At 48.2% G+C, this 128,867-nt stretch overlaps 9 protein-coding genes across 15 annotated transcripts; 5 read left to right on the forward strand and 4 right to left on the reverse strand.

Annotated features, from left to right (window-relative positions):
- Positions 1-4,829: 4,829 nt before the first annotated feature.
- On the forward strand, positions 4,830-9,919 carry LOC137663992 (extracellular serine/threonine protein kinase FAM20C-like). The gene is made up of 10 exons (XM_068401710.1): positions 4,830-5,308; positions 6,805-6,980; positions 7,068-7,146; positions 7,652-7,744; positions 7,928-8,043; positions 8,334-8,514; positions 8,631-8,740; positions 9,325-9,406; positions 9,540-9,599; positions 9,685-9,919. The coding sequence occupies exons 1-10, from the start codon at positions 4,830-4,832 to the stop codon at positions 9,917-9,919; spliced, it is 1,611 nt and encodes a 536-aa protein (XP_068257811.1).
- Positions 9,920-12,682: 2,763 nt separating this feature from the next.
- Positions 12,683-22,642, forward strand: SUN2 (Sad1 and UNC84 domain containing 2). Of its 2 annotated transcripts, none has more exons than XM_068401271.1 (17): positions 12,683-12,848; positions 13,402-13,577; positions 13,723-13,857; positions 14,055-14,150; positions 14,342-14,435; positions 14,652-14,716; positions 14,981-15,105; positions 15,480-15,710; positions 15,796-15,873; positions 15,961-16,004; positions 16,450-16,615; positions 16,702-16,929; positions 17,913-17,997; positions 18,082-18,197; positions 18,381-18,548; positions 18,996-19,088; positions 19,204-22,642. In XM_068401271.1, exons 1-17 carry the CDS (start codon positions 12,724-12,726, stop codon positions 19,315-19,317), a joined length of 2,139 nt encoding a protein of 712 aa, XP_068257372.1. In that variant the 5' UTR covers positions 12,683-12,723; the 3' UTR covers positions 19,318-22,642. The 2 variants fall into 2 exon arrangements, with proteins under 2 accessions (XP_068257372.1, XP_068257373.1); XM_068401272.1 differs by having other exon boundaries at positions 13,405-13,577.
- A 1,620-nt stretch (positions 22,643-24,262) lies between these two features.
- Positions 24,263-43,694, reverse strand: GTPBP1 (GTP binding protein 1). Of its 2 annotated transcripts, none has more exons than XM_068400642.1 (12): positions 43,493-43,694; positions 37,747-37,858; positions 35,068-35,248; positions 33,683-34,031; positions 33,132-33,255; positions 31,320-31,434; positions 30,720-30,864; positions 30,398-30,580; positions 29,445-29,580; positions 28,679-28,857; positions 27,964-28,161; positions 24,263-26,533 (listed from the first exon to the last, which is right to left on the reverse strand). In XM_068400642.1, exons 1-12 carry the CDS (start codon positions 43,682-43,684, stop codon positions 26,441-26,443), a joined length of 2,007 nt encoding a protein of 668 aa, XP_068256743.1. In that variant the 5' UTR covers positions 43,685-43,694; the 3' UTR covers positions 24,263-26,440. The 2 variants fall into 2 exon arrangements, with proteins under 2 accessions (XP_068256743.1, XP_068256744.1); XM_068400643.1 differs by lacking the exon at positions 43,493-43,694 and adding an exon at positions 40,197-40,260.
- Positions 43,695-45,195: 1,501 nt separating this feature from the next.
- On the forward strand, positions 45,196-55,268 carry JOSD1 (Josephin domain containing 1). Of its 2 annotated transcripts, XR_011048245.1 has the most exons (6): positions 45,196-45,230; positions 45,651-46,466; positions 51,009-51,137; positions 51,250-51,444; positions 52,857-53,600; positions 54,156-55,268. XR_011048245.1 is itself a non-coding variant. In XM_068401701.1 (5 exons), the coding sequence occupies exons 2-5, from the start codon at positions 46,282-46,284 to the stop codon at positions 52,954-52,956; spliced, it is 609 nt and encodes a 202-aa protein (XP_068257802.1). In that variant the 5' UTR covers positions 45,196-45,230; positions 45,651-46,281; the 3' UTR covers positions 52,957-55,268. The 2 variants fall into 2 exon arrangements, 1 of the variants encoding a protein (XP_068257802.1); XM_068401701.1 differs by having other exon boundaries at positions 52,857-55,268.
- A 292-nt stretch (positions 55,269-55,560) lies between these two features.
- TOMM22 (translocase of outer mitochondrial membrane 22) lies at positions 55,561-57,589 on the reverse strand. The gene is made up of 4 exons (XM_068401714.1): positions 57,455-57,589; positions 57,222-57,340; positions 56,808-56,925; positions 55,561-56,320 (listed from the first exon to the last, which is right to left on the reverse strand). The coding sequence occupies exons 1-4, from the start codon at positions 57,560-57,562 to the stop codon at positions 56,246-56,248; spliced, it is 420 nt and encodes a 139-aa protein (XP_068257815.1). The 5' UTR covers positions 57,563-57,589; the 3' UTR covers positions 55,561-56,245.
- A 257-nt stretch (positions 57,590-57,846) lies between these two features.
- On the reverse strand, positions 57,847-61,754 carry CBY1 (chibby 1, beta catenin antagonist). Of its 3 annotated transcripts, none has more exons than XM_068402077.1 (5): positions 61,677-61,754; positions 60,739-61,006; positions 59,663-59,768; positions 59,463-59,578; positions 57,847-58,399 (listed from the first exon to the last, which is right to left on the reverse strand). In XM_068402077.1, the coding sequence occupies exons 2-5, from the start codon at positions 60,814-60,816 to the stop codon at positions 58,319-58,321; spliced, it is 381 nt and encodes a 126-aa protein (XP_068258178.1). In that variant the 5' UTR covers positions 60,817-61,006; positions 61,677-61,754; the 3' UTR covers positions 57,847-58,318. The 3 variants fall into 3 exon arrangements, with proteins under 3 accessions (XP_068258178.1, XP_068258179.1, XP_068258177.1); XM_068402078.1 differs by lacking the exon at positions 61,677-61,754 and adding an exon at positions 61,301-61,318; XM_068402076.1 differs by lacking the exon at positions 61,677-61,754 and having other exon boundaries at positions 60,739-61,061.
- Positions 61,755-83,380: 21,626 nt separating this feature from the next.
- On the forward strand, positions 83,381-95,415 carry DMC1 (DNA meiotic recombinase 1). Its single transcript, XM_068401959.1, has 13 exons — positions 83,381-83,437; positions 84,677-84,721; positions 87,612-87,758; positions 88,063-88,145; positions 88,728-88,780; positions 89,889-89,930; positions 91,143-91,215; positions 91,848-91,939; positions 92,769-92,842; positions 92,940-93,054; positions 93,916-93,976; positions 94,524-94,640; positions 95,346-95,415. Exons 1-13 carry the CDS (start codon positions 83,381-83,383, stop codon positions 95,413-95,415), a joined length of 1,029 nt encoding a protein of 342 aa, XP_068258060.1.
- A 3,036-nt stretch (positions 95,416-98,451) lies between these two features.
- Positions 98,452-117,659, forward strand: DDX17 (DEAD-box helicase 17). The gene is made up of 13 exons (XM_068400474.1): positions 98,452-98,794; positions 102,429-102,579; positions 103,732-103,831; positions 103,968-104,101; positions 104,863-104,928; positions 105,222-105,363; positions 107,438-107,598; positions 107,687-107,859; positions 108,177-108,287; positions 108,768-108,829; positions 109,231-109,290; positions 113,526-113,765; positions 114,447-117,659. Exons 1-13 carry the CDS (start codon positions 98,751-98,753, stop codon positions 114,968-114,970), a joined length of 1,968 nt encoding a protein of 655 aa, XP_068256575.1. The 5' UTR covers positions 98,452-98,750; the 3' UTR covers positions 114,971-117,659.
- A 565-nt stretch (positions 117,660-118,224) lies between these two features.
- On the reverse strand, positions 118,225-124,593 carry KDELR3 (KDEL endoplasmic reticulum protein retention receptor 3). 2 transcript variants are annotated; one of them, XM_068401881.1, is made up of 6 exons: positions 124,459-124,593; positions 124,127-124,261; positions 123,060-123,160; positions 122,333-122,491; positions 121,753-122,005; positions 118,225-118,491 (listed from the first exon to the last, which is right to left on the reverse strand). In XM_068401881.1, exons 2-6 carry the CDS (start codon positions 124,215-124,217, stop codon positions 118,451-118,453), a joined length of 645 nt encoding a protein of 214 aa, XP_068257982.1. In that variant the 5' UTR covers positions 124,218-124,261; positions 124,459-124,593; the 3' UTR covers positions 118,225-118,450. The 2 variants fall into 2 exon arrangements, with proteins under 2 accessions (XP_068257982.1, XP_068257981.1); XM_068401880.1 differs by having other exon boundaries at positions 124,127-124,593.
- Positions 124,594-128,867: the final 4,274 nt, after the last annotated feature.

Genomic DNA, 128,867 nt, shown 5'->3' on the forward strand with positions numbered 1-128,867 from the left:
TGCCAGCGAAAGTCCTCAGTCCACACAGCCATCTAAGTAGCAGCAAGGGAGTGTACCCGTGTCCTCTGCCCAGCCAGTGTGCCTCTGCTCTGACCTTCGGGGTCACCTTTGTGCTTCCTTGATTTTCAGACCTTCTTCTCAGAACATCACCAGCAGTACCGCTGGCACCTCGTGTTTTATGAGAGGCCACAGTCTAGTCCATAGTTCAGTTCTGAAGGACCTTTCTGCATTAATGCCTGCAGTGGATCAAACTGGTGGAGGGTCTTAGAATTCCTTTTGTTCATTCTCTGAACCTCAATGTGATGCTAGAGATGTCCTTCCTCCATTTCATCATATCAGGAGCTCTTCTATAGGCCAGGAATTAGAGTAATATGAAGACAACTAGAAATTATTTCAAATTTGGACTGTCTGTGCTGGCTGGGCCCTATGTCCTCTCACATAATTCCTTATTGATCAGGTCGAAGAGAATTGCCAGGTAGGGGGGACACATAACTGGTACCATAAGGTAGTTGGGACCATGATACCTGCCCTGCATGGTGGACCACAGCACCAGGAGCTTTGTGCAGTGCAGAAGAGTCCAAATCCTTTGAGCTGTCTCTTGGTGTGGTTGCTCTGTCTCACTCCAGCTGGCTGCCTTTCCGTGAAGATAGCACTGTTGTCTGGCACCTTCAGCAGCTGGCAGGTGGGAAAGATGATTTTCTTTTCCACAACTTTCTGTCTCCTCTATGTTTTATCCCTGTAGGTCCAGAGGGAAAGGTAAAGCACTGGTAAAGCCTTTGGAATGCCCCATGCTGGAGCGTGATGATACCTTCAGCCATACCATACTGCCTTTAATCGTGCTTCTTTCACGCTAATGAATAATTAACTGCTGTGTGCATATGCACAGACACGCTGGTCATAGGCATCTCTGCAGGGTCGTGCTGACCTGCAGATGGTCATAGGGAGCTGCTTACCTCAGCACACAATCTTTTGACCTCGCTGCTGGTCTGTTATCTCTTTGGCCACCAGCTGACCAAAGCTAATGTCTCCATGACCCGCATCAGCAGTAGGCGAACGTTGACCGCTCCCCAGACTTCTCGAAGCATGAACGTGCAAACAGATTGAGGTGAGCTAGGTGTGAATTTGCAGCAAGTCAGCTCCCACACTGTAACTCCCCCAAGGTAAGTGCAAGGTGGCTCACAGGAGAGAGGCAGGCTATTTTTGTTTCCAAGGGTAACAGCTTTCCCACAAGAAGTCACCACAAAAAAGCCAACCCATCTTAGCTGGTTTGCATGCCCGTCATAAATGCTGTATGTGAAAGCACAAACCTCAGCTTCCCAAAATTCAGCTGTGTACGTCAGGGAAGTGTTCAATAACAGATCAACAGTACCCCACCTGGAGTACTGCGTTCAGCTGTGGGGCCCCCAACATAAGAAGGACGTGGAGCTGTTGGAGCGAGTCCAGAGGAGGGCCATGAAGATGACCAGAGGGCTGGAGCACCTCTCCTATGAAGACAGGCTGAGAGAGTTGGGGCTGTTCAGCCTGGAGAAGAGGAGGCTCTGGGGAGACCTTATAGCAGCCTTCCAGTACCTGAAGGGGGCCTACAGGAAAGCAGGAGAGGGACTTTTTACAAGGGCAAGTAGTGACAGGATGAGGGGGAACGGTTTTAATCTGAAAGAGGGTAGATTTAGATTAGATATTAGGAAGAAATTCTTTACTGTGAGGGTGGTGAGACACTGGAACAGGTTGCTCAGAGAAGCTGTGGCTGCCCCCTCCCTGGAAGTGTTCAAGGCCAAGTTGGATAGGGCTTTGAGCAACCTGGTCTAGTGGAGGGTGTCCCTGCCCGTGGCAGGGGGGTGGAACTAGATGATCTTTAAGGTCCCTTCCAACCCAAACCATTCTATGGTTCTATGATTCTCCTGCCCATTGCACGTTGAGCCATGCTGCGCTGGCCCCTGTGTGTTCGAAGAAAGACTTTTACATTCCTTCTCCTGTGGAACTGGCACGCTTTCAGGCATGCCTGTAATTTTCAGGGGAGTATGGTTCATGGATCAGAGATTATCCCTTGTCCTGTGTTTTCCCGTAAGAGACCTCTCTGCGATTGATGCTTTGGAGCTTCCAGGCCCTATCTGCTTTTGACTATAAAACTGCAGTCTCTTGCTGAAGGTTTTTACCTCATGAATTTTCAGCAGAAAGACAGGCAAGTTGGCAACAGGTGGCTTGCTATTGTGTTCTTCTCTCCCTCTCATTGCTTACCCCCTGCATATTGCTGCTGTTCCCCATCAAAGCATCAGGCTGAGTCAGATGTAGAAAATGAGATGAAAAACGCGGGGTGAGGCATCGGTGCCAGCCGAAATGACCCTTCCTGTCTGCCTGTCCCGGAAAGCTGCGATAGCAGCTCAGAGGGCTGTGCTTCATGACTTCATCCCTCCCCACTGAGCGGAGATGGGCAACATCATTATCGGCTGCTGGGGAGTCCTGTCTCGGTGCTGGCAGTGAAATGTCCTCGGATGTACGGCTCCTCCTCCACCCCAAGGGTGACACGAACCTGCTGGGAAGGGGGGAAGGTGCTGGGAAGATGGAGGAAGAGCTGGTAGGGGGGAGATGGGAAGAAAGAGGTGCAAACGCAACCGCTTCTCTGCGATGATGTCATGGCAACAAGGTATATTGACGTGCTGTCAGGCAACCAGGGCAGGCTTTGAAGCTCTCCAGCTCTTCCCTGTTGCTGTGAGCTGGTGTCTGAGTCCCCTGAAAAATCTTTTGGTTAATATGTAATGCCACCATTGAAATGCTAAGGGTGGCAAGTGCCCCACTGAATCCCCCTGCCTCTGCTTTCCAATGGGATGCTAAATCGGGGCAGGTGGGAGGATTGCAAACTCCCCTAGCCTGTGGATGGGACTCCTGGTCAGAAGGCTGGCTTCAGCCCATAGGGTCCTTATCCCCATCTGGCTCTAGGGCATGGGAGGGAGGTTTCTATCCTCCCTCAGCCCAGTTTGGAGCTGGTTTGGGGCACTGGAAGGAGGGGGGTCTCCCTCTCCCCTCGCTCTCCCAGGGCTGGCTCTGGAATAAAGAAATCTGCGGCCCTGCTGTGGGAGCCGAGCCCAGCTCCTTTGATGTGAGCGGTTAGCACATGGGTTTTGTTGGTGTTTTCTTCTGCTAAGCAATGACCTAACGATCCCGTGTTCCAGCTACAACCCCTCCTAGGTGCCTTCCTTCCAAACCGTATGTCCAGACTGGATCCAGCAAACCTCCTGGAGCAAGACGCCGTGTTCCCTTCCTCGGGGAAGCCATCTGCTCCCCTCTGCCAGGCTCCTTCTGTAGGGCTTTGAGTTCGCCAGCCAGGCTGGAAAGCTCTCCTCCTCCTCCCTGCAGCGCCCGGCTCCCCTCGGCCATCTTGTTAGCACAAGGCACTGGGAAGGGAACACGGGGCTGGCTGAATCTGGGGCGGCTGATGGTGTCAGCTGGAGGCGGTTTCCAGGCAACTGTCAAGCCGTGGGACATGGCGAGCCGGGAACACCGGGAACACCATGTTCCCCCCACACCGCGTGGGAGGGGGCCGAGCCTGGCATGGGCTGAGCTGGCATGGGACGGTGCAGAGAGGGCAGAGCGAGAGAGAGGGTAGTGCAGGGATGTGGCAGAGGAGAGGGTCTCCACCCTACCCCCTCCTGCCCACCGCTCATCCTACCCTGCCTTGCTTGGAGCGAGGATGTGCAAGCTGCCTGCTGGTACATCATGCAGCAAGGAGGGACCACGTGACACGCAGCATTTCACATGCCTTCTGCATCCTTTGGGAAATCGAAAAGAGGAAAAACATCGCTCCGGACTCTATACCTGAGCCCCCAGGCTTGTTGCGGGTGGTCCTGTGCTTCTCTGTCCCTTATCAAATCCAAAGCTCCCTCCCTACAAGTCACCAACCAGTTTTGCCCAGGCAGCACAGCTCTGTACCCCTGGGTGTCACTGGAAAGGTGAATTTCTCATACAAATGGGCTGCCCTTCCCTTCCGCAAGCTGCTGATCCTCCCTGGTGCCCAGTGCGTCCCGCTGCCCCTCTGTGCTGATGCCTGAGGCAGTGGGCAGCATCTCTTCTCCTGCCTGCCCAGCTTCCCTGCCTGCTTCAGAGGCCCTGGGAGCATCCCTGCCTGTGGGCCTCACCAGCCTGGCAGCCGTTCCTTACGCTGCCAGCCCAGCTTTTCCCATCCCAGCAATGCTGATACTCACATCCCCTTCGTTTTACCTAATTTGAATGGGTTCTGAAAGGGGGATTGAGTACAAGTGCTTTTGAATAGATGGGGGAGGGTGATAAAATTGCTCTGGCTGAGCAGCAGGAGAAAAACTCTCCTGGATTACAAGTATGCAGATACGATGGACATGGGGAACGAGGCTGCGTGGTGCTGGGCAGGGTGGGTGCTGCAGAGGGGCAGAGCCGCTTTAATGCCCGGTATACCAAGAAATGTTCTGCAGCCCCGTGCGGGTGGCAGCACGGAGGGACGGGACAGTGCAGGGGTTATCTGCAGCCATGGCTGTCCCCGAGCCAGCCTTGTGGCTATTGATTTGGAACTTGCCCCGTTCACGCTAACCTTGGCGGTGCCAGCTCGCCCCTTATCAGCACTGATAAACCCCGCCACAATCTCCCGCCCCGTCCCGCTGCCGGCCCGGTGGCATCACCCCGCAAGGTGCCGTGGTGGCAGATCTTTCCTGTGACTCTGCCCTTGCACCGGTTGCTCTTTTGCTGCGATGCTCTAAATCCAGGACGCCTCACTCGTATTTTTGCACGGAGGCTGTGGCCGCACCAACTCGCTTTTAGCCTTGGGTGGGTGCCCACCCCTTGCTGAGCGTCTCAGGCGGGGAATAATGCAGCGCTGGCTGCGACCACTTTTCCAAAGGAAATTTAAAGTCAGCCTCCTCTTCCTCCTGCTCTTGGCCCTCCTGGTGCACCTGGCGATGGATTTGGCTCTCCCTGCAGCCCGCAGGCCCTGCAGCTGCGATGTGAAAGCACCGAAAGCCTCGGGTGTCCCGTCAGGCAGCCCCGTGCTGGCCGGCCCCAAAAAGCTGAGCCTGCGAATCCTTCAGGATTTCAGCGGCAGCAACGGCTCCTTGGAGAAAAGCTCCCAGGCGTGGAGAGCGGGGCCGCAGGCAAGGGCTGGAGAGCCGGGGGTCCGGCACCAGCGCGGAGAGGGGAATGCGGGGCGGACCGAGGGATCAAAGCTGGTGGCGCTCTTCAAGCATCCTCTTTACAACATCCCAATGCCGGAGGTGACAGAGAAAGACAAGCTGTTTGTTGTCAACCCCATGGAGAAGTTCAGCCTGCGCAGCAGTGGGAGCGACGAATGGTGAGGAGTGAGCTCAGCCCTGGCTTGCTTTTGGGGGATACGTGGGTTTGAGGGGACAAGCGGCAGGGACCAAACACATCGCTTCCCTGCGTAGATCAGCATCCTACCCTGGAGGGGCCTCGTTTGCTGAGCGCACTCTTCTTGTGCCTCAAATCCTCTCTTAGCCCTGAATTTCTGGGCTGCTACCCGGGAGCCTGTAGCACACAGCGAAGCCAAAGGAGACTCTTGAATTATTCATAGTATTACGTAGGGTATCTTTTAGGTGATCTCCTCATCTTCTTTCCTTTCCCAGTGCAGTCTAGCCTTTGCTCACTTGCTCTCTATATGAGGAAGTCCCCACTCCAGATTTCTAACCGGTTTTATCCCCCTCTCCCGACATGTTGGATGTGCAAAGCCTGCAATGTAGGTTACCTCTAACCATGAGACCGTTCCTGTCCTGCATTTCGCAGGACATCGCCTGACCTCTTTAGTCTCGGCCGTATGGTGAGCTCACTGCTGCTGGCTGCCTATTTTTATTACTGGACTACTAACCTCTAATTAGGAGGGAAGATATTAAAAGCTTTACCGTCGATAACACGTAGCAGCTTCCTTACGGAAAGCACACCTTCCAAATGTGGTGGCTGCTAAAACGGGGAGACAGTAAAAGCCGGTTTAAGAGCTGGTTTCCTCAAATGAGCATTTGCCTTGTCCCTGAGGACCACCTCGCCTACAGATAACCATGGGAGATGGGTCTGGTTTGATGAAATTGGGACACAGTCTGCATTTTCCTAGAGAGAGAGACACGAGGACTTGGGTTATAGATGCCCTGGGCCAGACTGTCCCATTGCGGTGCCGGTGGGTGCTGGTGCAGAGGGGAGGCAGATACACCCAGGAGCCCCACTTGAATGCCAGCAAACTGCAAATTTGCAGGAGGTGCAGAGACAGGGATAGTGATAACCCAAACTCATCCCCACAGGGAAACCAGGGGTGTGCGATAAACCCATCCAAGGCGAACTGGACGTTGAGGTTGGGAGCTGAGGTCGGTGCTGGGGATGGCTGGGAAGCCCTCACTCCTCCAGCCCTGTTTTACGGATGCGTGTGTATTCCCAGCGGGTGTGTGGGGGGTGTAGCCGGTTGTATTCCCGGGAGCTAATCCCCTGGGGAAAAACGACAAGATGAGCTGCTCCGACAGGGAAATAAAGGCACAGATGAGAGGAGCAGGATCAGCCCGAGGATTTTCTGCAGGGGATGAGAGGGAAGCCACTGAGCTTCCTCCGTCTATGCTGGCGGATGTCCCTGGCCACCAGCCATGGATGGGATCTGCCCAGGTGCCAGGAGCCCCAAGAATGGCACACGGGGCGGGGGTTTTCGCCACCATCCAGGGCTTGTGCTGGGCCTTCTCCCTGCCTCACCCTCCGTGTGCTGGCTCCTGGGAAAGGCCTGGGGATGCACGACCCCTCCTGTCCCAACTAAACACTGTCATTGTTGTTGGGTTGGTGGTGGCTGTCGGGCTGCAGGGTCAGCAGCAGTAAAGCCGAGACGCTCCTCCCGACAGGGAAGACAGCCTACGACACCTACCCCACTTGGCTCAAATTCCACGTTGGCATCAACCGCTATGAGCTCTACCCCCGCCGGGACCCCCTGATGCCCACCCTCCTCCGGGACTTGGCCACGCAGAGGGTCGTCAGCTCGGGTACCACCTCCCTGCCTGCACCCCTGCCCACACCCCTGCCCCGCTGCCTGCCGCCCGCCTCCCTCATCCCTATGTTCCCCCTTTCAGTCCAGAAGTCCGGCGGAACCCAGATCAAGCTCATCATGACGTTCCCAAATTATGGGCAAGCCCTCTTCAAGCCCATGAAGTGAGTAGAGCCGGGGACAACCTCATACCCCACCTGCATGATCCTGTTAGGTAGCAAGGAGTGGCTGGAGGAGACCACGGAGGGAGAAATTGAGAAATGCTTCATGCCTTGCCTCACTTCAGCCCCTCCACCCCAAAACTGAGGCAAGCGGGATGGTCCCCTTGCCCTCACCTTCCCTGGTGGTTCTTGCAGTAGTCTGGGCGTAGCTTGTGATGGGGTAGTGACCTCCAGTGGTGGAAAGAAGAAGATGGTCCATGAGGACAACCCAGGACCCTCCAGTCCATGAGGAGGGTTGGGAGCCCTTGGGTTGGGAGAGGGGGTGTGTGGGGGCCTGGCTGGGGGGGTTGGGGCTGCACCACCCAGCAGGGACCGACTGGAGGAGACTGGGTCTGGCTGTGTCTCCAGTGGCACCAGGGACACAAGGTAAGGGGTGGTTTGGGGCCAAGCCCACGCTCAGGGTGACCTCGTCCATGGCCATCACCCCCACCCTCCCCTCTCCTCCCAGGCAAACTCGGGACCAGGAGACCCCCATCGACTTCTTCTACTTCTCAGACTTTGAGCGGCACAATGCAGAGATTGCAGCCTTCCACCTGGACAGGTGAGCACAAGCTTTGCATCCAACTCTGCCCTCCCATGACAGCAAAGCAACAGAGAAACTGCTCCTTCATCCCGCCGCTTCCTCCCTGTTGCGAGGGATACCTACATCTCATGGCGGTTTTAATAACTCGCTGTGAAAACCAGCAGGGGTCGACAAGAAATGGTTCCAAGTTCTGTGTTTCAGGATCCTGGATTTCCGGCGAATCCCCCCCGTTTCTGGCCGTTTGGTCAATATAACGAAGGAGATTCGTGACATCACCACAGACAAGAAACTGGCTAAGACTTTCTTCATCTCTCCAGGTGAGCTTTCATGCCATCCATCCTCTTCTGCGGCCACTCGCCTGGAGCTCACCTGGAGCCGGCTGCTCCTTCCCTGGCTCTGGCTGTACCAGGGCAAATGGTCCCTTTGTGGACTGCTCCAGCTCCTGCCGGGTCCCCTGCCACGGGGCTCTGCTCCTCAAGGCCTTCCTTGCCATTGCTTTGCTGGTGGTATGTGCATGGAGCATCCTCACCTGGACCACCCTGCATGGGGATAGCAGGCTCGTTGCCTTCCTGCTCTTTGTCAGCCTTTGCTTTGTCCCCACGGCCAGCGGGCAACGTCTGCTTCTACGGGGAGTGCTCCTACTACTGCTCCACCGAGCACGCCCTCTGCGGCAAGCCGGACCGGCTGGAGGGCTCCATGGCCACCCTGCTGCCTGACAAGACCTTGGCCAAGCGCCGCTCCTGGCGCAGCCCCTGGCGCCGCTCCTACCACAAGAGCAAGAAGGCTGAGTGAGCCGGGGCATGGGGGGTATGGGGGCCATGGGGCAGCAGAGCTGTGGGATGGGAGGGGGCCGCCCCATGGCTGCTCTCACGGCCACGTTGCCTGCCCCGGCCTCTGCCCGCAGGTGGGAGCTGAACCCCAACTACTGCGCTCAGGTGCGAGAGACACCGCCCTACAACAGGGGCCATCGCCTGCTCGACCTCATCGACATGACAGTCCTCGATTTCCTTATGGGTGAGCCCCGCCGTGCTGGCGCTGGGGGCTGCAGGGGCCCCTCGGGACCCAAACGGCTCCGTGTCCCATGACACCACGCCCTGCAAGGTTTGTTGGCCGAACCATTGCTTGGGCTGCAGAGAGCTCTGCCCTCACCCAAACCGAGAGCAGAGGTCTGTGCTGTTTGGCTACATTCCGGGCAGAAGCCGAAGCATGAAAGATGCTAAACACCCCAGGCACCTCCCAGCAAGCTCCCATTTGCAGCCCCCTGGGAGCCGCTCCTTCCTCCCTGCACTGTCCCCCCGCCATCATCTGACTTGGAGAGCTTCCTGTCTCCTCGTCCCCAGCCGCCCAGCCGTTACTTCTGCTCCATTTGCCGCTGTTGTCCCTCCGTGAGGCTGACGGGATGAGAAGGGGCCTGGAGGCCCCGGGGGCTCCACTTGGGTCCCCCCCCACGGCCATGGCCACCAGACGGGCACCTTAGAGGTGCCCCCAGCCCTTTTCCACAGCCTCTGGGTTTTGGTTTCACACCAGGAGGGTGCTCCATGTCCCCTCTCCTGCCCCCTGGCCCACCATCCAGTGGCAAATCTGTTGCCCCGCCGCAGGCAACATGGACCGGCACCACTACGAGACCTTCGAGAAATTTGGGAACGACACTTTCCTGCTCCACCTGGACAACGGCCGTGGGTAAAGCAGGTTGGGGGGAAAGCAATCCTGGCAAAGGGGTGGGGGGAGACCGTGGGTCTTGCCAAAACGTGTCCTGCTCTGAGCCATGGGGTGATGCCGCCCTGATGCCCGCTGATGGGCTTCTTCCCCCCAGCTTCGGCACGCACTCACGCGATGAACCATCCATCTTGGCCCCCCTCCAGCAGTGCTGCAGGTAAGGGGCTCCCTCCGCCTGCCCCGGAGCTGCTGTTGGGGAGAGGCTCCCCGGGTTGAGACCTCTCCCCCCTCATCTTTGGCAGCATTAAGAAGTCGACCTACCTGCGGCTGCAGCTGCTGGCCACCCAGCCCTACCGCCTGAGCGACCTGCTGCGGGAGGCGCTGGCCACCGACCCCCTGGCCCCCGTCCTGGCCGAGCCCCACCTGCAGGCGCTGGACCGTCGCCTGGGGAAGGTGCTGGAGGCGGTGGGACGCTGCCTGGCCGGGGCAGCCCACCCGGATGAGGTGTTGGTGGATGATGTGGTGTCATGGGTTTGATGGGGGGGCTCGGTACCTCGCTGGGTTGGGGTGTTTCGGTGCGCTGCTGAGGGTGACATGGGGACTGGCATGCAGCTCTGAGTCTGGCTTTTGGTGGTGCCAGAGCTGGCAGCACGATGCACCAGGAAAGCGGGATGTAAGGATAGCCGGGACGGGGAGGGTATTTAAATAAAAAGGTTGATCTAGCCGAGAAGACATGAGCTGAGCTCTCCCCTGCCATGGCTGCTTTTCCAGCCCTGGTCTGTCCTTGCGTGCCCGGACGTGTCACTTCAGGCCTTCAAAGCCTTTTAGGAAAGGGTACAGATTTTTCCTGGCTTTCCCCAGCAAGAGCTGCCAAACTCAAGCAGCTGGCAAGCTCCTTCTGCCCCCCTCCAGCACAATGATGCCCTGGTGACCCCCAAAAAGAGAGCTGAGGCTCCCCACTGCTGGTGTGGGGAAACTGAGGCATGAGCTCCCAGCCACTCGCTGCTTATCCCTGCCCCGCTCTTCCCACGCCCACCCAAAACCCCCCGTGGCTCCAGCATGGCCGCCTCTGCCGCAGCACCAGCGGTGCAGCAAGGGGGGGTGAGCCCCACTCCCCCCCAGCATCCCCCCAAATCCCCTGGGAACCGCTGCTGGCTCCCTCCCTGCCCGAAAAAGTGGCTCTTGGGCAGGGACGGAATGACCCGGGGCCGTGTACCCTATTTAGTGCCCGGTGGCTCAGCACCCAGCTTATCCCCTGAGCCTCCCAGGGCGGCTTAATCCACGGCAGGGTTATGTCAGCCGGGGCAGGCACCATCGCTATGGCCACGGCCGGTGCGCCTGGGACAGGGCATGGGGTTGGCATCGGCATGGGGTTGGCATCAGCATGGCCAGAGATAAAGGTGCCACTGGGGAGGAGAGATGTCCTCCGGGCCGGCCGGTCACCTGAGGAGTGACGGGAAGCCGCAGGAAAGGATGAAAACAGGGCGGCTGGCACAGCGGGAGACAGAGCTGCCCTGGAAAAGCTGGGCAGAGATTTAGGCCGGACATAAAATGGGCTCAAAAGGGAGGAAAAAAAAAAAGAAAGGGAGACAAAGAGGATCTGTCTGCCTTACACAACGGGGCCGGGGCCGTGCTGAATCGGGGTTTGTTGCAGTGTGCCCCCCCTGGCACATCCTCCTGCCGCTGCCCCGGCTTGTGCACCAAACCCCGGCACAGGGAGGAAAAGGTTTCGGGGCTGTTTTGCAACAGGTGACCCCCCTTCTGCCGGCCTCATGTGTTGTAACCCTTTCTATAAATGCCTTTTTGCTGCCATACCCAATGCCAGCGGGGCCATTCCCACCCCGTACCCCACAGACACGGCCCCACAACTGCATCCGGACACAGGCAGCCGGTTCCCCCACCCTCGCTGAGCCCCGCCAGGCAAATCTTTTTCCGAGGCGCAGTCGGATTTAGAAACCACGGCGTGGGAGGGCGGCTGTTTTCTCAGCCCAGCGAGTTTGCACAAGGTCCCGGCTGCGCCGTCGCGCGTTCAAGGTCCCATGGGAGCAGCCGGGTTTGGCTCGCACCCCTCTGCCGAGCCGGCCTGGCCGCCCGGGGGGGGAGAGGGATGGTAACGGGGTGTCTGATGCCACGGGCCCGGGGAGCAGCAGAACCCGCCTGCCCGGTCGAGGCAGCGTGGGTGCCCGGGCATCAAGCGGGGCTGCCCACGCCGCGGGGACGGGTTTGGCCCTGCCGCTGTGCCGGGTGGTGCGTGGGGGGCTGGGTGCTTCCCACCCCACCGGGGCTGGCAAACACAAACAGGGCTGGGGCGCAGCCCTGCGCCTGGGAGCCCCCCATTTTGGGCCAGCATCACCCATGGGACCTGCCCGGGGTGGGGGGGGCTGCCCTTGCCTGGCAGCGTGGGCTGCCTGTGGCCCTTGGTGGGTGGGGGGAGCCCCCCCGGGGCTGAGGCTTTTGGGGACCAGCTCCCCGTGGGCAGCCAGGGGGTGGGGATGGGCCTTCCTCATCGGTCTGCAAAAAATGATGATGATTAAAATAAAATAAAATAAAATAAAATAAAATAAAATAAAATAAATTTTAGAGGAATAATAATAGTGATGGTGATGATGATGATGAAGATGATGAAGGGGATGTCGAAGAGGCCCCTCGAGGCCGGGGGGGGGCGGTGGCTGTTCCCCCCCCCCCCGTGGCCGTGGCGGCGGCGGCCCCGGCGGGCGCGCGCGCGCGGTGCAGCGGAGCGGAGCGGGGCGGGGCGGGGCGGGGCGGGGAGGGGGGGCCGTGGGGGGGCGGGGGCCGCTTTCCCCTGCAAAACAAAAGGGAGCGGAGCGGCGGCGGCGAGGGGGACGGTGGGGGATCTCTAATCGGACTCGCCGGTGGGTTTCCGTGGGGTGGGGGCACGGCGGGTTGGGGCGGGGGGGGAGGCTCGTAGTGGGGCCGCGGGGAGGTGAGCGGGACCGGGGGGGTGCGGGGGGGTCCGGCGAGGCAGCGGCTCCGCGGGTGGGTGGGTGCTGTCGTGGGTGGCCCGTGGGAGGGGAAAGGAAGGGGGTTTATAGCCCTCTAAGGGGCGGGCGGGTCCATCCCGGCCCTGCCGCGGCGGCGGGGGCGGCCCGGGGCAGCAGGTGCCCCTCGGTGGGCTCGGAGCACCCCTAGCCCCACCGGGCACCCCACGGCCGCCTGCGCGGGAGCGGGGTTCGGTGTGTGCCGGGACCCCTGCTGCAGGGGTGGGGTCCCCGGGAGTGGGGTCCCTCCAGGTGGGTCCGCTCCCACTGACACCTTCGTCTCTCCGCGGCCCCCCCCCAGTGAACCGTGCCCCCCCCCCCCCCCCGCCCCGTGCTGCCGCCATGTCCCGCCGCAGCCAGCGCCTCGTCACCACCCGCTATTACCCCGGGGAAGACGATGCCGCGACCAGCAGCAGCAGCTCCCTGCTGGGGGGGCAGCAGCTGCCCTTCAAGGAGAGCAGCGGCAGGTTAGTGGGGTGTGGGGGGTGTCCCCCCTCCCAAACGTGGCTAGGGCACTGCATCCCTGGGCACCTTCCGGGGGGGGCATCAGGGCGGCTCGCAGAAGGGAGCGCGACAACGACGAGCTCGCTGTGTTTCGGCATGGCTGCCGGCCACCTTGGCACTGCCTGTGCCTCCGCTCCGGCAACAGCCCCCGGCTCCCCATGCCTGGCACCTCTGCATCCTCTCCCTGCCTTGGCACGGGAGGGTGCCAGGGGTGGCTTGGGGCCCGTCCTGGCCATGGTCCCCTCCGGCTCAATGGCGGGAGGGAGGGAGGTGCGCTGCAAGTGCCGGGCCGGAAAACCACAGCGGTGCGAGCGGAAGGGGTGCCGGCACTGTCCCCGGGCCTTTCGCAAAGGCACCCTCCGAAACCTGCCGCCATCCGGTATGGCGGGGTGGGGGTGGAGGGAAGTGATGTTGGCCGAGGGGTTGGGGTGAATTCCCCATTTCTCCCCCACGGGTGCACCATGACCCCCTCCCCCTGTAACCATGTGTGGCTCAGGAGCCTGTTCCCACCCCCAGCAGGACGGTCAGGAGGAAATCGAGCAGCATGAAGCGTCTCTCTCCCACCCCCAGCACCCAAACCTCCTACTACAGCGAGTCCATGATGAGCGAGTCCTACTTGGGGGGCAGCCGGGGCCTCGCCGCCCTGGGCAGCTCCGTGCTGGATGATGCCCTGGACAGCAGCACTTACTGGGGTGAGCCCTCCATCCCGTGGTGGCCGGGGACCTCCCTGGGCACTGGAGGGGTGTCGGGGCAGCCCCCCATGCTGGTCAACAGGGTTGTACTCCATGGGGTTGGTGGTGGGTGGTTTCTCAGAGGGGCTCTGTGTTTTGGGGGCAGACGGGGAGCTCTCCACCAGGAGGAGAAGAGGCACAGGGGACACAGAGTCCAGTAAAATCAATGGGCTGCTGGAGAGCAAGACGTACGACACCTACGCCTCTTCGTCTGGGTACTCCTCAGAAGACGACTATGCTGGTAGGGATGCACCAGCCCCTCTGTGGTGGCAGGGATGCTGGAGGGGGTGTCCCAGGGGGACCAGCCCAGGCCCTGGCTGTCCCCAGGGTGCTGCCAGCCCCCCTTCGGCACGCTGCCACCCATGCAAAGCCTTCACCCTCGATGCACAGGAGTGCAGGCTCTGTTTGGTGCTTACTGCCTTGCTTCTTCCTTTCCAGGTCACTTTTACTCAGGTCAGAGTAGCTCTGGGTCGGGCCTGAGAACCGCAGCCTCCCGGGTGGGCTCCTTCCTCTGGCAGGTGCTTACCTCCCCAGGTGAGTGTGAGGGTGGCGGGGGGGTTTCTAGCAGCACCTTTCTTCCCTACCAGCATCTCCCTTCCCCATGTGCCATGTGTGCTGTTCCCTGATGGGGTGGAGGGGTTTTATCCCCCTGCGGGAGCATCCTTGGGGACAGGGGGGACATCTCTGCTGGGACCCTGCCTGAATCTCAGTTTCTCTCCTGGCAGTTCGGTTCGTGGGGTGGCTATTCTCGGGGCTGGCAGCTGCCTGGCACCGCCTCACCAGCACGGTTACCCACCTGGGCAGCGTCCCCTTCTCCAGGTGAGTCTGATGGTGGGACACAGGGATGGGGGAGGCATGGAGAAAACCTGCAGGACCCCAGAGAGGGGGTGTCCCGCAGAGCCCAGCGTGCATGGGCTGGGTGTCTTGTGCCAAAGCCCAGCTGGGCTTTGCTTTCCCTCTGGCCCCCATCCAGAGGAGCACTGTGGTGGGGGAGACAGCTGCTGTCTTACAGGTGCCTCTTTCTTTTCGCTCCAGGCGCTATCCGTGGCTGAAGAGGTCCCTGCTCCTGCTCCTCCTGCTCCTCGCTGCTGCTGCCTACGGTGAGTCGGCCCAGCTTGATCTGATGCCTTGAGATCTGGGGCAGTGCAGAGCATCCCACTGCTGTACCCAGGGGATGGGATGGGATGGCCCCAAGCTCAGTGCTCGTGGCTCATGGTTCCCTGGTGCATCTGCACCCCTGCGCTGGGGCCTCCTGGTAACCCCAGGTGGTGCTGATGGCTGAGCCTCAGCACATTCACACCGTCCCCTGCTATGGTCCATTACCAGCCTGCTGTTCTAACCATCTTGTCCCCTTGCGTGCCCAGGAGCTTGGTACTTCTACCCGTATGGGCTGTCGACGTTCAGCCTCCCTGCGTTCCCATGGTGGGGAGCTGGAAAGCTTTCCTCCTCCGACGTGCATGGGGCAGGGGACCTGACTGCGCTGGACCAGGTAAGGCCTCAGTGAAGGTGCAGCGGTGGCCCAGGTGGGGTGGGTGCTGCGTGGGGAGAGCCGGGACAGTGTGGTTCATGGCTGAAGAAGCCCTTCCAGGGGATGGGGGGGTGGTGGAGGATGGGGCAGATGGCTGCATGCTGGTGGAAATGGCTCCCTGAGCTTGTGGCCATCTCACGCTTGGGGTGTCCCAGGGATGGAGCAGATGTTTCATCTGCCCTCTCCTGGGAAGCAGCAGATGAATAAGATGCCACCAACCCTGGGGACCAGGTGGCATGGGTCCCCTTTCACAGGGGTCCTTGTGGAGCAGGCAGCCCCCCTGGGGTCCACACTTCCCCAGGGGGCTGCATCATGCCCGGCCTTTGCTGTCGCAGGGGCTGAGGGGGGAGCACCGGCTCCTGGCTCGCTTCCAGGCCCTGGAGAAGCGCTTTGAGGCGCTGGAGGCTGAGGTGTCGCGGTGGGAGCTGCAGCGGGGGGCGGCAGCAGTGGCGGCAGGGGGAGAGCTGCCACCGGGGGACGTCCTGGTGCTGCTGGAGGGGCTGGTGAGCCGCCGGGACACGGGGCTGAAGGAGCATCTCCGCACTGATGTGACCAGCCACCTCCAGGTGAGGGGTGCGGGAGGCACGTGGGGAGATGGGGGCATGTGAGGTCCGTCTCTGATGTTCTCCCCCACTGTTCCTCACCCTGTAGGGCGAGCTGGATGCCCTCCGAGCCCAGGTGCAGAGGGATTTAGAAGGGCGCCTAGGGAAGATGGCACAAGCCTCTCAGGTAAGGGGCTGAGCATGTGGTGGTACCCAGGCACGATGTCCTCACCACCGGCATCACAGGTCTTACCCCTTCCCCTTTTCCCGGCAGGAGATGGAGGCACGCTTGCTGGAGCTGAATGCGGAGTGGCAGAGGTAACGCCAGCCGGGCAGAGCTGCCCCCTGGTTAGGGGCGAAATCCCCACAGGGAGGCTTAGGAGGGGTTTCCAGGTCTGATTTGCTTGGGGCAAAGGAAATGTTGAGAGATGTGATCTTGGGTGGAAAGGAGGGATGGATATGTGGATACGTCGGCAAGAAAGTGCCCTGGCTGGCAGCAGGGCTCAAAGGGCGATGGCAGCGAATGACCTTCGCCACCGTCATTTTGCATCACCGTGGGGAATGTGGCCCTTCAGCCAAGGGGCGAACAGGGGCTGCTTTCCCATGGGATGCAGTAGAAGAGGTCACTGCCCCAGGAATCAAAACCATTTGGGGCTGGAGATGGGGTTGAGCGTAGGCAATGGGGGATGACCCTCCTCCCCCCATTTGCAGAGGGGAGCTGGGACTGTTGGCACAGGATTTTGTTGCCTTTCTCTCGGCACAGCTCGGCACAGGAGGGCCTGCGAGGGAGCTTCCAACAGGAGGTGGGCAGGCTGGAGCAGGAGGTGGCAGCGCTGAGGAGGGAGCTGGCTGGCCTCAAGTCGGACCAGGAGGTGATGGGGAAGCACGTGGAGGGGATGCTGGAGCAGCTGAAGGCGGTGCGGGCTGATGTGAGTCCCCTTTCCCAACCTTGTTTGGCAGAGGGAGGCGCGAGGGTCCCTGCCCCCGCGGCTGAGCTCTGTCCCCACCGTTTCAGGTGGAAGTGCAGCTCCCGGCGTGGATCAGCCGGTTCCTGTCGCAGCCCCAGCGGGACGATGCCACCAGCCTTGTCCTCCAGCGGGAAGATTTGCAAGCAGAGCTCCAGGCCCTGGAGCAGAAGATCCTGGCCAAAGTCCTGGAGGACCGGAGGCTGTCGGCGCGGGATGCTCAGGCTGGCATTGGAGTGGCCCTGCGGCAAGGGGGGACCGCAGGGGTGACAGAGGAGGTGAGATCTGGCCTGAACCCCAGGGACGTGGTGGTGGCCACAGGCATGGGGGTGGGGGGTGTAGCGGGGAGCTGGCATGAGTGCCTGGCAGATGGCTGAACCATGAGGACAGCCCTTATAGCTGGGAAATCGATCCTGGGCTCACAACCCACCTGGTAAGAGCATCCCTGAGACTCCTCCATCCCTTCTCTGCCACCAGCCAACCCTGGGCTGTGCCTGTGCCCTGCCCTGGAAGGGATCGTAGGTGGCGAGGCTCTTGCTGTATTAAAATCCAAGTTTCTGCTTGTGTATCTTTCACCCAGAAGCGGGGTGGGTGCCAGCAAGGTGTCCACGGGTTGAGCATCTTGCTTAACCTCCCTCTTTCAGCAGCACCGCAGAGTCATCTGGGGCAAAGTGTTTCAGCAGAATGACACCATGGGAGAAAATGAGCCTGCCTGCTTTGGAAAGAGTTGTTGGCAATTCCCCGTGGAGGGAGGGATCGAGCGGGATTAGCAGATCCCCGCAGTCTGTGCAGGCCTCGTGCACGCCCTGAAGTTTAGACCCAGAGCAGTGCTTGCAGGGTCCCAGCTCCCGGGGATGGCTCCTGAGGGATGCTGTGGTTGGCTCCCACTGCGATGTCAGATTTTCCAGATGGGGTTCCGTGGGACGGGGTAGGGGGGACAAGCAGACAATGCTGGGGAGGACCAGGTGGGCTGCCAGGTTGTGTCTGGTACCCACTGGCGGATCTGGGGACGGGCGAGCCCAGCGTGCCTGGGTGCTGCCCCTTCATTGCACGGTGCTGCTTATCTGGGGTATTTTTAGCAACCTCTAAGAAGGCTTCCCAGCCAAACGCATGTTCTCTCGTTTTGCCATGGTGATTCATCCCCTGGCTGTTCTGTGGGAAGATCCTTGTGCCTCTTCGTCCCTGTGGGGTGGAGGCGGGTGGGGGGCAGGACACCCGCCCCGGCCCTTCACCTCTCTCTTGCCCTCTGCTCCCGCTGCAGCAAGTGCATCTCATCGTGGGTGAAGCCCTGAAGCGCTACAGCGAGGACCGCGTGGGGATGGTCGACTACGCCCTGGAGTCGGCGGGTAGGTGGTGGGGGGCTCTCGCCCTCCCTGGGACAAGCCAGCCATCCTGGGAGGGGTGTCACGGGGCTTACCTCTCCACCCCAGGGGCCAGCGTCATCAGCACCCGCTGCTCGGAGACCTACGAGACACGGACAGCACTGCTGAGCTTGTTCGGCATCCCTCTGTGGTACCACTCGCAGTCCCCCCGTGTCATCCTGCAGGTGGGCATCCTCGGGGCGAGACCACACAGAAGGGGAGGATGGGATGGGACGGTTCTTGTCTGGGCTTGGTGGGTTTTATTGGGCTCTTGCTGTCGCTCCAAGCAAGTGGCCAGGCTAACATTGCGGGCAGAAAATGGCGCTGATGGTGATAACCTTGCTAGTGTCTCGCTCCCGTGCTTGTAGCCAGACGTCAACCCCGGGAACTGCTGGGCGTTTCGTGGGTCCCAGGGCTTTGCTGTCATCCGCCTCTCCAGCATCATCCGCCCCACGGCCGTGACGCTGGAGCACATCCCAAAAGCCCTCTCGCCCCAGGGGACCATCCCCAGTGCCCCCAAGGACTTCACTGTCTATGTGAGTGCTCTTGCCTGGACCCAAGGGAGAAGCAGGGGGACACAGTGGGAGGGTGCCGTGGTAGAGGGTGCAGGAGGGGAGGGCTAGCAAGCCCTGTACCTGGCTGTGGGGTGCTCTGCGGGGGTGGGTGTTATCCTGAAGAGGAGGAAGAAGCAGCAGTACTGGCAGGGAGAAGGGGAACACCGGGCTTTGGGAAGGGTTTTTGGGGGATGCTGGGAGAGAGGGGATTGAGTAGATGTAACTCTTGGTCTTCCCCCTCCTCATCCTTCCCCACTGGCCCCTGTCCCCACTTGCCTGTTTTGGCCTGGAAGATCAGGAGTGGGGGCCAAGCACGCTTGTGTCTCCATCTCCCTCTTCCACCCTGGGTGCGCTTATCACCTCTGATTCTCCCTCTCTGACCACCCCTGGTTCTCCCTTTCTGCCTCCCTGCACCCCCCCGCCCCATAGGGCTTGAAGGAGGAGGGAGAGGAGGACGGCCAGCTCCTGGGGCAGTTCACCTACAACCACAACGGCAACCCCATCCAAACATTTTACTTGAAGGTAAGTGCTGTGCCCTTAGAGCACGCGACCCCAGGAAGAAAACGGGGCCCCTGGGGTCTCGTGAGCCCTCAAGAGCTCTCAAGGGCTCAGGTTTTTCCTTCCTCCTCTCCCCGAGGATGATGCTGTGGGCAAGTACCAGCTGGTGGAGCTCCGAGTGCTGAGCAATTGGGGCCACCCCGAATACACCTGCATCTACCGCTTCCGTGTGCACGGGGAGCTGGCGCACTGAACCCCAGCTCCGGCGCAGGACGAGGATGCTGCCGGGCTGACAGCAGGAGGGGATCTGTCTGGTTTGCCGCTTCGCACGTAGAAATCCTGGGATGCGCCAGCAGCCGCCCCGGAAAGCTGCTCCCCTCCGGGGAGGAGAAGAGCTGGTGTTTAAGGGATGAGGCTTTCACTCGTCCAAGGACCAGGGTGGTGAGGCAAGAGCATCCCATGTGGGTCCTAGCGTAGCCTGGTGTGTTTTCAGTGCGTATGGGACTTTTTAATTTTTTAAGCTAATTTTTTATCGGGTCTGCGCAACCCCTCGTCCCCATGGCCCTGCTCCTTTCTGACGGCGCACCGAGCGTTGCCAGGGCTTGGGAAAGGGGGGTGTAATTTTGCGATGCACTTCACGTGGGCTCGGGCGCGATACGGTGTACGGGACCGCGGTGACTGGCTCGGTGCCGCCAGAGTAGGTGGGAGCCACCGGTTACGGCCACCCAGTCTCTCCCCTCCACATGGGGTCATTTCTCCTGCTTTGCCTTTGGTTTAGGTAAAGATCTCCAGATCTCTGATGCTGGGCCAGCAGTAGGGAAATAAGACAGTATTAAGGAAGTATTAGCATAAAACTAATGGTTTGGGGCAGCAGGAGGGGAGAAATTCAGCACATGTTGATGGCAGAGCCCACCCCGGTGCTGCCGTCCATCCGCTCGAGCCCTCCTGCTGCTGGTGACTGTGTTGGGTCTTGGCAATGCCGTTGGCCCCCAGCTGGCCGGCTCCTCGGTGTTAAGCTTGACGATGCTATTGAAAACTCCTGTCACCTGCTTCCCCTTTTGGGTTTGTTCTGTGTTTTATTTTTGGTTTTGTTTTCTTAAGAGGGTGGGGGTTATTTTCCAGTTGGGGTGTTGGGGATTGGTTTTTTTGTTTGTTACTACAAAAACAAAGGAAAGACTTTTTCCGTGCAATTTCTACTTAACCGGAGAACGCTACGTGGCGCTGCTTGAGTGCGTGGCTTAGACGCAGAGGGGGCTGGAGCTTTGTTTAGTAGGAGAAATAGCGCGTGCAGTAGAGCAGAGCTGTTTAAAATAAGGGCCTTGGTGGCTGGGCCTGGGAGACAAGGTCCTCTGTGGACTGCTGCTCGGTGGGGTGCCGGACGCACTCCTGCTCTCCTTGCTCTGGAGACGTCCTCCGAGACCGCAACGCGTGACTGTGGCCTCTCGCCCACGGCCGCATCTGTATAGAGGCGACTGTTTGCAGCAAGCGGGAGCTGCTGCCTTGATGCTCTCCATGCCTCAGAACAGGGTGGGAGATGGGGTGGAGGGGAGACTGCCTTCCCCAGGGGTTGTGGGTGCCAGCACGCTGCTTCATCTTGGGGGGCAGCAGGGCCTCCCTGCACCTCCGGTGCTCAGGGCTGCCTCTGTCACCTCCCGGTCCCCCATGGCAGATGGCTGGCATGGGCTGACCGCCTTTCTCTTGGAAGGGCTCCCTTTCCCTCCTGCCTTCTCGCTGGCATCGCTCAGCTCCCTGAGCCCTGGCTGCAGAGGACCGGGCTGGAGCAGGACAGGGAGTCCTGCCTGCAGCGGGCACGTAAATCCTGCGTGTACCCATCACACGATGTGGGGAGCGGTGGCAGGGGGCTGCAGGAAGGATGCACGGGGACTTTTCCCAGGCTGAGGAGTGCCAGGGCCATCTGCCTGCAGCACTCTTAGTTTGGCTTATGTTCTTGGACAGTGTTTATAACCGCTGCATTTGTCTTGCGTTTTGTTGAAAGAAAAGCTAAAGGGCTCATGTTCAGGGTTTTAGCCCTGTCTGATGGTGGCATCATCTTCCCCCGGCACCGTGAGCACTGGGGGAGCACCGTGGATTGATGCCTGCTCTGGTCTCTGCTTGAAGTGCTGTAGGGCCAGGGGTATAGAGGAAGGAAAGGGGCTGAAGAAGCGTCTCCCTTCAGCATGCCCTGATCTGCATTGGGCAGAGGCACTGAGCCCTGACCCCCTCCGTGCTAGCACCAGGGGATGAGGATGATGGCAGCATGTCCCTTCTGGAAGGGGTCTCCTCGCTCCAAGCAAGGGAAGCAAGCCCAAAGGGCGCAGCCCTATCTCCAGCAGGTTAAAATTACCCTGTGGAGCCTGTTGCAGAGCTGGGAGGCCCTGCTGCTGGGAGAAAGAGACTGCAGCCAGATCCCGTGATGATAAATTCCCTCCTATATTGAGCGTAGTCTTAATTCTTGGCATCTACAGCCAAAGTTATTTTAAACTTGCCTACAGCTGCCTGCTTGCCTTGGCGTCATGTTCATGAGGGCCCTGCATGCAGAGTTGTGCTTTTATGAATGCTTAGACCTGTCCCAGGCTCGGCAGAGCAGCTCCTGTATTTAATTGAATGATAAAGAGAGCAGAGATGAAGCTCTTCCCCTGCCTTACCCGGGGGTTATCTGGCTGCTCGATCAAATGCCATAACCATGAGGCTGGAAAACCCCTTTTCTTACCTCCCTTCTGGCTCCCTGACCTGTGGGTTGGGCCATCAGGGTGGATGATCTCTTGGTAAATGAGGCATGCTGGTGCGAGGTGGGAAAGGGGGACCTCTTTCCCCAAGAAGGGAGTTGGAAGGGGGAGGTCTCTGCTCCATCTGGATGTTGACCACTAGCTCTGGGGCAGGGAGTATTTGGCTTCACAGGGCAAGCTTGCCCTGTCCTTTGGAGATGAAAGTCTCTGCTGTTCTGGGGTAAAACCCCCTGGAGACACAAGTGAGAGGTCACCTTGGGGGTTTATGCTCTTCTCTAGAGGAGAGTGCTGGTTTTAGAGGCCTCACCATGCTGACTGCATGAGGATCCCCAGGAAGGCAGGCTGAGGTTACGTGTGGCTTTTCAGCCCCCAAATTCTGCAGCGGTGCTGGGCTGCAGCCTGAGAACCTGTACGGAGTGCCTGGCCAGCTGCCTCCCGCCGGCATTGCTGCAGCGCTTTCCTGAGCCACCAAGGAAACGAGGGCATGTAAAACTGCTGCGTCAGCAGGGTTGATCTGTGCCCAGGGGCATTTAATCCTGCTGCTGATACAGAAGATGAGCCCGGTGAGGCAGGAGAAATGCAGAACAGCTGTCAGAGCAGATTTCCCTTATTTACTCCATTTCCCTCCTCTATACTCCCTCCTTCTTAGTTTGCCCCACACACGTGTTATGAATTAGCCCTGCAGAAACACATGGTTACAGGCAGGAGACAAGTTTCTATTTGATGCTGTAGCCTGTTGCAGATGCTGCACTGTTTTGTTCATTTTATTTTTTATTCAACACATTGTAATTTATGCCTATGCAAAAAAAGAAAAAAGACCATGACCAATAAATTATATCAAAACTGCTGTAAGTTTTTTGAGTATTTTGTAGGTGAATTTGCTGGTGGGAATGATGCACAGCCAGGAGATGGACAGAGCTATTCTTGTAGCTCTTCTATGTATTCTTATGGCAAATTCTTATTTTCCACCCTGACATACTAACTGTAGGGTCAGCAGTTTTCACCTTGTCCTTGAGCAGGCTCTGGGATACAAAAGCTGCTTGGAACAATGCTGAAAACAAGACCTATTAAAAACTTATTAGCTTGGGACATTTAAAATCAAAATACTGCATTTTTGATGACTTCTAGCAGTCTAGGCCTGTACTAGACCATGGCTGTGTGCTCAGTTCCTCCTGCAGTGACCTCGAAGCTGTCCCCGGGCATTAGCGTGTCCTCTGCCTTCTCATGGCCATGAGCAGAGCCCAGCTTGGCCCTGAGGAGTGGCAAATGAGGCTCGGCCTGACACAAACCACAATTAAGGGTAGCTGTATGTTGCTCTCTTTTCCTTAACAGAGGCTGTAAATTACTCAGCAGGCAGCTAAGAGCAAGTAGAAAGGAAATATTTAGTTGTCCTCAGCACGAGGAAGTTAACCTAGAGCATCAAAAAAAGCCTGCAAAAAGGGGAAATGAGACAGGCTTGAGCTTGGGGAGGGTCACACCAGTGTCTGCTTATACCAGGATAGGCTGGAGGCAGGCTCATGTGGAGGAGCAGCCTTGCAGCTCCTTGCAGCAGGCCACCCTAGGGAAAGGCTTGTTCCCTGCTGGCCCTGGATCTGCCCTCGCTGGCTCCCCCTGGTGGGGTGGGATGCTGGGCATATCAGTGTCCCAGCTCGGGGGACACACAGAAAAACAGGGAGGGGGACAGACAGAAAAACTGATATGGAGAGCAAATGGGAAGGGAAGGGGTCTGGATACTCAGGACCAAGGGCTCAAGCACAGACATGATCAGAGGGGCGAGCACACCTCCAGCAGCATCTCCACTCCCCGCAGGTGTCCATAGTGCCTGACACATCAGGAGTAGAGGGTCTGGGTGGGCCTTCGCTCTGGCTACCACTAGCCCCCAGCCCAACACTTACCTGTGTTAGGAAAGGGCCGTGCAGGGCAGGAAGAGCCCTCATGAACCTCTGAGGTTAACTGAGGAGTAAAAGAGGCATTCCAAGCCCTGGAGAGTCCTGCTGTGTTTACAGAAACAGATGAGGTGCAAATCTCTGCGAGGGCCGGGGGAAGCACAAGCTTATGCAGGCAGTGGAAGTGCTGTGCTAAAACCGCATCCTCGAGCAAAGCATCTCTGATTGATATAGGGCTGGAGTCAAATGATTTGTTATAGCAGCTTTTCACACAGACACAGACACACACACGTATGTGTCTCACACAGCACAGCTCACACCATGCAAGCATTCTCATTTCACCGCTCTGCCGCCGAGAAGCAGTAAAGCTTGGGCAGAGTAAAAGCTGTCGGGGCTGTGCAGAGGCTCAGCACCAGCTCTCCTGCAGCATGGCACACCCTCCCCTGCCATCACTATGAACACAGCCTCGTCTCGTAGCCAGCAAAAGAGCACGGCGCCAGGCAAACCCACTTGGTCTGGCTTTCGGTGTTAAAGCAGCAACTGCTGGTTTTGCAGAGGGACAAAAAGCAACAAGACATACTTTAACTTGGAACAAAATTTTTTAAAATTTATTTTATAGATCACACCAGCCTGAGTGATCTTTGAATGCTGGTCACAAAAGAGAGATCACACCACCTCCTTTGCACAAACTGAAGTAAACCCTCTTCCAGTCTCGGCCGTCTCCTTCATTTGGAGCACAAGGAATGGAGAAAGAGAAAACCGCCCGGAGCTCCCTGCTCCCCTCGGAAGCAGAGGGCAGTGAAATCAGATGCAGTTTGATGCTGCTACAGGGCAAAACAAACAAACCAGGCCCTTGTGCCCTGCTTAGCCACACTTCACACCCCCTTACAATGCGGGTGCTATTAGTGTTGTAGCTGCCTATAGTTCCTCCCTCACCAGGAGAGTGCTGGTATGTAGGCACATAGCTTGGAAAGGATTGGCTGACCCCTCACCACTTCCACCCATGCTCAGGCCACTGCAGTCTCTAAGGCAAAGTACCCTCATCTCCAAACCACATTCCTCACCTCTCCCATGCCACGTAATGCTCTTGCAGTGCTGGTGCTGGCATCAGGAGATGCTCTCTCCCCCCTCCAAGCCTGCTGTCACTCAGTTGGCTTGAAAGCCTACCTTGAATCACAAGGTGAACTGGAATGAACTCCACAGAGGTGCCACAGAGTGAGGAACAACCTGCTAAGGAGGGACAGAAACTTTTCAGTCTCCCTCTAATTAAAATAAAAGTCCTTCACTTGAGGAGGAAGCCTTCAAAAAAAAAAACCAAGGGGGACAGCAATGATTTGCTGAAGATGCCACCACCTCCTCTCTCAAAGTGCTACCATGCTCCCACAGCTCACCACAAGCCGGCAGAGGATAACTCCTGTCCTCATGGGAGCCAAGCGAAGAGGCAGGGTTAGAAGAAGAGAGATCAAAATAAGCAGGGAATTGATCACTTGCACAACCCAGGGTGATCAAAAACCATAACAATAAAGTTAGTTAATTCATAGACCGTCCTTGCAGAGCCTTCCTGGAGAAGCCAGAATTTATCATTAAAAAAATACAATCATTAAAAAACAACGAAAGTCAGAAAAATTACCACATACTTCCAAACCTGAAAGCACTTCTGTAAGTTTGGTACCAATTCATCATTGCCCACTTTGGCCAAGAGGGAAGAAGACAAATCCTACCTCTGCCATGGCAAAGTTTGGCCAGTGAGTTTCAGAAAAGATTTGGGAAATGTGGGAGTAAACAAAATCAAGAGGAGGTCATGTTTGACTGGCGTCTCTGTTCCAAAGGTATATAACCACCTGTGACCTCTGTCCATCGAGGTGAGGCAGCTTTCTGTGGCTCAAGGGACGGACTGAGTGTTCCTGCGCTATATTTTTAATACTGTCAATTGAGAGGCAGGTTAGATTTGCTCCAACGTGCACTGAACAAACAACAGGAAAAGCAACATGATGGGAAGGGGAACAGGATGGGCAAATGACTGCCCATTTAATTCTGTCTCTAATTAAAATCTTAAGTGCTGTCAATGTATTTGACAAGGATATTTATAGAATTCCTCAACTTTTAACATCAAGAACTGCTTTCCAATTTGTTTCCCTCTTAGATCTCCAACTAATGAACTTTCTTACCATCTCCTTCAAACTTCAGTCACTACAACATTAAATTAAACCCACTTAGAAATAGTTTAAGATGGAGGGAATCCAGAAACATATTTGGCACGGGGCTACAGTGGTGAGGAAACAATGCCCTATGCAGCCATTCTAAGCATCATGCTTTAACCTTTGCAAGTCTGAAATTTCAGGTGCTTGATAACCCCTAGATCTGAGACAGCAAATAGGAGGAGAGCAGCAAGTCCTGTGGACAGAATGGGGTGAAGGAGGAGGGAGGCAGCTAACTGGCTCTTTGCAGTCCTATCCAGACTCTCCTCTCATCTTCATGCACACAAAATATAATAAAAACTAACAAGAATAAAAACTAAGCCCATGATGTACAAAAATGTGTTGACAGAGGAAGGAGGAAGGTGTCAGTTACTCAGTTCTGTGTGTCTTACCACCTTCATTAGCTTATAAATTATGCTCCTCTCCATTGCTTCCTTCAGGGAGGAGGGATGATTCTTCTGCAGCCAATCAGCTGGGATGGGTTTTGGTTTAAGCTGCTCTGGATCTTTTGGATAAGAAATGAAGGGAAGGGGAGGAATTCCTCAGAAGGAGAAGGAGTAAGAAATTCAGCAGCCACTGGCAGGAGTCACACAGGCTCCCTGAGACTTCACTTTATGGCGCTGACCCCCACGTCGCCGGCCTCCTCCTCCGACTTTTGGCTGAAAAACAAGAAGATGATACACTTTAGTGCGCAGCGACCTCTGAATCAGAATACCAACACAGCAGGAGTTCAGATGATGGATTACACACACATCCAGACAGAGGGAGGGCAGTTGTGACTGATCAGTTTCCTACCACTGCAGGAAGGAGATAAGGCAGACAGACACACCATGAAGGAAGGTGGAGAGACACATACACCATGAAGTTCGGCCTTCAAGATGGGGAGGACCTGATTTCCCAATTTTCTGAACACTTCACTCCCATGAGAATCAGCAGGTGCCATGGGGCTCAGCACGTGGGAAATCAAGGCCTCAGACTCCCTTGGCTTTGGGGAGAATGGAAGGAGAGCCCCCTGCCCCCTACCAGGGCTCTCTTGCTAACCTGTGTTCCCAGCCTCAGGCCAGCAAACCCACCGGTCTCTTTTAAAGCAGCCAAATACCTTATTGCCCTCACGGATGTGGGGCTCTTCATCCAGCACAGGCTGAAGGGAAGCAGCAAGGAGAGAGAGGCAGAGGTAAGCAAGAACAAAAGCAACACAGACGCTCAGGGGGAAGGACAAAAAAAAGAGCGAGCTGGGAGCACTATTTACAACCACAGTGATGCTACAACAAGACAAGGAGGAGATGGGGGATCTGCAAGAAGCCAGGGGCATGTGCAAAGGGAGAGAAGCCCTACCAGAGGGCCCTCTTTCAGCAGCCAGCCTGGCTCAAGTGGGCGAGATTTGACCAATGACAACTAAGATAGATAGACAGCTAAAATTAAGAGAGGAAACACTGACCAGGTCTCTTTACAGAGTCAGTTCCTGAACCTTTTGCTTACTAGATAAGCACAGTAAAAGGACAAGACCCATGTAATAAAGCTGATAAAGAGCTCCCAAAGCTTGCAGTCAGAATTGAGTTTCCATTCCTTTCAGACCAGAAAGGCTAGGTATCCTTCTTGGACAAGCTCAACTGAGAAGTCCTAACCAAGAAAACAACCTGGTTAAATTTCTCTTAAAAGAGATAAGCCTCTCCTCCTCCTCGGGTATCTCCATCCTCCCTCCGTGACAGGGCAGATGACCTGTGCCTAATACTACTACTTAGGTTGTAGTTTCTCTAGTGTAGGGATGTTCTCTCTCTCATTCAGACAGCAGAGACCCATTCTGTGACTGGCTGTTAGATGCTTCACTAATTCACTTCACCCAAATTATCCCAGGACCCTAAGCTGCTCACTGCTGAAAGGTCAGCCACGAGGAGTCATCCAGTCGTTAGAGACTTCTGATTTCTGCTGTGAGACTACTTATATTTCTATTTGTTTCTGTTGCACATTGAGTCCTAAGGTGAGTTCAAGGGTGTGAGGGGATAATGCTTGTGCTTTAGAGTGCCCTTGCTCCAACAGATGAAACCAGGATGCAAACAGCTAGGACAGACATGATATTTTGCTCACTTACTAATGGTTGCAGGGCAGCAGGTGTCAGTGGTGCTGCAGCTGTTGAGGAGGCCTCATCCCCAGCTGGTGGGCCTCCAGCTGCCGCCCCAGCTGGGGGAACACCATCCTCTCGTTTTGTAACAGCTCCCTTCTTGGTTGACTGCATCTTGATCTGCTGTGGCTTGGAGTTCATTGGTGAGTTATTGGTGGTCTGGAGTAACTGCAAATTACAAAGGGAGAGGCCAAAATCAGCATTAAAATAGATAGGCCAATATGGCAAGGTTCAATGCTGCTTTTTAACAAAAAGCTTTGAGAGAATTTACACCAATAGCCATCAGGAGAAGAATGCAGCAGTAGCTGTCCAAAGAAATCTAGGCCCCTGAGGTGCTCTCAAGAACCCTTACAGGGTGGAAAGGGCCACTCGGCTGACGTGACACTCAGCCCTCCTCAATATGACTCAAAGGGACCAGCTACAAGCTGTCGGAAAGAGACCAAGCTGTACAAACCAGAGGCATCTGGCTCACCCCCCGCCTTTGCATTCCCTCATTCACACCAGCTAGGACCCACCACACAACGAAGCACATTGGTCATCCGCAACCCACATCAGGGCTGACGTTTGTGATCGAAGGAAGGCCTCTTCCCTCAGTTTTCCAGAGCTATCTGGATTCTCCTGTTGGCTTCTCAGCACCAAAAGTAGACAATGGGCAAAAAGAAAAGTCTGACTCTTCAGCCTTTACCTTAGTGATGGTACCCACAGCTTTGGTGCGGCCTTCACGGAAGACCAGACGCTGGTCTATATGCAAATATTCTGGTGTTTTGATGAAGCGAAAGTGCACTGTGGCTTTGTCTCCTGTCCGCAGGCAGTCCTTGTCCATGCTGAGAATCGTGGCCGTCTGACGGATGCTGCCACAATGCACTGTGAATGTAATGCACAAAGGCTTTCAACAGCCATGCCATTGCTGGAACAAGCTTCAGACAGACATCTAAGGCAGCTCTTGCCACCCTACAGCTAACAGCACTGAGTCTGAAATGTAAAAATCTACTGTGTATCAAAGACTATATGGGTCACACGGGCTGCCTTTGTTCAGTCCTCAAAAAGAAAACACATATAAGCTATAACAGTTGCCTTCGAATGGAGACTTTCCTGAAGCATCCTCAACAGAATCCTACAGGCCAAGAAGCCAGACTAGAGGGCAGGACCTAAAATGAGTCTCTCAGTCAGCATCTGAAGCTGAAGAATCTTTGCACCATGGAGATCTGGCTCAGGCAGGCTCCAAGGACACTTGGTGTCAGTCACACATCTCCTTTTCACCTACAGCCTTTGCCACTCTCCTCTATCAGCTCCCTCCCCTCTCTCTAAAGCCTTGCTGGGAAAGGTCAAAGCAGGAACTATGGCTTATATTTGGGCTGACAGAGCCATCAGGAGAAAAAGGACCTCAGGCTAGAGCTGATATAAACTGTTACCACTGGGAAACAAAGATGAGACAACACTGAGACACATACCCATGGCCTGATATCGTGGGCTGATGGTGGTGGGGTGATGGAGCACCAGAATCTCTGCTTCAAACTCCCACGATGCTTGTGGATTCAGGCGGGGTGACACCATTACCATGCCTTTCCGGATGGAAGAACGCTTGATCTGAAAAGCAGATACAAAAAACCTTAGCATGATTCTCCAGGGAAGAAATCTGCTTCTCTGGCTGACTGCATCCAGAAGGATCCTGAAGGATTTCACAGATATTAACTCGTGCTCACCAAAAGGCAAAGCCAAAGCTGTTTAGCAGTATGTAATGATGTTATGCAAAGGTTGCAAAAATCAAGTTCAGCTGAAGTTTCTACGGAAGCTTTAGTTAGAGTGCTGGGAATGCTGGACACTGACACTGAAGTTTTAACTCACTGATCCTTTAAAAGCAAAACATACATCCTGGTTGCACATTACCCAAGCAGATGATCTCTCCAAAAGCATGATGTCTGTTAACACAAAATGATAAGACCGAACACATGAAGTCTGGTACAGCTCAAACTATATCCCCTTAAAATCAGTGCAGCTTCTATTGACAGAAACCTTTCACCAGAGGAATCGCATCAAACTTTGATAATTTTTAACCTCTAAATCATGCAGCTGGTCCTACAAGTTGAGAGGAATAGTGTAAATACCCGGCCTAGGCCACTACTGCAGCTGCAGCACAAGAGGAGACTTTTCTTGCAATGCCTCTGCTTTGTTACACATCTCCAACACTATTCCTCATTACCTTGGGTCCCACTGCTATTACCTGGCAGCCGTCAGGTGAAGCAACCGGGACACAGGACCCACAGAGGTTCTATGGGATTTTAATGAGCTGTGAAATGAGGCAGCGGAAGTTTGCAGAAGCAGTCTGATTGCAGCTGAACTCCAAGAGCACTCTAAAATTAGGAGGGTGGTTCCTGTTATGGGAGTCTAGAGCAGATCATCTCACCTTTTTCAAAGCAAAGGAGGCAGTCTGGCCTCCCCGCACTTCTTTGACGGGCATTCTCTTGCGGTGGATGGACTTGACAGCAATAGGTAGGAAGTTGCCAAGGGGATCTGGCCCCAGCAGCAGGGTGTCATTTAGCTTGATTAGGCCTCTCAGTGTTGTCCCAGACACAACTGTTCCTACACCCTATGCCAAAAAAGAAAAAATAGTAATCAGGGTTACTTGACCATGCTAGAAGAGCTCTAGAACTCCCCTCTCTAGGGAAGATGCCTTCTTCAACCTGAAAGAGGGAGCAGAAAATTCTTCCAAATACCAGGTCCCTTACCGGGACAGAGTAAGTATCATCTATCTGGAATTCTGCTGGCTCTTCTTCCCTGTAACTGGTCCGTGGAGACAAGAGATTAAGAAACATCTTCAGCAAATCTAGGTTCTCCCCGGTGACATTTGAAATCTGGAAAATTGGGCACATCCTGTAAAGGAAAATGGATGAAAATGGAGTTAGTTCACCTCCCTGCCTGGAATTCCATGTGTAGGGAGACATCCAAAAATCTTGGGACTGAATTCGCTACACAGTGCTAAGAAGGGAGAGCCTGGCAAGCAGTCAGATGCGCAACACCCCATGTCTGAAAACCTGCAACATTGCCTCTGCCTTCTAATGACATTCGGGAATAGGTGTAAGGTTCCAGGACTGAAGGAAGCCGAATACCCTGCTATCTTCTGCAGACTGCCTAGAAGCAGCCTCTCATTTCTGGCTCACGAGAGGGGAACACAAGCAGGTCAATCTCAGAATCAACACATTCTTGTGGAATCAACACATCACATGGCAGATGTAACCTTCACACATCTAGACAACGGGACTCTCTGAATCTTCTCACCCAGTCTCCAAATACGATCGAAAGAGAAACAACTCCTCTGCTCCCGTTACCTCTCTGAGCTGAAGTTGGAGGCTGTTACAATGACATCATCCTTGCTCTGAACCAGCACGGGAATCTTCCTGCACCCTGGGGACTTCAGCAGTCGCTGTAACAGCTTCAGGGTTTCTTAAAGGGTGAAATGAATATTGTTAGGGCAGCATCTCCCGTCTTTACAAATCGCTTTTGTGGGGTCTCTCCCCAAAGGGAGACTGGTGCTTTTGCCACAAATAGACAGGAGAAGATGGCTAAAGGTGCGTGAGTGAGACTGAGTTTGCTGCAGCCCAGGTGGGACTTAGGAGCCATTCCATCTTCCATTTCATGCCAGCTAGCCTGCTGCCAAGCGACACCATACACGAACAGACATACCTGTTTGCATCTGCAAGTGCAACGGTGTGAAGTAGATGTTTTATAGCTGTCTATTAAGTAGCTTTAAGCAGTTACAAGGTATTTCCTCTTCCTATAAAGGATTTTTCATATTGAATTCAATGAAAACCAGCAGCACTCAGGAACGGAAATATTTGAGAATATGCGAATTAGAAATCAATTTTGACAAAACAAGCCTCAACACACTTTCTCTGGCAATCAGCCTGCCTTAGAAGGTTAGAGAAGCATGAAAGAGGTAAAGATCACCGTCACAAACTAGGACAGTGTAAGCAGAGCAGATCCAGAAATAAATATTTTGGGACAAATCTCATGGCTCCCAACTTTGACCTTGGGCCTCTTTTTAATTTATTTTCTAAGCCTCTTATCTATCAGCCATCAGGGGTACTACCTGATGCACTAGCATCAGCCTCCTGCAAAGTGCCTTACAATAAAGGAGGAAAAAAAACCCTGCTAGGTAGGGCTTAAAAGAGCAAATAGTTTATATTCTACTATTGTCATCCAATTAGATGGTGTTTGTGAACAAATGGTTGCCTATGGGAAAGTAATGTTTTGGTACAGAAACGCAAACATCTAATCATGCCATCTGCTCTTCACAGATACACTTGAGCCAGATCTTGCGTCTATTTAATTTAAACAGAACACGACACAGGAGTGGCTTCTCCCAAGAGCAGCTCTTCTCTCCTCACCCGAGCCAAACATTCTCCTTCCTTCCCAGTTATTATCTTATGGTCGGGCCTTACATTTATTTACCAAACATCTATTATAGAGATATTTAGATTATCTTCTGATCACATGCGTCTGTTTACCTGAAACATATTTAGGATTTTTACAACAATGAACTAACCACAGACAGTACCGGGAGCATTCACTTTCCTGATTCTTAGGACTGATTATCAAAAAAAACATTGCCCCAATTAACCAGAGCACGTTCCTGAAGGGGTAAGAAACACATCAAGAGAATTTTAAAGGTGAGAGTTGGCCACAGCCTGAAAAAAATTTCAAGCATAGGTTAAAGGGACACTGCTGGGGTTAGAGGTGCTGCTTTAACTGCTGCTGAGCAAAAAAGTTGCTAGCCCCTGCTGCTCACTCCCATCCTTGCTTGTGTCTAGTCCAGTCCTGCTACCATAGCCCACATATGCAGCTGCTTTGAACCACGATTTATTAAGTGTTGTTTTGTTGTTCAGACAGAGGAAGGAGCTGCTGTGGTTATGCCAGCACATCTGAGAGTCCCCCAATTCGGGTAATTTTGAAATGGTGACTGTGAGTGAACTGCCTGCAAAATGGGCAAGGGAAAAGGACAGATTTCTGGAAGGTGTTTTAAGATGCAGTCAAAACCAGATAAAGCAGCTTTCCTCCAGCAGTAATTCCTCGACCCAAGCAGAGAACAACAGCACATACAGAGGTAAGAAACAGCCCTGGAGAGAGCTTGTAGGACTCACCTTGCAGGATGTTGGCAGGGCACATGTCGATCTTGGTCACCACAACAAAGACAGGAACATTAAGTGCAAGTGCCAAACCCAAGTGCTCCTTGGTCATTCCAACAATCCCGGCGTTACTGCCAACCTACACACCAGGGATACAAGACATGGTGATGTAAATGTTCCTCCTGCATTGAGATGGGTTACAGAGAAGGTCTTGTGGGTTGTAGATGCGTCATTGGGACTGTACGAGCAGACCTAGCTCATTTCAAATGCTCTTGTACATTGGCTAAGGACTCGTTTCCCCTCAATTTTAACAAGGTTTTCTGGAGTCTAGAAATCTTTCACTTTTCAAGAACCATACATCTTGGGCCTGCCTGTGACTGACAGTCCTGAGGCACTTGCCTCAGAGCCCTGGCGAGACACCCACAGTGGCTGCTGCACTCCAGCTCTGGAGATGCTGCCTCCCTCCACAACCCCACAGCAGCTTTGCAATAGGAAAGAAGTTGAGGCTGTTACAGGTCTGAACAGTCTCGCTCCTGCTGGTACCGTACATCTTTCTCACTACCTACCATAAGCATGCAGAAGTCAGGTAAATGGCCGGTCATGCCGAAGACTGTGGTTTTCAGGTACTTTTCATGACCAGCCAGGTCAATGAAAGTAATGACCTTGGTGGATTTCTCACAGATCTTTGTCCATTCCAAGCTGCCACCGTGGCTGTCGGGCTTGTTCACCACGTTGCCCTCACTGTCGAAGCCCAGAATGTCATTGCCCACACTGCTGGTGCGGCCCGACTCAATCTCATGCTTATGGCGGAAGAGCTTTTGCCGAGCAAAGCCTCGGCCATTGTCTAGTTCACCATGTGTCAAGACACCCAGCAACGTGCTCTTTCCTGCATCCACATTGCCAACCACTGCTACCCTGGAGGGGAAAGGAAGAAGCAACTTGTTAAAATCTGATACCTGAAGAAACAATGAAAAAAATCCCAAACATCACTGCCTCTGCAAATAACTAGCTTTTTCTCCTTAACCTTCAAAGAGAGAGTAAAAAATGTTAGACCTTCACGAGCAGAGCAAAGATTCTTTCACAATGATTAGGTAACCGGGGAGATCCCAGGCTCTGGGGACTGGGATGTGGAAGACCGTGCCCAGAGCAGGGACAGCTGAACCTGACATTGCTTGATGCTGTACAGAATATTTCTTGTCCAACTCCTAGTCTCTGCAATCCAACAAATACACTGTGGCAATTCAAAAGGAAGTCTAAATCCCAACTTGGTCTAGATCACCTCTGCCTTTTTCTTATTTGTCGTGTTACAACAGTACCAGGTGCTAGGGAGAGCACAGAAATTTAAATTGCTGTTCCCAGAAAAGGAAAAACTCAAACAACAATGAAATGTTTTAGGGGAAAACCCTCTCCTACAGCAATCTCCTTCCTTGTCTCTGATAAAGGTGGCTATTATGGCTGTTGGCAAATGTTGCAGATCCATTCCGTCCAGGTCTGGGCAGACTCTCAAGTTGTATTACCCAAGATATTCTATGTCCATTAAAAGGTGACTTGGATCATCACAGTCTTGGAATAGAATTGAAGCCTTAGTCAAAAGCGTTATACTCCAGTAGCGTGCATATATGCACACACATACAAACACACGTGCACATGTGACTCCCTACTGGGATTCCAGCACACAAAAGATGCCCAGACTGTGAAGCTGTCACCCAGAGAGCAACAGCCCTCAGCTAAACACAGGCAAATCTCCACAAACAGTTTGTTCACAAAAGAGACAGCAACAACAACAAAAAGGTGATTTCATTAGCAAGGAGTGGTCAAGCTCAGTTCCCTTTGTTGGGTAGCTACAACACCCAGACTCGAATCAGCATTGCTGGCTCAGCATCACGGACTGCTCACAGGGTAAAAATGCAGCTGGGCTGCTGACTAACCCTGTCTCCACCCGGCTCCTCACCTGACCTCCAGGAAGTCGTTGTCACCAACACGTTTCCGAACGAGGTAGTCGCGCACCTTGCCCCCTGCCTCCTGGTGCTCCCGCAGGAGGATCACGTCTGCCTCGATCTGCTCTGCCATGCTCTTCAACGTGGCATAGGATGCTTCCATGTCTGCCTCGCTCAGACCGTATTCAGTCCCATCTAGTATGATGTTGAGGAGACAAAGGACAGTCAGCGAGCACCACCTTGCAACAGCCAGCAGCAATGTCATTCTGCCTGGGGCTTTCACACCGATTGGGATTTATATGTGGGCTGAAGATGTCAGAATAAGTGCCCTTTGCCCAAAATAAAAAAGGATGGTCTTCACTCTGAGTCTTAAAAGATACTAGAAAAGCACCATCTTTCATCTAAAGGAGTTTTCTTTGCAATTTCTACAAGCAAATACTTAGGGACTGGCAAGAAAGACACATTTCTAATTCCCTTACTTCACGTGTTGAAGGTACTTTGCGTGCAATTTTCTTCAGTCAGATAAAACACCTCCTCTCGTGTTGCAATAAAGGGAAGACCATTAACAAAAGGAACACTCTGACTGAAATATCACCACAATTAACCAGTGAATGTGGGACCAATTTAAACAATCATCTTATTTTATAAAACCGCATCCCAAGTGCACATGTTCTGCAAGTCTGGCCTGCACAGCAATTTCTTTAGCTCCCACATACTCCAGTTAAAACAATGTTTTTGGCAGGTCTCGCTGCCTTCGTCCTGGCACCTGAAAGAAACGCTGACAGCACATGAGGCCAGAAAAAAACAAGGAGGCACTGCTGCCTCTGAACAGCCCACCCAAGGAAAGAGCTGACAGTCAGAGCAAGCCAGTGGCAGCTATCTAGACAGTTTAAAGGCCACCACAGCTCTCAGCTTCTCTCCTAACCCAGGTGCTGAGAAGCTGCACAGATTTCAGGCCAGAATCTCCTCTGTGGGTAAACAAAAAAACAACAAACAAAGGTGGAGAGTCACATAGCACCTGGATGACCAAAGCTATTGCTGTGTGCGCATTCATATGCACGGCTGACTCATCAGCTGGTAAGCAGTAACTGCAGTTTGCAGGAACTAATCAGCATTTTAACTACTGCACAACTCTACAACAAGTAGAATTGCTGGGTGATTTCCAGCCTAGCTCATAAGCTGGCTGAGAAGCTGTTGAGATGGTGGGGAAAACAAAAAGCACCATGGCTGGGGTCTTGGGTCATAGAAGGGGAATGAGAACTAGGGGACAGGAGAGGGTAAGAGCCAAAGGCGAAAGAGAATGGTCACTACTGATGAAGCGTGAGCCACCTGGCAGTATTCACTCGCTCTCAGTCATCTGAGTTGGGTGATCACGATGGGTTCATGATGATCAAAATCATAGACACTTGAAGTGAATGAGAAAGAGGGACGGTGGCAGGGATATCAAGATTTATTTTCAGTTGGCTATTGCTTCCAATTTACAGAAAAGATCCCCATCTTCCTCAGCTATGCCGTAATCCAAAATGAAGTCCAAAGTTTTAGCTCGTATTTTAAGAAACAAATGCCTACTTCTAAGCACATCATTGCAACAACCACCAGTTAACACCCTCACAAGGTATAAGAGAAAGCAGTTACTAGCCTGCCTAGCTAGACCTCCCCTGCAGATGTGCATATCTCAAACACCAAGGATTCAGGCTACACGTGGAAAGCTCGCTTGGACACAAGAGCATTATCCCTGTGACACTGGCTGCATGACAACTGGTCATCTAATCCTGGCTTCTCTTCTATGTTGGTTGCTTTGCCAGATACCAAGAAACCCCAAAAAGCACACAGTTCTGAGGCAACACAACTCTCTCCCTCCATTATCTTAGCCAACCCTGGCACTGATGACATGGCTCTTGTATTCTTCCTCAAAGGTAGTTAACTAGTAGAATGTCTGATCATAACAATTTGATATCCACCAGACACCTAATATATTTAAAACATGCCTTTAGCCTTATGACAGCCATAGACAATTTTTTTGTATTCAGAAAATAAATGTCAATTTCAAAGCAAGGCCGTGTTCAATATTATTTTACCAGCATCAGATGCAAACATTCAAATTGTGAAAAACAAAACGCTAACCCATGCTAACCGCTAAAATCTGCAAAGGCAAATGACTGCATTCGCACCTGAGTTAATGTGACAATAAAGGCCTCATGCTGAGAAAAGGAAAACCTTTCTCTCCATAGTACTGACACACACTAACAAAGTCAGCAGCATATATTTTGGCTATCTGAGGTATCTCCAATACACTCCTGTGGGGTAAAAATGTTGTTATTTACAATGGGGAAGTTAACAAAAGCAGACAGAACAAGACCTCCATCAGACATTGAGGACATCTGCACTAAAACTGTTATTATAATTTCAGATCCTTCATCTTTTCCTGGTGGGCCCAGACAACTTGTGCCTTATTTCCAAAAAGAACTTGTATGATTTTACACAAAAAATATGTTTAGCTCCACCACATAAGACAGTTGCTGGCAGGAATAAAAGAAAAGAATCTGTCCCACATGTTCTGCTATACTTTATGGAGGTTTCCAAGTTATTCTGGAGAAGTAAGTACTACCTTCAGCAGCAGATCAGTTAGATGAATTAGGTTTTTCTTATAATTTTAATGTTTTCTGCTGTTTTCCTGAGGAAGCCATACTCACCTGATCCTTGACCAATGACATAGATGGTCTCCCCACATCCCTCATCAATCCTCTCTGACATCTGCCGGAGCAAGCTGTCATACTGCTCTGAAGTTGGACTCACCATCACCAGCTGGAAAAAAGATTAAATAGCCATTTGCAGATGTCAAGCAAACAATTTCAAAATCAGCTTCAGTTGTAAGGACAATCAATCCGTGTGCTTTATTGAAAGAGAAGGGCTCTTTTCCAAGAACTGCTTTCTGGTGGTTTGTTTGTTTGTTTGTGTGTTTGTTTTTTAAAAAAAAAACGAGCTTCGCTGACAGCTATTTTCTTGTAACACGGCACAAGGTTATTTGTCTAAGCTCAGAGTTCATTTATGTTGGAAGATTTACTTCAAAGCCAACGAGAATACCAAGCACCTCATTTTGAAGTAACCAAAGTTCAAAAGCCACATTTAAGTGAACACCCCACTTCTACTTCTGTGTAATACAGGTTTCTATGCAAAGGAAACAGAAATGGGAGGAGATATTTTCTCCAAGAAAATTCCTTAGCTGGGTACTCCACAGCCTCTGCTGCATAGTGTGCTGCTGCTCCCCCAAAGCATGACGGGACAGACAGGGGAAGCCAGCCAGACCTCACTGCAGAGCACACCTAGGCACCAAAACCTAGAGCATCTCACAAGTCTTTCACATGCTTCATCTCCCCTTTTGTTTCCTGAGGGGGCAGAGGCGAAGGAGAGAACACGAATTAGCATTATTTTCAAACTCCTAATAAAACTTTAGGTACTTTACGCTACAGTGCTGAGGCAGACATACAAAGCAGTGTGTATGAGCATATTTGAACGTTTCACCAGTGGAGAGCTGCAGTTTTGCAACCCAGCAGCTGTGTTACCAACAAGCTTTGACTGCAGTTATTGCAACAACCACAACTTTGCCCTTCCCTGCAGAGGCAGCAAGAGAAAGAAAAAGTGGACAGAAACAGAGAGGAAAAGGAGGGTAAGAGAGTGCTTCAGGAAGGATTTTTTTTAGAACAGAATGGTGCAGCACCATTTCTGGCAAAAACTTGTGTCACTCATATAGTACAGCAGAAGATACTCGCACGGAGTGGCCACAATGGTGGCGTAGCATTGGCAGACCAAGGACTGAATGGCTACCTGCTCTCTGGCTGCCTCTGTGATTACAAATCTGTTGGTGGCTGAGTTGGGTGCTGGTACAGTGGCTCAACAGATGTTGCAACTAAGATATGCATCGCTGTTAAAAATGCACTTTTTAGTAAGAGTTGTAAAGGCCATCACCTACTGATAGCCCTAAGGGTAAGTACGCCTGTGCCACACTAGAACACCCAATGAAATCCACACTTTCAGTAGCTGTTCTCACTTACATGTTCTAAAATCATGGCTAGAAAGATGTACTTCCCTCCACTATGCACTACAGCCAGTCTGAAATTTGTGCTAGATTTGCCTAAAACATATGGCTTACAGCAGTTCACAATGATTACATCTTCAAGCCCGCCCAACACTCTCTACTATCACAGTCTGACTTGCCAGCACAGCTAACACAATGTATATTCAAGGAGGAACTACCTTTACCACATACTACTACAACACAGGTGATGAAGACGTTTATTAGAAATTAAGAGCGTAAGGGAACCAAAAACCCCACAACTAGTGTCTAAGCAGCTTTCAAAACTGCAGCAAGCCATGCAGCTTAAAAAATGAAGCACAGACAGCAAGTGCTGGTTAGAAGGTTTAAGGCAGCCAAAGCAATGCATTCCTCAAATGTTCAGGGTCACACAGACCATGTATGTGTCTGCAAGGGCCAGACAGGTATGAGATAGACAATCACCCTCATGTGCCTACTTTAGATGCCTGCCCTAAGGCTTTGCACTACTTGGCATGGTCTGCACAGGGTAGCAAAGCACGCTGATCTGGAAGGCCACAGTCTTTCTATTTCGTGCTACAAAGGACTGAGCTTTCCCTTTATTAGTTGTTCTTTCGGTTTTGTTTTCTTCTTAAAGGAGACCACTGGATGTAAACGTATTGAGAGGGAAATAAGCAACTGTTCAGATGGTTGATCAGGACAGGAATGGAAAGCTGTGTGTTGACGTGTAGGGCTTGTTTTGCCCAGTGAGCACTTTCAGGAATTCCTGGAAGCGCAGCAGACAGGCTCACTGTTTCGGCTAGTGCACCAGCACAGGTCAGGGACTCAGGAAGATCTATTAAACAGATTGATCTTTATGTCATACACATAAAGATCAATAAAATAACAGGTGCCACCAGTGTAGAGGCAGACTAACTTCAGTTTCTTCAAGTCTCATCACCAGCTTAATTTTCCTACGAGTTCAAATGCTTCAGCAGCGTGAGTGGGCAGGGTGTTGACTCAAGTACCAGGGGACATTTTAGCTGAGCAGCTCGCTGCAGCCTTTCTTCATGGTGCCAGGCAGGAGGGCTGAGGGCTCAAACAGCATGGTACCTGTGCACGTTCAGGTTGCACAGATCAGAACACTGTTCCCTCATCTTGCTGCTTTCACTGCTGTGCAAAGGTGCTGCTGAAGGGTGTTCCAGTGGTAAAATGCTGCCCCAACACAGCAGGAGTCCTCCAAAGCCTACTCTGGGGCCGATGAAGTTTACAGCTGATATGATACATCGGGATGTCAAGAGAAGGGTGTGTAGAACAAACAGCAGCTTTCACGAATCACACCTTCCAATGCTGTTCAGTATTTCTAACAGCTGCTTCTGCAGGCCGCAGCCCTCAGACAGTTCTGTACTTTCCTAGGTCACTGCAAGGCTTTACTTGCTGTTTCGAAGATCCCTTTAGCTAGCTTCCCAGACAGAAGGAGCCCATTCTTTGCCATCTCCTTGGTTGGAAAGAGGCCCTCCATCTCGGCCTCTCTGCTTTCTTTGCGTTTCACCTTTGAGCAATCCCCTCATGCTCGCACTACGTATTCCTGTTTTTCAGAGGTTTTCACGAAGTCAAAAATTTTCACTTTTGTTCTTTCCACTTTGCCAGGCATTGAGCAGTTAACAGGAGGAGCCATGTGGGTCTAGCAACCCCAGATTTCCTACAGGGCAAAGAAGTAACAACCAGTTATGGTTTTATTCTCACTACAATAGATGGAAATATATCTCACAAGTCTGAGATGCCACCTCTAAAGTCCCTTCCCAATCTCTGGGGAGAGGTGGCTTTTTCCTCCTTTCCTCTGATCAGTTTTGGGATTAATATACACCAGAGGTGGGTAATAGCTACAGCTGTCTGAGCTTACTCCATGGGGACAAGTTGGACTGTGCCATTCTGCACTGCCCAACAGCAAGCAAGAGGACATAGTATTAATTAACAGCAACTTCAAGACACCAGTGACATTAAACTAAGGTTATATCAGCACTGCTACGGGCAGTCCTTACAAAAAAAGCATCCCGTATCTATGAGGTGAACAAACTATACAGATTAAGGGCAAACCAAATCCTACGTGGTATGTAGTGCTGCTCCTTATTGGAATAACACAGCCTGACATTCTGCACGGCTGGAAGGCCACCACCAGCCACTGGGAAGTCAGGGGAAAGGCAACCCAGCCTTGCAAGATTTCAGTCTCACATCAACACTTTGGGTAAATGTCATCTTTTACTTCCTATTTCCTGCGGATATACACAGTTCAAGTGCTATTAAGGTTCTGTTGTCAATGTAGACCTAATACAAGTATATGCTTCACTAATGGCCTTGTGTGATACGGTTTTGACCTGAAAGATGATTACTACTGCAGTGTGTTAGTACTGAAGGGAAAACAAACACCCACTAAGATGGACATGATGATGAATTTGTGTGGATGAATGGAACCGTTTCCTTGATCACCTGGCAAGGTGACTTGATAAGTGAATCCCAAAGTGTTCCTCTCCAAAAAGAGCACACCTTAAAATGAACACACTGGGGGAGGACTGGGAGAAAAGTATGTAACACAGTGAGGGGGTGGGTCAGACCAGGCCAGAAGTAGCAGCTAACAAACAAACAAATGGCAGTGGGAATCACCATTTTAAGCAGGAATCGGAGGGCAGCAATTCAAGTGGGAAGACAGAAAAGATGGGGTATCGGGAGAGGGCAGGTTAGCTACTGCATTCTCACCATATGGGACTGCTGCTTTGAGCACATAGAGGGAAACTAACTTGGAGAGATGGGGCAGAGCTCATAGTCTTAGCTCTCATCCAAGATGGAGATGAATGAAAGGTCTAGGGAAAAGACAGCAGGTGTACACTGCTGTACGGAAAAGTAACTTGTACTCAATGTCAAAAAAATGCTTACCTATCACCTCCATAGCGCCTGCAGATTTCTAGGAATGAAAGACAGGCTCATAACACAAATGGAGGTTGTGGGAGAAAAGCATTCTTCTCTCTTCGTCAGAGTTTTGGTCAGGTTCCTGGCTGTCAAGAATCAGAGACACAGCCTTCGGCGTCCTTCTGTGCCCTCTTCCACATCAGCCACATCCAAGACAGATCGATATTGGCATCCTGTATCAAAATCTTGTCCAGCTCATTAAGGCACGAACAGGTGCCTCAATAAATACTGCAGGTTTGACTTCCTTTCTTTACTTCCTTACAAGACACATTCATAACATTTGTTTTAATACAGTACCACATTGTAAAATATCCGGTCATCCCTTCAAAAACAAACATTTCCACATCCACACACCACAATTCCTCTCTCTCTATTTCTCCACAGAGGGCAAGAAAATCCAGGACTTTGAAACAACTCCAGCTGGAAGCATGAAGAGGAGGGATGACAGAAAAACAGAAGGAAACACCAGCTACGCTGACTTCTGGATCTCATAATTACAAGTGGACTGAACCAAGTTTTCAGGAGACTTTAGAGAGGGAGATAGCATCACAATACACCCTTGGCAGCAAAAGGTATACGGTTAAACAGACCAGCCAACTGGGGCAAAATAGAAGGCGCTGTAAAAAGGCAGCTAATGCAGTCTGTGCTGGGCTCTGGCATGCACATATTACTACAAAGTACCTTCCTGCAAGATGGCAGCGAGATTCTGACAGAAATAAGACCACCACACAATTTTGTCACTTGGATCCTAGCAGGGAACTGCATAACGTGAACAAACCTTCTTGTGTTGACATGATCTGGTTTGCAAGTGCAAGGCACCCTTGTCACTGAGCCCTTGTGCTCAAAAACTTACGAGCTCTGACCTGCTTTTAAGATTGTGAAGAAAGCCCCAGGAACTAGCACGACTGGCAGCAGAGATAACTACAGAGAACCAGCGTACAGGAAAAACGTTAAGGAGATGTTAAAGCAGCTGTCGGCTTCAAACCCTGCGCTGGCCGAGAGGATGCAGGCGCTTCCCCGGGGAACCGAGGAGGGGAAGGAGCAGGGAGGACAGGCCTGTCAGCACCCTCCTCTCCCGGCCCGGGCACAGCTCGCTCTCAGCTCTTCGCAGCTCAACTTCACTGCGCTTCTCCCTGCCGCCTCCCCACGGCACGGCGGGCTCCGCTGCCCGGCCGGGTGATGTTGGGGCTGGGGATCCCCCGGGACCCAACCCCAGCCGGCGGGGAAGCCCTGGGGTGACCCCCCACCCCAGCGGAGGCAGGCAGGCCCCCCCGGCCCCTCGCCCCCCCTGAGGTGAGGGGGGCAGCGAGGGGCTAGCCCCCGGCTGACGGGCCGGCCCCGCTCCGGGGGCAGCCCCGCGGGCAAGGCGGCCACCGGGGAGAGGACATCGCGGGGCCCGGCGGGGCGATGGCGCTTGCCGCCGCCCGCCCCCCCGCCAGGCCTACCTTACTGGTGAGGTCGATCTCGGGCTCGCCGTTGAGCGCCTCGCCGTCCTCGGCGTCGAAGGCGGCGCGGAGGGGACAGGCGGCCGCTGCTACGCGAGGCCCCCCGCCCGGTGAGCCGGGCTCCGGGGCGAACATGCAGGCCGGCACCGGGGAGCCCCCCATCGGGGATCGGCTCCGCTCCGCCGCCGCCATCTTCCCTGCCCCGGCCCTCTTCCCCCACCCCCTTCCCGCCCCTCCGCCCCGGGAGGCGCGGTGGCCCCGCCCCCGGCCCGCCAAGGCGGCGCCAGCCAATCGCCGGCGGGGGAAGGGGGGCGATTAGCCTGTAGCCATGACAATGGAGGGGGGGGTCCTTGTTATTCATGAGGGAGGGCCACGCCCCCGCGAAGCGCGCGAAGCCAATGGGAGAACCCCTGCCGGCTTGACTTGTTTTCTATACATACACACACAACAGAGCCCGCTCGACGTGTCCGGTGCTCCCTGCCCAATAGGAGAGCTGGTCCTCCTGGCAAACAGCCCTAAGAACCAATCGAACAAGAAAGCTCGAGTGGCGGGGTGGGACTAAGACGCTGCCACAGATGGTCAGGGCCCGCCCTTGTGGGCGGGTACTCTCTCAGGCTGACCAATGAGAAAAAAGAGGACAGAAACGGACAGTTGTGTAGGCCAATGGAACGGGGAAGGAGCGCGCCGGGTGTCTCTCCAAGCCGCGGGCCCGGCTGTCCCGGTCGGGCGCTCCGCTGAGGTGGCGGGCGCCGCCGAGCAGGCCGGGCCTCGGGGCACCGGCAGCTCACGGGGTCGGTCGGGGGTCGGCAAAGGGGCCCGCGGCCCCGTCAGGCCCTGGGGTCCTGACAGAAAGCCCCTCTGCCTGCTCGCCACAGGAGCCCAGGCGGTGCAGGCCGGGAGGTGCAGGCCCGTGGGGGCCGCCGGCAGGACGCCAGCGCCAAGGAAAGGAGAAAACCCCGCCAGCTGAGGGGTTTTGCGGGCTGGCAGGTGACCCCGACGCGGCGGGCAGGCCGGCGGGGAAGCTGTCCGTCCTGTTCCTCCGCCGGGTCACGCATCCGCGCCTCACCGCCAGAAGCTCCAGCTTGGCACGAAGCGAAGCCGGGGAGGATTTGTGTTTGTTCACCAGGCGGTAAAACCACTTCAGTTGTCCCGGCTTATTCATCCCAGCGTGAGACTCAACGCTCTGATTAATTAAGCAGGCGAGAAGAGAAGGGAAATTGAAGCTCAGGGAAATTAACTCGCCTAAGGTGATGCAGCCAATTAGCGGCAGGGCTGGGAACAAACCCTGCCCGCCGTGAGCCGCACGCCGGGGCACTCACCCGCCGAGCACAGCGCGCCCTGCCCGCGCCCCGGCAGCAGGCCCAGCCGGCTCTGCGCCCTTCCCCGGGCGCGAAGCCCGCACAGCCACGGCGCGGCCCGCGATCGAGGGCGAACCGAAAAGCCGGCTGCGGTTTGGAGGCGGGCGGGCACCGGTTCCGCGGCAGCCCCGAGGGGCGGGAAGCGGCGCGGCCCCGTCCCTGCCGCCTCGCACCTCTCCCCAATCGAGCCGCCCCGCTGACGTCAGGGGGCGGGGGCACGCGCGCGCGACGTCGGCGCGTGCGGGGCGGGCCGCAGGGCACGCGCGCCGCGGTGGGAGGGGGGGTCACGGGGCGGAGGGGGGGTAAGAGCGGAGGGAGCGCGGGGCCCGGTGCGCATGCGCGGGTGCCGTCGGTGTGAGGCGGCCGGGGCCGAGGAGCGGGTGAGGCGGCGGCGGGGCCTGGCGAGCCCCCTCGCGTCCCTCCTGAGGGGAAGGGCGAGGGCCTGGGCCCGGGGGGCGGGGAAGCTGCCTGGGGCGGGGGGGGGGGAAGGGGGGGAGGGGGTGGTGGTGTTAGTCGGGGGCCTCAGCGTGGCGGGGACGGGGCTGCCGGGGGGCTGCCGGAGCGGGGGTGTGGGGCTGGGCCTTGGCTGGGGGAAGCGGCTGCCGCCCGCGGTGGTGGGGGTGTGTGGTGGTGGTGTGTGGTGGTGGTTGTGGGAGCGCGGGGTGGGGAGGGCTGGGGTGGGAAGGTGCGAGGCAGGCCTCGGGGCTGGTCCCGCCTGCTGCCTGCGCTCCCCTCGCCCCCACGGGCTTTGTGCTGCCTCTTCTCATCGCTAACGGAGACTTCCCTTTGTCGGAGTGCAGGGTGACTTGTGAGGAATTGCCTCCCCCGGAGCTTCGACTTCGGTTTTTTTTGTGGCCTAGCAAGAAGCGGTTTCCTTTCCCAAGCTGTTGGCATCTTCTTGCCTGGATTCAGTCATTCCCAAAGGAATGGAGGAATGCAGCTGATAAGTCCTTAACCTCCCTGTGCTCCCACAGGCAGCACCAGAAGCTGGCTTCATCTTCTTTGCTTTGGCACTTTGGGCGTGGGCCTCTCTTTGTTACCTGCTCTGGGTACCTTTTTAGTGGCACTATAGACCAAAGAAGATGGAAGAAAAGGAGCGATGTGATAAATTCCAGCTGGTACCTTGAGACTAAGGGGATTCATATCTTTTGACATTTTTTTTTCTCTGTGGGGGGTGGGGGGGAGGGAAATATTACATTTTATGGGATATGGGAGGAGGGAGGAAAAATATGTTGCAGATCTTTATGTGGTTTTTAAAACCAGCCATCAGAGGCAATTACTGAATAAACTGAAGTACAAGAGGAGGGTTTGTGAGCTGGGAGCAGCACTAGCCTGCAAAAGAAACGGGCAGTGGGCTGTTGTGACTGTGGAGGAAGAAACTTCAGCGTCCTCCGTTTCTCACCACCTACTCTCCATCCACCCTACGCAAAAATGAGTTGCGTGCCATGGAAAGGTGACAAGACCAAATTGGAATCACCAGAGCCACCCCAGCTACCACCACTGCATATTTACCATGAGAAGCAGCGTAGGGAGCTGTGTGCCCTCCATGCACTCAACAATGTCTTCCAGGACAGCAATGCCTTCACTAGGGAAACCCTGCAGGAGATTTTTCAGAGGTAGGATATTCTGTGCTGGTTTTAGTTTCCCTTTGTCCTCTGTTGCTCAGAGGAATTTTCAGATCTTATTTGGGGGGAAAAATAGACCAAAGGAGGGGTTCAGAGTATGCCACTGCTTTGAACTGGATGTAGCTGCTTCTTTTAAATCCCCGCCCTTTTTTTCCCCCCCCTCTCCATGCAGAAATTCTCTTTCTTTTTACTTGTTTCTTAAACTACTCTGGCTGACAGTTTTGGGTCCAAGGGCTTTATTGCAGATGTTATCATGTGGTTGGACTGCTGTCTTCTCCCCCACCCGCCTTAATGCATTTTCTTCCTGTCTTCCATATTTTTCCCCCTGCCTTGTGTAGATGTGTTACCTTGATGGTAATAACAATTTTGGGATTGCCTTGGGAGAGTGAAGGCAGCGGGAATGACAAGTGGGTCGTCATAAAAACTTCTTGATTTAGTACCACAACACTTCAAAGTTTTTTGGAAATTAGGAGCTTTGCCAAATGAGTGACTCCTTATTCAAGCAGCTAAGTGAAGTTCTTGAAATATTATGTTTTTTTTTTTTTCTGTGCAGCAAGACCTTGTGTACTCTGTCAAACTGAATTTAATTTCAGTAGCTAGATCCCCATTTTCTGTGGCATTGCTAAATGTTTCCCAGCAGCTTCAGATAATAAAAGCATTTTTGAGTTTTACTGGGATAAACCTAAATTATTAATGTGGCTCATATTTTGCTCAGTGTTTATTTTATGCTGTTTCGATGCTTTGTGGAAATTCTCCTGTGTGTGCCTTTGAAAATTCTGGTGACCTTTCATTGATGAAGCTAAGTAATCAAACAGGAAAAGGGGTCTCCTCTGATACTCAGTCTGCAGGTGTTGTAAACATCGCATAAGTTATGCTTGAATACCCATTCCCAGCAGTTCACAGCATCTTGTGTTTGTGCCAGGTAGGAAGTCGGAGGAATTCCTGGCAGCGGTTGCACAGGTACCGTTGGACAAGGCAGTCGTGGTACCCTGTGCTGGTGAGCGGGGAGCTGTGCGCCTGTTGCTGCTGTCCTGAAAATCAGCAGATTTATGGAACTGGTGCTTGACTCATTAAACACGTGCCTGTCTTTGGCAAAAGAAATGTGGTGATGGACAACAGCAAATACCGGCTTGAAATGCTATTTACAATAGTGTTTTAAATAAAATTCCTGTTGGTGAAGCAGAGCTGGTCCGTGGCAGGCTCAAGGCACTCTTTGTCCAACGTAAAGATGCTGTGGTTTTGTTCCAGAGCAGCAATTGTCAGAATCTTAATCACAGATGGATTGCTATTGGCCTGAAGCAAACAAAGGCAGTTCATGTAGTAGAAGGAGTGTGATGATCTAATTAGTTGGCTTTCATTGGGTTTGGTGAGAGAATTAGTGTGCAGCATGAAACCTCTCAGAAAGAGCTGGGATGTTAATCTTGTCAGACCTCTTGCCCTAGGAGGGAGAGTTTGTCTTTGATTCCAACCTGGTATTGTTCCATCCTAATATTCGGATCAAGATACACAGATTGATTCAGCCCCATGGTATTATGGAAATATACGTGCAAATTCCTCTCAGAAATGGACGAGCTATAAGCTATGTGTAAGAATTGCCACTACCTTTGCATTTCTGTTGGGTTATTACTCATGTCTAGCTCTTTGACTTGCCTTTAAGACGTATGGATTTAGTTGCCCTTTATACATCACTTTTCTGTATGTCTTTCCTCTGTCTAGTCATATCCTGTGTGTTGATAAAGGACTGATGAATACTTTTAATAAGCTACAGAAAAGTTGCGAGGTGTGATTTTTTTTTTTTTTTTAAATTTTATTTTTTTTTTAAACCTGGTGTTGACAAGGGAACAAAATAACAAATAAGCTTAAGCTTTCTGTAGCTTTTACCACATCCCTTGGAAGAATGATTGAATCATGTTGCTTAATCATTAGTTTCCCTTTTGCATAAGGCCAGGGTAGTCTGATGATTATAATCTGAAGTGTATGCCAAAACTTGGTCCAAGCTCCCCTCTGATTTTGTAGTCCTTCCTCTCTTCTTTCCTCTAATACCAGAAATACCTTTTTGATGTTCCTCTGGCTTTTGTTGCAGGAAGTAAGATTGCATGTTTCAAGTGTTGCATGGAGATACAAACAAAATCACTTCACTGGAGTCCATGTATTGAGACCTGGTCAGGAAAGACAACTGCCTACAGGAATCTTGGAGGCCATTGTGTTAAGACAACATGTTGATGAAAGTTTCTGACTTAGAAAGCTCAGGAGGATTATTATCTGTATTTCTGTCCAACTTTGTCAGTCTTCCTCAGCTTAGTCTCTAGATAAAAACCCTAACTTTGGGCAGGCTACTTAATTCCTTGTCTAATCAGAATCCTTCAGCTGATGATTGTGGACACTGTTTAGGTGTGTGTGAGTAGAGACGTTGAGGTGATTCTTAGTGAAAGTTTGCTTACGGGTACCAGTGCTTTGATTGTGTCACCTCTGCTGATCTCTTCATCTCATTTCTGGGGCTCTGAAAGTTACAGGAAGGAACAAAGATAAATGTGTTCTTTCAGCTCTTAAATAAGCTTGTCTCTGGAAGACAGTGCCACAAGAGGGTGCTTGTGCAACCCAAAGAGCTCTGTTAATTGGAAGGCTTTCCTAGCTCGCTGGCACTCACGAGAGTTGATAGGTTGAACAAATGATATTGAGGAATTAGTTGTAGCCAAGTGACCTTGCTTTATGGAGATGCTGGAAGAGCTGTGACAAGCTACAGTTGCATGTTTGTGATTAGTAAAATACAGAAGAGCTTTGGAGGCTGGAAACCGTGATTCTCTGAAAATGTCACTGCCTTGCTCGGAAATGCCCAGTGGTGGGTATTAATCGCTTTTCCTATTACCATGTTGTTTTGGACTCTTCTCCCTTATGTAGTTAAGTCACTTCCCAGGTTGTTCTGTTGCAGTTGGCTCCACTGCAAGAAAACTCACAGCTGATGCAAAAAGCTACCTGTCTGTAGCCTTTCTAGCTTTGGTTGGTCTGAAACTCTCTACTCAATCCACTGCTTGCTGCTTCTTGTCAAATGCCTTCTGTTGTCAGAGGAGGAATGCAGAAGGGCTGAGGGATTTTCACTGGATGAAATATGCCTGCAGAACTTGCACTGTGCTAAAGGCTGAGTGAAAAACATGTGGGAACATCAGGAGTTTTGGGGGATGGAGTTGACATAAGGGAGAGACAGGTGAAACATGGATATTTGGATGATATGAAACCATCTGAACCTTGCGTCAGCAGAACTAATGGAGTCCTTACCAATCAAAAGAGCAACTCGTCACAACAGAATTGATCTCAGGCTTGACTTTCTTTGGTTTGGCATGAGAACCTTGCTGTTTTCTGCTCCCAATTTCCCCCTGTGCTTGCTCTTGCAGCTGTTGGAGCCCATCTGTCACCTTCATAATAATTCACGCCTTTGTTGTTTCCCCTCCTCACAAAATGTATTTGGGGAAAAACCACAAAACAATAGAAGTGTCTGGGTTTTTTTGCCATGAGTCTCCATGTTTTCTGCCTTGCATCCATTATCTGCATTTGTGCAAAGCCTGTTTTATATTTTTGCATGTAACGTGATGGACTGTGGTTCTGGATTTTAGATGCTATAGTAACACAAGTGATGTCTGGGCAAGCTTATGGATTAAAGCTGAAGAGATTTGTTTGCAACAAGGTTAGCTGTTTAGTTACCTACAGCAACAGAATTTTTTTTTATCATATAGCAACGGGGATGCTTTAGAAAGCTCCCAAAGCCAAATACCTTCACAGCTTTGTGTCTGAATACTTCTTTCATTTACCAGCGGGGGGTGAGGGAGAACAACCTTTTCTGCAGCCAACCCACCCTGCCTCTTGTTATCCACTCTTCAAGACTAGTGTCGACTGTTGAACTCTTGAAATTGTGATAGCCATTGTTCTAAATGGCAAACTGGCATTTACTCCAACCATGAATTACAGAATCAACCAGGTTGGAAGAGACCTCAGAGATCATCGAGTCCAACCATTGCCCTGACACCACCCTGTCAACTAGACCATGGCACTAAAGGCCATGTCCAGTCTTTTCTTAAATACATCCAGAGATGGTGACTCCACCACCTCCCTGGGCAGCCCATTCCAATGTCTAATAACCCTTTCTGAAAAGAAATTCTTCCTAATGTCCAACCTGAACCTCCCCTGGCGAAGCTCAAGAATTGAGGAAAAAATAATTGAAGCATCCTTCAGAAGTGCCAGTTCAAGGTGGGGAAAAAGAGCTTCCTGCTTGGCAGTCTCTTTCACATCAAAGGTAGGATCTTTGGAGGCTTTGTGCATCGAAGTTATTCTTAATGCATTATTTATCCCTCTCAGGCCCTTTGAGTGATAAGGGGGAACGGAATAGAATCACAGAATAGTTTGGGTTGGAAGGGACCTTTTGTGTTTAAACACAAAAACCCCTGAAAACGAGCTTCAAGTTATACGGCAAGTAGCCCCTTCCAACTGTGGAATATAGGTTCTGCAAACACACGCTAGAGCAGTCTCCTGTTCTGTTTGCAGGCTGTCTCCCAACACCATGGTGACGCCCCACAAGAAGAGCATGCTGGGAAACGGAAACTATGATGTGAACGTGATCATGGCAGCACTTCAGACCAAAGGCTATGAGGCGGTTTGGTGGGACAAGCGCAGGTACTGAGAAGTCATGTAATTCTGGAGACAGCCACTGTAAAAAGGAGAAAGAGATGAAGTTAAAGTACCAGAATATAATCGTATCTCGGTCTTGTTTTCTGCACTCTTTCAGGGATGTTAATGTCATTGCCCTGTCTAACGTGATGGGCTTCATCATGAATCTGCCCTCCAGCCTTTGCTGGGGCCCCTTGAAGCTCCCCCTCAAGCGACAGCACTGGATCTGCGTCCGGGAGGTGGGCGGCACCTACTACAACCTCGACTCCAAACTCAAGGTGCCTGAGTGGATCGGAGGTGAAAGTGAGCTCAGGTAGGATTTTTTTGTATTCTGTTCCTCCTCAAATCCATCCCTGTTGGAGGTGGGGGATCTGTCCTTAAACAGTTAGCAATTGAAAACATTTATGGTTGAACTTCAATAGCAAAGATTTGAGAGGAATAAGGTTCTTGTGCCTCCACTTAGGTATCTACCCCACTTGTGCAAAGCTAGGAGAATGCTTTCACCAGTAGTGATCTCTGCGAGCTCAGGAGAGCCTGATTTCATCTCTTACATGACTGGCTCTGTCACTAGTGATGAAGGCAGAGGCCGAGTCTGGTATTAGTGAGTGACACCTGCAACGAGATGTGCTGTCCCTTGCTCTCTCCTAACGTGTGAGAGTATCACCATTCCGTTGCCTCTTTAGTAGTGACCTGTGTGTGTGTTCCCAACAAAAGGCTTTCCAGATTAGAAGTGCAACCTTACTCTTGACAGCAGTGAAAGCTGCTTGCTAGGAGTCACCTGTCTACGTAAGCGTATGCTGCGCTTCTGGCTTGACTCTCCTCTTCAATTTTAACACGAGATGGTGTCATTACTTTGACTGTAAAGTCTCACCTGCTTTTAGTTGCCATTCAGCTTCCATTCTGTCCTGTTCTAAAGCCTACTGGCAGCTTTGCTGCCTCAGCTAGACTTGTTCCGAGGTAGGGATTGCACAGGAGCAGTATTTGCAGAGCCTACCATGCCATTAAGGTCATGGTAAAGTGAATGTCAGCCTTTTGTGAACTTTTGGGATAAAGTAACACGGTTCTGGAAATGCTGTGCAGAGCTTCTGGTGGATTTTGTCCTGGGTGTGCTGTTCCTCAGCAATAAATGAGGGCTTTATATATAGGGAACTTTGGAAATCTGGGCTGGAAGATATCAGAGAAAACATGGATTTGACTTTCATAGTTATTCGAGATAATCCAAGTTTGGTATTATAAAAAGCTTCTGGGCAGAAAGGGGCTGCAGAACCATGTCCGATGACCAGGTGGTACGCTACTCCTACAGCCTGCGATAAGGACATCTAAATAATGGGGTTTTTTTCCCCACAAGTATTCCAGGTTTGTTGGAATTATTTTAAAATACAGTGGGATTCTTGATCTCAGAGATCTGAAGAAACTGCACTTGGTTTTAATTCTATTTTTGCCACCTTGGAAAACTGGAAAGTGATACCTATATAGACTTCTCTGCTGAGGCTAAGATCATGCTTATCTGATTCAATACACCTCTAACCCAGCAAGTTATTGCAGAATCTCGTGGGGCAAGTTTAATATTTGGGCTTTTTTTTTTTTGTCAGAAGATAACTAAAGACGGTGTGTGTGGGTTTCCTCCTGTTTCTTGTCATGTTTGCAGTTATTTGCGTTAGTTGTTGTAGAAGACGACAAAGTTCTACATTCAGTGGTGCTTATTTCTGTTTCTCTTTATGATAGGAAATTTTTGAAACACCAGCTGAGAGGAAAGAACTGCGAACTCCTGCTGGTGGTGCCAGAGGAGGTGGAAGCACATCAGAGCTGGAGAGCTGACGTGTGACCCAGACTGACTCTGTCCTCCCACTACAGCTCTTCCCCTTTACTGAACTCCCAACATCCTGAAACCTGGATAACGGGTGCCCTGACTCTTCTCATCTGGAACTTCCTTTGTTAGGCTCTTCTCTTCCTTCCTTGGTGCAATAGGGCAATGGCGCAGGACATTGTGAGGGGGGAAGAATTGAGGGCAGAATGGAGGAAACTGGAAGCCAGTCACTTTAATTTCAAAGGCGGATGAGCTGCGTGCCCTTCAGCTCGCTAGAAGTCATTGTGCTCTTTAAAACTGGGCTTTGGGGCTAGGGCGTCTGGAAGCCTCTGGCCTCCCTTTCCCCACATTGGTCAAGGCCGCATGTGGTAGGACACTGCTCCCTCTGGGGCTTGCCGGGGAGGAGCGGGGGCCGAGCACGCTGCCGCCTCTTCACAAGTCTCTCCCTCCAAAACAAGTCGTCATGAAGATATTGGCAATTCCTAAGGGTCTCTCAGGACACACTCTGAAACACTAGGAATGGTGCGGTGCTCGGCACGACCCTCTGCTTCTTAGGGATGATTTGTGCCAGGAATGAGAAAACAGTAATAAAAACAGCGTTATCTTTCAAGAAATTCTTCGGGTAGCTAGAGGATTCTTCCCCAGCGTCTCCAGGGATTTAGGTATGTGGTGAGCGGTTGTTCGGCAGCATGTGGCTGGCTAAGGTGACATGGAAACAGCAGGCACAGGCTAATTGAGGAGTATCGAGTTTCTGGGCTGGAGAGAGGCCATAGTCTGCTTGGGTTTCTTTGTGCTACGTTGAGGTTTTTTTTCTTTTTTAGTATCTATTTTGGTCTTCTGCACGGTCACCGAGTAGTTTAGAGGCTGCTCAGAGAAAGGAATAAAACTGAAGAGGTTTTGAGAGGAATTCATTCCCTTTGATTTTCCTTTTTCCACAAGTGTAGCCCACAGTCGCGAATGTCACGTGAAAGGTCCCAGAAAGAGGTAAAGTTACAAAGCAAAAATTGGCCGAGGAGGGAAGCCATTATCATAGTCAGTTTTTGCCCTTTTTATTGTTGCTAGCTGATAACGTGGGAGATACAGAGGGTGCACCAGAGCCTTCAGGTGTTAGAGAGACCCTGGCCTGGTAGTTGAACCAACTTATCTTCTAGCGTTGGCCAACAAACATTCCATTAATGGACGAATCGCTTTTTCCTCCCCTCCCTTCCGCCGGGAAGAGTGACTAGATATGGAGACGCTACGAGGAATCTCTGTCGGCTGCTTCCCGGTCACCTGGGCAAGCTGTAGCTCACTCACACCTTCCACAGCAGGAGGAGGAAATGCTGAATTTAGAACAGACTTCGTTGTGTTTAGCTTTTCCTGGCTGAGCTGCTGTTTGCTTCCCTCCTTGATGCGAGGGATGTCTCAGTTAAACAGCAGTCTCTGTGACGTGACGGAGCTCGAAGGATCCTGCTCCATCGTGCAGGAAAGTCTCATCACTGGTGTTTGAGCTTGCGAAAGGAGAGGCTGTAACTGCCTCTGCTCCGTTATTTTTCTCTTGAGAGCTCCGCAAACCCATGAGCGGGTGCTCGAAGCTGAGAGACCACCGAAATCGCACCTTCCTAACAGACGCCACGTGACGACGGGACGATGCTGTTCACCAACCCCCGGACATCTGGCAAGTACCATTTTGCTGTCTTTTGAGCACAGGCTCCCACAGTCCAGGGCACACGGCTCTTGCGTTTTAAAGACCCAATGTTTCTATAAAAAGTCCTATTTCGTAACACATTCCGATGACCGATACCAGCTGGCAGTTTTTAAACACTTTCCAGGCAGGACACGCAGCCTGCAGGCGTTCTGCTCGTGACTTGAAGCCATTTCTTCAAGGTGGGGGGCGGGGGGAGGGAATAAATATCAATAGCAACGTTTTCTATGCTGATTAAAGTTGCACTTTGGAGAAACCCTGTTTGCATGGAAACTGCAAGCCAACGGATCAGTGCACAATATGCAAAGATGTTTTAAAATATTTTTGGGCTACTTTCCTCTCCTTGTACGTCAGCTCCTTTCCTGTGGTGGGGCTGGGGGGAACAGTGTGATCCAGCTGCTCAGGTAAAGGGAAAGTGCATGATCACAGCCCCGGGGGAGGTGAGGCTGCTGTGCCCCAGAGGGTGGGCAAGCTGGTCCAGTCCCACTGCTTGGGAGTGGGGAGCCCCTGTTTGTGTTCTTGCTTGTTTGGTTTTGTTAGAGCCTTGTCTTGGGTTTGTTTACAGAGATGTATTTTGTTTAACCAAATATTAAAAATGGAAAAAAACCCACATTTCCATGTAAATGTCCTATCACTTCTGTTTGTTCAGCTGAATTGTTCTGTAACAAAGTATGTAAAGGACAAATAAATTTTTTTTTCTTTGGTTATAAAACTGTAGCCTTTCTGAGAGTTAAGAACCTCGAAAGTCGGTCATGGGCGCTGAGGTAGAATCGCCTCTCTGAGACCTCCCTGGAGCCATGCAAAGCTTTCTCAGCCCCCTGAAGGTGACAAAGCCCTGTCTGTCCCCTCTCCCACAGCCAGACTGTGCATGGAAGGGAAAGGTCTCTGCCCACAAAGCCACCAACAGCTCTGGAAGAACTGAGCCTCCCTCAAGGACGTCTATTAAAACCACACTGCTCAGGTTGGATTTATTTAATATTCAATACAAAAAAATAGGCAGCCAATATCTGAAGTTCTACTTTATGAGGCAGAGGATCAGCGCAGATGTGATCGTCTGGGACCTGGCCTGCTGCGCCCTGGGAGCTCACGCACACACACACGAAGTTGCTGTTAAAAGTATTTTTGCACATCTCTCTTCCCAGAGAGTGTTTTCCACAGGGTGCAGCTACACGCACCCCTCCTTCCTTTGCTTCGCCTGCTGGGAAAGTCGCTCCTCCCGTCACTGGTGTCCTCCGGCTCCGAGTCAGCCAGGAAAGGATTCGTTTTGTTCGGCTGCCACCTTTCGAAGCCTGACCTGTGCCCTGGGGTGGTTTTGTGGCGGGGCAAGGAGCCTGGAAGAAGAACTCCCCCAGTTCAAGTCTTTGTAACTGGTTATGGCATAGTGATTGAATAAAAGGAAAGACTCACGACTTCTAAGGGGGAAGGATGCAGACAGGAACCGTCATCAGGTCCAAAGAGGGGGTGCTTCCCCCTCATGTTATGAACAGGTCAATGTCCCAAAAGAGAGCCAAAAATAAAAACAAACAGAAAAAAAAAATGCCCTGACCCAACAAATCAACAGTTCAATGTATCATCATCTCGAGGTCTTCCCACATGATATGAATCCAACGCAGCTCCCCCAAATTAGATTTTTCCAGACAGCGGAGGTAGGGCCCCTGGCATTCCTCCTGAGAGCCCCGTGTTGGGTCCGAGGAGGATCTGGAAGGAAAGCAGTCAGTTGAGGGGCTGTGAGGACACGGGGTGGCTGCCCTGTGCTGCCCTCCCTTCCCCTCCCCTCCCCTCCTGCAGCTACTCAGCGGGACACCGAAGGCACTACTGGTGTTTTGCGGTATCAGTTCCTCCCCTGCTCTGACAACCAGGTTTAACACGCAGCCACACCAAATGCACACAGGGCGGGTTTGGACGTTGCCACATTAGGCCCACGTGTGCTCCCCACTGTACGTTTCGGCCCAGTGAAACCCAGGTTGGGTTTGCGAGAGCTTGCTGCCAGCCCATTACTGGGAATCGGCAAGATCGTCCCACTGGAACATCCAACTAGAGCATCTCTTGGGATGAACGAGGCCACTATGTAGAACAAACCACGCTCTGCTCCCTAAGCTCCTCCAACAGCTGGGAACTGGGAGAGGTAGGTGCACGCGGAGCCGACTGAAGGGCCAGCAGAGAGGGCTGGGGTGCCCCTGCTCACCTGTCGCTGCTGCAGCTGTTGCTGTTGCTCCATCTGCAGTTTTTCCGTTTCAAAGACCACAGGAAGAACCAGAATCATGAAGGAGGTGGTCCCAATCCATAAAGCTGCCCTAGAGAATCTAGGGAAGAGAAACCACGTTAGGAATAAGAAGCGGTTTCTCAGGTGCTTCTTATAGGAGCTGGGCTTCTCCCGCGTTTCCTCCCTGTGCCTCGGACAAAAGCCTTCCCCCAGTCCCATCCCCGCACCCCGGAGCGGCCCACCCCCAGCACCTTCCCCCGCCCTCCCCACCCGGCTTTGCCCACGCTGCCGAGAAACAGCGACCGCGGCCCTGCCGCTCCCGCCCGCCCCGCGCTGCGGTACCAGCGGCCAAAGGCCCGAGAGACTCCCGCCCAGCCCGGCCCGCCGCTCCCTCACCTGTACATCTTCTGCGCTACCGTCAGCGACAGGTCGAAGGTGGCTCCGGCCGCCGAGCGGACGCTCTCGGGGAACATCTCCGTCAGCCCCCACAGCCGCTCCGCCAGCGTCTCGTCGAGCTGCCGGGGACACGCACCGCGTCAGGCCCGCCCGGCCCTGCGCGCCCGCCGGGGTCACCCCGCGCGCCCGGCCCGGCCCGGCCCTGCCCGCCCCGCCGCCAGCGGCCCCGCTACCTCTTCGTCGTCGTCCTCCTCCTCCAGCTCGTCCTCCAGCTCCTCGGCCTTGCCCGAGCCGCCCTTGGGCAGCAGCTCCTCCGGAGACAGGGACGCAGCGGCCGCCATCACCACCAGCCAGGGACGGAAAGGGCGGCGAGCCAGCGGAAGCGGAAGGGCGGCCGGAGCGCCGCCGGAAGCAGATCGGTGCTCCCGCCGCCCGGGCTCGGGGAAGGCAGCGGCCCCTGGCGGCGGGGAGGAGCGCCGGCCGCCCCCTGGTCCCGGTCCCGCTCCCCGTCCCGGTTCCCCCCGCCCCACTTCCAGCCCGCAGCACGACCCTTTACACAACAAACACCCGTAGAATCTGGTTTTAAGTGTAAATTTTTATGTAAAGTTTGCACAAACCCGTGAGAACAGGCAGCTCCAGCATCCTGCTGGCCAAAGGCAAGCGGCAACACTCATGTGAGCCCCCGGGCTCCCCTGAGGGGACAGATTTGGGGGGGTGGCGGGGGTTTCCCTGCGTTTTTAAGCCCAGAAGGGGCTCACCCCGAGGTGGATCTTCTCCCCCGTCTGTTGCCGCGCTGCCTTAAGAAAGAGGGTACCGACCGCTGGGCTGCAGTGAGGGGACGTAGCGAGGTAACGTGCTCTGAGAAAGGACGTGAGCGTTAATGAGGGGTGTCGCGGCGTGACTCGTCGGGGTGCCCGGCCAGCCCTGATGTGGTACCTACAGCGCCACACATCACCGGAGGCAGCTTGCAACTCCTGGAACAAAGTACCTACACGCAGTACCAGCACGGCCAGGAGGCCGGCACCAGCCCCGGTGTCCCGCCTGCAGGGGCAGCCGAGACTCAGAGCCAGCCTCCTCACCCTCCAGCCACTTCTTCTTCACTTCCTCCTCCGGCTGTGGTTCTTCAGTTCCTCCAGCTCCTTCTCCATCAGGTGGGACTCAGCTGTGGTCTCGGAGAGCTGCAACACACAGCAGACAACGACAAGAGTGAGCTACTCCTCCAGCCTCCGCCCTGTGCTACGTCTGCGGGGCCGACACCGGACCTGCGACCTCACGGCCCGTCCCGTACCTTGGACACGCGTGGCAGGACACAAAAGCCCCCCGGAGGGATCAGAGGTTGCTCTCCCTCTGGAGAAGCACCTCGTGTCGCAGCAGCAGACACACTGAGACATTTGTGCCTCAAAAACTTTTCCAATTTCACAGCACAACCTTTCCAGAGGCATCGCCAAGATTTAGAGCCGCAGGCCAGCACCCGCGCGAGGGAATCTGTTCCCGTCTGAGCAAGAGGGGAGCCGAGATCTCGCACTTCACTGAGGTCGCCTGGAACACCTGGAGAGCAGCTGGGGCTTCTGCTAAGCGCTCCAGCTACAAAAGCCGCTTGCCAGTTTTGGAACATGGGCAAAGTGTAAGGAAGGAAAATGATGAAGCAATACGTAAGTGTTCATTCTGACCGACACAAAGGCTGCGTCACTTAACAGCCTGAGAATACACATGTAACTATTTCACTGAAAATGTCTCGAGATTTTAAGCACGAAGCTGTGATCCCTGGGTAAGGGTGAATTTCAGTTTATTTAGGGCTTAGGAATTCTTTCGTCCATAGGTTTACACCTAGAATAGATGTCACACCACTTGTCACAGCAGAGGGAAGCTATAATCTCCTGTGACCAGAAGGGGTGCCTGTAACTCGGTCTCACAGTTAGGGCAGAGGCCAGAGTGGCAAGAAAAACGCCATATTCCATGCAGAAAGGGAAAGAGGAGACACGGCACTTGCAGAGGCTCCTCTCTAATCCAGCCACACCGTTCACTAAAGTCAAGCTCTGCTGCAGGGGGAACCTTCCCCTCTGCTCACAGAGGAGATCAGACTTTCCTCCCATGGTCACTTTGCCGTTACAGTTGTCTCACACAGCAGGGTAAAGCAGACAGAGCGGGGTGCAGTGAGAACAGTTGCCCTTGGCTGTCCCAGCGCCCTTCCCTTGGGCATTTGTGCTGCTGTGGGCAGGTGGCCATTGGGCAAAGACTCACCATGTCCAGCAGAATATTCACTTTCAGCCGAAGGAGGTTGTTTTCTTCCTCTAGCTGCTGGTTTCGTTTGCGCAAGCGTTGCACCTCCCTGCGATCCCCCGTGAAGCTTCCTGATTCTGGAAGGAAGGAAAGAGGTGCAAACAAGGACTGTCGGCCAACCGTGGCTACTTCAGGTCAAAGCAAGGTGAGCTCCTCTCTACCTGCCACCCACTGGCCATTTTCAAACTTCAGGCTCTGGCCAGCAAGGTTCATGGTGGGGATGCCGTACTCCAGGCCCAGCTCAATCTCACGGGTCGATCTATCCAGCTGCAGGGAGAAGATCACACTCAGCATTTTACAGAAATCCAAAGCCACCCCTTGCACTCCCATTTCTTAGTGACTGGCATTCCAGTGGAAGCTGCTGGTCTGACTGGCCCTGGAGCCTTAAACCCGGCTTTAGTCATGACCTGCTGCAGCAGCAGACCGGCTCCTCTCGCTACCATTATCCTCCCCCTCTACACTGCCCTAATGAGGCCGCACCTGGAGTACTGTGTCCAGTTCTGGACCCCCGAGTTCAAGAAAGACAAGGAACTACTGGAGAGAGTCTAGCGGAGGGCTACAAAGATGATCAGAGGACTGGAGCATCTCTCTTATGAGGAGAGGCTGAGAGAGCTGGGTCTGTTTAGCCTGGAGGGGACCTTATCAATACTTACAAATACCTTAGGGGCAGGTGTCAAGGGGGTGGGGAAGACTCTTCTCAGGGGTGCCCAGTGACAGGACAAATGGTACTGGGCACAAACTGAAACACGGGAAGTTTCATCCAAACATGAGGAAAAGCTTCTTTACTTTGAGGGTGACAGAGCACTGGAACAGGCTGCCCAGGGAGGTTGCGAGTCTCCTCTGGAGATATTCAAAACCCACCTGGATGCGACCCTGTGCAACGTGCTCTAGGTGAACCTACTTTGGCAGGGGGTTGGACTAGGTGGTCTTCAGAGGTCCCTTCCAACCCCAACCATTCTGTGATTCTCCTGCCCAAACATACACTCATCACCCTGGGCTTAGAGACCATGGGTGACTAGCTCTAGGTGAAGCAGTTCTGGGCTGTGGGTGGGGTGATGATGATCCTCCCCTGAGCTGTTCCATTTTTACCTTCATATTTGGTCACTGGCAATCAGAAACAGTGCTGCCCCGCAGGTGGAAAGAGGCACGGTTGGGAGCTCTTGTGAGGGTTATGGCACTCACAGCAGAAGCCACCCACCCCTGGTCACCAAGCAAGGCCACAGGCACTGGGACTCACCAGGTGCAGGTTGGAGAGAGAAGCGCATTTCCTGGGGGGCGTCTTCTTGGGGCTGAAGGCGTTCCCAAAGAGGGGCATCGCGCACCACTGGCCGAGCGCGCGGGGCGCTCCTGACGGCCTCGCCCTGCTCCCCACACAGGGGGTATGTGGCCTGTCCCAGGCCGTAGGCCACAAGTGGCGAGGTGACAAGATGGCTCCGTCAGCAGGGACGGGGTTCCCTCCGGCGGCCCGTTCTCTGGCAGTTCCACTGACGGGACCTGGTTTCCACCTACAACCAGACCACACACCCATTTCTCCTCACGCCGTGCGCCCCCCCCCGCCAAAAGGGGTTCAATGGCGGCGGAGGAGGGGGGGTGGCGTGGGGCCTGTCCCGCCCGCCCCGCCCTGACAGGGCCGCGCCCCTCCCGCCGGCACGCGGCTCCCCTCGCGCCTCCGCCGCCACGTGACCGCGATGGGGCGGGGAGTCGGGGGGGGGACACGAACGGCGCGAGGCCGCCCTGACGTCACACCCCCCGCCCCAGCGCCACCGTAAGCGCGAACCGACGGCCGCCCCGGCCCTCACCTGCACCGCCTCCACCGCCCTCCGCGCAGGCGCACTCGGCAGCCAGCGCCACGCGGCATCGGCGGGGTGGGGGCACGGGCCGTACCACCCAACGGAAGAGCCCAGGAGAAGGGAGGGAGCGTGATTCCCCGCAGGGGCCACCACCGGGGTGGCCCCTCGTTCTGTTTTCCCTCCCGCCATCTCACTGGCGAAACCACCGGGCTCGGCGAGGGCTGAGCAGATGAGGAACACCCCCCCACACGCACACATACCACCCCCCCCCCCCCCGCCCCAGAGTGGTAGGGTCAGCCCGGCGGTGCGGGGGCGGCTGGGCCAGGCTGCTCCATCGAGGTTCGCCTTAATTATGGGGGGGGAGGGGGGGAGAAGAGCACCTTACCGGCGAGCCGCGCCTGCTCTCGGCGCTCCCCGTCCGTCACCGCGCCGGTGGGCTCAGCCGCTGCTGCCGTCGCGTGCCTCGGGAGCAGTTTGCGGCCGTTGCGTTGCCATGGTGACGGTCTTGCTCCGCCGCTCCCCCCCGCGGCGGCCCGCGGGCCTGGGCGATGCTCCGGGGCTGCCGCCTCGGGGGCGGGCGAAGGAGGCCGCGCCGGAGGGCCTGGCTGACGGGCCTTCGGGTATGCTCGGCGGCCTCTTGCCGTCTCCCGGCTCGGCGCCCCGCTCCGAGCCTGCCCTCGGGCCCGGTGACTGTGGTGGAGAGGGGGGAGCGCGGAGGAGCTGGTGCTGTGGAGATGGGGCTCCATGAGAGCGTGGTCGGGGTGCATCAGACTGGTGGTGTTCTGCCCGCTGATTCCTCACACGTTGCCTAAAATGCTGGAATTGGTCGGAAGGGTTTTTTAAGTCGTTTTTTGTGGATAAACAACTAAACGCCATTAGGGAGAGAATCCCTCCTTATTTGGGTACGTGGGAGAAGAAGTGGAGAAGGTCTGGGGTCCCGGGCTCCCTGGGTTCAGGGAATGATGGGTTAGCAGTTGGAGAGAGAAGAGCAGGCAGTTCTTTAATAAGCTGTCCTCTGAAGCAGTCCCCGTGTCCTGATTTTCTGTGCATCTTACAAACTTCTCCCTTCTCAGCACTTGACGGGATAAAATTAAGTTTTATTGTGTTACTTGCTGGCTTGTATTCCATGGGAGGTGGCTTTGGTAGTTGGTTTGGATCATATTTTGAATGAACGGCAGGGGTATGTAGCACATATCACCAATATTTTTTATATTGCAAAAGCAAAATAGCGCTCCTTTTGTAAAATTAAAATAATTCTCCAATCTATTAGAACTCGGTGATCTGAAATTACGTGCTTCATTGTTAGAAAAGCTTCTGTTGAGGACTTTGTGAGGCTTTCCCCATTAGATTAATGAGATATTAGGATGCTGACTGTAGTTAAAGGGGAACAGAAAAGAAAAGGGGGGAAAAAAAAGGGGGGGAGAGAGATAAATAGAAGTGCCAGGAAAGAGAGGAGAAAATAAGAGCATCACCAACCTTTTAATTTGTTTTGTACATGTATTAATACTCCACAAAAAAGTTCTTTAACAGTCTTTCATTCTCGGAGTGCTTAACTGGCACTCTGCCTGAAGTGAACCAGAAAATTTTTCATTTGGAATGGGAATTGGAAAGATACCATAGTACCAACCCGGTGACTACAGACAAGAAAAATCTCTGGTGCTGCAGTATCTTCTGGTAGTCCAGTTAAGTAATATCTCATTCTTCCAGGATGCATGCCATAAAAACAGTAGCCTTCTGACCCCCCGTAGTAGAGTCTGTGCACTAGAAATTGGTGATTTTTTTTTTTTTTAATAAGGGATTACAGAGAGGAAAAAAAAAAAAACAGCCCAACACCCTTAAAGTAGAACAAAAACTTGCAGTTCTGAACAAGGGCTTTGTGAAGTAGTTGTGACCCCTGTCAGCATTTAACATCCGTATGTGTGTGTGCACGCATGTATTGGATAAGAAAGAAGAAAAGAAGAAGGGCCAGAAGTGAAATGAGAGCAAGAACCTTGGAAGAAAAGCTGGGAGAATGGAGAAGTATAATTTTGAACTGAAAAAAACCTGTAGCTGGCTTAGGTGCTTGTAAGAGTCAAAGACCATATAGGAAACTGGAGAATTGAGCTCGTAACACTGGCTTTCATTTTTTTTAGTTGTTAAATGCACTCAAAAATTTTGAGTTTCCAAACAAATACTCATACCCGAAGAGCTCCAGGTGAGAGAAGCATCTCCCTGAGATGCTCAAAGACAAAGGCACATATGCTCCCTTTATAAATACTTCAGGGCCTTGTTATTGAGGGGGGAAAAAACAGATATTAAGAAGCTCTGGTCAGGACGTGCCCCACCAGTAACACAGGGGTAGTAACGTTCACCTTCCTAGAAGAAACCTGTAAGTTTCAGCACAGTTGTGCACTTGAGTTCTCCTTGCGCTAAGCAGGATGAGTATTGTAGTAATACATTGTAATTATTGTAAAACTAAACTGTCTGGTTTATCCAGGGTCTCACAGTGATTCTCTGACAGCCTCTTTCTCTGAGGCAGAGACTCGGAAAAAGCCAGGCAGCCCGTGCCCACCGTCTTGGCACGTGAGGTAAATGTATACTTCTGTGTGCTCAACTGCTGTGTGCGTGCACAGATGCTAATATGTATGCGAGTAGTTTCAGAGTTGGTAGGGCTTGTGAATGAGAGTTCAGAAAGCTTATCCTGAAATTTGAGAGCAAGAGAAAGAGGTTCAGTGTCTGATTTTCGGTATGATTTGCTTCAGGAATCTTTCTTCCTTTGCGTGGTTTTACTAAATTTAATTTCTTGCCAGATTCCATTTCCTCAAAAAACGCTGTGGAATTTCCTTGCTGCACCAGCCCCTCAGGCTATTGAAGCAGTAGCTTTTCATGGTTATTTCTCCACTTAAATCGGGTAGATACTGAGACAAGAGCCGACCATTGCTGTTCCTAGCACTGCCTCTCGATACATTGAATTGTTCTCCTGCTAGCGGGTAGTTTGACGTATGATTTTAAGCGATGTTAAAAGCATTATGGTGTAGCACTGTGCATCCTTCTGTGCCTGTCACTTTGTGGGGAAGTGAATACCTAGCACGCGCTCTCTTTCTCAGTACAATAACTAGAGATATCACTTAGGATCTGCAAAAGCTCATTAAACAGTGAAGAACCTGCGTATTGCAGTCGTCATGTAAGCAAACTGCGTATCTTTTTACGAAGACGTTTTTGGCAACACTGGTAGAAGGCTGACAGAGCGACAGGACGATGACAGGGCTGTAGCACATGACTGTGGAAATTTTGGAATAGACCCAAGCTGTTCTTGGTAGCCTAATTTGGAGCATCTTCTTCAGCTTTTTTGGTTCACAAGTGATATAGAATCTATAGCTTAGATGGTCTCAGAGCCACTTTTAACTCCATAGTGTTTCTGTTGCCTTTTTTCATATACACTGTGGGGTTATTATTGTTCTCTGTTATATCAATAATTATAGGGAAACCCCACTGACTGGTGAATTCAGTAGACTTACTCTAGGCTTACTGTGGTGTCAAAGAGAACATTTATTGTAATTATTGCTGCTGAAACTTGCCACATTGACTGTTGGGCTAAATGAGACTGAGTTTAAAACCTATAAAATAAATTTTTTTTGACATATTGAAATTAATTCCATGCCCAATTAATTTCTTTAGCAGTGAGATAACTCCTGTTGCCTCAGTGCTCTGCAGTTCATGATGTCCATTCTTTCAGTATTCTAGATATTAAATCTCACTTCTATTTTATTGACAAAGCAAACGCCTCTCTTTCTGTCTTTGTTTCTTCTTTTCGTTATAGTCAACTTAAGAGAGAGAACAGCTGGTTCACTGCGTTGCAAAGAATTATGCTTTCCTTCTGCTTGACTGTCGCAGATTCCACCACCAGGAGGCCCTCATTGAAGTGCATATAGCTAGACAAAGAAAACACAAGGACAGTGAAATGAGATGGAGAAACCCTTCCCCACAGGCATAATCCAAAACTAATACTTATCCTATAAATAAAGGTTTTTGGAGTGCTGTGCAGGCCATTATCTATTAATGATTCTTGCAGGAATCCTAATACCCAACCGTCAGTTGTACTGTAACTTTTGAGGATCCTGGGGTGTCATGGGTGGTATCCCTGCATTGAATCTCCAAGTGATAGCCAGGAAAGTTCATGCCCTTGTCTTCTGGGTAGTAAAGCTCTTAATACAGTAAGTAAAATAATTAAATGGGGGGAAAAGCATTGTTTTGATTTCTAGTCACTCATGTCTCCCCTCTCTCTTTCACCCAAAGAATATGCCTTCACCTAATTCACCTCTGCTTTCTCTCTTTTAGTTATTTACTTATTCCTGGGTCCTTAATTTTCTTTCACTTCACAGCGGGCTTTTATAGTCTCCTAAAAGTTCTAAATATCTACTCTAACAGTCTGATTGCTCTCTTTTGCTAACATGGCCTTCTTTAAAGGAAGGGGGAAGGAGAAATGTTTTCATCCTTTTTTTTTTTTGCCAAATAGCGTTCTTCTTTCCTTAATTACTGGCTCTTCAAAGCTGCAGTCATTCCTTTGGCTGAAATGTAGTCTTTGTTATTCAAAAGAACAGTGTGTCCATGACCTCTTAACCAAATAGAGTTGTCATTTTTCTTTCCTTAAACCCTAGGTTTTCCCTTCACTGCTGAGTCCAGCCTTGTATATCTGATTCTGTTCTGGTTTCCCAAGATCATGTTTCAATACTGATGAGTCCAAGATGCAGCTTTGCAATGCAATTTCAGAATGGGTGGTAGGTGAGAGTGGCTTTGCTCCTGTCAGGAAATGCAGCTCATGCAATCTGTAGGCTGCAAGTTGAGTTATCCCTTGTCTTTCAAAGTCGGTTTCTGCCCTCCTTCCCTGAATTCACACATACACATTCCACACATTTACATTTGTTTACTTGGGCCTTTCTTATACATAGTAATGTGTAAAACACCTATACTCTGCTCTAAGAAGCAGAAAAAGTGGATTTGAGGCCACGATGTTGTATGTAAAGTTCCCAGGCCTCTGAAGAGGTTTTCCAGTCATTGCTCACCAGTCCTGCCACACTGTTCGCCTTAAAGAGTTCAAGCAAATATACAGGCAGTTCAGTCACCCACATGCTCTGGACAGAATCCATCGCTTCCTGACGGAGTTTGCCATTAGGCTGTCCTTGGTGACTGGGAGACTGAAGGTTCAAAGGACACGTGCAGTCTGCACAGCAGTCAAAGCTTCTGTTAAGCTCTGTTTCACTTTGTTCCTGTTAACTGGCTACTCTTTGCTCACTTCTGTGTCTCTTTTCATTCTTCTCTTTGTCTCTTACTTTCAGAGTCATCTGTTTCTGTGGATCATTTAAGATGTCCTTTGCAGGAAATGATGAAATATTAAACCTCTAGTCTGTAGATTCCTGATTAGCAGATGCAGGGAGGCTATACCAGGGAAAGAATCACTCAGTATTGGTGGGTTTCTTATGCTGTGTTGTAAGCTTCCACAGCTGGCAGCTGCTGGAGACAAGATGTTAGGCCTCCGGGCTGAGCTGCTCTGGTGTTTATAAGGGAGGGCAAACAGGGCCTGCATTCTAAATCCCCTTCTAAGCTTATTTTATCTCATGCCTTAGATGAAAATCAGCTGTGCTTTGTCCACACAAACAAATAATACGGCATCATGAGAAAATGTGAAGCTTAGTGTGTATGGTGCACTATGAAGATGGAAGAAAAGTGCTAAGTATTCTTTTCTCCTCCATGTTCTTTTACTGTCCCTTCTTTTTCTCTACTTAGGCACACTACCAACCCCAAGAAGCTGCACTAACTGGGACTGTTCCCAGTTGTAACCAGAAAAATTCAAGATGAACAATCTGCTGTCACCAAAGGGAGTGGAGAGTCATAAGAACACTGATGTAAGCAGTTCTTTCTAGTCCCTGCTAATCTAAATAGGAGTTTAGTAACCAAACTGGGTGGTCATTTTTCTCCTCAGGATGCCTTGATCTACAGGTCTTCACTGTGCTTGCTGTTTCTTTCTGATAGAAAGGTATGCCTGTGGATGGCCTTTTATCAAAGGCAAAAATTGGAAATAATATGGGCTTTAGATGATGTGGTATCTGCAGTAGCATGGGAATGGACTGTGTGGCTCAGAAAGTCCTTTCCAGTCCTGGGTATCTGCTTCAATCTCATGCGCAGATGAGGTGGCTTTTCAGGCTTTTGGGGAATGCAGATGGCTGCTCACTGATGGCCTGAACTAGCCCAGGGTAAAAGCTATTCAGGAACACCAGAATATTTAGAATCCATTCCCTTGAGACCTGCAAAAGCCAGGTACTGTAGTACTTGGAGCAGTAAATGGGAGATCAGGTTGTTTTGGTGTGGTTTCCTGTCCTAATTCTGTGTTGCTCCCTGGGTAGCAAGGGGTGCAAATATGAGGCATACTAGGACCAGGTAGAAGATGGTCTTGATAGCTCAACACTTGTCACATAAATAGCTGGATGGTGTTAGTGTGTTCAACAACAGTAAAGCAGGATCTTCATTGCTTCACAAGGGGAAAAGAACCCTGAAAATACAAACTTTGAATCTGCATTGAATGATCAAGCAAAATGAGCCGTGTGGAGGGTGTTCTCTCTGCATAAACTTGGTTCTAAGTCTTGGATTCAAAACTTATGAACTGTGGTTTTCATTCTGCCTCCCTTCCCCAGATTCCTTCAAGATGACAAGCAGTCCAGAGAAGGCTGGTAAAGCACTCTGTACAAGAATGTAAGATAAAAATATGTTCACAAAGATGTGTGGCCAGCAAGTGTATGTGTCACAGAAGCTAAGGCTTTCACTAAAAGTATCCATTGCTGACCTCTTCATTTTGTTCCTATTACTGAAAAGTTTGTTGGTTTGGGGTTTTTTTTTAATCAATTCATCAGATGCCATGAAAAAGGAGTTTTTCCTTAACCATTCAGAAAGAATTCCTCAAAGTCACTAGCAGTCTTCTCATTTTCTAAGTTTTCCAAATTTGCTGTTTAGGGATTCTTGCTCATTGTAGGTCACCATTCCACAGGCAACACTCACTGTCTATGTTGTACTCTCCAGCCAAGATACAGCAGACATTTCCTTTAGAACAGAAGTAAGTGAAGAATGTGGCACAGGGAAAATGATACTTAACTTTGACCAAGCAAAGTGGTCAAAGCACCAAGTGCTTAAATATTATGAAGAATCTTGTATTTTTAATGTTACTGGGAGGGAAGGGGTGTCATATTTAGAAACTAGTTCCCAGCTCACACATCTAGGTAATTTGATTTATTTTGGAAATAAAAGCAGATGAAAATCTGAGTCTCTGAAGATTTAAATCGTGTCAGTCTGAAAGAAAGCTAAATTGTTTTCATGGGTCAGCAGACAGGCTGTTCTCACAATTCATTCATTCATTTACTGCTGAAGTAATGTGCTACTTCAGTTCCAAGGTTAAACAACTGGTGGTGACAACTTGTTGTCAGGGATCGTGTCAGTATGTCAAGCCTTGTGTAGAACACGGGAAAGCTTGTACTCTAAACTGAGACAGGTGAGCCAGTGTTGAACAGGCTGCAAATAAGGATAATCAAGTCAGTAAAAAATGGGGATTACAGACTCCAAAACAAATGTCCTAATTTGATATTTAGTCACCTAGACAGGTAGTGACATTTTCCAAAATGCTGCATTATAAGCATTTATTTTGCAGTCAGTGGGAACTGCAGGTGCCTGGCACTTAAGCTTTGGCTGTTTAATTGTGAGCCTCTGATTAAATTCCTGGTTTGAAATCTTGGGACCTGAATGACCTCTGGATGATGGACTAATGCAAGAGCATTACCACTGTGCTTGGATACAGAGTAGCAAATTACTTTGAAATGTCTAATAGAAATTCATTGTTCTTTCTTAGATGTGGTTTTGTTAGTGTTTTAGGAGAAAGGAAAAGATAGTTATTTGTCACACAAAGGAGGGAACAGTTCTAAGCATAGAAAGCAAAGAAGGTAAGGCAGAAGGAGAAATCCAGAGAAGGATATTTGGGCAAAGTAACATGGAAAAAAGCATGAACGGTGGAAGGAACCGTAGTGGTAAATGCACACAGAGGCTGCATTGAATGGGAGGCTGGGAATGCTGAACCTGATACAGAGGCCAGTGAGAACATTCAAAGTCGGTAATGATAGTCAGTTATTTATTTCTACACAAATGCTTTGGAAATAAATTGAATTATATTGTTCTTAAATCGAAGTTAAGAACAATGTGTGTATTGTTATACACTTAGTGTTTTTTTTCCTGTATTGTACATTGAAGAGGGGGAAAAGAAATGGGTGATCAGTCATAATGTCTGCCTGTACTGTTAAAATCTAGAGCCCTGGAAAACAACCTGGCAGGAGAGCAAAATTATTCTCCTTAAAATCTGAAATTAGGTGTATCAAGCATTTTCTTATATATTTACTTGTATCACAGAGGACTCTTCTCTCAGCATAACACACAATTTACTCAGCTTGCATCTTGCTGACTTCTACATATTTTTGTAATGAAAGTTTGTGCTGTCACATGTCTGTCAACAAGTGGAAGCAACAACTTCTGTTTCTCTTGACCAAGAGAATTGAGTTTGATGTTTTTTTCTTTTAATATACACTATCAGAACAATCCTGCCAGGCTCCAGATCACTTTTATTCTTTGGAATCCCCGTCTTTGCTTATATTTAAATATCATCAAAGTGATACCGCCATACTGCCAGCATATCAATTTCTCTCACCACAGCCAGGGTCTTGCCATTACAGAGCATTAGAAAAAGACCCCTTACCAGTGCTGCTTTGTCACTGTGGAGTGGCAAGGGGGAAACATTTCACTGAGTACTTATGCAGGGAGTGGGTATTTGGGAGAGATTGCTTATAAAACTGGCTTAGAGAAATACAGTAACCATGCAATGTTAGTGCCTTTTTTTTAATCCAGATCTGCACATTGAAACACACATTTGTGTGTTGTGCTTCATTTATTTTGTTAAAGCAATTTATGGAGTCAATAAATCTTGAGGGAAGAAATCTTCCCAACTTGCTTCTGTTAGAGAGCGCTGACTTGGCTGGCCGTTTATGGAATAGTTCCATCAGTTTTACTTTTTACTAGATAAGGACATTACCATGCTGTCATAGCTATTTTGCAAGCCTATACCTGCCTTCCATGACCCTGAAATATCTCCATTTTGGCAAGAGAGGATGTTTTTATCCTTTTTCCCATGACTGCAATGTGGTGCTGCTAGCACTAGTGGCTGCTGTATTTTGCCCTAGAAACTGCTATGTTTCACTTGTGGATGCGCTAGGCTTTTTAAAGAAAATACATTAAAATTAAGGCATTAATCCTACCAACATGGTAAATTACTCAAAGTTTTTCTGCCTTTCATTTTTCTTGAAGGAACTAAATATGGACAAGCTTCTAGCAAGTACCAACCTCATCAAATGAACAGTCTCTTCCAAGTCCAAACAGGTAAAATATAAACCAGTGACTTTTCCAGGTATAGAACGGGGAAGAAAAGGTAAAATATTATTTATTTTACTAAGACTTTGCAGGCTTGTTGTCCTGAAGGCCTTGCTATGCTATAATATGTGCTTCCCGTATGAGAAGCAGGAGAGTGTGTGTACATACATGTGTATAGGTTTGTCAGTGCTAGACAGCTGGAACCAGTCAAAGCTGCTTGTGTATGTATCCTCTTGCATGTGTCTAATTAGTGCAAATACTTGCTTAGGTATTGGATTCACTGACACGCGCTAGGCGAGGGGAATCCAGACTGCTGATACTAAATATTCCAGACCTCCAGACCCAAGATGCAAAGCTTGAAAAGGATAAGAAGGAAAGAGTTTGGAAGCGGTCTCAACATATGCTTAAAACTAGAAGACTAAAAATAGTGCCTCATCCTAGAGAGGTGGTGCAGTATTTGGAGAAGGATGGAAGATGTGATAGATTGAGTGAATTTTTCTCTCTCCTGCTGACATAGCTGATCTTGTTGGCATCTGCATATGCCCTGCAATACAGAAAAGATAAAGGGCAGTTGCTTGTGTAAAGGAAGTGTGGAAGTGGGATTGCTTTGCACTTCTTAGTGTTGCTTTTTTTTGTCAGTTTTTCTCTACAGATTGTGTCCCTATGCCGGTAAGGTTCCTTCCCTGTCTCCTGTTAAAACCTTTTGTCTTCCTGAGAAGAGTGGGTGAGAGGACTTTACTCCTTTCTCTGGAAGCAGGTCCTCCAAAAGAGCTGAAACAACTTCTGTTGTGTTGAACTATTGACAAGTACAGCTTCCAGACCTTAGTGCTTTGGATATATTTTTAGTCTCACAATGATGACAGTTCTGAAGTCTATAGTGTTGTGTGCTTCTCAACAGTCCTCCTTTAGCAGCTGCTCTTCAGGAACTTTAATATAGTGTGTGTGACAAACTATATACTGCATACTTATTCTAGCTGTGTCTGGAATTTCCTTCCTTGCCTTTTTTTTCCCCTATCAAATATATGTGAATTCCTCCTGAAGCAACACCCAGAGAAGTCCTCCACCCAGATAGTTCAGACTCCTGAGCTGATTCACAGATGCTTTTAGTTTAGAGAGAGTTCCTTCAAGGCCACCTAGTCATTACTTACAAATGCCTGGGATGATAGATGGTTGTTATTCTCATCAGCTTCTTATCTCCAGTTTGCTTTTTGTGACATTTGCGCTGTGATAGCTGGGGGTGGAGAACAGTGACTGGTCAGTTAGGAACATCTCATGGCTGCAGTTCAATACTGAATACTATTATGAAATTGAAGGTTTGAGTGTCATGTGATTTCCTACCTGTCTCATTGCCCTACGAACACAGGTCATGTGGGAAATTTGGTCTCAGAAACTCTGACCTATTCCTCTGTCTTGGATTGTCTGGCCATTAAAGCAGGAAGTGCTGCTTTAATAATCCAGCAGGAAAATAACAGCGGGGACAGACAAAACAGGAAGCAAGACTGTAGTGGGAAGTACTGGGGTATATAGAAATGAGGTGGAGTTGTGCATCTGCCCTGAGTTTCAGAGACACTTATATGTCATTTATCATCACCAATTCAGCAAAAACACAAGGAGGAGAGATTAAGAGCTTTCTTCAGATATGGACAGAGGAAATGTTTAAGAAATAGACACACTTCCAGTAAGGCTGGTAAAGAAACCATGATAATTCAAGGAAAGGGGAACAAGGGATGAAACAAGAATAATCAGGTTAATGAATCTCTGAAGTTTAAAGGTGCAAGACTGAAGAAAATTATTAGCTGGACCACTACTAAAAATTAAGGCCTTATGTGTAGCAAAATCAAGGAAACACAGTATTTTAAAGCTATTTACAACTCCTGAGAGCTCTAAATATTATTCTAAGCTAAAAATAACCATGTGATGATGCAGTTGATGCCTATCCAAGTTTTAGGCTTTGAAAGACAAACTGCTTGTGATCTCTTCTGACCACTACCCTGGCAAACATATGGAATACAAATGGAGCAAGATTGGGTTTTTTTTCTGTGGTTTACATACAAACTCACTTGCAGAACCAGCAGGCAAAGCCAAGAGTAGAAAACTGGCCAAAAGAAGAAGATGTTCAGTTCTGCAGCATGGCTGGTTTAAAAGAAAAGCTGCTACCAACCAAGAGGTTGAGGTAGAAAGACTTAACTTTTCCAAACTTGTAAGGTATGTGGAAACACTGTGAAAATGATTAGTTTTTCAAGTAGAGGCTCTTCAAAGTTTGGTGGTTTTTTTTAAATGAAGAAATGTCTCGAATACCAGTGCTGAACCTCTTCCAAGTGTGAATTTAAAAAATATTTTTCTTGTAAAATGCCATTCTTTGATGTGACCAGTGAATTCTGCTGTGACCTGGAAATTAAAAATTTTCTATTAGCTGCACTTTAAATACATTCTTTCTGAAGCATGCCAATGAAAGTGCTGTCCTGAGTACAAAACAGAGCAGTGTACTCAAAGTCATTATTCAACTTACTTGACAACAGAAGCGCCTAGCTTCTGTGAGCTGGAATGTATTAGAGGGAAAAAAAAAATTCCATGAATTATGCTTTTTTTAGCTGTAACACTGAAAATTCTGCTCTCCTATGTTCTGTGGATAAAGCGGCTTTGCTTTGTGTCTTTTTCAGATTACTTTTCAATGCTGGTGTGTGAATAAGTTAGAGAAGCATTGACTCTTTTGGCCATGACAGTTAAGACAATATTTGCAGTACTTCCAGCTTGTTTGTATTAGGAGTCAGAATTTCTTTGGTGTGAAGAATACACACACAGTCCTGTGTTCTGCAACATGGCAGATGCATCCATGAGCAATTTTCTTGGTTTAACTCCCTTTCTGATGAGTTATTCCAGTTAAATCAAGTTTTCTGCCTCAGCTTCCTCCTAAAGCGATAGTCCCTGTTGCTTGTGTCTCTTTTCCTGTCTCATCCACCAATGTGTACAGCTCCCACGAGGCAAATTCTACCTTCTGTATTTGCATTCGGTCCCAGAGAAGTCCCGCTGTCTACAGGAATGGTGGGAGTCCACCAGAAGGCAAAACTGATCCAATGCCTTGATGAGGCAGTCTTTCCCTGTCTCTTTTTCCCCATCCCCCAGCTGCCTGATCCCATCTTTTCTTTTTTACTGTTCAGATGAGCGCTGGAGTAAATACAAGCAGGAGAAATGCAAAGCCATTTAGATAAGGGAGAGCATAATGCCCTGCTGGCTCAGACCAAAGCTCTGGCGAACTCTGAGAGCTGCAACAGGAGGCGTTAGTTAGGGGCAGCAGGCGAGCTTGGCTGTGCTCTGTAGGCCACTCAGGCCTAGCCCTACTGCCTCGTATTGTTTACTTCATTCCCTTGGGTGGTGGCTTCCCATTTCATCTGCGAGCAGATGAATATTTAGTCAATTCTTATGGTTTACTTACTGAAATGAAGATAATTCACCCATGGACTTTAACCTGGGCTTTAATTCAAACGCAAGCTTGTCAGTGGCATTGTCACTGACTTTGAAGACTGATTAGGAAATAAATTTTAGTATTGCTTTCTTCATCCTACTTTCATCTGACCTTGGAGGTCAAGTCAAATGAACAAAGATATTTCTAACTGCAATTACTTCTCCCACTTAGCTACATATGTGGGCAGTCTTATTTAATAATTAACCTGTTATTCCTGTTTATCATAAAGTTGATTAAGCTAAAGTAGAACTAGGTGTGCTTATTTAATTCTAGAACAAAAATCTATGTGGAGTTAGTCAAGAGCAGTTATTTTGCAATTTGCAAAAGCTATTTAGAAAGATTTCCCAGTGTAAAAAAGACCTGTATCTATCTCCCAAAGTATACATTTAATGATTCAGAGTAATATATTTCCCCAACTGCATTTCATTTCTTGTAATAAAGATTTTTGTGCGGAGATTGATAAACTGTAGAATGTTACAGCACCAGCCTTCCAAACAGGAAGAATTATTTTGTTAAAAAACAAAAAAAGCTGCTTTTAGAAATGCTGCAAATAGATTTTTTTTTTTTTTTTTTAATATGTATTAGCATAGGTTAGAAATGTGCTCAGTGATAGATTTTTAAAGGACTGAATTTAAGCTACAACCAGGATATGCGCTTAATCCATGTCTGCCCATTTTGCTGCTGGTCTGCTTGTTAGCTCAGGCAGTCCTTGAATTTCTTCTAATTTATCAGCTACCAGTGGAGTTAAGAAGTGGGTATGTCAGCCACGAGTTAGTGACACGCTCCTACACTCAAAAGCTTGTTTATGGACGAAGAGGAAGCCCCCCTTATGTGTAACTAAAGGCAAGAATTTATTGTTAGTATAATTGAAATCTTGAGAGTCTAATGATTATTGATACAGATGTAACTTACAGAAAGAGAGAGAATAATAATACAGTTCGAGTACTTCCATGAAATGGTAGCACAGACACTTCTTGGCTTCTACCGCTTTTCCTTGTATCTCACTCACCCTTCCACCGCTCCTGTGGGTCATAAGGTTGGTGGTTTCATTTGGGGCGGGGGGGTGTGGGGGGGGTGTGGGGGGGTGGGGGGGGTGTGTATGTGTGTGTGTGTGTGTGTGTCAGGAGTGGTATGGAGAGTTGTCAGCATCTGGAGCCCTTTGCTGGGAGCATATGATCGTCATGTCAATGGTTTCTCCTTCCTCGCTCTGGGATCCACTTGGTGCCATTTTTATATGTTTGGTAGCATGCATTTACACCCTTCTTCATCGCTCTGCAGTGCCATGCTACGTCTGAATTTATGGTATGTGGTGCCTGTTACATATGTTAGTTACTTTTTTTTGTTCTCTTTGTTACTCCTAAAACCAGTTTCATCCAACTCCAGGTCAGCATTTCTTTGACTGATCATTGGTGGTGTTTATAGCCATCAGGTCTCCTGTGCCAAGCCTGTGCCTTGCCTGTTGTCTTCACATGCCTGTACTCCTCTGCAACATGTGTGCGTCCCCACTTCTCAAGGCCTCTGCTGTTGCACCAGGCCTGTATTTCTCTACACTGCATCCTTGTGCTAGTCATAAACCTCTCATTCTACACAGAACAACTGTTTGTTACTCCAATTTATATAAAATGATGACTGTTCCACACACAGATAAACAGAAGTAAAACAAATTAGCCATAGACCTGGTCAATTATGGAAGCTGCTGTCACAGCTAACCAAGTAAAACACAGGTACGGAAGGGTTGAGAGAAGTTCAAACAAAGCAAGCCTGATGAGCCTCAGGCCTTGCAAATTCACTATAAAGCTTATGGGAAATTACTGAGAATGGCAATACTGTGTTACAGGGCTACATGGTTACAATGTTTTAGCCTAGGAGCAAAGCTGTACACGCTGCCATGTGTACAGATAATCCATCAGGTTTGAGCAATTTTTTTAGAACTGGATATGCTGGTATTTTTTCTCTTTTGGGGCACAAGAAAGCAAGAATTAGAGTCTCAGTTATCTGACCTTTTAAAACTAGAAGTTAGCTCAAAGTATCTTGCATATTTTTACAAACAAAATTGCATTACATAGTGAATGGTAGAAAACAAGGGTAATGGCAAGGATAGTCAAGCACTGAAATTGTCTGGTTTTTTTCTCAAAAAACCTCTGATAAAAGAAAATCCACAGCCTCCCCAGGCAAACAAACATCTGCCAAGTTTAGCTGATCCTGCTTTGAGCTAGATAATCTCTTGATGTCCCTTTCAGTCCTGTTGTTCTCTATTACTAGTTTGCTTTTCTTACCTTAAATAAAAAATTCCTTGTGCATTCTCAAAAGGGACCGCTTTTCTTACCTCCTTTGTCTTTTTGATACACTTCGCATATGATATACTGATGCACATCCCCAGAAAGCCTCTCCACTGGGTTTAGGTTTTGCAAAGCTTAAAAGTGGCCTTGTTTATTCCAGTCTGCATTTTTTTTTTTATCATGTCATCCTTTATTATATATAAAGAATGACTTATTTCACAATCACCTATTAAAATGATCACAAAGAAAATGAAGCTCATGGTGCTTGGACTACTATCACTTACTGTATTTGTAAGCTGACATACTTACATATTATTTCTTTTTTGTTTAGAAAAATACCCGTGCCTGAATTCTTTAGTCTGTGTTTTGATCTTAAGTTATCTTTGGCATCTTTTATTCTCCAGTCACATCTAACCTGTTGTGATCCTGACCTGACTTGGCACCTCTTTAATATTAATGGACACAGTCCTCTAATTCATCTGCAATGCTGAACCATGGTCTGGAGAGGACATCTTGATACACAGAAGGGAGATCTCTAATCCTATACCGTATCCTTAATGATTAACTCAAGGTAAATTAGAGGTCGCAAAATCTGTCTCTCTTTAATGCAGGATCACTCCCAACAGTGTAGTATTGTGTATTTTGTCAAGGCTTTGCCGAAGGATCTCGAGACTGGGACAGATGCATCAGTCAGTCTCGCAGTACCATCTCTATTCCTTCCAGTAATTACATTTTAACAATGGAGCCCTCTTGTCACTCCAGTTTGAACTATGAAGCTTGACTGGTCTAATATTTCGCCTGTCCTATCCTGAGACCCATTGTAGGCGTACAGCTTTTGCAGTTCCTCTTAGTTCTGACTAAAGAGAAGGCAAACATAAGCAAGGTTGTTTCCTTTATGTAAAACTTAAGAGTCCACCCCAACATATGCAGACAGAGTTTCAGGCATATTCACAAGATGGACACAGCATTCAAAGAAGCGTACCAGAGACACTGCGGGTAAATGAGGGATTTGGACCAGAAGAGGCAGAAAGATATGCAAGAATTCCTTAGTTACAAAAAAAATTGTATGGGTTCATCCTACTGTGTTCTGATAACCTGAGTTTGATTCTGCTATTCTTTTCTTTTGCTAGAGGTATAACCCATTAGCTAACAGTGGTTCTCAGAAGAGCTTTCAGGTGTGGAGAAAGAAGAGCGGGCTGTGGTGTGTGCAGTTAGTTAGTACAAATTCTATGGGACACTTTAAAGCAGAATGGCCTTTCCCTGAGTCTGACTGAGGTGGAATCTGTTTGCCTGGCCCTTCCTCGCAGAAAGGTTTTAGTCAGATTTTGGTTTGGAAGCAGTGATCATTAATTGTGATGTGACTAAGGGAGTAGCTACAGCGAGATGTCAATGCAAGGCTATAAGGATTTGTGGATTTGGGCAATTTTGGGTATATAATAGGTAACATTACTTCCAAAGTGGTGCTGGACTTTTACTCTGCATGTTCCTTTGCTGTAGGAGACATACGAAAGTTTTTACCTTGTTAATACTTGGATTGCCTTTGAAATACTCAGTATTCTTTCTCTCTCTCTCTCCCCCCCTCTCCCCTTCAACATGTATTTTCAGCTTTACAGGGGGGAAAAAAAACCCAAACAATTGCTGCTGGAGAAGGGGGACCTAAAGAATATGAAAAAAATTCCTGCATCTTTGCCCAGAAGCATTCTGCAATTCCGGGAAGATCTCAGGTGTGTCACAGTTTTAGTCTGGGACCAACTGTAAGTGAAATGCATTCCTGTGGAAACCAGAAGGCACAGTTCTTCCAAAACAATTCAGACATAAATGTACACTTTATTCTGGAAGGCCAAATGACAGATTATTCTGTCCTGGTTAAGAACAGGCAAACTGACAACTTTAAAGTTCAGAGAAGGCATTAGCTTGTATATTTGACTCTAGTCCATTTGATCCACATAAATCTGAATCAAAACCAGCCAACCAAAAAAAACCCCACACGATTTCCGTACTGTAACCATGGATTAAAATGGTTTGTGAGGATGAAAAAATCAGCTGGATACTTAGTATTTTTATGGCAATGATTTGACTTGGGTCTTGTTTTGTCCAAACTGGGATAAGATCTCAAGTGAGAGGAAATGCAGATCACAGCGGTGTATCTCATTGCCAGTGCCTCAGCCACAGCTGGAGGTGTACTGGTCAGCAGCAAAACCTCTAAGAGGGAAGGAGCAGACTCTGGGATGCCTCGATGCACTTGGCTGGTATGTGATGTGATGGGGTATGCGGGGTTATTGCACAATGCTACCTGGAAACTGAATGAGCAGTTACTGATCACACAACATTTTGAAGATGTAAATGTAATTTAGTGCCAAAAGTAGCACTTTGGGGTGGGAAATAATCTTCAGATTCTGTGCATTCATTGACCCCTCTGAGAACAATGTTATGAACGAGAATAATGGAGGGAAGGTTGTTTACAGAGGCATTATCTGCTGCAGAGCCATTCAGCAGCACCAGAAAGATCACTCTCTGCGTGTGCATTCTGTTCTGGAATAAAAGCATACTTTGTGAAGGAATTTGTCTTTAAAGGACTGTCTGCCTAAGTGCTCTTCTGCAATAGCTCTTGCGGAATAATGCAGTTTTCAAAAGCAGTGCCAGCGTGTTCCTCTGTATAGACAAAGCCTTGGGCACCCAGCTAGACTTTACGTACTTACATGAATCGCTTGATGTCGAATGGGGACCCTGCGAGCGCTCCTGCAGTGTGCTGATGATAGTTAGGGGCTGTGGGTTTTGTTGTTTGGTTTCCCGACTTGGCTAGTGCTCGTGACAGCTGTGTGTGCTCTCAACCTCTCACAGGTGGAGGGTGGGAAAGTTTTCACAAGCACCTTGAAACAGGCTGAGGTGCTGCTCCCATCCCTTCTGCCATTTGAAACCCCCTTGCCCAGCAGGGCAGGGACTCAGAGGGGCAGCCAGCAACTCCTCCTGCTCACAGGAGTACACCCACCTCTCCTTCACATGCAGTCCCATACCAACTGCGCTACCAGAGGCAAGCTAAAACGGGTGATTGCTTTCCAAACACTGTCTCCAAGAAGACTGCAGACTTGTAGAAGTGTTCATATCCTAAAAAGCACCTTTTCCATCCTTTTAAAATGGCAGATTAAGTCATGTGTATGACTCAGCCTCATTTTCTTGTCCTGTGACTTCAGGCAAGTCATTTCTCTTCCAGCTTTTGGAAGCAGATGCCCTCTGACAGGTTTTGGCCATCCAATCCAAAAATGCCTCGTGCCTTGTTTAGGAAGACATGCGTATGGCACCCCGAAAAAATAAGGCAGAGCTGTGTTGAACTGAATGCTGTTCCATGTTTTAATTAAGCCTGTCTTTGCCAGCTGTAAAAGAAGGGTAATACAGTATCACTTAGAGATGGCAAATATAGTACAGAATCATAGAATGGTTTGGGTTTGAAGGGACCCTAAAGATCATCTAGTTCCAACCCCCCTGCCACAGGCAGGGACACCTTCCACTAGACCAGGTTGCTTAAATCCTCATCCAACCTGGCCTTGAACACTGCCAGGGAAGGGGCAGCCACAGCTTCTCTGGGCAACCTGTTCCAGTGTCTCACCACCCTCACAGTAAAGAATTTCTTCCTAATATCTAATCTAAATCTACCCGCTCTCAGTTTAAACCTGTTCCCCCTTGTCCTGTCACTACTTGCCCTTGTAAAAAGTCCCTCTCCTGCTTTCCTGTAGGGCCCCTTCAGGTACTGGAAGGCTGCTATAAGGTCTCCCTGGAGCCTTCTCTTCTCCAGACTAAACAGCCCGCAACTCTCTCAGCCTGTCTTCATAGGAGAGGTGCTCCAGCCCTCTGATCATCTTCACGGCCCTCCTCTGGACTCGTTCCAACAGCTCCATGTCCTTCTTATGCTGGGGGTCCCAGCACCGGATGCAGTACTCCAGGTGGGGTCTCATAAGAGTGGAGTAAAGGTGCAGAATCACCTCCCTCGACCTGCTGGCCATGCTTCTTTTGATGCAGCCCAGGATACGGTTGGCCTTCTGGGCTGCAAGTGCACACTGCCAGCTCCATGTTGAGCTTCTCTTCAACCATCACCCCCAAGTCCTTCTCCTCAGGGCTGCGCTCAATCCATTCTCTGCCCAGCCTGTATTTGTGCTTGGGATTGCCCTGACCCACGTGCAGGACCTTGCACTTGGCCTCCTAGAAGATAAAGTAATTGAAGACGATAATTCAACCGCGCTTCAGCCAGGAGCCCGCGCGCTCCCTCACAGCTCCCGGGCAGCAGCAGGGGCTCCGGCGCGAGCGCGCAGGCAGCCCGCGGCCGCCTCATTTTGGCGGGAGGGCAGCCCCGGCCCCGCCCCCGCGCTGCGGCGGGAAAGGCGCCGGGCCAGTTCCCTCAGGCGGAGGAAGGCGCGCGGGCGGGCGGGTTGCGGCAGCTCCGGTCCCTGCGCGCTGCGGTACTGTAGCCACTCGCGGCCTCCGCGCTGCCGGAGGTGCCGGGGGATGAGCTGTGTTTTAATTACGGTTGTAATTTTGACGGGGGGTCTCGGTGCTCCACGGGGGAGGGAAACTCTGCGGCGCCTCACCCATGGGGAACAGAAATTTACATCCCCTGAAAAGGCAGCTGGTGAGGAAAAGCCAAATAAATCCGTGTGTATTGATACATGATTAATCATTTATTTTCCTCTGAGTCAATGGATGTGACATTCCACCACGGCACCTCTTGGGGTGGGTCAGATCACCTGCCCCTAATGTGAGGCCCAAACTCCCCTCAGTCACCTGTGATGTTTCCATCATCATTAAACCCAACGCACCGTGCTGGGGGCAGGTCCCCGTCACACCCACGGCCTGTATCTGTTGCAAGGAGCACAGCACGCAGGTCTTGCTCAGGTATCCTAACGAATAGCTGCCGGGGGGGTCGCAGCAGGGTCGGGCACTCGAGGTGGCACAGAAGTGTTTGTGTTTCCTCACAAAGATCTTAATTTCTTCATGGATTTGCTGTGCTGTCTCAGACTTTCACCCTTTTGTCTGGTTCATTGCAGGCAGCGGCGGCTGAAATCCTCTGGGTCTGCAGTGTGCCAACACACCAGCAACAGCAGGACCCTCCACTAAACAGGAGGATTTTGTTCATCCCTAAAGCTTTTAGTAGGTGTAGTATAATTTCTCCATTTTCCCTCCTAGCCTGCAGGAAGGCACAGGTCTGAGTCTGCCTCGTTTTTCTGCTGTGAGATGCCAGTTGCCTGAGGATGGGGAGTAGGAGAACGATCCCATGACCTGTTCAACTGTGCTTGGAGTGCAAGACTATGTGCATTTCAGGAGGATATTTTTAATGGAGAAGGGGATTGTGGTACAATTGTAATGCCTTTTGCATTACTTGTTTTTCTTCCTTCAGCATTTGAAGCTAAGGGGTTTTTAAAATCTCTTCAAGTATTTTTTAATTAATGTTTTACTGTAATTATTTTTCTGATTGATATAAGGCATGATGTGAAGGCATGATTTCTCATTCCATAATTGTCAGGGTTCTGAAATAGAAATGAAATATATGCTGGCAGTATCAGAAACAACTGATTTTATACGAATATTTCCATTAAATATTAACAGAAGTGGCTCCATTGTATTTTCACTCCAAAACCAAATAAGATCATTCTAAAATGATAACATTTTATTTCTCAATTCTCACAGCCTCTGTATACACAAGATTCTCGCAAGCAAATTAGGCAGACCTGAAGTATCCATCTGGAAGCTGAAAAAAGCTATCTGCAGATTTTTAGTCTAAATTATCCCATCCTCTGTTAGATGTAGTTTCACAATAAACCTGTCTTACCTTTCATGGATTTTATTAACAAGGATGAACAAGCAAACATATATACACATCCGGATGAGGTAGTTTACAAAACTTTTGGTCAGCCGTAGCTAGAACAGTGACTAGAATTGTGGCAAGCTCACAATTAAGACAAAAGCAACCTATCCATTTACAAAAATCACAAAAATGATACAGCAGGTTGTAAGATCAGATTTCTAAGGAAGTACTTTGTAGTAATTTTTCTCGCATTCATAAAATTTAAAGAGGTCCTATTTTGCTTTCTATTATCAGTAAGTGCTTATTCTGGTTTTAGGCCTTGCTTATAGGAAGTCACATAAAGAGGGTAGTGAAGCTTCAGTGGAGTACAGACATGGCAAGTTAACCATGAAAATCCATGAAATAAGCTCTCTGTATATGTTTTTGCATAATAAAAGCCTCAGATTTTTATTACCCTTCTTTTATTCTCCTCATGCATGCATACTTCTTACAGGCGTTACTTACACATCTTCAGCATTTATTAGGTATTCTGAACGCCAGCAAGAACTTGAAAACAAATATAGCTGTACAGTCTACTCTCAAGATACATGACTAAGGAGTTGTTAGCCTGCTTGATAGCACTGTTTTGTGGGCTTTCTGTCACATAAAGATGGGGAAGCTGAGATTCCCCTTTCCACTACCCATTCTGTCTGCAACTCTGCTGCCTTTTGCTATAAAAATACAGACTGTCTTTAACTTTCTTACCAGAATAAATTCCACTAATGATAAATCATTTAAAATGTTCCCACCTCCAAACTCATACCCTGACTCAAGATTCTCACAAGGGAATGAGATCTCTTTTCCTAATATCTGTTAAACCCTTTCTAGCCAAACTCGTTCATCTGAGAGTAATGCAGCAGATTTTCTCCTTTTGGTCTGGTAGGTCAGATAATGGAAGAGTTGGAAGGAGAATACAAATTTAAATCCATATGTGATGGCATACTGAGAAGGTTCTGTAGTTCAAGGGATTCTTAAAAGTCCTTTTACAGTCAAATGACTCATTTATACTCATTGCCACCCCAATACTATCTTTGTTTGCATTTCACAGTAGCGATCAATACTTTATTGCCTGCTCTTTCATGATGAAGGCCATGGAGGATCAAGTAGTCCAAGAAGAACCAGGATACCAGGATGATGAGGTAAATTTATGGTTCATTGAAAAATATAGAATCATAGAATTTTCTTGGTTTGAAAAGATCTTTAAGATCAAGTCCAACCGTTAACCCAGCACTGACAAGTGCACCACTAAACCACATCCCTAAGCACCACATCTACACGTCTTTTAAATACCTCCAGGGATGATGACTCCACCACTTCCCTGGGCAGCCTGTTCCAAGGCTTGATAACCCTTTTGGTGAAGAAATTTTTCCTGATATCCAACCTAAACCTCCCCTGGCACAACTTGAGGCTTTTTCCTCTTGTCCTATCACTTGTTAACTGGGAGAAGAGACAGACACCCACCTCGCTACAACCTCCTTTCAGGTAGTTGTAGAGAGTGCGAAGGTCTCCCCTCAGCCTCCTTTTCTCCAGACTAAACAACCCCAGTTCCCTCAGCCGCTCCTCATAAGACTTGTTCTCCAGACCCTTCACCAGCTTCGTTGCCCTTCTTTGGGCTCGCTCCAGCACCTCAGTGTCTGTCTTGTAGTGAGGGGCCCAAAACTGAACACAGCGTTTGAGGTGCAGTCTCACCAGTGCCGAGTACAGGGGGACGATCACTTCCCTTGTCCTGCTGGCCACACTATTTCTGATACAAACCAGGATGCTGTGGGCCTTCTTGGCCATATGAGCAACAAATGTTGTTTGAAGGTATTTTGATAGTATTATGAAATCCAAGGAGAGACAGGAGGTCCTCAAAGACCATCAGGGAGTTCAATGCATTTAAAATTTTGTTCCAGTCTAATACCAAGAAAATTTAATTCTCTTAGTCCCTGTACAGCCTCGCTCTTCAAGCACTCATCATTAACCTTTCAAAAGCTATGCTCAGTTTTTAATGGGATTATAATTATTTCTTTATATTTTACACTTCTACATTAAATGCAAGGGGACTATCAATTAATTTTATGCTTCCAAGGAACAGCCATCAGCCTGAAGAGGCTGAGGAACTGTGGTGGAAAGAATCAGGATTATGATGATCATAATACAAGTTTTACTAGCACAGCATAGGATTGCTTGCCTGTGAAGATACACTTTATGAAGAAGGCGATAGGAACTGCGTAGGCCTTCTTGGCTCACTATGACTTTGCTTATTTAGGTAGTCCAACAAGTTATGTGTTATTAGGGAAAGTCATTTAATGTTTACAAATTTGAAACAGACAGATAGTGAGATAGGTGTAATTAAAGAAAAAGCAAAATCTATTATTTTTCTGCTATTTTTTTAGGAATCCTTTTTTCAGGATATTGACCTGCTACAGAAGCATGGAATTGTAAGTATTAGCAACGACTTTACCACACAGAATTGCCCACATAAAGCTATTGTACAGTCATTCCTCCAAAAGCGTATACACATTGATACAAATAATTGAAATTCCTCCTTGCAATAAATGGTAAATCAGTCATGTGAAGACAAATTTTGCCTGTGGCGATAAGACAGGTTTTCAGAAAATCTCATTCCCACAAGATTCCTAAATACAGTGGCAAGATATTAGAAGCATTTAGCACCCAGCACTCTTGAAAATCCAACGAGTTGCTAATTTATTTGAAAACTGTGTGATAGATTACTTCCTGTTCCTGCCAATCTTTGTAATTAGTCCTGCATTTTTGGTGCCTGTGAAATTACGCTGTGACAATTGTTGCTATACTATTTTCAGCAAGCTGGTGAAGGGGGTAGAGTGGGAGTGAAGAAAATATTAGTAGCTAGAGAAATAAGTGGTTAGTTTTCTTCATCAAATATGAATTCCTATAATTGTTATCGTCATCATTATTATCACATAAACGTCACCTATTTATTTGAATTACTATTATTACATGTTTATCCAGGAGACTGGCTCATGCATCAGAACCCTATTACGTTCAGTATTATAGAAGCAGAATAAAAAGTTGGATTTGCCCGAAGTTATGTAAGATTTAACTCTCAGGTAAATGACTACAGACAGATATAGATGAGGAGGACACAGACACAATGAGACAGCATTAGTCAGCACAATGGTTACTGGGCTCAGCATGTCAGCAGCGTAATTGTTATAAACTTTTTTTATTGGCAGTTCATTGACAGTTTTAGAGAGAGTTCTGAAGAAGGATCATGAGGTTGAGAGCTCTAATTGTGGGGCAACACAGGAAAAATACACAAATTCTTGTGTTAAAAATTTAACAAGTTGACCAAAGAGGCTGACCTCATGAGCTGGAAGGGAGCTGTACTAGCCTAAATGAGGCATAGTATCCAGAGAATGATACTAAGGTATGAAAGATCTTGCAAATAAAGAATAATGACTTAGGCTGTTCTTCCGGCTTAATAAGGGTTTCCTGCTCCTTTTTTATTTCCTTCTTTCTAAGTGATTATTCCCACACCCTAGGGGAAGTTTTTGTTCTTAGCTGTGCCAGTTAAAATCTTTGTGTGAACATATGATGACCCATATCTCTTAAATTCATTTGCTTAAAGAAATAGTTTTTGTGGGTTTAGAATTTTTTTTTCTTAGGAGTAAAGAGATAAATATTTGCTAGATCTGACAGTGTAGTCACTAAGAGAGTCAGATTAGCACTCTGGCTGTGGTTTGATGTTCAGAAGCCTTTGGTAGGAATTAAGGTGCTGTGACCCTGCAGCCTTTACTGAGTGTTCCTGCCCCTGGAGAATGCTATCCCTTCTTCTGGCTCATCTGCTTTTATAGTCACCCTGTGAACTGGATTTGTGAATCATTAGTCCAAAAATTATCACAACAAAAATGTGGTTTAGGGTTTTTTTTATTTGTAAATTCTCAGTCTGCTCCCTTTTCTACCTCAGAGAGACACAACTGGGACAGGGCTGCAATGTAAGGTAGAGGATCAGGACAAGCAGCTGGTGTAAGGGGGCAGGCGTGTCAGTATGTTAAGCCAGGAGTACTGCGGAACACTTCATGGTATTGAACTATAGTCTAAGGACATAGTCTTGGTATATAAGCTGTTGGTGAAAGGTTTATCTGTGAAGGAGAGAACAGGAACTTCTATAACCAGGTCTACAACACAGGGACTCGTAACACAGAATAGCCTTAAGTTTGGTGTGACCAGAAGGACAAAGCCACTGAAGAAATGCAGAAGCAGGGTAATGTGTTTATAAAGTTTTGGTCTAGAAAAAAGATCTTTGCAGGAGTAGTCTGTTGTCCTAATAGAAAAACACAATAAAACAGCACAAGCCTTTTTATGTTGCCGATTATTATATTCTTTTGGGTGTAAGAGTAATTTTTATTCATGACCGAATTTACCTCATCCATCTTTATTAACATAATGATCAAAAAACACATCACAGGATGAGAAATAAGCTTCCCAATGATCATGACTAATTTCTAACATAGCCCCCCTCCATTCTTATGACCTATGCACCCACACCCTCTAGATAAATAGATGACACATCCAGTTCATAGTTTCTTTCAAGGAAAAAACTTGGCTGGAAATGGTAAATTGAACAATTATCCTAAACCTTTCACATGGTATGTTTTCTTGTGAGTAATCTGTTGCTTGCCTTTAAATTTCTAGTGATGTCAGAATCGTAAAATGAGGTGAGAGGAGGCAAAATGTGTCAGTAGGGCGCTGACTGAGGTCGGGCTGGACCCAATTTATGAAAAACTAGGAAGTTCATTGCAGCCCAAAGTGTCACTCAGATCTGGAGGATACGTGTGTTTTAAACTGGAGATACTGTGAACGTGCAGAAACAGCGCAGCAGCTAGTTAGAGTCGGCTTCCAACAATCCTTGCGAGTCAGCTCCCAATTATCCACAATCAGATTATTGGGTTTACAGATTATCTGCGCTAAGGGACCAAGGACAGGTTGAGTATTACAGGGTTCACTAGGTCGGGCTCCACACTATCCGAAACAATCTGTACTGTTTCCTTACTACCAGCCTGGATCTAGAAAGACTGGTACTGAACAGGGGCAAGTAAATACAACTGGACCCAAGACGCCTTTCTCTCAAAAGCACCAGGATGCCCCTGCACCATGATCCCTCACACCAGTGTTACTCCAAATTTTCTGTTGCTGGTGTCATGAACTACATAACAAAGAGTTTACTGTAAATCTGTTCCTTTCTTGGTGAAATACACATGCATATGAATGTATAACAAAAATATTTACTTCGCCTTCTAGTTGTTAACTGTCACAAGTACTTATAGAAGGGAACTTTCTTCACAGAACGTAGCAGATATTAAAAAACTGAAGTCAGTTGGGATCTGCACGATCAAAGGAATCCAGATGACCACAAGACGGGCACTGTGCAACGTAAAAGGTCTTTCAGAGGCCAAAGTGGACAAGATTAAAGAAGCCGCAAACAAGCTTATTGTAAGCCAATCACTTCCCTGATGGTTTAAACTTATGCTGGCCTCTCCAAAATGCTGTGCAACATTTCTCTTAACAGATTTTTTCACCACAACATCAGATAATTTTGAAAATTATTCTGCCCGTTACTCTAAAGGAATAATACTTTATACTCTACAACAACCAGACAAATGCTGTGGTGCTTTTCACACCCAACCTGTGTAAATGAGGCTAGGGTGGAGAGAAGATATTTATGTGAGATACATTGCACTTTACCTTCAGGTTAAAGCTAAAAAATACCTCTCATGTTCTCTTTGGTCTTCCTTAGGAACCAGGCTTCCTGACCGCCTTTGAGTACAGCGAAAAACGGAAGATGGTATTTCATATTACTACTGGCAGCCAGGAATTTGAGTAAGCTGATCTTGACTTAAATCCTTCCTTAGTCCAAATTGTTCCAATAATCGTATTTATTGTCTTTAAAGAGACACAAAAATATAAAGGAACAAGTATTCAGCTAGGACACGTAGGTTACTTTGCATTTGGAGCTCAAATGCCTGCGTCAGTAAGCAACGAAAGCAGCTCCTTTTCTGAGGGGAAACTGGACTTTGTGCAGTCATTGTAAATAAACATAGTTTGCATCCAGAAATCCTGAATGTATCATCATTTTTTCACCTAGTGAAAACAACCTGCAGGTCTCAGGTTAAAATTATAAGTCTTCAAGACCTCCCTTGTTATCTTTTTAAAAGTATTTTCTCTTTTTTTTCTTTCCAGTAATAATTTCTATAGATTTTTCTCTTGCACACAGAAAGGAAGGTTGAGACAGAGTTAATTCTTTATGAATCAGTGATCATTTAGTGCTCTGCACTTAATGCATTAAGTGAGGGGCTTTAGGGCAGAAATAATTTTTCTTAAAGTAGCAAAAATTTATCTTTTTTACTTTCCTCTTGGGATTTTGTGGGTTTAACTACATCATAATCCTCTCCCTTTCTCCAGTAAACTGCTGGGTGGTGGGATTGAAAGCATGGCAATCACTGAGGCCTTTGGAGGTGAGAAAACCACATTAAATGAGTATTACTGAACAAAGAATTGCAACTTAGTTTAGCTTTTAAATCAAGATTGATTACTTCTATCAAACTTACCATGTTGTAGTCATAATGACAAGTACCTGCATGAAGGTAAGAAGAAAGAATTCACTTCTTTTAGTGTCTTCCCATTTTTCCTCTTCATTTGCTTGCAGACTAAGTTTGAGCTGAGTAATCATTAGACTTGGGCCATGCCGATTCGGTACAACTTAGCATTATTAATACTAACGTGTCATATAGGAAAGATTTTCCTGATGCAATGTGTTCCTTTCTAGTAACAAAACTGCCACAGAAGATGTTTTATTTATACACACTTAGGATACATTGCATTTCAGATACGATTTTGAAATCACAATTAAGCTACTACTATAGTAAATTCGATCAGTTAGTGGTTAACACTTCAATAACAGCAAGAGTTCATAAAACACAGCACTCTTCCCTTTAGAAAAGATAAACTGGAGACTGACATGATTTGATATAATGCGATTAATAACTATAAGCTTCTCCTTGACCATTTTACTGAAAACGAAACTGGGCCAGGTCAGTGGAATCAACCATTTCTTTCCCCTCCTCCCTCAATTAACACTTTTCCCCAGGTGCCATGTGCTATTTAACCGCTACACAGAAAAGAATAAATGACCTTGGTAGTCAAGCATGATGAAGTTAAAGCATTTCAGATTTTGCTTTTCGTGTAACACATTTTTATTCACTGAAAGGGCTGTCAAGCATTGGAACAGGCTGCCCAGGGAAGTGGTTGAGTCACCATCCCTGGAGGTATTTAAAAAATGTGTAGACGTGGGTCTTAGGGACATGGTTTAGTGGCGGACTTGGCAGTGCTGGGTTAATGGTTGGACTTGATGATCTTAAAGGTCCTTTCCAACCAAAACGATTCTATGATTCTATGATTTCTACTGCACAGAATATGATTTATAAATTGAGGTTAAATGATTTTAAAAGGTAGAGATAGAGGTGACTTTTGTAAGTAAGACTTTCTAACTGTAGTAACTCCTGAATCTGGCAAACTCAGAAGAAGAAACCCTGACCTGTTTTTTTCTTTTTCTTTATTTAACAGAGTTCCGGACAGGCAAAACCCAGCTATCTCACACCCTTTGTGGTAGGTGTACTGCCTTAAAACAGAGAGCTTTTTCTTCTCAGTGGATCCATTCTTTACAACTATATCAGAATTAAACACATAGAGACAAGTCAGAATCTTTTATCTCTAGAAACACAGTGAAACAGACCTTGATGACTCTTACCTCCGTCTTTGAGTAGAGAACTCATTTAAATGATTACTTTTTAATACTGCTCACATCAATGTAAGTTTTGCCATAAAGAGAGAGAAGATAATAGGCTGTCTTAGAGAAACCAGTGAAACACACCATTTGGAAAAGCAGAGCACAAGTATGGGTTACAGGTGGACAGAGGCATTGCTCAGAAAAGGGCAAAGGCAAGATTCTTTCTCAGCAACTCCTTTAATTTCCCGGTTTCAAGAGGTTTTGCTGAATATGACATTCTGAAAGGGCACTGAAAGGATACTACTGGCTGACAGTAAGTGGATAAACAAAGACTTTGGCAGTCACCATATTCGGGCAGTGCCAAATACAGCAGGACTCTAATTTCCCAGCGATATCTCTCAATGTGTAAATAGCAGTAAATAACTAATGTAACTATTAATGCTGCTGGAATATAGCTACCAGACACTGGATAGGCAAACTTTCCCTTAAATGAGCCCTATATTATACAGGGAATTACGGCACCCTCTAGAAAAATAAGGCCTCTTCTGTTTAGTACAGTCTAATGGTCAGCAGTCATACTCTTTTGTGTGAATGGTTACAACTGAACGCATTGAGTATTTTAGCTTATTCACTTCAAAGAGACTAAACCCACAATCAGTAACTATTCACATATTAGGAAAAATTAATATCCAAAGAATTTTTGATCATATGACTTACAGCTGGAAAAAAACCCTACTAAATCAATTCCATTAATTTGGGCAGAGGATTAAGAGGATGCTTTGTGCATCAGAACTTCTTAAGAATATCCTTACCTATTTTCAGTAGACAATATGCAGATTTAGTGATGGTACTTAGTAAAACACAATTCTGACACCATGAATTAAATCTCATCTGATCCCCAGTCGAGAAAAGTGGCTCGAGTTTCTTAAGCAGGCAGCAAGACTTGAGATACTCGTGATTTCCACAAAGATTAAAACTCATGGTTCTTTGTGATATGGATAAGCAGTCATATTTTATTAAAAAATAATAATAGAGGGAGTAAGAAAATATTTTTTTGCTTTTTCATTTTGATCTTCTATGATTCACTGTAGTGACAGCTCAGCTTCCAGGACCAAATGGCTACACAGGTGGAAAGATTATCTTCATTGACACTGAAAACACTTTGTATCTTTTGGACTCTTGAAAGCTACAGGTACGATGAACTGGAAAGACAGCTCCTTTTCTTATAAGCAAGTAGGAGGCTCCAGATAGCTTCATACATATAAAACTACAACTGACACAGAAAGCCTGGAGAGCACAGTATGTAGTGGCCCACAAGACAGTGACTTTTTTCTCTGTCATTTGATGTAATCCAACCTGGAAAAATTAGAGTTAGAATACAGATTTTAACTGTTTTTTTGAGATCTAATATGCCTTCTTCTTAATGACACAGGTGATAGAAGCTTTTCTATTTACTTCAAGAGAAATTAATCTAAGTACTAAACACTATTTTTAACACTTCCTATCTGTGGTAGACTGTGTATAAATAGGTTTTGCTCACAGCTAAATTCCTAGAGCACACATATCCATATTTCAAAGCCTCCCATCTCAAACCCTAAACACAAAACAATTATTATCATGAGCCTTAAACTATCTTTAGGGTATGTGGGACTGTGTGAAAAGAAAAAGTCAGTCTTCTCTAGGATCAAAATAAATATTCTTCTTTGTTTTTCCATAGTTCTGTTTTGGAATGGAGTTTTATTATTTTCAGAGCACGGTTTGTACAAAGAGAAATCCTTAACTTTGTTTAATGTCAGCCGACCAGACCGTCTTCGTGACATTGCTGATCGCTTCAATGTTGACCACGATGCAGTACTTGACAACGTGCTGTACGCGCGGGCATATACTAGTAAGACCATTATTGGAACTGGCATGATATCAATGTTTTTTCTCTAAGACTCTCATTTTAATAGTTCTCAGTTTATTAACTGAGATTGCTCACTGAGGATCACAAAGAATGTTTTGTTGCTAACACAAGAAGTTATAAGCTTGCTTCCGTTTTGTGTTTTTGGTGTTGTATTATTCCAGCTCAGCTGCGCTGCATAAACAATAAAGTTTTGCAGTTTGCTACAACATTAAGTGAACTCTGCCATGTATATGACGGGTGTCAGTGTAGCATCTTAGTAAGAGAAGCACCAATTGATGTAACCACGATTGCCTGAATGTAAGCTACTTCTACAAATGCTGTTGAGAAATTCTCTATGATCTTGTGAATGGAACTTTATAGGGACAGCTCCAACACACTCTGTCACAAGACATTGCATTAAAACTTCAAGGAAGTTTTAAATGGGACTTTTAACTTTGAGACTACAATATGAACATGAATAATATGATTAATACAATTTCTGTGTGTCATTTAATTCAACATTAAATTCAAATGTTTATATTGCTTTTCAGCTCTTAACACAACAGAAAAGTTTTCTTCATGCATAGTTTTGTTGTGAAGATTTTTACAAAGAGGTTTTGTCAGCTGGGCAAGTGGAAACTGGAACCTGCAGAAGCACCGGCGCTGCTGGTTACTGTAGAGGTAGCTTGTTATTCGGCCCTGGATTTAAAACTGCTGGCAGTGAAAATATAAACAGTGCAGGCATTTAAACCGGAGCTTTAAAATGCAGGCTTTTGTGGCTTCAGAGCTCCTTATAGTCCTAATTTCATCTGGCAACTGTACTTCCCACCAGGTGAACATCAGATGGAATTGCTTGACTATGTAGCAGCCAAGTTCCATGAGGAAGCTGGTATCTTCAAGCTATTGGTACAAGACTAATTTTTTTTGTATGCTTACTGCTTTCAGAATATGTTCTCCTATTTTCTTTCACTATATTTACTTATCTAGCATAATTACAATGCAGATCATTGACTCCATAATGGCACTTTTCCGTGTGGATTTCAGTGGTCGTGGAGAGTTGGCTGAACGACAACAGAAACTCGCTCAGATGCTGTCAAGGCTCCAAAAAATATCAGAAGGTAAGGGAAACATTGTAAAATTTGGAAAACATGGACTGGAGTTACCGAAACAGTAGCTGTTGGTAGCACGACCACCTAGTAGTTGAGGTGTATTACCAATCAGGCATTGGCCCAGGAATCTTTCCTCACTTTACGCCTCTGTCAGTTACCAAAAAGATCAAACTGATAGTATATTATTTCAGGATGACAGATTAAGGAGTCTTTAGAACTACTCAACATTTAGAGTTTTCCTAGAAATACTCTTAAGAGAAGTCCTAAATGAGAGAACAGGTTGTAGAACTGGACAAATATCCAGTAAGGAAATTGTCTTCCCCAAATTTTGGTAGTCTAAGTACACGAGAAATGTGAAGAACAGAAAAAAGGATGAAGGCACAGAAAGATAAAAAAGCTCTGCCTACTGCCATGTTCCTAGCACTTTGCAATGCTGTGAGGGACAGTGACAGGATGAATAGGGTTCCTCCTCTTTGGAATGTATCAGAAATGATGAGGAATGAGTAAATATGTTTTCATGCAGTAAATACAAAAAAAAAAAAAAGGGGGGAAAACAAAGAGTACAGAAAAAGGGAGGGAGAGGGGGCTGAGAGCAGAGAGCCAACAGAGATGGGAACTGAGAAAGACTTGTTCAGTGGAATTGTGAAAAGTGCTCATTTTTGGCTTAAGTATTACAGCTGAAGTCACACAGGAGCAAATTTAGGCTGTCTCCTGATTAACTCCAGCCATCAGACATAAAGAATATTTGCTTCTCTTTCATTTGAAATTTGAAGTGCTTCAGCAGCAGCCTTGCTTTTACCATGGATAGGAGAATATTTTGGAATTCCAGTTGGATATAGTCCACCTTCTTTGCATTGTTTTCTATTGCAGAATATAATGTGGCTGTGTTTGTGACCAACCAGATGACTGCTGACCCAGGAGCAACTATGACGTAAGATAGTTCTTCTCTCTCTTTTTTAAAAAATTGCTTCTCTTTTGTATTACATATTTAACAGAGATGAGAACTGAGATTGTACGGAGCAAGAGGTGCTGAAATGAAGGTTCAGATTGGTCATTGGTCCCTCTGGTACGATGAATCATTCATGGATGACACCTATAGCTTTCTCTTAGTTTCCGTAATGAGTTTTTTTATGTTTATCATCTGCTGCCTGGCATGATGGCTTCTTTCACTGTGACTTGAACGAAGAGAACAAGCCATAAAAAGTAATGAAAAGCACCACATTTTCTTTTGGAGCACCTTATATAGGAAGTTTAAAGTGTGTATTTGTTGAGCCTCTTGAGCTCAGTGAGAGGAAAATTATGCCAGCATTGAACATTTGAACATCCTATCTTGAGGCAAGTGTGTTGAAGTCCTTTTTTGATATATTTACTTATTTATTATTCATTACTGAGTTCAATGTGCCTCATCTGACAGTTAATCATGGTATTAACCTGTGGAATTTGCACAATGAATCATCACAACTTTCTTGCTAATTTAGCTTTCAGGCGGACCCAAAAAAGCCCATTGGGGGCCACATCCTTGCGCATGCTTCGACTACCAGGATTAGTTTGAGGAAAGGGAGAGGGGAGCTGCGTATTGCAAAGATATACGACAGGTAAATCTCTTTTCCTTCACAGGAAGGAAGCTGTGTTAGGAGCAACCGTAAGGTGACAAAGTTCATGGTACTGAAACTTAATAGCTTGACAGCAGATTGATAGTTTCAAACTACCATGTTTCTGGATGACAAGTTGAGAGAAAATCTAAAAGGACAAACTAATTAACAGACTTAAAAGTTGTCTTGCATATCGCATACATTAAATTACATAATCTTTCATCATAAATCCTCCTAGATGCTCATCTCTTAAATAAGACCATCAAATAGTTTGGTAAGACTGGTGGTCCCTTGGTAGGAAAATTCCAGAACTGTTCAATTACTAAGTTTTGCTGACGCAATTAGTATCACTTTACCTGGTAATCTGTGGGAGGCGCAAGTCATTAAAAATCGCACTAGTGGAACTGCACGGAGAGACCAGTGTTTCTGCTCAGGCACTAAGAAATTGAAATAAGAGTTTGCACAGACAGTTTTTCCTTCTCCTGCTCCTTCTCCGTTCCCCTCCCTTGTGTTTGTCATCTTCCAAGAGGTGGATTTCACATTTTCTGATCCTCATAATATTGATCACGTTCTACAGTTTGCACACAGGCATAAAGATGTTGATGTCTTCCCGGTTGCTTACACTTACAACATTTTGGGGACTGTTTCACAACTGCATTTAACATGGGGAAACCCACAAGCTCCTTGTTTCTTTTTTTTGCCCCCCAGCCCTGAGATGCCTGAAAATGAAGCGACATTTGCAATAACTGCTGGAGGGATTGGGGATGCCAAAGAATAGGCAGAAAACTGATGTACCTGCACAACTGAAAACCACCCGGGGAGTTGAGATGAAGATTTGTGCAAGGTCACCGACTGCCTGGCTGTGTTTCTATCTTTTGGGAACCATTTGAGATATTTTGGGAGAACATTGGGATGAACTCTGTACAGTTCAGTTTTATTGATCTTAATAGAATTTTGTTCACTTAGAGTCTTCATTTTTCAATTGAACTTTCAGCAGACAAAGATTTAAGAAATAAACTTGTGAATTGTTCAAAGAATCCTTTTCCTATATTTTGTGAAAATCAAAGCTGTCTTTTCACATGAGATTAATATACTCTTTTTCAGTTTCTTTCAAAGAGAGTGTCTATGTGGTAGAATTTAATAGTGTGAAATGGAACAGAATTGGAATAAACTCAGTTATAAAATTGACATAAATATATGGAAAAGGCAGTGGCAAGGGGAACTCGATGGAATCTCATGTACCGTACAGGAACAAGTGTTACTTTAAAAATACGCTTTTAGGCATTTTTATCTTGACTGGATAATTTTTGTATTTTTATTTAGCATTTTCTACTTTTTTTGAGAGAATGTTTTAAAACTGTTCTTATTGAAGTTAAAAATAAAGATTATGAATTAGAACAGCACTCTTCTTATGTTTGGGTGCTTTGAATCAAACCCTGCTCTCAATAATCTCACTGATCTTTCATGAGAGAAATAAACCAGATGCAACCCAACATTTTAAAACCTTTTGTCTAGTTCTCTAAAGAAACAAACTTTAATATTCTTCCTCGGGAATCTCACAAGGCAATTATATAAAGATTATTACTAAATAGTATTAAATATTATTATTAAAAAGCAGAAGAAAACAAAACCAGTGGCTAGACAGGGGAAAGAGGCTGACACAGGTACTTACATCGAGGGAAAGGCACTTCCGACTTGGCTTGCTGAGAGAGCGTGCCCGCAGGCCAGCCAGCACAGGCATGGCTCCAAACTAGCCAGAGATGTATGGCACATGGGGTGAAAGAAGAGGCCAGGAGTAAAAAAAGAAATGGGGGATCAGGGGACAAAATACTAATTCAGTTTGCATTACCTCCAATGCTCGTGGAACTACTTGTTTTAAAATAAACTCAACAATTTATATATTAGACGCTTTAAAGGAAGGCCTCACTTTGTCCTCTTGTATGAAAATGCTAATTAGAATGGGTCGAACTTTGTGTCTGATTAGAGAGCTTGTCCTCACTGATATAAGAATTTTTTCATTTAATTTAACTAATGCATGTAAAAGAACATGAAGTAAAAAGGCAGCAATGGCCAGAAATGAATCCAAGAAAAGCCTGACACTGTAGCCAGCGGTTACCTTGTGACAAAGCTAGACAGTTTGCCTTCCTTGAGTGGTTTTTTAACATATCTTAGATTTGGTATTTTTCCTGAGGTAAAGCACTATTTTTCACAGTGGAGAGAAGTCTACAGAGATGAAGGCAGGGAGGCCAGTCGAACTGAGCGGGCCAGGAATGGATCAGCCATTGTCATTTGATGTAACATCTAGTTCTTTGCATGTGCCAGTCATTCCCACACCACGCATTCATATCTAATGGCCAAGTACCCGAGTGTCAGTCAGAGCTTACAGTGTCACTTGACTCCCTCCCACCCACTTAGAAAGGCCCAAGTTTCTTCCAATATTTTAAGCACCAAGATTTCTTTTTGCTTTCTCACATATGCCATATATACATACAGCAAGTAAAACTAAAATGGTAAACAACTTGTGTCTCCTTCCAGGCTATTTGTTTCAAAGGTCTGCAGGTAAAGGGGACCCACTTTCTCTTCTGCCAGGTAACTGATTTTTGATAATCTGACAGCCCAGAAAGCACTGCTGATGATAGCGTGACTGCGGTTTGGGCCAAGGCTTGGGTTGGCTGGCGCACACGGATCACCCACCAGACAAGGCTCCTTGTGCCAGCACGGACCAATGGGCTGCTTGTCGGTAGGTGCTAGAAGTATACACACAGCACAAAAGAACTTATGACCCATGCCACGTAATTGCCTCATGGCTTATTTCACGTCTTAGCTAGGAGTCTCTGGTTGACGTGGGCACCAACCGCTAGCAGGCCATGAACACGGTGCCTTTGCTGTGCCCGGTGTCCTTCAAGTACTTCAAATAATTTCTTCGACCACTTGCAATGACGTCACGGTGGGCAAAGGGGCGACTTCATTTCCTTTCCGGAGAGGCTGCCAAGAACCTCCTGCAGCTGCGGAGGGGAGTGTGTGGCCGGGGGTTGCCGGCACGACCCACACTGCGGCCCGTGATGCCATTTCGCCCCGGCCTCCTGCCGCTCAGGCGAACGCGAACATCATGGCCGCTGTCACTCCCGCTCCTGCCCCAGCGCCGCGCCAAGGTCCCGCTAGTCATCTGCCAGGGAAAAAAAGCAGAGGGAAAACCCCAACCCGCCAGGCCCGTGCGGCGCCGCCGCCGAGGCCCGAGGGGCCGCTCCCCCCGCGCCGTGCCGGGCCAGGCCCCCGCTGCCACCCCGCGCTCCCCTTATTGTCTCCTCAGCCCCGCTGCCACCCCCCATGGGGCCAGCGCGTGCGTAGGCGAAAGGCCATATTCTCCAAACACGACTACGCTGCAAAAGTAACGTAATCCTTCGACCCTCCGCCAACCCTGCCTGCACAATCCGCGGAAGAATTTTACGCAAAACGCACGGGCTCTTCCTGCCCTACGCCAGCCTGAGTTACACAACTTGCGTACGACGTGTACTTACGTAACGTACGCCTCGGCCTAGGTTTTCCGTACCGTCCCGAAGGGGTTACGGCGTTGACTCCTTGCGTAGCAGACTTTGAGGAATAGGGAGAGCGTTACTCGCCACCCTCCCTTCCTCACGCAAGGGCCCGGCTCAAGTAAAGAACGCTACGCACCTTGCGTAGCCTGCCTCTCGCGCGAAGCAGTGTTTTACCGAGCGAGGTGAGGGCGTAGTTGGCTTCCGGGAATAGGCGTAGTTTTTTTTCGAGGGCCGCAGTTTGCGCAGCGCCGGGACGCCCGTAACGTAACTGAAGCGGGCTGGGGCGGCGGCAGCCATTTTGTGCCGGGAGCCCGGAGAAAGAAGACGCTGGTGTGTCCACACTTCACGGGCCCTGGAGCCGACCGAGAGCCCCGCCGTTCCCTCCGCCGACGTTCAGCGGGTCTCTGACCCACTGACGACTTCTTCTCCTTTTGTATCCCACCAAAGAAGCGAGGTGGCGCAAAGCGATTCCTCCGAGACACAGCCGCCCCTGGCTGGCCCGTCTCCCCGTACCCCCAGTCCCTCGCCGTCCCCACGGCCGGCGTTCCGCTGCCTTTCTCCCACCCCTCCGGGTGCGATGAGGGGCTTCGGGGACCGGGGCCGCGACCGAGACCGCGGCGGGTAAGGGCGGGGGCGGGGGGAGCAGGCTGGGCCGGGGGTGGGGGGCGGGTGGCGCGGCGCGGGTCGGCACGGCACGGTATGGGAGCGGTGGGGGGAGCCGTCTGCCCCGCGTTGAGGGCCTGGTGGGAGGAAGGCCGGGCAGGAGTCGTAGGGATGAGGGGGGCGCGTTCTGCTTGCGGTATTTGGGGGGAGCTTTTCCCGCAAAAATTGTCGTGTGTGGGGGGGGCGCTGGAGGCTCTATTGGTACGGTTCTGGCAGCAAGGGGTGGTGGTGGGTTGTTTTTTTTTTTTATTTAGCTTTTCCATCGTTCGTATATAACCGTGTGTGCCTTGCTTGCAATTTTAAGGCCTGCCTTTTCCTTTCTGCCCCTACCCTTAATTTATTTTCTGCCAGCCCTCTTCTTTTTTACCCTATTGCCCCCCCCCCCCCCCCCTAGCCCGCAAGCCACGAAGGGCTTGATGGCCCTGGCAAGAGTGGTTGGACACTGCCCTTCTGGTTGTCATTGCGCCGTCTGGACTTCCTAGAAAGATGGCAGTTGGTGAAAGATCTTTTTCAGTTGCACTCCCAGGTTTATCGTGAGAGGAAATGAGACTGAAAACTGTAGCCGTGCAGGGGACTTGCATACTTGGGAGGGTGATCTCAGTAAACATGGCCCTGGACTACCCTTAATGAGCATGACCAAGCTTACGTAGCAATCAAACAGGAGTTGTCTGTGTGGCACAGCAGAGGCCTAGAGCTTGATACTCTTGATTCTGCTATTTAAAGGAAGCTTGGCTTGGAAAAGGTTTTTGTAGGTTTGATTTTTTTTTTTCTTCCGAGGGTGGCGGCAATAAATACAATGGCATTATAATATGTAACTAATTTGAGACTTGAGTTATCTTAAGCGTTGAAAGTAATAAAACATTTGTCCCAGGCCTTTTTAAAGAGAAAGTTAGAGCTAATTTAGGAGAGTGGCATTTTCTGTCCATTAGATCACAAGTAGTTAGGCCTCCATTCTCAAGGGTTAACAATAAATGTATCATGAGAGTTCTGTTATTCTTAATATGGCAGATTAGATATCAGTTAATGAGTCTTTTTTTTTTTTCTTTACTACTTGTTTTCCGTTTCCGCTGGGAGATTCAGGAGTATTTTGTTTATATGTTGCAATGCATTTCAACATTTAGTTTCTTGTCGTCTGTGGAGAGAGAGAGAGATAGTTGCATCCTTGCTTTATCTTACACCCACATTTCACATTCTGAAATTAAAAGATACTTTCATTTTTTTCACAGAGAGGAGGGTTCTGGTGTTTTTCCACTATGAGATTTCCATCTTAGTTTAACACAAGGACATTGGAGTAAACGCTTTGGCAAGTCTGAGATAATTCATATCCCACCTGTTTTTGGAGCTTAGTGAGTGAGTTTGAGTATGCAGATTTATATATGGTTACTTAAAAGAACACTGTCCAAAGCATTGTCACAACACTTGGAGTGCCTTAAAATTTGTGCAGTCTCATTTTGTTTAAAGACTTTGATTATAAGCGGATGCTTCTCTTTTAGATCAGGGGTTTTGCATAAGTAAAAGGAGTGCCTGCATACTTTTTTGTGAAGTTTTTTGACGTTTGCATGGAAAATCGTTTTCTTGGCCTATTACATTGGAAGCTTTAGCTCATTGGGTTTCAGTTTGTTATACACATCTGTTCAAGGTGTGAAAATATTTGTAACCACTACCAACCGTCATACTTTGTAAATAACCTCTGTAAAATTTTGGGCCACCTGGCATGCTGGTTGAGCACCATTTAAAAGTTTGTCACCTCAGTGCTGATTCTTCTTGTAGGCTTCCTGTGTTCGTCCTGTCAGGAACGAGTTGTAGTTGACTTACTAGAATGGAAAGTTGTAGCGTTTTGCTCTGGAATTTAACAAATTCACTCTGTTCTCTGCCAGAAACGGTGGCACAGTAGTATTAAGAATGTTTTGAGTCAGTCTGAATTTACACTTGAAAAGAGAGCTGTTGGCAAATCAGTGGAATAATCTTAGATTTAAATCAGTTTAACTGGAATTGGAATTTTACTTGTAATCGGAATGTAAAGTGTCGGTTACTGCCAGTTTAGTGGATAAACTTCAGCAGAGGCAGTGTTTGAGGGCTGCTGCAGGGCTCACTTCTTTCAGGTCAGCATACAGCCATATTGTGTATGAGAACGGAGAACTGAACTATGTGACTTCTGTGTAAAATATATCAGTTCTTTATTCTGGATAGCTGTGGAGCAAATATTCATAGTACCCAGCTATTACAGTGTCCAGTCTTGCAATCAGTTTTTCTGTATGTTTCCTTTCATAAGGAAACTCATTCACCCTTTGAACCTCCAGTTGACTTCAGTGAGACTATGGGTTTTGTTAGAACTACTTGGCTACGGAGATAGTTGTCATTTTGTTATTTCAGATCTTCATTTTTTAGCAACTCCTCCCCATCCCATCCCCCCCCTGCCCCATTACAAGTTTAAGAAGATTGCTTTGGGATTGTTATTGCTTACGGTTTGTTGCATTAAGAGTTTTTTATTTATTATCAGACTGCCTGGGTAAGGTGCAGACACTTTGGATTTGCTGTCTAAATAAAAGTCTTGTTTTAAACAGGCATTTCTCATGAATTATGTTTTGCAAAAAGCTGTAGCTTTATTAACCAAAATCTGAATTAGGACAAAATTTGACCTGATAGCATTTGGAAAAGTACCTTCTGCTTTGTTTGTATGAGACTATTAAAAGAGGTATGACCTTTTTTTGTGGAATTTTAAAATATATGATTTATAATATTTACAGTAAATAATCGTTTTATGCCACTCATACTCTTACAGATTATTGCCAGCAGCTCATGTTTTGTCTAATGCATCAAATAGTCATTGCAGTTAGTTCTTCACCTTCTTAAGTGTATTAAATTAACTGGGTGAGGAAAACTTACGTGACAGAGGAAGAGCAGTAACTTGTAATTCTGCTAGTTAGGAAGTTTTTAGCAGAATAAACATAGCTTCTTACTCTCTTGAGTCTTCATCAAAAGCATTTGAGAGAGGATATGTTTTTCCACAGTTAGACTCTGGTTTAAAAAGAATTTTTTTTTAATGTATTTTTTTATTGCTTTGGCTTCAGAATTACGGCTGGACTTGCGGGATTGGCTGTACTTGTTTACTTTCTGTTCTTCACTCTTTTGTTTTTATTTGAGGCATACTGCTTGCTAAGAAAGGACGTAGAGGGGGAGACAGTGAAGTAGCTATTTTTGTGTAAAACTAGCCTTGAGAGAGATACGAGGAACTTGTGATTAGAGATTTTTCTCATCCCTTTCACCTAACCATGTTTTAAGTGGTAAGTGCTATAGCTGTACCCACCACGTTGTCCAGATGGGAGGGAGCCTTGAGGTAGAAACCTAGAGACGAGAGCTTTAAAGCAGTGACTTACAAATGGCTGTACTGTGTTTAGAACTGACTTAGAGCAGGCTTATGTTATTTCAAGAAGTTGTATGCTATTGTAGTGTTGGGGGGGAAGTAACTTTCGCTAGAATATTGTGCTCATGTGTCAGCTTGGGCAAAAAAGAGTGGAAAATGCTTAAGAAGCCTGCAAATTCCAGAGTAATTAAATACCCTTTTTTTTATAACTAACATTGACATTCCCAGGTTTGGAGCAAGTCGTGGAGGTCCTCTTCCTCCAAAGAAATTTGGTAATCCGGGGGAACGTTTACGTAAGAAAAAATGGGATTTAAATGAACTGCCCAAGTTTGAGAAGAATTTTTACGTGGAACATCCGGAAGTGGCCAGGCTTACTCCGGTAAGTTTTCAGATGCTGTCTGTTTATTTTGCCTACAACAGAAATGTCATAAGTGGAAAAACTTGTCCTTGGAAGTTTAGGGCAGTGTGTAATAGAACTGTCTCTTCATTAAGCTTGTTTGGTGTGTGTGTACTCTGCTGGATACTGGTCCTAGTTGCCTTCAGTATTTAACATTAGCAAAGGTGATGCTTCTCTCTTAGCTGTTTCTATATGAGATATTTTACATTTGGTGATTTGTAATTCATCATCATAATGCTTGTCTGGTCTAGCTGTTCGTCAGTGTAGATAAAACTTAGCTTGAGAGTTGCAGTACTGGGGAGGCCCTGAAAGAACCTAAAATAATGAACTAAGAGTGGCAGAAATATATGAGAAACATTTGAAAGAATATTTTATCGTAATAATAATTCAGGCTAAAAGAGGCCATGGGAGACTTCTAGTCTAATCCTCTGCTCAGAGCAGGGCTAACTTCAAAACTAGAGCACGTTGCTTAGCGCCTTGTCCTTTTGAGTTGGAATATCCCCAGGGATGGGGAGAGTTTATATCCTCTCTGAGTGGCTGTCCCAGGGCTTCTTGTTTCTCATGGTATTTTTCCCCCCCTAATAATTGCAACATCTTCTCTGTAGCGACCCATTGGGTAGTTGAAAGTAGCAGTTAAATTCCCCCGTTAGTCTTCTCTCTCCCAAGCTAAACAAATGCAGTGCTCCCCGTCTTTGTACCACCTGTACTCCAGGCTCCAACTTCCTAGAGGGCCCGTTTATTTTTTAGCACTGCCACATAAAACATGTTTCTTATCTGATCCTCTGTTTCTAACCACTTTTGAAGCTGTTGATCATTTCTGGCCCCTGGAGAAGAGTAAAATTCTTAAAAATACTATATTAATACACTTTTCATTAAAAAGGGATGGTTGGGAGAGAGACATTAGTCGTTCTAGACTACCTAGAGAGCTCATACATTTGAATATTGCAGAAGGTGGGTGATAGCTCAATCTCAAGGTTAAACCCTTAGGAAAGCAGTCCTCTTTAGATCTCTGTTCAGTTCTCTAACGAAGCTGTTACCTAGAGGTGTGAAGTGAGTTAATAGTTAGAAACATGCACTTTTAAGTCTGTGCTGACATTTGACATTTGTCTTTGCAATTTTTTTTCACATAAATAGTATGAAGTTGAAGAATTGCGAAGAAAGAAAGAGATAACAATTCGAGGAATGGAGGGCTGCCCCAAGCCTGTGTTTGCCTTCCACCAGTGTAGCTTTCCGCGTAAGTATTTTGCCATTCTTTAAGATAATGAGGATTACTCAAAAGCAATAACTGTTTAGGCCTGTTCTATTTTCTAAACGATCTTCTGAAGCCTCAGTTACCCTTTAAGAAATGTTTTCTTTTGTTAAATTTGTAGAGTATGTGATGGATGCCTTGATGGACCAGAACTTCACAGAACCCACTCCAATTCAGTGCCAAGGCTTTCCACTAGCCCTCAGTGGTCGTGATATGGTGGGCATTGCGCAGACTGGCTCTGGAAAGACACTAGCAGTATGTATTCTTCCCTTTTGTTTATTTGGTTAGTTTTCCTAGTAGCTTTTCCTAGTCGCAGAAATTACCCTTGGCTACTTGTTAGTACTTTTTGGGCTTGTCAGTACTACAAGCATAAAGTGAGAGGATTACATGTTTTTAAAGCTTGCTTTATTGCGTCATGGGTGCAACTTAAGTCTCAACTCAACTAGCCTGCCTTATTCACAGGTGTGTATTTTGTGTATGTCTGTCTTTTTGGGTGCTTAGTCGTTTCTCTTTGGTCTGTGCTTACATTGTGGTTTAAAAACCAGTGTGTGTTCTTTAGCATATTTATTCTATTAACTATGCAAGTTAAAATAAAGAATGGTTGAGTCTTCAAGGTATACATTAATTTTATCTGCAGTAGTTAGGAAGGAATTTTATCTTTTATGAAAAGCATTAGTTAGAGCCAAGATTGCTCAATTCTGCTAACTTAGACTCCGAATTTAAGTGAGCCTTCCTTTCAGAGGTGCTGAGCAGCTATATTTTGTGCTCATGTCAAAGCAGATATGGTTGGTCAGCAGCTCTGAAAATCTTCTGTTGGATAAATGCAAGTATCTGGTTTTGCAGAATCCTGAATTTTATGTAGCCAAGGTTTCTTGCTGTCTCTCACATCAGGTGTTGGCTTCTTGAGGGGTTGTTAGGCTAAGTGGGCTCTTGCCGTGACCCAGTTGTCATGGCAGGAGGTCATTGGTATTGAATATTGAAGTCCTGTGTCTTGACTTACACTTCTTCTGTTTCAGTACTTGTTGCCTGCAATTGTTCACATCAACCACCAGCCATATTTGGAGAGAGGGGATGGCCCAATTGTAAGTGCTTGTTGATTCTCTTCCTTTTTGTGTGTATGGCATGGCATTGTTAATGAGATGTGTGCTTTATTTAATTGGTATATCAGAACAGTAAGTGGAGAAATGTTTACTATCACAATGTGAACATCCCACTCAGTTCAAATTCTGTGCAATTTCTGACATAGTCTAAAGATATTTAAATGTTTTAGCTAATAAAGAGCAGATGGTCCAGCTTTGCTTATGGTATCTGTGCAGAGCCCTTAAGTTAGGGATGTATGTGCAACTTGACTATCCTGAATCGATTCCTTTTGCAGTGCCTGGTTCTGGCACCTACTAGAGAGTTGGCCCAGCAAGTGCAGCAGGTGGCTGATGATTATGGCAAATGTTCAAGACTGAAGAGTACCTGCATCTATGGAGGAGCACCCAAAGGTCCCCAAATCAGAGATCTAGAAAGAGGTAATTTTAAAATGGCTGTTTGCAGTTTCTGGAGGAGGTTGTATGGCAAAATCTTCGTAAAACAAAAATGATCTTCTTAAAACCTGTTTGAAAGGGGTGTGCGTGAATGAGTGGCTATCTCTTTCTCCAGGTACAGTGATAGTTCATGAGGTAGTTCTCTTCTCTGTTGTATAGCGACTTACTTGGATATTAGATTTCCTTTCTGTTTTCTCTGTGAACTTTCCACTTGTGAAGATCATCAAGATGTAGGAAGAGAAAAAGGAAACTTACCAGAAAGAGGTTATTTTGAGGAAATGCAGTAGCAGCGAGTTTAAGGAATGATTTTTCTTAGGCCAGATTTCAAGTTTTCTGCTGAGGCTTGTTCAAATAATCAAACTTAATTTCTGAATGTATAGAAACTTCTTTAGACAGTGGGGTTTGGTTTTCTGTTGTTCTTAAACACTAATCTCTATTTCTGTTCATGTTCACCGTGGTGTTCTCTAACTGCTTTTCATACATAGAAAGGGTCTGGAGCTGGGAATAGTGAGGAACCATGATTCTACAGCAACCACTGTAACACAGTAGTGCTCAAGTGACCTAACCTTCATATAAATGGCTAGTTACATACAGTTTCAAATGCAGGAATGTGCTGATGGCTTTCCTCTTCACTAGATAAAAAAAATCTAATAGAATTATGTGAGAAGAAGTAAGACGTATTATCAAGGTAATCTTACATATACAGATCTACTCAAGAAATAGAAAATTTTACTTAGTACTGTAGTTTGCAGAGTCATTATTGAAAACTGCAGTAACGGGATAAAGGCATGCATGGTAGGAGGCTGTGGGATAGCTCTGTTCAAGAAAATGGTAGTGCATTCAAATTCAAAAGTAGCATCTTCAATGAAAAGTCAAAGGTTACATGAAGAGACCTTGTGAGGTTCAGCTTGGTGGGTTTTTGCACATCTTTTGGAGTGCTATAAAATAGATGTTCTGCTTATAGAGAAAACCCTTTGGTTTACAGCACGTGAGCAGGCTCAGTGCTTCCAGTTCTTTCAGGTGTCGCTGTCTTTGGATGATTGCTTACTATTTTCTGCACCAAAGATTGCTGAGTCCAGAAAATATACTTTTTTTTCCCTCATTTGTGATCTTTGGGGTATACAGTGAATTTGCTTTGGAGGAGTGCATCATTGACAACAGAGATAGCAGTTTATTCAGCCTCCCTGGCAGACCAGTGGCTCCATTAGAAATCTAATTCTTGCATGAGCTTTATAGAAACTAGAAGTATGTCCAGCTGTGTCAGCTCTGAGGAGTCCAGGTTGATGCAAAGATCTGGATTGCCACAAAATACTCTGCCTCTGTAAGTGCAGTATCAAGAAGGCTGTTGGAGTTTTGCTCTTTTCCACCCACACTGCTTCCCTAAACTTACCTTCTGTGGACATTTCAGTGACACTGAAGCCCTCATCTATAAGATTTGGAATCAGTGGAAACCAGTCCCTCCTTTTAAGGAATGTATAAATTGCCGTACCTGATATTAGTTTATGAATATTTGAATTCTGTTTTTATGCTAACAAATATGGGCAGGATGGTTTCTGTCACTATTGGTGCATAATTATTCAGTATTAAAGCCCATCCTTTGGCTTTATATATTAAAAAAAAAAAAAGTGGAAGTGGAAGTAATTTGACCTGTATAGCAAGAGGAGCACTTCATGTTGGATTAAGATGGGGAGTTTAGCTGGAGTTCACTCTTCTTTTTCTAGAGACTGCATAATACTGGATGAAGGTGGGTTAGGCTTGAGTAGAAGCTTATTTTACTTCTGGTTTTTGGACAGCTCTTCACTGGTGTTTTCTGACAGTAAGCTTTTAGCTTCTGTACTGCATTTATATTCTAATGGCACTGTAACAGTAATTTCAGAATGGAAAAAAAAACTAAACTAGGGCTTCTACTGAAATGACTCAATCTTCAGTACGAATGAGGGTGGTGCTTTTTTTTTTTTTTTGAAGCAGTTTTGCTCTTGAAGGTGATTCATTCTGACTAAAAATACCATTTGACATTCAAATGAAGAGCCTTACTCTTTTTCCTCATTCTGTTTTGAAGGTGTGGAGATCTGCATTGCTACACCAGGTCGCTTGATTGACTTCCTTGAGGCAGGAAAGACCAACCTTCGTCGGTGTACGTACCTGGTGCTGGATGAAGCAGACAGAATGTTGGACATGGGATTTGAACCCCAAATTCGTAAAATTGTTGACCAGATAAGGGTGCGTGAACCTTGTAAAAGGACAGCCTCCTTTGGTTTCCTATTCAACGTCCAGTACCTTAAATAAATCCGTTTTCCCTTTTTCTTAGCCTGACAGACAGACTCTGATGTGGAGTGCCACCTGGCCAAAAGAAGTGCGCCAGCTTGCCGAGGACTTCCTGCAGGACTATGTTCAGATCAATGTGGGAAACTTGGAGCTGAGTGCCAACCACAATATCCTGCAGATAGTGGATGTGTGCATGGAAAGTGAGAAAGACCACAAGTAAGCTGATTTTCCTACCATTTCACTTTTTTTGGTTGTACTTAAAAGTCTACATTGCTCTGTGAGCCAAGTATGAATTCCAAATAGTGAAGTTACTTGTGGTATCGTTTAACCTTTGAGTGTTACAAAGTAAGTCAGTCCTGTAATTAATCTATTGTGTGTACTCTAACTGTACCATTGTACAACAGACCTAAATTCTGCGTAAATGATACTGACTTAGTGCATGCTTGCTGTATGTGTTGTCAATGTAAGTTGAGAGAGTGCTCCTATATTCTTGTATACGTGGATATACATCTTAGCTCTCATGTCTGTTTTAGACTGATACAACTGATGGAAGAAATCATGGCAGAGAAGGAAAACAAGACTATCATCTTTGTGGAGACAAAGAGGCGATGTGATGATCTCACTCGAAGGATGCGCAGAGATGGGTAATTAGCTTCCCTCCTCCCTCCCCTTCTTTCTAGTGGGAAAGAGAAATCATAATCAAAAGCAGTAAGGTTTAAATGTTCGTGATGCTATTGTTAGGAATAACTTGTCCGTTCTTTTCTTGGCTGAATTCAGTCTTAGTTTCCCAGAAGGTTCCAGTCCATCAAAGCATTAGTGCAAGAGAAAGTATTTGTAAGTTGGGCAGCTTTTAGTGTGTTAGAATATTGATACACTGATCGGGACTGTATCAATATAGCAAATGTGATTTGGCTTAGATGGTTGTGTATGTAGGTAGTGGGTTTAACATGCGAGAAGCAAACCAGTATACATGCTAGGTAGATACAGGCCAGAGTAGGACAGGGAATAAAATATTTCTCAAGTCTTTTATTTTTTTGCCTTTTTACCGAAATGCCAATAAAGCTTCCTGTTGCCTTAAATGTATGTACTTTCTGTCTGTACTAATGTGCATTTCTGTTTGGCAGTTGGCCAGCTATGTGTATCCATGGAGACAAGAGTCAGCCAGAAAGAGATTGGGTGCTTAATGGTGAGTCCATCACTGAGGGGAGAATAACTTGGGCTGGCGTACGTAATTTACCGAGACATGCTTTTCTCCAGTCATCTTTTTTTTTGGTCTCTATACCCAGTAGACACATTTCAAAAGAACTTCCTTTGCCTTTGTACTGTTAATGTCAGTACTTGTATTTGCCTTTTTTCTTTTTTTTTTTTTTTTTTTTTTTTTTTTTTGACAAATACACAATGGGAAAATTGCTTAACCCAGAGAGCTGGATTTTGAAAATAGTTGATGCGTTATATCCTGACTTGATGGGGTGTCTGAAATTGACCTATCTTATCTAATGATTCTGGAAAAAGAGCATTTAGTGTAAATCAAGTTCAGGTAACTATATTTTTGAAAAATCTGACTTCATAGCATGCTTTGTTTTACAGAGTTTCGTTCTGGAAAGGCTCCTATCCTCATTGCTACCGACGTTGCATCTCGTGGGCTAGGTTTGTACACATAGACCACTCTTGCCTACTGCTGCATATTTTTCTTCTTTGGACTGAAATATGTTTTCTTTTTAAAAAAGAAAAAAAATTCAAAGCGTGATTTTCCCCCACATGTGAAATACGTTTTTTAACATTAATCTTTTTTTTTTCTTTCATATTCAAAGTCTCTTCCTGCTCCTAATGAACAGGCTTTGGTCTGCAGCAAGGCCTAGGCATGACCAATCGATCGCCAAGAGGGAGAAGAGACGTCCAATTATGCAACCCAACCCTTCCACCACACTCACTTCTTCCCCAAATCCAGCTTTTGTGGCTGGATGATAGGGATGGATTGCTCTCAGTTCAGAGCGTGTCAGATAAAGTTGAAGTAGGAAGTTGTGGGAGAGCATTTCAACAGCAAATAGCTAATATTCTCCCCGTATGACACACCACAGATTTGAACATACCAACGCCAGTGTACACGCATGTTTACCCCACAGATGTATTCACATCTGAGAAAGCACTGTTCCAGATCTTTGGTCTTGACATGTAACCTTCCCTCCTCTGTGTTACTTCTAGGCAGGACCACTGAGATTATATATGGCCTTTAACATCATGTTACCCATATGTGTAATTGAATCAAAATTGCACAGCTCTGTTCTGGTGGTATGAAAATGATCTGTCTGGATGCATCAGTTGTGCCCCCTTTTTTAACAAGCATATTTGTATTGTGAAACACTTCCTGTGCTAAGTACAGTCCTTATATATCTGCCCACTCTAGAAGAGGAGGATGACTTCTGAAGTGCTCTGAGTTTAATAATGGACATTGAATATTGCCCCCTCCCTGACTTTTGTAGAAGATAAACTGCTTGGGGGTCAATGTCTCATTGTAGTAAATTTTAGACAAAAGTAGTGCAAGTCATTGCAAATAAGCTCAGAAAAATCTCTTTAACAGTTAAAAATACCAGTTATCTGAGCTCTCTCTTTTTTTCATATGCTGAAAGGGTGGCTGTGCTGTGCATCGTATGGTCACTTTAATAGAGACAGACCATTACTAGTCTTGGCAGCTTTTGTTCACACAACCTTCACCCCTCCTTCCCCTCCCCCCTCCAAAAACGTCCAACACTTCCTCAGAGAGGTGTTTATATGGACTTCAGTCTCTGCCCTCTAGGGTCATGTCTGGACCTGTGCAGTTAGAACTTGGGCCTGTTGGGAGAAGGGACTGAGGCCTGAAACAAGTTTGTATGAAAGAGAGCTGCTTTCTCTAGCAGCATTTTTTAAACAGGCTTGCTATGTGCTGGTAGCTTCTTTGTGCATCTTGCCTAGACATTTAAAACAGCCTCACGCCCCTCAAAAAAACCACTCCCCCCAAAACTGCTCAATTGGATAACACTTCAGAAAACAGTCTCCCCACTTCCCATCCTCCACTTCACCTGAGCTAAGGGGGAAAGGTACCAGAGTCTGTTTCTTGTTACTGAACAACATCTCTGCTTGTTTTGGGGCCCTGAGTTTGCTGCTTCTTAAAATAAGTCACTTAACTGGCAAACTTCTGGACGACTTCCTCCAAGATCCTGGAAAGTGAAGGCTTCTACCTAAATAACATAAAACAGGGGCGCGCGCCTTTTGGCTGAGTCACCAGGGCTTTCCCTCTTCCTAATGGAACATTGGTTTCAAAAAAGCTTCTTCCAGGTAAGTTCTGAGTCCCGTAATGACTTCTTTGTGATAATTCCCTGGAGTGAGGTCCCCTCTCTGCACTGATACTTTTTTTTTAAACTTTATTTTTTTTGTTCAGTCTATTAAACTAAAAACACTGAATTTATTTTGTTTTGTTTTCTTTAACAGAAGCTTTGATATCAGCTGCAGATCATTCTCAGTGCAGGGGTGGGGGCATATCTACATTGATGGTCTAAACAGCTCTCTAGACTAGCATGTTTGCTAGTTTATATCTCTCCTGATTAATAATCGGAGACTGTCTGTGCCGTAGGGTATTCTGATGGTCTGACAGAGGGAACGTTTCCCTGGTAGCTGTCAAAAATGATGTACAGTTTCAATTCTTGATCCTGCTACGTTATCTTCTAAAAGCGCAGGAAGGTTGCGAGTGTGCGCAAACACTTTGGAGCATGCTAGACTGGAGAAGCAGAGTCTCGTACTTGCTCTGGTCTTTCTTCAGCGAGCTGTGTGCTCTACCAGGACCACTTTCTAGTCTGGAAAACCTCCCTTGCATTTTCCTCTTCCTGCCTTCCCATTCTTCCCACTCCTCCCCCGTCAAGTCAGTTCCATCTACACTGGTAGATACAATTCCCTGTGCTTTCTGCCAGGAAAGCACATCCTTGTAACCTCTGGTAATACAAGTTGCTTTGCTACTGATGGATGTGCAAAACGGGACTGACTGAGGATCGTGTAGCCTGCAGCTTGTCAGACTAGTTACACCCTGGCTGTGAAGATGCAATCTGTCATACGTACTCCTCTATTTACTTCACTTTCCCCTTTTTAAAAAAACTCTGTTGCATCAAGGACCCTAGCTGGAGACTCGCGCAGCCCCCTGTGAAACCTGCCTTCTCACTCCCTTTTTTTGGTGTGATTCAGGACTTTGGAGTCAGCAAAGACTGAGGAGCCCCCCCTTTGCTGTAATAAGAAACAGACATCAAGTCCCCCTCTTGTCCACCACAACCCTCTCGTTTTTATTTTTCCTACAACCCCTTTGAAATTGATGCAGTCTGGGCAATAGATGCAGTCTGACCCTTTGGATGTAGTTTTTGTATCTTCATTTTTTGACAATTGCCCCTAAGAACCCCGAATAGGGGACAAAAAGCGTTGGAGGACCTGAAGCTTTTACCTGAACCCAGGTTCTCCGGCGCTTCACAACCAAATGGGGCTACAGAGAAGCGTCTAAGCCAGTTCACAGAGCGAGCGTGTGTGGGGACTTCTCGCTGCCATGGACCCTTGATGCATGCTCCCCGCGCTCCAGTGGTCCCGTGTCAGAGGGCGGAGTTTTCGAAAGGAGGCCGCCAAAAATAAAAGGCAAAGAGACGGGATCGGCTGCAGCGGTTTCCCACAGGAGGAGGGAGTGTGCATCGGTCTGGTAACAAACAGAGAATGTTTCTCTCTTTAAAACAAAAAAAAAGCGAAAAAAAAAGCAAGGAAATCACAAAAATCTGTGTTTTATCCTGGATATTTTCAGAATATACTTCGTAAAATGCAGATTTTTAATATTTTTTTTTTTTTAATAAGCTGTAGGGCACTTAACTCTAATACCATGCTTTTTTAAGTATTGTATACTATAGCAAATAGGTGCTTTTGGTACTTGAGGTGCTTTCACTGAAGTGTTACACTAACATTTACTTTGTTTCTGTCCTTTAAGTTTATGAAGTCTGACTTTCCAAAAGGCATGCAGTTCTGATCTCCTAAATTTTAATATTGTTTTGTATACAAAGCAATTCTGATAATTTCATTTCCTGCTTCCATCTGATTCTGGAAGTAGAGAATTGTTAATGGAATTCAGGATTGTCCAAATTACGAAAGCTTGCCAGAACTGGACAGAACAGATGGTGAAATGTTAGTGCATACACATTCTGGTGACAACTACAAAGCTGAGTTAAGATATTCTAGGTCTGGATAATTTTTAATGAGTTGGCTCAATATTACTAATGTAATTGGAGTGTCTTAAGCTTTAGGCTAGGGAAAGTAGTTCACTGTTTTATTAGGACTGTAAAAGTAAATATTTTTAAGATTGCCTTTTGTTTCATGTTACCAAGTGGAAGGTAAGTGACCTCATTACCGTTATTATTTGTTAGACTTCTCCCAACAGAGTAAAAGCTTTACCATGGCAGTTCTGCCCTTCCTCCGCCCCAGTTTGCTCTGTCTGATGGTGGCATTTTCACTTTCGAGATTGTGTTTTTTTTAAAGCAGTATGAAATTCAGTTAGCTCATTCACAAACATCAGTGTCTTTGACACATGAAGACGGAGAAATGCATTCCGGGGAGGATGAATTTGAGCACAGGGCAAAACTGCTTTAAAATTACCACTGTTTTTCAGGACCCTGATCTTTGTTCCTGACGATCTTAAATTTGAGTCTTCTACTCTCTTGGGATGAGTCTGTCTTGTATTTATTCCATGCAATTACTAATTTTGTACTTTTTTTTCTTATTACTGTCACCTGCATTCGTGCTCCCCACCTTTCGTTGGCACGTCCTCTCTTCTTCTCCCCTTTCCTCAACCCCACCCCTTCACTGTGCTTCGCACCTGGGCACTTCACAAGATGTGGAAGATGTTAAATTTGTGATAAACTACGACTATCCGAACAGCTCTGAAGATTATGTGCATCGTATTGGCCGTACCGCACGTAGCACCAACAAAGGTACTGCCTACACCTTCTTCACACCAGGAAACCTGAAACAAGCCAGGGAGCTTATCAAAGTGTTGGAAGAAGCCAATCAAGCCATCAATCCAAAACTGATGCAGCTTGTGGACCACAGAGGAGGAGGAGGTGGTGGTGGAGGTAAAGGCACATGGGAAAAGGGCTACACAGGGAATAGGTTCACCATTTGGAGGGAGGGAAGGTTAAAAGGGTAGAGGAGTAGTAAGCGCAAGTGTAAGGTAACAAACAGTAGATTAGTAATAAAGCTGTTTTGTATCTGAGGTCTCAACACGTTATGTAGATGTAGTGTTTCTGTTTAAAAAAGAGGTAGTCCACTGTTTAACCTTAGCTGTAGAATTTTTTTTCTCCTAATAAGGTGCTCACAGAGCTAATTTTGCTTGAATTAATTAATTCCTTGCAGCTCTTACTTAAGCACTGGCAACAGGATGTGTATGCATGCACGTGCAAAATTGAAGTCAGTAAAGGGATACGCTGACTTTCAGGGACTGAGACTATTTTTCCTCCCGTTCCCTGAAGGAATAATAAGTTTCCTTATATTTCCAAGTTAGTCCTGAATTACTTCTGTCCCTTTGTCTCCAAGCGCATGTATTAAGAACCCTTTTTGAACTTCGTAATTACACCTTGAGCAAATGAAGAGGTGCATGCACAGCTGTGCGGGGAAGTTACAGCCAGTCAAAAGAACTCGCTCCTTGTGGACAAAATTGTAGATGTAGAAGGGGGAGAAAGGGTGGCATAATTGTACCAGAGTTCGTTGTCTTAAGACTTGTTCATGGTACTAAATCTTAATATATCCATCGCCAGGAGGTCGTTCTCGTTACCGAACGAGCAGTTCAGTAAACAACCCTAACCTGATGTACCAGGAAGAGTGTGACAGGAGGCTCCGGGGAGTGAAAGAGGGCCGGAGAGACTCAGGTGGCTTCAGAGACCGTGAACGTGGTGACAGTTATGCCAACGGAGCCAACAAGACCTATGGCAGTGCCTACGGGAGCCCAAATTCTGCTTTTGGGGCAGCACAGAGCCAGTATGGTTACACTCAAGGGAGCTATGGAGCAGCTGCCTATGGCACGAGTGGCTATGGCACTGCAGAGTACAGTGCTAGTGGGTATGGTGCCAGCACCACAGCTGCCACCGCTGGGAGAACCTCACAGAGCACTACCCAACAGCAGTATGCAGGCATGGTGGGGCGCTCGGGCCAGCAGCCACAGCCGCTCATGTCACAACAGTTTCCGCAGCCCCCTGGCACTAGCGTGATGGGCTATATGGGACAGACTGCCACCTACCAGTATCCACCCCCTCCCCCGCCCCCTCCTCCCTCACGCAAATGAGATCACTTGCCCACTGGTGACCAGTGTAGACCTCTTGCATTTAAAGGAACCTTTTCTTTCTCTTCTTTCCCATTGTGATGTCTCTCTCATGCAGGTTAGACTTAGAATTCACCATTCAAATCCCTTGAACCCATCAAAAATGGCCCCCAGTCTACATTACTGACCCTGTCCTCTTTTTTTTTTTTTCTTTTTATTTTTAAGAGATCTATATATAGTTGACTGGAAGATTTATTATTTTTTGTCTTGCATGTTGAGGAAATTGGAAATTTTATTTTCTCTAAAAGAAATGGGTATAAGGCAGATAGGTCCCAGCTCGATCATCTTGGTGTCTAAGGTTTGTGTGAAAACTTGATTTTGAGGGGAGGAAGTTTCTATTGTGTAACATGTTAAGTTAATTTCAGGAAGTATCAAGAGAGGTGGGAAACTTTGGGGAGCCAAAAAGCACTTCATTTAAAATGATAAATGCAAGGGAGCAATGCTTACTTCTCCTAATCTTAATTTTTTTTTTTTAAATAGCTCACTACTATTGCTTGTAATCTATCATAGGTGACTTCCTATAGGAAAACTCTGCTCATTTGAGCTGGGCGGTGTTTACCTGGGAGTAATGCCCCAGGTACATTGTTGGCATTTCCTGCAGCTCTGGATGCAGCGGCTCCATGTTCTGGTACCTGTAGCAGCCTGCAGTGCGGCAGTTGGGATTAAAACCCCAGTGTCAGAGACCAAACCTATCTTGGATTTGATACCTGAAAACAAGATAGTCACTGTTGGTACTGCTGCTGTAATGTTTAGCCAAGTAAATTCTTTCTCTACAATTCTAAAATTGCAGCATCACAAACGTGTGGAGCTTGGTTATCATTAAATTAGTTTCTGCTCTCAAATTGCTATTGTTGGGTTTATTGAGAGAAGTCTTACTTGAGAGCCCGGAAACTAAACAGAACTGAGATGATAAACAGCATATCTTGTTTGTCTGTCCTTCACAAACAAACTCCTTTTTGCCACGGGGAATGTTCCGAATGCCGCTATGCTGAATAAAATGTGACAGAGTTTTCCACACTTAAATTTAAGAGGTTTGAATAGGGTGGGCTGGGCTGGGGCGGGGGGGGCGGGGGGCAAGGGGAGGAAGGGAGGAGGAGGAGATTGCCTGGAATCTCCTTTTTGTGAGGTAAGCGGTGAGCTGGTTAGTGCATCTTGATTCTGAAGCTTTATTTCTTTTGTACCTTGCTCTGACTATTGCTTTTTCTGGCTTTTGAGTGCATTTCCCTGCTCTATTGGTCCCTTTGAGCTGAGCTCTCGCAGGTAGGTAGCATTTTAGAAAAAATGTTAGAGAAGAGTGAAATTTTAGTAAATACGTAAATAAAACTTGTTTATTTTACAGGCTAAGGTGGGTGTGAGGGGGTTTCCCCTTTAGTAAAGCATGTTGTTGACTTATTGTTTCTAATACCAGACGGTTCAGAGACAGTAGATGATAACAGGAGTTGGCTGCTCTTGATCTGATAATATGACAAAAGAATGTGGATACATCTCCTGGTTTGTGAGGCATAATCTTTGCATTATGAGAGTGCAGGGTTTTGGGTTGTTTTTTTTCTGTTGGCGTTCTTGCATATGGATGAACAAGGCAGCCCACTCCTTCTGTGGCAGAGTGGAACTTATTATAGCCCAGGAAAAGAGCTTGCGTATACAGAAATGATTTCTTTTTAAATTTAATTTCTTCCCAGAGTAAAATTTTGGGGGATGAATGCGTATTTTTTTTTTTTTTTTGTGCAGTACACAGGTAGGTTGCTGAGACAGAGGGGAAAAAAAAGAGGGAGAGATCTTCCAGAACCTTGCTTCCCTCGTCCCATCTTCTAATTCCAGTGCTTGGGCAGGAAGTTCCTTTGCTTGTGTTAAGTGAAAGCCAGAAGCATGTCGTTTACCCAGGCACCGACTGATTTGTCTTTGGCCTCCCTTGCAAGCAAATGTAGAAGGTTTTTTTTTCTTTTTTTTTTTAAAAAAAATTTGTGAGTTCAATGCAGAAATGTGTTTGAGGGGTGTTGGGAGTAGGACATCTCACTGACTGGCTTTAAAAAGGGTCTCTGGACCTCCAAAGCTGCCTTACAGTCTGCTATAGCTTTCACTTCTTTGGGGAGGGACTTGTGCGCATCTCAACGTCTACGCCAAGTCTTGCAGTGCTTTATTGCCACTGAGGTCAGCTGAAGTCCAGGGTCTCAGTTCAGTTCAGAGTGTTAACCAGACTGTTGAAAGCATAAATGCACCATGGCATGTGCTGCCCCTGTCCCACCTGGTGCTCGCTGCTCTGTTCCATATACCAGCTGGAGGGCCATTGTTGATAAAACATTAGTGTCTAGTATTGTTTGCATTGTTTTCAATCTGTAAAAGTTTGTGGGAGTGTCAAATGAGTTGGGTGTCTCCTCCCCTCCCACTTTCTAAAGCAATTTACTGTTTGGACTTCTCTGAACAATGGAAGGGTTAGTGGCTTTGTGTGGGATCAGCGTCTTGTTTCACACACCTGCTGGTCTCTGAACACATTCCTGTTGTATTAATGAAGACTTGAATTGAGAGATTCATAGATCTGTGCTGTTCAGACACAGGATACTAAGAGCTATGTTACTATTCTTAGTTTGTAAATTGTCCTTTTGATACCATCTTGTTTTCTTTTGTAGGTATAAATAAAAACACTGTTGTCAATAAATTGTGAACTTTGTCTTTATTTTTGGAGTGTAAAGCTGTCTTTGCCCCCGTTCTTCCCAGTTCTTCAAAAAAGTCAAATTCAAGGAGTTGGAAACCCCTGGTGGTAACCTACTGAATTTTAATTAAAATGATCCCCATTTGTAGAGTACGAGGAACCGTCACTGAAAGTGAGCGAGTGGGGAGGATGTTTGAATACCTGTGGAATTGGAAGATTGACGTCATTCGAAGGGAATGTATTTTTCCTGAATGATACAGGACCCAAACAGAATGAGGGTCAGGCAGCGTTAACTTTCGGGAGGATGTTTGTACATACAGAGTTAAAGTAACGATTTGTGTGTGTTGGATGTGGCCATGTGTGAAAGGGGTCAGTGGCCTTTGTATGTGTTACTAGACTTCATAGTACTGTGCTCCCTTTACCACAGGCACTCGTTACAAGACTGAAGGACTACAGGTAGTGACAATTTCCCTTATACTCCTTGTGCTGCCTCAGGGTCAAGGTAGGGGCGTGCTTTGAGTAGATGCTGGAAGAGCCGGGAGAGAATAATTTGCACTACTCAGTATTGGCCAGCACTACTTACTAGCACCAAATTCAAGTAAGAAGAAATTAAAAAAAAAAAATTGAGGGAAAGTCTCATACGGATGAAAAGTGTATCAGCTTTCCAGGCCTCGTCTTCCTGGCACTGGAGTGAAACTTGGCCGAGCCATCTATTAGTCAAAAAGGGCCAGGAGAGGAAAGCTGTGACCTCAAGAGCTTCATCTTTGGAATTTCTTGCGTTGTATGTGGCCATGTCTTCAAACAGGCATGGGAAGACTTAGCTTCTTCCCTTTTAGGACTGTGCAAAGAGAAAGAGAAGATAATGAAGGAACTTCGGGGAATTAAACTGGGTCCCTTATTCAAACAAATACTTTTTCTGAACTTGATACTTAGAGCACTAGATAGCAGGTTGCCAGGTTTGCAAACGGCATTAAGTTTGGCTACTGAATGGGCCTTCTTGGGCATCCTGCGTGTGCTACTGTAGGCTAGCAGGAGGAGAGCTGTGCTGTCTTCAGGTAACACAGCTGCTTGTCCTCATGACTGTGCTAACAGCTCCGGAGAACCCTGTTCATTGTGGAAGGAGCATCTAGGAGAACTTAGTGAGAAGGGTAAAATTAAGGAATCCAGAGAAAAGGGAAGAATTTATATGGTCCTTGCTGGGAGACAACCCTTACAAAACTGCTTCTAAAAGGGGAAACTCCAAAATTTACTTCCCCATTTGCTAAAGGAAAAGGTTTTTGTTTCCTCTTCCACAGTTACCTTGTTCATGTGTGGATTGTCTTAGAGACTTAATTGCCCCACTTTTTTTTGTTGATGGTATAGTATGGAGTCTGTTGTTCTACCCCCAGTGCTTTTTTTTTTCCCCTCCTCTTTTAATAGAGAATGTGACCTGAATAAAGAGTCTGTGGCCAGAGCCCCCTGAACTTGCCCCATCTCGTCTGCTCTGGAAGATGGGATGGGAGGCCTCTTGGAAATACCAGGGGCCCATAGGCTTAGATGAGGTGGATGGAGAAGTGGCTGCCCTGGCTGTGTGATGTCAGTGATGTGGAGTCCAGCTTGTGGCCTGGTACTGGTGGTGTACCCCGGGGGTGGGAACTGGGGCCAGTACTGCTCAACGTCTTTGTTCGGTGGCAGAGGGAAGGGCAGAGTGCACCCTTAGTGATTTGCTGATGACGCACAACAACAGGGAGTGGCTGATAGACCAGATGGGGTCAGAGGAACTGTGCCAGGCTGGGAGAAATGGGCTGACAGGGACATCATGGAAGGTCAGCAAAAGGAAATGCAACGTCTGTGCCCCTGGGGTGGAACGACCCCAGGGCGCCAGTATGAGCTGGGGGCTGCCCAAACTGCAAAAGCAGTTTGGCAGAGAAAGGCCCTTGATGTGGACACCAAGCTGAACACGAGCCACCAATGTGCCCTCATGGCAAAGAATGCCAACAGCCTCCTGAGCTACATCACCGGCAGGTCAAGGGAGCTGGTCTTTTCTCTCTGCTCAGCCTTGGTGAGGCTACAGTGGGAGCAACAGGTCCAGCTCTGGGCTCCCAGTACAACAGACAGGGACATACTGGGACAAGTCCAGAAAGACCGTGAGGATGGTTAAGGAGAGCATCCCCTATAAGGGTGCAGGCTGAGAGCTGAGGCTGCTCAGCCTGGAGAAGGCTGAGGGAGATCTTCTCCATGTGTATAAATGCCTGATGGGGGGAGTAAAAGACAGAGCCAGACTCTGCTTAGTGGTGCCCAGTGATGGGACAAGGGGCAATGGGAAATTCCACATAAACATAAGAAAAAAATTTTTATAGTGAGGGGTGGTCGGGCCACCAGCACAGGGTTGCTCAGGCTGTGGTGCTTCCATCCTGGAGATACTCAAAACCTGACTGGACAGGACCTTGAACAACCTGCTGTAGGTGAGCCTGCTGTGAGCTGGGGAGTGGATGAGGTGATCCCCCCCCCAGTGGCTCCCAACCACAGCCGTTCTGTGAAATAAAAGCTTTTGCGAGCTGAAAGCTTCCTCAGAATATCTTTCAGGTCCCCTGAAACGGAAAGGAGCTCACATAGTTTTGAAAACAAGATAAAGAGAAGTTGTGTTCTATAAAAATCACTTTACAATGCTTTGGTGTAGGCTCTGAAGTCTTATTAAATACATTTCTTTATGTAGCACATCTTTGCTTTTTTTGCAGCACTGCTGCCCTTTTGTCTGAGCTGTTCTGTTTTAGAAATGTTTTGAAAAGATGGGGGTTTTTTTTGCAAGACTGTAAGAGAGATGCAACCTGCTATAATATTGCTGGTTTTTATAAATGACTGCAAAGCCTTTGCGTATTTTCAGTCACCTTTTCTCTCCCATGATCCAGAACATTTGTGTAAAGAAAAAAAAAAAACCACCAACAATTCTCTTCCTGCTGTGATGTCCCAGGGACAAATGTTTTTTCTTCTGCCTCCAGTAGCATCTAAATTTTGCTGTTTTCTCACTAGCGATGTGAGACTGAAAGGCAGCAGTTTGGTTTTTTCCCTCTTTTGTTCCACCATCCACAACTACAAAGGGTATGGATTTCTCACAAAATACAGAAGGACACGGGACCTGTGAATTGGGTGAAGCTAAAATGGGAATTAGTTTAAAAACCTGAACTGACGTGGAGCACCTCGATGGCAGTTTTACAAGGTACGTTTCTGGCTACAAAAATGTTTTAATGACAGAAGGAAGTCTTAATCCTCCAAGGCCAGCCTCCTGCTCAGTGCTCCTGTCACCTCTCTATCAGCAGGTATCTTGCACAAAGCTACCAAAGATCCGTCCCTTGAAACATCAAACGCGGGCTGCCACTACTGCTTTTGTCAGACTAGTTTGGGAACGTGAAGAAGAAAGAAAGTATTTGTTCGCTCAGCCAGATTTCATCAAATTCCATCCTCCTTAGCAGACGAGTGTTCTAAAGCGTACTTCAGCCTCAGCAAACCATAGCATGTCCTACCAAATTTTATGCCCTTGATGCGCTTGTTAGCTCTGGTATGTGGCCATTTACCAAAGCATGGTGCTGAAGTGGAAGGAGCATCTGATTTTGGGAAACAGAAAGGGGTGTCTTGTCTGTGCAGGTGCCCGTCTTCCTACAGAATCTGTTCTTGGGAATGTTACATCTTTTCCATCAAAAGAAAAAGTAGGCTTAATAATATCACCAATATGTCTACAGTTGCTTTCTCAGGTACATTGTCTGCCTAAAGCTATTTTTTTTTTCCCCTCCAAGTTTTCTTGTGTGATTCGTTATCTTTCAAAATGTACATAGAATTGAATATACCTCAGTTGTTAACTTCCCAAGGTGAGGTTAAATCAGGCTTAGCTCTGTTTTAGCTTATGCTTTGTTTCACATGCCCCTCTAGAGCCTTGTGAGCAGAGATGCCCACTTCCATTCAACGGATATGGTTTTTAAACTGGATTTTAGGTGGACAATGTGCATAACAAATACAGGAAAGAATAAAGTCATGTAAGGATTAACACACGGAAAGCTGGAGCTCCACCATACGTTGCAAGAGTGCCAAATAAACATTTCAGATTTATATCAACCCGTTTACCTACCTTTGGTAACGTAGAGATAGAAGAAGTCACAGTAGAAGATGGTTTGTACCACCCCGGAAACTACAGCGATCTGGTCGTAGAAATTCTCCGTGTAGTAGCGCCAGACCCAGTTGGCAATGTAGAGCGCGCGGTAGAGGCCCAGGAAGAAAAGGTAGTGTGTCGTGATGGTCTCTGCTTCCCCCGTCTTGCTGATCATGAAGAGCTGGGGAAGGATAGCCACGGACTCCAGGTAGATGGAGAAGGTCCAGAGTATCTGCGAGATGCAAAATGAAGGCAGTAGAGTGTCTTGGTGCTGGTTAATATGCGTTAAGAGCCAAAGCTTTTGTTTGTCAGAGCACCGATGTGCGAGCGGCCTGAGCAGTGCTGCTGGAGTTGGGGAAAATGAGCCTGCTGTGCTGGGACTGAGAGGAGATGGTGCTGAGCTGCTCTATAGATGTTATGGTCTTCAAGGCCTGCTGACCTTGCCTTTCCTGCCTGCTTTTGCTGTTGAAAATCTCAAGTATTCACTATGCTGCTTGCTCTGCTGCATGGTGTCAGGCTGCTGCTTCCCCTCCCCTCTCCTGCCTTAGGTTTTCCTTACCTCCAAGGGGGTGAAGCTGTGGTTCTCCAGAAATGACAGGCCTGTGACAGGGACCAGCAGGAACTCAAGGCGAAAGGAGTCGTTCTCGCTGTCGAATGTTTTCCGGAATTTCACGTAGATCATGTACACGGTGATGTAGGCACATATCAAAAAAATGACCTGGGGGAGGGAAGGGAGACAGCAAGACCTTACCTGTGATTACACCTTCTGTGCTTGAAGAGAGGACGGCTTTGCCAAAGTCAAGATCTTTTAACCCAGTTCTGATGGGGCTGTGCCAGGGTGAGATAGTGGTAAATGCTTTTTCGGTGCTGGCTTGTGGATTGACTTCCACAAAGACTGCCCCACCATGAGGATCACACTTGCTTGAGCCATCTTGGGCTCTGTGTGAAGAGGTTGGCTTGGTGTTAATGCTCTTGCTGTGCAAGGACACCCAGGCTTGATTCACGATGTCTCATTCTGGTTTTGGTGGTACTGAATGTGGTGGGCTCAGCTCTCTCGCTGAGGGTGGTGAGGGGTTTTTTTGGACAATGAAGGGACAGTGACATTAAAGGGAGCACCTTTATCCACCCTTCCTGTGTATAACCCCCTGTAGCATTAGCGACAGGTGAAGAAGATGGAATTGCTTCTTCCCTCTGGCTGAAAAACTTATTGACCGTGTACCCTCGCTTCCCTGAGAAACCGTGGGGAGCTGAGGGGAACCTCTGCTTCCACGCTGCCCTCTCCTTACCTTCATCACGGTGTTATAGACAGAGATGAAGGTGGTGAACAGGTCCAGATAGCGGGTTGTGAAGACAAGGGCAAAAAGAATCTGACTCTTCCCAGAGATACCTGCATGGCAGGGAGAAGAAAGGTAAGGCAGATGAGAGGAAGGACCCTTAGGGTGGTGGTTTCCCCTTATACCTTCTTTGGAAGCAGTTGTGTATATGCATGTTGCTTTGTGAGCCTCGTCTGGCTTGTAGGCACTGTGGTAGCTCTAGACCTATCTCAGGACTGGCCGGAGTCTCCCAAGTATCAGGGCAGGCTCCTGCTGACATCCTTGAGCCCGCCTTGGGTCGTAGGGACTGGCACTTGGTGGGCATGTTCACTGCTTTGGCCAATTCAGTCTGTACTGTCATCAAAATACCTTTCTCTTCTCTCTCTCACCCCCTTCACCTGCCCACCTTGCTGGGGTGGTTGTGTGATGTGACATCTGCTGCACCAGGGAAGCTGTGGGATCAGGGACCAGCCGGGGGATGCTGATGGAGCTTGGTCACTGCTGGCAGGGAGAGGCAGATAGACCCACCCGTTCCTTTACCTGTGATAATGGCCACAGTGCTGCAGCCCAGCCCCAAAGTCTCTTGAGGAGGAAACCATGAACTCTGAGCAAAATCCTCCTGCAGGAAGCTGCTGCCCTGGTTTCCTCACCCAGGGCCAGGGCAGCCTCTGGTACCTGCCCACCTGCTGCAGGACCTCTGACCTAAAGCAGCTTTCTCTTGAGGTTTTCAGTTTTGGTGCCACCACAACTTTTTGCACTCATTTTCCATCTCCCTCTGGCCTTGCTGCCCTCCGCTTTGCTTCACCACCCCGACACCACCACCTGCCCGAGGCCGTGCGCCTTGCCACATCACATCCTTCCAAAGCAGCCTTCAAAGACCTCCCGGAGGAGGATGACTTCCCTCAAAGCGCCCACCAGGGAGGGCTGCCAGCTTGCATGGGCTATTGCCAACCTTTTTGGCACCTGTTTCGCTCGCACCGCTCGCTGATCTGCACTCCGAGAAGGGCCCGCCTCCTTCCCCAGGGTGCAGAAGCACTCACCTGCACAGGACTTGGACTTCTGGATCTTCAGCAGGAGGATGATGATGGCCAGCAAGTGGGACACGTCCCCCAGGATGCGGAAGACGTTCATGGTGCCTGGGGGGCTCCTCCGGGGTGAAGGGAGCGGAGCTCTTTCTACGGGTGGGAAGGGCGAGGGCTGGGTGTTTTTCCTCCCAGAGCCTCGACCAAGCGAACGCTCTCCTCAGGCTCAGCTTTCCTTTTTTCCCCAGTATGGAGCCCTCTCTTCTGGCAGAAGCTCAGGCTCCCCTTTCCCCTGGTTGCAAGCACCTTTCCCCTGCCAGGCGCTCAGGCTGGACGTCTCTCTTGCTTACTTTTCCTCCAAGGTGGATTTTCCTCTCTCCCCCCTGCCCAGGGCCTTCCTCTCCCCGCTCCAGACCAAAAGTTGGGGTTTGTCCCCCGGGAAGCCGCAGGCTGAGCCTGCAGAGCAGCCCCAAAACCAGCTCTGGGTGACGGTGACGTGGCTGCTGGCTGGCCGGGGAGAAGAGGGAGGAGGAGGCAGAGGCGGGAATAACTGCGCTATTTTTCCCTTTTTTTTTCCCTTCCTCTTTTTTTTTCTTGCCCAACTTGTCTCAAGTTACACACGGAAGTGTCGTTAAAGGGCAAAAGGCAGAGGGAAAGGGATCCCCATCCTCTGGCCTTGGGGATGCACCCTCCGGTGAGGGCCGGGCTTTCCACGGACATTCCCCGTGGGTGCATTAACCTCTGTCCTGCTCCCAGCCTGCAGCCTCCTGCCCTCTGCCTTTCCCAGCCCCGTCCTGCCTCCAGCACCTTCTCCCTGGTGCTCCACCTTGTCTCCTGGAGCAAACGAAGAAGCGGGGAGAGATCTGAATTATCGGACTGCTGCGGCTGTAGGCCACATCCCACTGGGACCCCCTCCCTCCCATGGCAGGTCATGCACAGCTGTTCCCTGGCAGCACCCCACCAGCTGCCCCCACCTTCCAGTGTCCTGTCTGGAGCGATGCAGATCCCAGAGCCCAGCCCTGGAGAAGGAAAAAAAAAAGATCGTCCCCAGGGGCTGGTTTGAAAGAAAACTTTGCTGAAAATATTAATCCTGGATTCCTGCAAGTGGATTACAAACAAAGTAATACACGTGTTGGGTGAAAGAAGCACGTAGGTACTGCCGCTCTTACAGATTTAACAGAAATGAGCCTAGTAGTGATGGATACAAAGTTTAATAGACTCAGAAATCAGCCGTGGGTGACCACGTGAATGGGATAAATCTTGTCCTTGCCAGCTGCGGTTACGCGAGAGGTCTCAGTGGCAGCAGCGAGGGGGACCCCGCATCGAGTACCGAGCTGTTGATATTCTTATCTGATCACTAACAGAAAGCTGCTTTAATACAACCAAATGGATGTTTTAATTTGTCACCTCGGCCCCAAGCAAATCGCATTTGGCCGTGGGTCTGATTTGGTTATTCGGGGGTTGTGTGACCCCATCTGCTCTTGCCCAGGGGCTGGCTCTGGCTGCCGCCCTCCCTGTCCCCAGCCGTCACCCATGGCCATCTCCTCTGCGTCTCCCTCCATCGTCACATCTGTATGGGCTCGCTTGGAGTAAAACCCTTAATGATTAAAGTGTAAAAATATTATTCCCGGTGCTTACAGAGAGGGCTAACGAGTCTATTAGCATCACCGGATTCCTTTCGGAATACATTTGCATACATTTCCTGTCTGCCCATTAGGCTGGCTGCCGTGTTTTCCCTCTCTGCCGCTCCAGCACCTGCCACGCTGGGCTTTTCCAGCCGCATTCCCAGGCTTGGCTGGAAAACACCCGCTCAGCCCTGCAAAACCGGGGAGGGCCCTGCCTGCCCCTGCCAGGGCATCGAGGCAGAGGTCGGTGCGATGGGAGAAGAGCAGGTTAGACCAAAGGAGAGCATTGGCAAAGTAGCATGGGGGTGGGGACTGGCTGGAATTGGGTTTCCAGCTGTCGGAGAGGAGCCGCCTGGGGTTTCAGCAGGGCTCTGCAAGGCCATGCAGGTGCTGGTGAAAGCCAAGCCCCAGCCGGGGTGGCCCAGCAGGTCCGTGGCATCCCAGGTCCTTTCGTGTGTGGGCAGAGAGAGGTTTGAGCCATGGAGCAGGAACAGGAGATTTTGGGAGAACAGATTTAGGGTCCTCTGTGCCGACAGATCCCCTTCCAAGCCCCTGGGGCTCAATGTTTGAGAGCCTTCGTCATCCTCCGGTCCCTTCGCTCCTCTTCACAGCCCTCAGAGGAGGGCGACCAAGCTGATGAAGGGTCTGGAGGGTATGACTTATGAGGAACGGCTGAGGGAGCTGGGGTTGTTTAAACCTGGAGAAGAGGAGGCTCAGAGGTGACCTTCTTGCAGTCTACAACTACCTGAAGGGAGGTTGTAGTGAAGTGGGAGTTGGCCTCTTCTCCCAGGCAACTAGCGACAGGACAAGAGGACACAGCCTCAAGCTTCGCCAGGGGAGGTTCAGGTTGGACATTAGGAAGCATTTCTTTTCAGAAAGGGTCATTAGACATTGGAACGGGCTGCCCAGGGAGGTGGTGGAGTCACCATCTCTGGATGTGTTTAAGAAAAGACTGGACATGTCACTTAGTGCCATGATCTAGTTGACATGGTGGTGTCAGCGCAATGGTTGGACTCGATGATCCCTGAGGTCTCTTCCAACCTGATTGATTCTGTGATTCTTGTTCCACTCAGCGGATGAAGCCTCCTGCAGAGGGGTAAGACTGTTGTGGGTGGCAAAGGTTTATTCTCTTCATCTTGCACCTTCTCAAGATGCGATGATCGGCCCCAAGACATAGCATTATCTCCTGCTGTTGCACCAGGAACTGCCATGTGAGGTGACCGTCAGAGGGACTTCATGGGAGCAGCCCAGCTGAGCTCACCCAGGTGGGCCACGGTGGTGGGGCTGGGGTCTCCCCATGGGATATCTGTGGGGCATGTGAGAGGGCCGTGGGAAGGCTGCCGGGAGGGCAAGGGGCACCCGGACACTTGGAGAAGGAAAACTGGCACACAAGTGGAGCAAGTAAAAATAAACCTTCCCTCCTTGCAACAACATGAAGCGCCTTGCACCGTGGTGTCTCCCCGCCTCCCGAAATAACACCGGGCGCTGTCCCCACCCTGCACGGTGATGCTCTCTCCATGCCTCCTGTTTCCATGGTGACTGTAAGGAATGTCGCCAGGGTGACAGGGAGGCAAGCGAGCTGGGATTTGGCATTAAAAATGGGAATTTGGGGTTGTTTGGTTTCTTTTCTGTTTTTTTCCCCCCCACCTTTAGTTTCTATTTTTGGTGTTTCCCTCTCTGCCTTCGCTGGTCTGGAAGGCTCCTTTTCCTGCAGAGCTCCTGGGCCAGGTGGCAACAGCTCTGTTGAGGGCCCTTCCCTACCTCTGCCTGTCCTGCGAGGTGATGGCAATGGCATGAGAAGATGGGAGAAGGGAGTTTTCTTCTCACCAAAGCATTAGTTTCCTGCCACCAGGAAGGCTTCTGTGCTTTTGCCCCCAGAGGTACTTGGGCCGGAGTCCCCCTCCATTTCTGCTGCAGGCAGTGGCTCAGGCCACATCCAGATGCCCTGGGAGGGCAGGCAGCCCCCAGGATTCGTCCCAGAGAGGGAAGTGATTTGGCATTCTTGGAGGGTCTGGGGAACATGGTGGGGTTGAGTACCATGGGCCACCTCCATCTCTCGCTGCCTCCGCCCTCGTGATTGGGACAGCTCGGCCGGGGCAATCCTGAAGCACTGAGAACAGAGATGGGTCGGTCGGAGGAGGATGGCAGAGGGAGCCTGGCAGGTGCTAAGGAGTCCAAAACTGTGTTGTCAGGTTTAAACACTCAAAGTCAGACCTGTCCAGGGCAGAGAGGGCTCCATATGTGCCCAAGCAGAGGCTGCTGGTGTTGCACTCGTCTTCATCCCCAGGCAGGAGAGGGGTCAGGCAGTGCTTGCTCACCTTCCCAGGAGCTCCTGCTTCCCCCTCCATCCCTCTCCATCCATCCCTCCACCCACCCCTCCATCCATCCATCCTTCCATCCACTCCTCTTCCCCTCCATCCATCCATCCATCCCTCCCTCCATCCCTCTTTCCCTCCTTTCCTCCATCCCTCCATCCCTCTGCCTCCCCCATCCCCACAGCAGCATCGGGAAAGGTTGGCGGAGTGGGGCTATTTTTGGGAGCGTCTCCCTGGCAACGGCTGCCACCACCGTCTGTGGTGGCTTTTCCATAGGTGCTAAAATATTCCACGCTGCTTATTAAAGACGGTGCCGGTGGAGACAGGCGGGGGTGGCGAGTGTGAGCCACCCTGCTGCTGGGGCCAGCGGGCCTGGGGTGGCTGGGCCATGGCACCCCGGGGGCACAAGGACAGAGAGGGGCTGGTGGCATCCTTGATGCAATGTCCCCGTGTCCCTCCTGATGGTCCCGGTCATGCTGGCTGCCTCTTGGCCATGCCAGGGTGCCACGCCATGCACAAGGTGCAGCTATTCATCCTCTTGCTGCCCAGGTGGAGGGAAACGTGGCGGAGGTCTTGGGAGAGATGGCGATGAGGAGCAAAAAGGCAGAGAGGGTGAAACCCAACCTGAAGCCGAGGGGGCTGCAGGGGTGCACGGGTAACTGGTGGCTTCACCCGCCCGAGGAAGGAGCAAGACGTCTCAGCAGCACCTTCATCTCTTTATTGTACAGAGGGGAAAGGCCTGTTGTGGTGCCAGAGGGCTGGTTCACTTTCTGGTGGGGCACCCATGCAGCTCCCAGACAGTAGCTCTTGGGATGCAGC

This window comes from Nyctibius grandis, chromosome 5 (assembly GCF_013368605.1).
Source record: "Nyctibius grandis isolate bNycGra1 chromosome 5, bNycGra1.pri, whole genome shotgun sequence".
Lineage (NCBI taxonomy): Eukaryota > Metazoa > Chordata > Aves > Nyctibiiformes > Nyctibiidae > Nyctibius > Nyctibius grandis.

Bases quoted from the DNA above. Each gene is read 5' to 3' on its own strand.
- JOSD1 (XM_068401701.1), top strand. From the start codon at position 46,282: ATGAGTTGCGTGCCATGGAAAGGTGACAAGACCAAATTGGAATCACCA. The intron at 51,138-51,249 runs GTACTGAGAAGT...GCACTCTTTCAG, and splicing joins GTTTGGTGGGACAAGCGCAG to GGATGTTAATGTCATTGCCC. The intron at 51,445-52,856 runs GTAGGATTTTTT...TCTTTATGATAG, and splicing joins GGAGGTGAAAGTGAGCTCAG to GAAATTTTTGAAACACCAGC.
- DDX17 (XM_068400474.1), top strand. From the start codon at position 98,751: ATGAGGGGCTTCGGGGACCGGGGCCGCGACCGAGACCGCGGCGG. The intron at 104,929-105,221 runs GTAAGTGCTTGT...TTCCTTTTGCAG, and splicing joins AGAGAGGGGATGGCCCAATT to TGCCTGGTTCTGGCACCTAC. The intron at 108,288-108,767 runs GTAATTAGCTTC...TCTGTTTGGCAG, and splicing joins CGAAGGATGCGCAGAGATGG to TTGGCCAGCTATGTGTATCC.
- DMC1 (XM_068401959.1), top strand. From the start codon at position 83,381: ATGAAGGCCATGGAGGATCAAGTAGTCCAAGAAGAACCAGGATACCAG. The intron at 84,722-87,611 runs GTAAGTATTAGC...CTTTCTTCACAG, and splicing joins TGCTACAGAAGCATGGAATT to AACGTAGCAGATATTAAAAA. The intron at 91,940-92,768 runs GTAAGACCATTA...ACTTCCCACCAG, and splicing joins GTACGCGCGGGCATATACTA to GTGAACATCAGATGGAATTG.
- KDELR3 (XM_068401881.1), bottom strand. From the start codon at position 124,217: ATGAACGTCTTCCGCATCCTGGGGGACGTGTCCCACTTGCTGGCCATC. The intron at 122,492-123,059 runs GTAAGGAGAGGG...TCCCTCCCCCAG, and splicing joins TCTATAACACCGTGATGAAG to GTCATTTTTTTGATATGTGC. The intron at 122,006-122,332 runs GTAAGGAAAACC...TGCATCTCGCAG, and splicing joins ACAGCTTCACCCCCTTGGAG to ATACTCTGGACCTTCTCCAT.
- LOC137663992 (XM_068401710.1), top strand. From the start codon at position 4,830: ATGCAGCGCTGGCTGCGACCACTTTTCCAAAGGAAATTTAAAGTCAGC. The intron at 7,147-7,651 runs GTGAGTAGAGCC...CTCTCCTCCCAG, and splicing joins GCCCTCTTCAAGCCCATGAA to GCAAACTCGGGACCAGGAGA. The intron at 7,745-7,927 runs GTGAGCACAAGC...TCTGTGTTTCAG, and splicing joins GCAGCCTTCCACCTGGACAG to GATCCTGGATTTCCGGCGAA.
- SUN2 (XM_068401271.1), top strand. From the start codon at position 12,724: ATGTCCCGCCGCAGCCAGCGCCTCGTCACCACCCGCTATTACCCCGGG. The intron at 18,549-18,995 runs GTGAGTGCTCTT...CCCGCCCCATAG, and splicing joins CCAAGGACTTCACTGTCTAT to GGCTTGAAGGAGGAGGGAGA. The intron at 19,089-19,203 runs GTAAGTGCTGTG...CCTCTCCCCGAG, and splicing joins TCCAAACATTTTACTTGAAG to GATGATGCTGTGGGCAAGTA.
- GTPBP1 (XM_068400642.1), bottom strand. From the start codon at position 43,684: ATGGCGGCGGCGGAGCGGAGCCGATCCCCGATGGGGGGCTCCCCGGTG. The intron at 29,581-30,397 runs GTGAGATGATCT...TCTGCTTTTCAG, and splicing joins CCTCCTTTGCTTTGAAAAAG to ATCAAGCGTTCTTCCATCCG. The intron at 28,858-29,444 runs GTATGTGTCTCA...TTACATTCACAG, and splicing joins CCCACGATATCAGGCCATGG to TGCATTGTGGCAGCATCCGT.
- TOMM22 (XM_068401714.1), bottom strand. From the start codon at position 57,562: ATGGCGGCCGCTGCGTCCCTGTCTCCGGAGGAGCTGCTGCCCAAGGGC. The intron at 56,926-57,221 runs GTGAGGGAGCGG...TCTCTTCCCTAG, and splicing joins GTAGCGCAGAAGATGTACAG to ATTCTCTAGGGCAGCTTTAT. The intron at 56,321-56,807 runs GTGAGCAGGGGC...CTTTCCTTCCAG, and splicing joins AACAGCTGCAGCAGCGACAG to ATCCTCCTCGGACCCAACAC.
- CBY1 (XM_068402076.1), bottom strand. From the start codon at position 61,029: ATGGGTGTGTGGTCTGGTTGTAGGTGGAAACCAGGTCCCGTCAGTGGA. The intron at 59,769-60,738 runs GTGAGTCCCAGT...TTCTCCCTGCAG, and splicing joins CTCTCTCCAACCTGCACCTG to CTGGATAGATCGACCCGTGA. The intron at 59,579-59,662 runs GTAGAGAGGAGC...CCTTCCTTCCAG, and splicing joins AAATGGCCAGTGGGTGGCAG to AATCAGGAAGCTTCACGGGG.